The 143252-nt window shown below is 44.8% G+C and overlaps 4 protein-coding genes and 1 pseudogene across 5 annotated transcripts; 1 reads left to right on the top strand and 4 right to left on the bottom strand.

Moving 5' to 3' along the window:
* Positions 1-2278: 2278 nt before the first annotated feature.
* LOC308515774 (5-hydroxytryptamine receptor 3C-like) lies at positions 2279-7611 on the bottom strand (the record flags this gene model as incomplete). The annotated part of the gene is made up of 9 exons (XM_081086380.1): positions 2279-2511; positions 2615-2830; positions 3045-3249; positions 3591-3751; positions 4088-4257; positions 4799-4908; positions 5613-5657; positions 6109-6275; positions 7545-7611. 9 exons carry the CDS (start codon positions 7609-7611, stop codon positions 2309-2311), a joined length of 1344 nt encoding a protein of 447 aa, XP_080942506.1. The 3' UTR covers positions 2279-2308.
* Positions 7612-21711: 14100 nt separating this feature from the next.
* Positions 21712-29301, bottom strand: LOC308515773 (5-hydroxytryptamine receptor 3C-like; the record flags this gene model as incomplete). The annotated part of the gene is made up of 9 exons (XM_081086379.1): positions 21712-21941; positions 22072-22287; positions 22475-22679; positions 23143-23303; positions 26268-26437; positions 26784-26893; positions 27327-27371; positions 27800-27966; positions 29235-29301. The coding sequence occupies 9 exons, from the start codon at positions 29299-29301 to the stop codon at positions 21712-21714; spliced, it is 1371 nt and encodes a 456-aa protein (XP_080942505.1).
* A 10843-nt stretch (positions 29302-40144) lies between these two features.
* LOC308515333 (5-hydroxytryptamine receptor 3C-like) lies at positions 40145-46066 on the bottom strand (the record flags this gene model as incomplete). The annotated part of the gene is made up of 9 exons (XM_081085964.1): positions 40145-40374; positions 40505-40720; positions 40902-41106; positions 42372-42532; positions 42727-42896; positions 43167-43276; positions 43731-43775; positions 44139-44305; positions 46000-46066. 9 exons carry the CDS (start codon positions 46064-46066, stop codon positions 40145-40147), a joined length of 1371 nt encoding a protein of 456 aa, XP_080942090.1.
* A 6401-nt stretch (positions 46067-52467) lies between these two features.
* Positions 52468-55890, bottom strand: LOC308515332 (spindlin-2B-like; annotated as a pseudogene). The gene is made up of 2 exons: positions 55885-55890; positions 52468-53150 (listed from the first exon to the last, which is right to left on the bottom strand). The product of its transcript is annotated as a spindlin-2B-like (transcript).
* Positions 55891-56999: 1109 nt separating this feature from the next.
* On the top strand, positions 57000-141820 carry ABCC5 (ATP binding cassette subfamily C member 5). The gene is made up of 30 exons (XM_081086358.1): positions 57000-57100; positions 60476-60653; positions 85963-86120; positions 86311-86466; positions 87144-87291; positions 92047-92280; positions 92416-92589; positions 93180-93327; positions 95462-95610; positions 96074-96181; positions 99824-100180; positions 104797-104868; positions 106068-106192; positions 106312-106384; positions 108228-108431; positions 109294-109437; positions 112674-112776; positions 114889-115073; positions 115464-115610; positions 115894-116023; positions 118641-118794; positions 118884-119012; positions 121599-121785; positions 123916-124005; positions 127271-127460; positions 130965-131124; positions 136312-136390; positions 137391-137504; positions 137894-138058; positions 141579-141820. Exons 2-30 carry the CDS (start codon positions 60531-60533, stop codon positions 141678-141680), a joined length of 4308 nt encoding a protein of 1435 aa, XP_080942484.1. The 5' UTR covers positions 57000-57100; positions 60476-60530; the 3' UTR covers positions 141681-141820.
* Positions 141821-143252: the final 1432 nt, after the last annotated feature.

Below are 143252 nucleotides of genomic sequence, written 5' to 3'. Positions count from 1 at the left end.
CTACCCAGACCGCTTCCATAAGTTTAGCGCCTGTTATGCTTCATCCCAACCTCCCAGTATGGCATATCTCATCCTTGCCTCACTCATTTTTATTTTACTTTTTGTCATTCATTTCTGGGCTGACACAAATGTCACTTTCTCAGAGAGGTTTTCCTGGAACATGCTGTTAATCGATGTGTCATTTTTCTGTTCTATTACCCTCTTTTATTGTCTTCAGAACAATTAAAGTATATGAAATCATCTTATTTAGTTTGTGACTTTAGAAAATCAGTCCCCTCCTATCTGTCTTATTCATTGACATTTCCCCAAGTTAGTGGTTGCCATGGTGCAATCCTGTGAGTCAAGCCTCAGTCAGGAGAGGGCTGGACCGAAGCGCCGGGCAGGCTGAAGCTCCCGCTGCTGGCTCTAAAGTAAGCGTGCGCCAGAGCCCGAGGTCTGTTTGATGCCCGAAGTAGTAGCACTACCAGCCCTGCTGTGTCCTCGCCTCCTCAGAAGCAGGGATGCCTCGGCCTTCCACGCACAGTTCAGTCTCTCCATTCTTTTTTTTTTTTTTTTAAATATTTTTAATTGATTTTTTACAGAGAGGAAGGGAGAGGGATAGAGAGCTAGAAACATCGATTAGAGAGAAACATCGACCAGCTGCCTCCTGCACACCTCCTACTGGGGATGTGCCTGCAACCAAGGTACATGCCCTTGACCAGAATTGAACCTGGGACCTTTCAGTCGGCAGGTCCAGGTCGACGCCTATCCACTGAGCCAAACCGGTTTGGCAAGCCTCTCCGTTCTTATCACTGAAGGCCAAGGTGATGGTGGTGAAGTGCCCTTCTGGCCAAGATTAGAACCTTCTGCGACGCCAGAAGCAGACAAAGGTGGGAAGTCTTACCTGGAAGATGGCAGTGTCACCTGGGAATTCACTGATCTGGTCCACACTGTTTCATCAGACAAATTGGGGATCTCCACATGTCCCTTGTACTGCATGACTTAGAGGTACCTGTCCAGTTTAGTGTGATACTCCACTCTTAAAAGAAGATAGTTTGCCTTTGCGATTGCTAATGGACGCCTCTCCATCAAGCTTGTTCACTCCTGCCACCTCACACCTGCCTTCCTCATTTTGCACCTGCACTGCCAGGAAGTGTTTTCATCTATCTGCGGACCGATTTGAAGCATCCCGCTCTGCCCAGTGCCAGCTGTTGACATTGATGCCGTCTGCCCGCTCCTCCTTGATCACCCCACTTGGCCATCGGCTTTCCAATCACAACGTTACCAGGTTCTGAGCAGCCCCAGCAACCACCTCAGTTCTGCCTGGCCGAGCGCCCGGCAGTGCCTAGAAATTACCAGAAGCGGCCACAGAACCCTCTGGCTTGCTTTCCCCTCCACCCCTGCACCCGCCATTAATCTACTTTTTTCTTCTTTTTTTATTGTTTGAAGTATTACAAGTAGCAGTACATATGCCTCCTTTTTTTTCTTTACTGGAGAGCATTATGCTAATCTACTTTTTGTACCTAAAATTAGCATATTCTGAACATTTGGTATAAGTGGGATTATATAATATGTAGTTTTTTGTGACTAAATTTTCTTTTTTTTTCTTCATGTTTTCAAGGTTCACCCATGTTGTAGCATGTATCAATGCTTTATTTCTTTTAATGGCCGAAAAATATCCCATTACATGGATAGATAACATTTTATTTCCAATTATCAGTTAATAGATATTTGCTTTGTTTCTACTTTTTTTTTTTTAGCTATTATGAATAATGCTGCTATGAACATTTGAGTACACATTTTTGTATGAGCATATGTTTTTATTTCTCTTGAATTTATATGTAGGAATGGCATTGCTAGGTCATATAGTAACTCTATGTTCAACACTTGAGGAGCTGCCAAACTGTTTTCTAAAGTATCAGCACAATTCTCCATTCTTTTGGGGGGTGGTATTTCTTTTTTTAAAAAATATATTTTTGTTGATTTCAGAGTGGAAGGGAGAGGGAGAGAGAGATAGAAACATCAATGATAAGAGAGAATCATCAGTTGGCTGCCTCCTGCATGATCCCCACTAGGGATTGAGTCTCCAACCTGGGGCATGTGCCTTTGACCAGAATAGAACCTGGGACCCTTCAGTTACCCGGCTGACGTTCTATCTGCTGAGTCAAACTGGCTAGGGCTGGGAGTGGTATTTCTTGTTTCTGGGAGAGCAGCAGTGATTCTACTAGTATTTAAGCCCAGGGAGGGCTGGAGTAGGGACTGCGTGTGCAGAAGAGCAGGGTCTGAGGTGGTCATTGAGGCTGAGGGTTCTCTGGTACATTAGATATCATTAGGAATTCCAGAGGACAATGACTGTGATGATTGTGGAGGCCAAGAAGAGCAGGTAGAGGCGAAAGAGGAAGGTGTCCATCATGTGGCTGAACTGTACCCACAGGTCAGTTAGCTGTGTCTTTGTCATTCCTGAGTCCCCATTTAGCTCTGCTTCTCTGGGCTCCAGATTCTTCCCTACCAACTCCCTGGGCTCTGTCAGGCCTGTGGAGAGGACAGAGACTTAGCCATGAAGTGGGATGGAAATATGATTAGAGAAGTGAGAGGTTGCGAAAGTTGAGAGTGTGGGCAGTGTGACTTCTCTTACCAGGCAGGTGGGTTGGGGTGAGTTCTGGACCCACATTCTCCTTCCAGATTGCAGTGGGGCAGAATATCTTTGGGCTGGTGCAGTAGAGGAGCAGAGAGTGGAGCCACCCAGGCATGGATGGGGGCTGGGTGTTGGCCAGGTGCAGCAGGTAGGTGATAAAGATGGTCTCTAGCAAGCTGACCACCATCAGTGACAGGCACAGGGCAAAGTAGACACCTAGGGTGAGGGAGAGAGCACGCCAGAGTGAGGCAGGTCCAGAAGGACCTCTCCCTCCCCCCTCCCTCCTCTTCTGTCTCACACAGAGAGCCTTTTCTAAGATGCTTTCTCCTTTTTTCCTTATCTGCTCAGCAGGTCTAGCCAGGCCACCTGCCTACCCTGTCTCCTTTTTTCTTCTTCTCATTACCCAATAGTTGGGGGAGGGGATGCATACTGATGAGGGGGGTGCCACTGACAGGGAGTAGTTTATTCATCAGGAGCAGGAAGACGTTGTAGCCCAGCAGAAGGGTTATCTTGAATGGGGCACGATTCTCGCTTTCTGCTGGCAGGAAGAAGCTGAGGGCATCAATGACCACCAGAAAGCTACTGGGCACCAGAAGGTTTATGATATAGCGTCTGGGTCTGCGCCTGATGGCCACCTGGTGGGGAGGAGAGAGCAGAGAGCCAGGTGAAGCTAGGAGACCTAAGAATGGCTCCAGCCCCTTCCTTTATTGGTGTCCTCCTGACAACAAGGGCTACTTCTGGGGCTGAAAGACGAGGAGCAGCTTACATGTGACTAACAACACTCCCCCATGCCCACCAAAGAAAACCAAGGTCAGAGCTGACAGGTTCAGAAAAAGGGACTGCTTTGGGGGACTCAGGAGAGAAGAAGAATGAAGGTTATGGTGCCCAGGGCTTTTCTGGTCTTGGGGCAAGAAGCAAGAGATCCCATGATGGAGGTCCAGGGGATGGATATCCCTTCCTGAATCTCTGGGCTTACATAGAACATGATCTGGTCAAAGAGACTAGAGCCCACAGACATATTTGGTTTGGCTTTGTTGATGCCCAGGAGCTCCCACTGCCCTTGTGTGCTGACAATGTCACGCGAGGTAGCCTCTATCTCCCAGACTTCCTTTTCCATGCCCAGCAACATGTTTTCCACTGCAAGGGAGACAAACATTCATTCAACATACTTTCAGTCCCGACTTGGGCAGGGCTCAGAGAGATGAATTAGAAAACTGTTTTAGCTACCTCTTTCAGACTGCCCTATATAACATCACTTCCTTGCTGCTCAATTGCCTGTTTTTGATTATGGGCTTTCTCAGGAAGTCTTGTCCCAGCCTAAGTTCCCCACCCCACCATCCACACCCTCCCCAGTTAGCAAATACTCAACTGCCCCTTTTTATGCATTAAAATGACTTTGCTTATGTGTACTTTTTTGTTGCCCCACTGGTTGATCTCATTTTACCTCAAACCAGAACCTCTACTGCCACTCACCTGTGTAGAGGAAAGAGCTAAAGGTGAACGTGCAGTTCTGCTGGTCAAAGGGGAAGTAGAAGATGTCCAGTCTACAGATGCTGGTCACCCGCATTGGTTTGCTATGTACAATGTGACCATCACTAGTCACATAGGCCGAGAGGCCTTCCATGGTATGATCCACATCCATGCTAGGTGGCAGGAGGGGAGGGAGGCAAATGCTCTGGGTTTCACACCAGTTTAAGTTTCTCTCTCTTTTTTAAAATTATTTATTTTATTATTATTATTTTTTATATTTTATTGATTTTATTTTTTACAGAGAGGAAGGGAGAGGGATAGAGAGTCAGAAACATCGATGTGAGAGAAACATCGATCCGCTGCCTCCTGCACACTCCCCACTGGGGACATGCCCGCAACCAAGGCACATGCCCTTGACTGGAATCGAACCCGGGACCCTTGAGTCCGCAGGCCGACGCTCTATCCACTGAGCCAAACCGGTCAGGGCAAGTTTCTCTCTTAAGGTAGGGCTTCCCAACGTTGCTCATTATGGCCACTCTGCCATCTTTTGTGCCCACCACTTTCCAATTTCTAGGGGAGAAGTTAACAAGCTGTGGTTGTGCTCCTCACTGAAATCCATGTTTAGTGGCCCCACAGAACGGGTTTGCCCTGCACTACCCTGGTCTTCTCCTTGCAGAAGGGTTTTCCCTCCAGCTTCCCAGCCCTGATACCCACGATTCCACAATGAAGATGTCTGGGAGCCACAGGTTCTCAGTTGTCACAGTGAGTTTATTGATGTGACCACATTCTTCTGGGTCCCAGCTGATGAATGGGTTATTCCAGGTCTAGAGCACAAGACACAGAGGGATGGTATGGCTGGAACCTGGAGCTAGTTATGCCAGCATCTCCTGCCCTTCCATTCCCTTAAAAATATATACATATGTATGTATATCTTCGAAATGCATGTACTCAGGATATATGATAAAGCTTCAACCATTCCAGAAAGTTATAATATAAAAAGAAATCTTCTCCCTCCTCAACACTCCCACTCAGTCCATATCCCCAGCTCAGTTCCATTATTAACAGTTTCTTGTGTATCATTCTAGAAAAAAATTAATACATATTCCAGCGTTCACTTTTATTTATACAGATAGAGTCATACTATGCACGTTGCTATGCATGCTGCTGTTCTGAGCTCATTTTGAACTCTGATTAGTCTTCTTATCTCATGATAATGCCTCCTCTTCTCTAATTAACTAAGTCTTACTGGATTTCACTTTCCACTCAGGGAAATCTTAAGCTGGGTGTTAGATACATTTGGGCCCTGAAACTTCTGTGGGGGCTTCCAACTGTATTGTCCTTCTTCTTGTATTTTCCATCTGTCTTTGATTGGCAGCCCAGAAAACTATTTGTCATCAGCATTGGCCCCATTCTGGTTGGGTGTGTCTATATGCCTTCGGGCACTGTCAATTGCAACAAATGTGATTTTTGCAACAAAGCCAGAAAAAAAAGGGAAGGAGAAAGAGAGAAGAAAGCAGAAGTTACATACCAAATCTAACCACAGAAATGATGTCAGCAGCTGAAGTTGTGCATCCTGAACAAACAAACAGACAAACAAAAAACCATTTAGGATGATTAATGCCACAAAATCAGGTCCTCGTCTACCTCCTCCTTTTGTTTCCTAAGTGGTCCTATGTGACAGTTCAGCTTCTCATTCACAAGTTCCAAATGAAAGGTAGGTCAGAAAAATGTAGGTTGAATGAAAAGTATAGGGGGAAAAACAGCATGGGGACTCACTGGGAATATGTTTTTTATAGACTATCCCCATAAGGCCAGGACTCAAGGACAAATGTTCCCTGCAGAAAGGTCACTGCAGCATTCCCCTTCGTGTCTCTCCACCCCATAGGATGAACACCTAATTTGTACAACATCCATTCAGGGGACTCATTGCTCACCACTGGACCAATGCAACGTTGGGTTAACAGGGTAAAGACCCTTTGGTTCCCTATTAGCAGCCTATGAAAAAAAATGTAGTCAGCACTTACCACTTCCAGGATGGCAGACAGAGTGAAGGAGATGTTGACCTGAGTAGGGATGCTATAATTGATGACTGGACGGAAGTCCTTCTGTTTAAATACAGTTCGGAAGGCAAGAGGGTCCACCCCATGCTGATCAAAACCTGAGCAGTTGATGGTGAAAGTGTTCGTCCTTCCTGCAGAGAGCAGAGACCTTGTGAGATGGGGATAGGGCTTTTGTGTTTCCTAAGTGAGAGGGCTGCCTGGGCTGGGGTCTGAGAGCCTCTCTGCAGAGATAAACATGGAGACATGGGGTGAGGCATGTGAGCCCCTCTTTCTCGAAGGCCAAGCTCTTCCTGCTGGGGCTGGGAGGGTAGGCTGGTTTGGTAGGCAAATGGCGGAGGCTGATGTGGTGAGCTGACCTTTCAGGGCTCAGAGCTCAGACCTCCCTTCCTGAGCTTTTGCTCCTGTATAAGTCTACCCAAATGTGTATGCAAACAGCCTCTCCGGGGAGTCTTATTCCTTCCATAGTTGCAACCTTTAGATGCACTTAAAGTTTTGGCTCTTGTTTGGCCATACTCTTTCCTCTCTAGCTCTCTTAGGATTCTTCCTCATAGTCACTGACCAAAATTTCCCTAACATCTTCTCAATTTTCCTTTCCCACTTTCATGTTTTCCTACTTCCTTGAAAGGAAAAGTTTGGAGAGACATAAGCATGAGTGTGATGTGAAATATGCGGAGACTTAAGGACGTTTTATTCAATGTGAATTTATTGATTGCCCGCTGTGTGCTGTGCTCTGTGTCCTGCCCAAATTCAGTGACTTCCTCTAAGATCTGTGGGTGCCATTTTCATCATCACCATCTTGAGAAGATCTCTTTGATCATTCACCATGTGGTTGGTGAAGCTATTCAATAAACTGTAAAAGCCCTTCTGCCCACCTCACCTGCACCCCAATCCCAGATGGCTCCATGGATATTCCTGTACCATAGCCCAGCAAGTTCTTTCCCAAGACCTCCCACTATCTTGCCAGACCAGTTAACTCATAAGGCATATATCCAAACTAAGGAGAAAGGGGGAAGCAAATGCTCTCCTCTTCCCTCCATATACCTTTTCCACAAGATCTTCCCATGTTAATGGGACCAAGCTACCCTGTTCATACCTTCTATATCTTGGTAGAAAGGAGAAGTTGGACATTATAAAGGGGTGGAATTGGACAGGTGATAAAATGGTAGGACAGACAGTTTGGTAGCTACCAATACAGGCAAATGAGAGAGGGGCTGTGTTTACCGATCAGTGAAATGCGTTTTTCATCTATCCCCAAAGGAAACCAAAACATACATACGACAAAGAAAGGAAATGTTTAGCTCAATTATTTTAGATGCACTCTACTAGTTCTGGAGAATGAGAGAGTTTCTGGATTTTCCCCAGAAAATATTCCCATCTTTCCCTATTCTTGCCCATCTTACCTTGAAGCAGAAGGCTGGCAGTGAGGCAAAGGAGGAATCCCCCCCTACCGGACCACCCCCCTTCCATCCTCCTCTTCTGAACTCTTCTGTGGGGACTCACCAGGAGCCCCCAAACCCTTGAGCTTAAAGGAGCTCAGACCACACCTTGGTTCCTGGTTTTGAATACTGCTCACGACAAGTGACCACTCCCTGGTGAGAGGCTGTGGCCAGAGAGGTCACGAGAGAGTGTCCTGCTTTGCCCCAGTCCAGGTATGTCTTCTGAGCTCCAGGAAGGGAAGAAGTTAGGCCAAGGTTTAGCAACCTTGTCTAATGAGTGGTTTTGCATCTGAGTTCCAAGTACTTTTTAAGGAAAATGGGTGACTTGAGAGATGGGGCAGGTGAGGCCATTGATAAAGGCCTCATGAGGTCCTTCTGGAAGTTACTGTGCCTCAGAGAACGTGCATGAAACCCTGAGAGAGGGACAGTTATGCAGGGACCTGTTAATTTCAGAAGGCAAGAACAGGTAATTATTGTGTTGATGGGTAAAGTGAAGTTAATGAAACTCTTTGTTGCATAGTAACAAAGCTCTAGAAATGCATCCTTTGTCCAATTGTGGACATTAGTGATTATTGTCAATATTGAGATAAGTAGCTTGATTGAGAAGTTAAGTTCCTTTCTTGCTATATAAACCTGACTGGCAGATCTCTGTCTCCACAGTTAGCACCATAGTGTGGGTCTGCATTATCCCTTGTTCGCACTATTAGAATAGCTTATTCATCAGATGTCTTCTAGATATTTAGTCCACCCCCTCCCAGTCTAATCCTTCATTTTGCCATTCTCCTAAAACAGAACTGTCCTGCTTATAGTTCCTTATCTAATGTTTCCAAAAGCCTACAGCCCTGAGGCCACCAGGGAATGTGTGGAAATAAAAAATCATTTTATGAGCTTTGTGAAAATACCTGCACTCACACCTTCCCACACCTATAGAGGTGTGTGTGTGTGTGTGTGTGTGTGTGTGTGTGTGTGTGTGTTTAAAAGCCCTAGCCAGTTAGGCTCAGTGGATAGAGCGTTGGCCTGTGGACTAAAATGCCCAGGTTCCATTCCAGCCAAGTGCATATACCTCGGTTGCAGGCTCAATCCCCAGTATGGGCCGTGCAGGAGACAGCCAATTGATGCTGTTCCTTTCTCATGGATGTTTCTATCGCTTTTTTCCTCTCCCTTCTTTTACTCTTTAAAAATCCGTAAAAATATTTAAAAAAATAAATAAGAGCTCCCCGGATAGTTCTGATTCACACTCATTTCATTGATAATAGAAGTGTTGGTGAGGCTATAGGGCCACAGGTACTCCTATACACTGTGGGTGGGAGTAAAACATTTGGAAAACAATTTATCATGGTCTCATAAAATAGAAGATGTATATATCATAAGACCCAGTGAATTCTCCTCCTGGGTATATTCTAGCACTGCACTGCTGGTCCCATGTGGCTATTAAAATTTAAATTAACTAAAATTAAAAATTAAGTTCCCCCTTCACAATAGCAACATTATTTTTTCTTTTTCACAATAGCCATATGTTGAATGTTCAATAACCACACATACAGTATATTAGTGCAGAATTATGTAATAGAATACTATGCAACAAAAAGCTTTATTAACTTTACTTTACCCATCAACATGGTTAAATTCAAGAGCATAATATATTTTTTCTTTGTTATTGAATTTATTTGGGTGACATTGGTTAATAAAATTATATAGGTTTCAGGTGTACAATTCTATAATACATCATCTGTATATTATATTGTGTGTTCACCATCCCAAGTCAAGTCTCCTTCCATCACCGTTTATCCCCCCTATATTCTCCTCTTCTACCTCTCCCTACCCCTTTCCCTCTGGTAATCACCATACTGTTGTCTGTGTCTATGAGGTTTTTTTGTTTTGTTTAATCCCTTCATCTTTTTCACCCTCAAGAGCATAATATTGAATGATTAAAAACAAGCTGCAAAATATATGAAGTATGATATTACATAACATGCGTGCATTCTAAAGTATACATATTTAAACAATATATTGTTTAAAATTCATGCATATGCAGTAAAACTGAAACAAAAAGTAAGAGAATAATAAATGCAAAATTCAGTAGTTATCTATTTGGAGGAAAGAGAGATGGATATGCTTGTGAAGGCCCCTGTGGAAGACTTCAAAGACATTAGTAGTTGTAGGTGGGGTGTGTAGAAGGACTTTTACTTTTCATTTTACGTTGTTATATAATATTTAAGTTTTTTTCATCATGGGGCATATTTTATTTTATATTACAATTAACATTCAGTATTATTTTATACTAGTTTCAGGGATATAGCATAGTGGTTAGACATTTATATAATTTTAGAAGTGATCACCTGATAATTCTAATACCCACCTGGCACTACATAGCTATTACAATAGTATTGGCTATATTCCCTATGCTGTACTTTACATCCTTGTGACTATTTTTTAACTACCAATTTGTACTTTAAATATATATATATATTTTTATTGATTTTCAGAGAGGAAGGGAGAAGGAGAGAGAAATAGAAACATCAATGATGAGAGAGAATCATTGACTGGCTGCTTCCTGCAGGCCTGCTACGAGGGATCAAGCCTGCAACCCAGGCATGTGCCCTGACTGGGAATCAAACTAGTGACCTCTTGGTTCATAGGTCGATGCTCAACCTCTGAGCCACACCGGCTGGGACCAATTTGTATTTCTTTATCCCTTTACCTTTTGTTGTTATTGTTGTTAATCCTTAGGATATTTTTTCCATTGATTTTTTTTAAAGAGAGAGTGGAAGGAGGCAAGGGGGAGAGAGAGAGAGCAAGAGAGAGAGAGAGCAAGAGAGAGAGAGAGAGAGAGAAAGAAACACTGATGTGAGAAAGACACATTGATTTGTTGCCTCTGCACACCCAACTGGGGCTGGCAATTGAACCTGCAATGAAGATATATGCCCTTGACTGGGAATTGAACCCGAGACCTTTCGATACCTGGGCCGATGCTCTAACCCTGAGCACACTGGCCAGGGCTCTTAAGTCCTTTTTTTTTTTCACCCAGCCCCTAAACCCCCTTCCCATCTGGCAACTATCAGTTTGTTGTTTGTATCTATGAGTCTGTTTGTTCATTTATTTTGTTCTTTAGATTCCACAAATAAGTGAAATCATATGGTATTTGGTTTTCTTTGTCTGACATTTCACTTAGTACAATACCCTCTAGGTCCATCCATGTTGTCACAATTGGTAAGATTTTATTATTATTATTATTATTTTCCCTCCCCAAGATTTTATTATTTTTTTATGGCTGATTGATATTCCATTGTATATCTGTATCACATCTTCCTTAAAAAAAATCCTCATCTGAGGATGTGCTTATTGATTTTGGAGATAAGGGAGGGAGAGAGTGAGAGAGAAACATTAATGTGAGAGAGAACATCAATTGGTTGCCTTCCTTAGGTGCCCTGATGTGGGATTGAACCTGCAACCTAGGTATGTGCCTTGACCTGGAATCAAACCCAAAAACTTTTGCTATACAGGACAACATTCCAACCAACGGAGACTCACTGGCCAGGGTTGCACCATCTCTTCTCTATTCAATCGTCTATGGGGGGTGGGAGCACTTAGGTGGCTTCCATATCTTGGCTATTGTAAATAATGCTGCAATGAACATAGGGTGCATATATCTTTTCAAGTCAGTGTTTTGGATTTCTTCAGATAAAAACCCAGAAGTGGGCCCCACGTTGGCCTCTGCTCTAGGGGCAGGGGCTGCTGGGGCCCAGGGCCCTGGAGGAGCAGACTCGCCTGGGAGGATGGTGCCTGGGAGGCTGGTGCTGGAGAGCGCGGCCCGCATCATGAAGGAGCAGCTCCCCGCGTACCTGAAGCGGCTCCCGTTCCCGACAGCATTACCAGCGCTCTCTGTCTGAGTTCGCAGCCGGTGGGCGTGCTGCACGGGCACAGTCAGGCCCGGCTTGTCCTGGGGGCATTCCACCCGTGGGCGGATGGATGGACGGATGGACGGGCGGATGCACGCAGGGACGGATGGATGGATGGAGCCGCTTTCCTGGGGATGGCAGCGTAGGTAAACACCGGATATTGCTGCCTCACACAACCACTTCAAAAATACAACTAAAAGACAGAACGGACATCACCCAGAACCACAGGAAGGCTGGCTGAGGGGAAATTCCACAACTAGAAGGAAAGAGAAAAGCATACCGAGACTCAGAGGAGGCGCAGTGCAGAAGTGAAATACTAAGGTGCGGAGGTGCATGCGGAGCGGGCTGGCGGCTGAGGGCGCGGTTGTCTGTTTCAATCGGGAGGGAGTCTCAGGCTCTGAGCTCCAATTCCGGGTGAGTCTCTAGGGACCCAGACTCAAACGGGAGAAGCGGGACTGTCTGGCATCCGTCGGAACTCGAGGGCAGCTTTCTCTCTGAGGTTTGCAGCGGTTGCTGGGATACTGAGAGACAGAGTCTCTGGGGACGGGACTGAGAGCAGCCATAACTGCTCACTCCACCCACCCTGTTGATCCCCTGGCAACTGCCCCGCCCAAGCCCTGCACAGAGGCATTTGCGGGATAGCCTCAGGCAAAGGCTAGATTAGCACCTCCCTAGAGGACAGAAGTTCTCCCACTGCAGACACAGCTGATTCTCACAGCCAGTTGGCCTGGAGGTCAAATCCCTCCCAGTGTTACCTACAACAATCAAGGCTTAGCTACAACAAGACTGCGCACAAAGACCACAAGAAGGTGCACCAAGAGTGTCTACCTCAGGTAATTGGGACACTTAGCACAGAAAGCCACTCTATCGACACAGCGAAGCATAAAAAAATGCCGAGACAAAGAAACAGGACACAAATGACAGAACTGGAGGAAAGCAGGCTGCTGGATATAGAATTCAAAACCACAATTTTGAGGTCTTTCAAGAGCCTTCTAGAGACTGCTGATAAACTTAATGAGATGTACAAGAAATCTAATGAGACCCTCGATGCTGTGATAAAGGACCAACAAGAAATTAAGCATACACTGACTGAAATAAAGAATATTATACAGACTCCCAACAGCAGACCAGAGGAGCACAAAAATCAAGGCAAAGATTTGAAATGCGAAGAAGCAAAAAACATCCAACTGGAAAAGCAAAATGAAAAAAGAATCCGAAAATACAAATATAGTGTAAGGAGCCTCTGGGACAGCTTCAAGTGTACCAACATCAGAATTATAGGGGTGCTGGAAAATGAGAGAGAGCAAGATATTGAAAATCTATTTGAAGAAATAATGACAGAAAACTTCCCCTACCTGGTGAAAGAAATAGACTTACAAGTCCAGGAAGCACAGAGAACCCCAAACAAAAGGAATCCAAAGAGGACCACACCAAGACACATCATAATTAAAATGCCAAGAGCAAAAGACAAAGAGAGAATCTTAAAAGCAGCAAGAGAAAGAAAGTCAGTTACCTACAAGGGAGTACCCATACGACTGTCAGCTGATTTCTCAACAGAAACCATGCAGGCCAGAAGGGTGTGGCAAGAAATATTCAAAGTGATGAATGCCAAGAACCTACAACCAAGATTACTTTATCCAGCAAAGCTATCATTCAGAATTGAAGGTCAGATAAAGAGCTTCACAGATAAGGAAAAGCTAAAGGAGTTCATCACCACCAAACCAGTATTATATGAAATGCTGAAAGGTATCCTTTAAGAAGAGGAAGAAGAAGAGAAAGGTAAAGATACAAATTATGAACAACAAATATGCATCTATCAACAAGTGAATCCAAGAATCAAGTGAATAAATCATCTGATGAGCTAAATGAACTGGTGATTATAATGGAATCAGGGACATAGAAAGGGAATGGACTGACTATTCTTGGGGCGGGGAAGGGGTGTGGGAGATGCAGGAAGAGACTGGACAAAAATCGTGCACCTATGGATGAGGACAGTGGGTGGGGAGTGAGGGTGGATGGTAGGGTGGGAACTGGGAGGAGGGGAGTTATGGGAGGGGGAAAAAGAGGAATAAATGTAATAATCTGAACAATAAAGATTTAATTAAAAAAAAAACAAACCAAAAAAAAACCCAACCCAGAAGTGGAATTGCTGGGTCATACGGTAGTTTTATTTTTAAAATTTTGAGGCACCTCCACACTGTTTTCCATAGTGGCGGCACCAATTTTCAGTCCCACCAACAATGCAAGCGGGTTCCTCCATGGACACATTTTAAGAACAGTTATATTGAGGTATAATCGATATAAAATAAGCTGTTTCAACACTACCCTCTGACAAGTTTTGATAATGTATACACCTGTGAAACCATCATCACAATCAAGATAACGAACAGCTTATTATCCTCCAAATTTTCTATGAGTCCCTTTGGAATCGCTCTCTCTTGCCCCTCCCCACCCCATTCTGACTGCCAGGTGACCACTGATCTGTTCCTATGTATTGCTTTAACATTTCCTAGAATCTTTGTATCCTTCCTTCTTTCCTTATACTATGTTTATTTAAAGCTACACATTTCCTTTGAAATATTTACCTCCGACATTTTGATATGTACTCGTTTTAATTGTAGGGATTTTAAAAAACTCAATGATTTATTTGTTGGAACTATGAGTTATTTAGAAATATACTTTTTAGTCTACAAATGTATAAGAGGGTAGTTATCTTTTTGTTAATCATTTCTAGTGTAATTGTGACTAAAGAGGCAGCATAGAAAATTGGTTAAGAACTTTAAAAGTTACAGCAAGAATCTTGTTGGGATCTTTCTCAGCAGACTTCTCCAGCCAACAGCAACAGCCCTCCAGGAATGTGCAATTAAAATGAGACTGAGGGACATGACCTGGCTGAGGCCATACAGTCACCAAACCTAGTAATGCTATGCTGAGGCTTCCAGGTCAAGAAGAACATTTTTTTCAAAACCCCTTAATCATGAGGAGTCATGTCTGTTCTTTTATCTCTCCCACTCCCAGTAAGAGACAGTCACAGGATGTGAAGAACCGGAACACTGAAGATAAAGGACACTTCCTTCACCCATCAAAAGGTGGTGCTGAGAAAGCATTTAGTTCTTACGCCCATCTTTCTACACAGGATTTCAAGTCCATACCTAAGAGGGAATCCACCAAGGGCCTTCTAAGTCCAGACAGTCGAAACTGCCCTGCTGCTGTGCCTCACAAGTCTTGTGAAGACCAAAATACTGCCCCATGGAAAGGATGGGGATTGAAATTGGAAGCTATAGTTCAGAAGATCATGGTCCCCAAATATTAGGAGTGTGTCTTCGAACAGTGCAGAGACCGAGGCAGACATAGCTGCCCTGGATGGCATACTGTCTCTGATCGGCCCTCCTGACGGTGGGGGTGTTGCTGCTCAGGATGCTGAGATGGAGAAGAGAAAAGGTGAGGTGGCATCCGACCCAGTCTGTCCAGCAAGCCAGGAGTTGAGCGTAGAAATGCCCCTTGAGAGGTCTTTAGAGGAGAGGTGTGGCAGTGGGGACCACAGAGTGAAGAGAGAGACACACCCAGACCTGGTCACTGCTGGAAAGAAACCCCCTGGTGCCAGGGCATCCGCAACCTCACAGAATCTGGGAGTAATCTAGGGAGACCAGATAGTTCCTTAAGTGGGGCAGCAGCTTGAATCTTTTCTGATTCAAAGAATGTACCTCCAGTGGGTGTACTAGCCCCTGAGGCAAACCCAAGGCTGAAGAGAAGGAGACTGATACAATGACCATTTCCCCCAAACAAGAGGGTTTCCCTTCAGGAAGGAAGAAGGGGAGACCCATTGGCAGTGTGATAAGTAAAAGAAGCAGAAACGGGCCATCGCACAAGCCCCCCTCAACCCTCTCAAACACCGGAAGGCTCTGCAGACGGAGAGCCAAAGCCAAAAAAGCAGGGGCAACGGAGGAAGAGAAGGGACACAGCCAAGGAAGTGGAAAACCAAATAAGCAGTTCCCAGTGTGGAACCCCAAGAACCTCAGATCAAACTAAAGAATGCCACCCAGCCACTGGATAAGACTGATGCCAAGAACAAGCCTCCCCCCCCCCCCCCCCCCCCGCTTATATCCATGCAGTAAACTCGTGCGAACTTGGAGCTGTGTGTACAGTCACCAACGCTGAAGAACAGACTAGATTGTTGAGGGTCAGAAGGAGCAGAGGTCTCTGACCTTCCACCCATGAGCACTGAAAGCAAGGTGCTCTCAGCCTGCTGCAGGGACCTGTGGTGACAGGCAGTCTTCTGTTATGGGGCCCCTGGTTTGCTGGCTGCATGGCAAGTGGGATAGTTACCAGAAACACGGGTGATCTCTTTTATCCCCAATATTATGCAGCTACTCTACCGAAGACCCCACCTCCCAAGAGGGCCACAGAAATGCAGAGCAAAGTATAAGGGAGAGAAGAATGAAAGGAAAGTAGTTTGTGAACTCAAGATTCCTAAGACTAGGAATCTAAGCAGATCTTTCTTCAGCAAGTATGAGGAAATAGGCAAGAGATGTGGTCTTAACTTACTTAGTAGGAATTAAGTAAGCAGGTAGAATTACTGCTCTTTTGATATCTAACAAAGGTCATAATAGAACAGGGTGGAACAGGTAAGTGAAACCTGGGCATGGAAAATGTTGGCTTTGGCCCTAGCGAGTTTGGCTCAGTGAATAGAGCATTGGCCTGTGGACTGAAGGGTCCCAGATTCGATTCCAGTCAAGGGCACATGTCTGGGTTGTGGGCTCAATCCCCAGTAGTGGGTGTGCAGGAGGCAGCCAATCAATGATTCTTTCATCATTGATGTTTCAATCTCTCTCTCTCTCTCCCTTCCTCTCTGAAATGAATAAAAATATGTTTTTGTTTTTGTTCTTTTTTTAGAAGAGAAAATGTTGGCTTTGGGTAGCTTGGCAGAATCACTCAATTACTCTCAGGGAGAGTATCTTAATGACCTATTTCATAATTATATTTACCTTCTGCATGCTAAATTGTGCCTTTATAAGTCCTCCTGCTTGCTTACTGAGAAGCTCCAAACCTTTCTGGTGGTTCCCTGAGAAAGGTAGCCAGCCACACATGTTAGGAAACATCTTCATGGTGTATTTAAAAAGTGCTACTTATTTTGTATAGATTTCTACAACCATGCTTAATATGTGAAATAATCTGTCAGGGTTATTAACTCTGTTTCGTTTCTTATTTTAGACCACAAGGCTCACCTCAGACCTAATTTATAAACAGGTTGCGTTGTGTTGTTTTGTTTTTTTTGCAAAGGACATTGCCAATTATAACAATCTTGGCACAGAAAACCTAGTCAACATATCTATGAGATGGGAAAAAAATTGCAAGATAACATCTAGAGAAATATAAATGTGGAGGTGGGAAAGGAAAAAAAAAAAAGGTGCAATGTGATCTTAAGAAATTTGAAATTTCTCAACTATGTGGCAAACACTCTTCATTTTAAGTTATTGTAAAAGTCAAGGACAAGGTTCTGAAGGAGAAATATGTTCCAAGTGATGAAAAGAAGGAAACATAAGAGAATCTGTAAGCAGAAATGCCTTCACTAGTGTATAAGTAACATGTCTAAGAACTCAAAGATAGTTAAATTCACATATAAAAATGGGCTGCTAACTTTCCACATTAGTTAGGGAAAAACAAAATGAACTATACCAGGATGGGATAAAGGGATTACACCTAGAGCTAGAAAAATAGTGGTTCTTTTTTTTAAAAAAAAATATATTTTTTATTGTTGATAGTATTACAGATATCTCTCATTTTCTCTCCCTGCCCCCTCTTCCTCTAAAATAGTGCTTCTTGATTGGCTAGCATACATTCATATATTAACCCTTCAACAAGTCTGTATTAAGCACCTATGATATGTCAGGCATGGTACCATATACTGAGCTATAAAAATGGATGAGAGCCCCAGCCAGTTTGGCTTAGTGGATAGAGCCTCGGCCTGAGGACTGATGGGTCCTGGTTCCATTCCGGTCAAGGGCATGTACCTGGGTTGCAGGTTCCTCCCTGGCCCGGGCCCTGGTCGAGGCGTGTGCAAGAGGCAACCAATTGATGTGTTTCTCTCACATCAATGTTTCACTCTGTCTCTTCCTCTCTCTCTAAAGATCAATGGAAAAATATCCTCTGGTGAGGATTTAAAAAAATGGATGAGATTTGTACCTGATCTTTAGAAAAGCACACTCTCTTAGGGGAGGTACAAATGTAAATAGACCCCTGAAATGTATTCACCTAATTGAAATATAATTCAGATATATTTTTTGGTATTCTTTTACTTTTCCTTTCAGTTTCTGTCTGTCCTCAAGGCCTTGTTCCCAGCCAGCTGTTAATATCTTCCTCAGGATAATAACTGCTGATGAAGTTTTGAAGTGCTATTAATAGGGAGTTCTTTAAAAAAAAAAGGGAGGGGGGCGGGGGGAGACCAGGAGCGGGTTGGAAGAGTTTAATGGGGAAAAAAGGATGGCTTATGTAATACTTTCAACAATAAAGATTTAAAAAAAAATATGGGGTTTTAGTCCATTGTATATTAGTATATGTACCACTTCTTTATCCATTCATCTACTGATGGACACTTAGGTTGCTTCCAAATCTTGGCTATTGCAAATAATGCTTCAATGAACATATGAATATGTATGTCTTATTATTATTTTTTAAATGTGTATGTCTTTTAAATGGTGTTTTGGGTTTCTTTGGATAAATACCCAGAAGTGGAATTGCTGGGTTCTTTCTTGTCTCTTGTTATAGTGTTTGTCTTAAAGTCTATTTGTCAGATATAAGTATTGCTACTATAGCTTCTTTTTTTCCACATCCATTTTCTTATTTATTTTTAAAAAAATATATTTTTATTGATTTTTTTAGAGAGGGGAAGGGGGGAGAGAGAGAGAGAGAAAGAGAGAGAGAGAAACATTGATTGGCTGTGTCCTGCCCGGGCATGTGCCCTGACCTGGAATTGAACCAGCAACTTCTTGGTGCATGGGCAATTTCCATTTTCATGAAATATTTTTTTCCATCCTTTGCTCGGGTCCAACCCCAGCAGGTCCAGGGGTCCCCAAAGGTGTGGACAGAGTCGGCGAAGAAGGAATGACACAGAGACAGCGTTGAGTTGATCAGCAGCCTAGCCAGGATCTCTAGCCAAGTTCTGGTCAGGATCTCCAGCGAAGTTCTGGTTAGGATCTCCAGCCAGGTTCTGTGTCCATGTTCTCTTGCTAGGTACTCCAGGTTCTCCAGCCAGGTTCTGTAGCCATGTTCCCTTGCTAGGTTCTCCAACCAGGTTCTGTCCAGGTTCTCCAGCCAGGTTCAGTCACCAGGTTCTAGTCAGGTTCTCTTGCCATGTTCTATCCAGGTTCTGTAGCCAGGTTCTGTCTCTAGGTTCAGCCAGGTTCTCTCGCTAGGTTCTGTGTCCAGTTTCTGTCCAGGATCTTTTGCTATGTTCTCTCCAGCGAAGTTCTTCTGTCTCTAGGTTCTGTGTAGGTTCTGTGTCTAGGTTCTGTGTCCTGTTGTCTTGTTACATCTGTATTTATACCAGTTGATTCCAATCCTATCAATCTCTATTCTAAAGGTTAGGGCGTTTCTTATCTCCATTACAGGGAGTAAAGATTATGTAACTTAAGCATGATGGTTCGTAGTTTAAGTGATTAATTACCCGCCTGGCACTTAGTTAAGGGGTTTTATTCCCTCCCTAACTTCAGGGGAAAATCCCTACCTGGGGAAACAACCTTTCTCAGAGAGGTGACCTTGGTTAAAACACATAGTGCCAAGAAGGTGAGCAAACATATTAAGAACAGTATGCCATATATGCCAGGTCCCTTGAAACAGCAAGGATGGACCGGCTCCCGGCAATCCTTTACTTCCAGTCTGTGTGTGTCTACTGATCTAAAGTGAGTCTCTTGTAGACACCATACTTAAGGATCTTGCTTTGTTACCCATTTGTAACCGGAACCCAAGTTTGGCTGCCTGCCACCAGGAAAACCAAATTCGTGAAACAGATGCTGGTGAAGAAGGAAAGAGGTTTATTCAAATGCAGGCATCTCGAGAAGATGGACTCTTGTCATAAAGTTCATCTCAATATCTCAGTGAAGCAGAGGTTTTTATAAGGTGGGAGAGGGAAAGCAGAACAAAGAGTGGGGTTGAAAAGTTCTCTACATGCAGGCCAGCATAGTCCATTCTAATGAGAATCTTGAAACTGGTTATGTGATGGTCTGGTGATGGTCTGGTGTGTATCATCCTGGTCTTCATCATCCTGGTTCTATGGTTGAAGGTCAGTAAATCTGGAACTGGGATGACTGACGGTCAGGGCTGCATCTTCTGAAGTTAGTTCCTAGTATTCTTATACAAACATGCTGCTTATCTATAAGTTACATATTAGTCAGAGTCTGCATTTATCGAAACAACATCAAAAGAATGGTGGGGTGGGGTAGGTTACAATTTACCACTGTTACACATTCAGTCACCATACATCTTTTGATTGAAGTATTTAATCTATTTGCATTTAAATTAATTGTTGATAGATATGTATTTAATGCCATTTTATTATTCATATTTTTATCTTTCTTCTTCTTTTTCTTAAAGAAGACCCTTTCAAATTTCTTGTGATACTAGTTTGATGGTGGTGAACTCTGTAGTTATTCTTGCCTGGAAAGCTCTTTACCTGTCTTTTGATTCTAAGTGATAGGCAGGAATAAAAACAATGAAATCTTGACGTCTACAGCAACATAATGAATCTAGAGGGTATTGCGCTGAGTGATATAAGTCAGATAGGAAAAGATAAATGCCATATGATTTCACTTATATGTGGAATCTAAAAAACAAATTACATGAACAAGCAAGACGGAAATAGACTCATAGATACAGAGCACATTTTGATGATTGCCAGATGAAAGAGGGGTTGGAGAGGATGGGTGAAAAAATCAAGGGATTAAAAAGTACAAATTGGTAGTTACAGAATAATCATGGGGATGTAAAATACAGCACAGGGAATATAGTCAATAATATAGTAATAATTATGTGTGGTGTCAAGTAGCTACTGGAAATATTGGAGGGATTATTTTGTAAATTATGTAAATTTCTAATCACCAGGTTGTACATCTGAAACTAATATAATATTATACATCAACTGTAATTGAAAAGTAAAAAAAATTAAACGTTTTAAATATGATTTTTGATAGTAAAAGTAATATTTGTTCATTGAAAAAAGTTAAGAAAATATAGTTAAATATATAAAAGAAAACAGCAATCACTCATAATCCCAATTCCATTATCCAGCACAAAGTTTGCTCATGTTTTGGTGTTTAGACATCCATACCTTTTTCTCTGCATTTCTCTCTAGCGCTTTTTTCCCCTACAGAAATAATATGTACATACTGTTTTGTAACTTGTTTTCTCCACTTTATATACCATGGGCCTGTTTCCATGTTTATGAACATAGATCTATATTCCCACTTTAAATGGCTACGAGACATCCCATCATGTGGGTGCATGACAATTTACTTAACTTGAACTCTAACTGAGGTCCTTGACTGCCTTCCTGGCCCTCCTCCAAGTACGTGTATTTAGACGGCCCTCACTGTTTGATTTTGTGGAATCAGAGGAACCTGTCAGAATTTTAAAAAATGACACAATATTTATTTCAAAGAGCAATTTTAGAAATGAGGTAAAGGAAAGTGAAATGGAAATGATTGATGAAAGAAATATTTTGCAATTATAACCATTTTATAGTAATTTCTTGCAAATGAGACTTTACCTTTTAAACTCTGAAAGTGTCTGAATGACTTAAAATCAAATAATATTACGATACACCTGTTTAGGGTGACGTATCAAAACTTCTGCAGGAGGACTCTCTACCCCAGAGTTTGTGGACCTATCATAAAGGTACTGAGGGGTCAGTGCTTCCTGGAAAGTTGTTTATTGGGTCAATCAATCAAGGAGAGACTGCACTGACCTGGCCCTCAATTGATAAGGAAGTCAGAGTTAAGTTAGGTGTGGCTGAGGGACACTAAACTTCTGCAGGAATGATGACCATGGACTATGAGAGGACTATGGCTGTTCTGAACCTACTCGGTAGGGCTGTGTTGAAGTTTTGAGAATATAGAAGAGGATATGGTAGTCACTGGAGAAGTGGCTAAGATTATGAAAGAGGTCAGGGTTTGGCTGGCCCTAATACAAGGAGAAATTCAAACTGTGGTTTGCAGGGAGAGATGGACGTGGATGTCAGCCTAGGTGCTCCAGAGGATGATGACGGAGGTGATGAAGGTGGCCATGAAAATCAGGTAGAGGCGGAACAGCAGGGTGTCCATCATGTGGCTAAACTGCACCCACAGGCTGGCCAAGTGCTGCTTCTGAGCCTCATCTTCCTGTTGGCCCCTTGTTGACTCAGGGCACCCATTTAACTCTGCCTCTCGGGGACCTGGCACCTTCCCCACCAACTCCACAGGCTCCTTCAGACCTACAGAGAAAAATAGACTCAGCCATGGGCTGTGAAGGTCAACTGGGAGGGAGCTGGGGCAGGGGAGGAGGCTGAAGCAGAGAAATGAAGGTGTTGGAGGAGAAAGTGTGGGCAGTGCTGACTTCCTTACCAGGCAGGTGGGCAGGGGCGAGACCCAGACCCTTGTTTCCCTTCTGGGGTGCAGTGGGACAGCATTTCATTGGGTTGGTGCAGTGCAGAAGCAGGGAATGGAGCCACCGGGGCATAGGTGGGGGCTGAGTGGTGGCCAGGTGTAGCAGGTAGGTGATGAAAATGGTCTCCAGCAGGCTCAGCACCATCAGAGACAGACACAGAGCAAAGTAGACACCTGAAGACAAATGCAATTAACACTAAACGAGGGTGGATCATCTCTACACTTTTCTTAAGCCTCTTTCTCCAAATTCAATATTTCCCCAGAACCCCCTTCCTCCTTAAGTGGAGAGGCAGCCAGTTCTCCAGGTTCCCCTCCCTGTCCTCTGCTGCCTTCTCTTCCCCAGAAAATGGAGGGGCCATACTGATGAGGGGGGTGCCACTGGCAGGGAGTAACTCATTCATCAGGAGCAGGAAGACGTTGTAGCCCAGCAGAAGGGTTATCTTGAATGGGGCACGGTTCTCGCTTTCTGGTGGCAGGAAGAAGCTGAGGGCATCAATGGCAATCAGAAAACCACTGGGCACCAGAAGGTTTATGACATAGAGGAAGGGCCTGCGCCTGATGGCCACCTGGTGGGGGAGGAGACAGTGTGGAGAATGTGGCAATTAAATTGATGCTAAAGGCTCAGTTGTATATTTGACTCTAATCTTTGCTGGTGTGGTGTCTGGCTGGTTATGAGATGATCTCTTTAAGTAACACATGCCCTTCTACAGAAGTGTCCCCAGTTTGTCTTCTAATTTGCATTTGTGTCCAACCTGCTGGGAATACAACTGTAGACGTTTAGGGGCAAGTAGGGCTCTTTGCACCATCAGATGGTGGCTTTTCCATTGAGGGGGGAGTCCAGCTGATCCTCCTCTTTGCAAGGCAGAGGTCCTTGGGGATCCTTCTTTAGGACCATCAGGGTATAGGGTGGGGTGGGGAGCAGGTGCTTAACCCCCTAAAGCTTCTTTTTATACCTCAAAAAGCCTTGGATCAAGAGAACAATCACAGAGCAATTGGGATAGGAAGTCAAAGAGCATTCCCTGGACTTACATAGAACGTGATCTGGTCATATACACTGCTGCCCACCAACATCTTTAAGGCGGCCTTGTTGATGCCCAGGAGCTCCCACTCTCCCTGGGTCTGAATGACGTCACGGGATGTAGCTGTTATCTCCCACACTTCCTTGTCCGTGCCCAGAAGCATGCTGTCCACTGCAAGGGAGCCAGGGCAGCTCAGTCCACAAGTTCCAAAGCCTCCTGCCCACAAAATTCAATTCTTCCCCCACTGAGTTTCTTCAACAAATTTTCCTCTTTGTCTTTTTAAAAGCAGGGCATCAGGATTTTTCAGAAGTGGGTTCCAGGACCAGAAATTCATATGTGTGTGCTGTAGCACTGATTTTGTTGTTGTTGAAAACAAAGATGAGTCAAAGTTGTTATGGGAATTTTGGATGTGACTCAAACGAGAGTCATTCCCATTTTCCTTCTCAATTCCCCAGTTGTATGGTGCTGTTTTAGTGGAATCAATCATGAACAGCTCAACATTTTTATCATTACCTGTATGCCCATTTAATGATTGATGTATTCAAATCTGCCCTGTGATACCTCGTGGCATTAGGTTACATTGAGTTAGTGGTGTAAGTGTGTTAGCTATTAAAGTTAAAAGGGTTGGAGAACCAAGATGGCGGAAATAGGTTAACGCCGGAGTTTGCTGCTTTGAACAACTACTTCAAAAGTGAAACTAAAAGATGGAACGGACATCACCCAGAACCACTGGAACGCTGGCTGAGTGGAAGTCCTACAAGTAGGAGGAAAGAGAAACGCATACGGACACTCAGAGGAGGCGCAGTGCTGAAGTCAAATTCTGAGGTGCGGAGTGCGCGGAGCAGGCTGGCGGCGGAGGGCGCGGTGGGCGTTTTCAATTGGGAGGGAGTCGCAGACTCTGAGCTCCAGATCCGGGCGAGTCTTTAGGGACCCAGACTCAAACGGGAGAAGCGGGACTGCCTGGCTTCGGTCAGAGCGAGTGCAGCTTTCTCTCCGAGCTTTGCAGCGGGTGCTGGGACTCAGAGAGGCAGAGCCCCTGGGGACAGGACTGAGAGCCGCCATAACTGCTCTCTCCGGCCCACCCTGTTGATCCTGTGCGACCTGCCCCGCCCAAGCCCTGCACAGAGGCATTTGCTGGATAGCCTCAGGCAAAGGCCAGATTAGCACCTCCCTAGAGGACAGAAGTTCTCTCACTGCTGACACAGCTGATTCTCATAGCCACTTGGCCTGGAGGTCAAACCCTCCCTGGAATTAGCTACAACAATCAAGATTTAACTATAAGACCACGAACAAAGACCACTAGGGGGTGCACCAAAGAAGCATAACAAAATTCGGAGACAAAGAAACAGGACAAAATTGTCAATGGAAGATCTAGAGTTCAGAACCACACTTTTAAGGTCTCTCAAGAACTGTTTAGAAGCCGCCGATAAACTTAATGAGATCTACAAGAAAACTAATGAGACCCTCGATGTTATATTGGGGAACCAACTAGAAATTAAGCATACACTGACTGAAATAAAGAATATTATACAGACTCCCAACAGCAGAACAGAGGAGCGCAAGAATCAAGTCAATGATTTGAAATGCGAGGAAGCAAAAAACACCCAACCGGAAAAGCAAAATGAAAAAAGAATCCAAAAATGCGAGGATAGTGTAAGGAGCCTCTGGGACAGCTTCAGGCGTACCAACATCAGAATTATAGGGGTGCCAGAAGATGAGAGAGGGCAAGATATTGAAAACCTATTTGAAGAAATAATGACAGAAAACTTCCCTCACCTGGTGAAAGAAATGGACTTACAGGTCCAAGAAGCGCGGAGAACCCCAAACAAAAGGAATCCAAAGAGGACCACACCAAGACACATCATCATTAAAATGCCAAGAGCAAAAGATAAAGAGAGAATCTTAAAAACAGCAAGAGAAAGAAACTCAGTTACCTACAAGGGAGTACCCACACGACTGTCAGCTGATTTCTCAACAGAAACTTTGCAGGCCAGAAGGGAGTGGCAAGAAATATTCAAAGTGATGAATACCAAGAACCTACAACCAAGATTACTTTATCCAGCAAAGCTATCATTCAGAAGTGAAGGTCAGATAAAGAGCTTCACAGATAAGGAAAAGCTAAAGGAGTTCATCACCACCAAACCAGGATTATATGAAATGCTGAAAGGTATCCTTTAAGAAGAGGAAGAGGAAGAAAAAGGTAAAGATACAAATTATGAACAACAAATATGCATCTATCAACAAGTGAATCTAAGAATCAAGTTAATAAATAATCCGATGAACAGAATGAACTGGTGATTATAATGGAATCAGGGACATAGAAAGGGAATGGACTGACTATTCTTGGGGGGGAAAGGGGTGTGGGAGATGCGGGAAGAGACTGGACAAAAATCGTGCACCTATGGATGAGGACAGTGGGTGGGGAGTGAGGGCAGAGGTTGGGGCGGGAACTGGGAGGAGGGGAGTTATGGGGGGAAAAAAGAGGAACAAATGTAATAATCTGAACAATAAAGATTTAATTAAAAAAAAAAGTTAAAAGGGTTGAGCTAAAAATTATAGAGGTTCAGTAGCTCAGGGTCAGATATGGTGCAAAGGCCACTTAAGACTAAAGCAGTAGTGTGGTGGCTTTTTTAAAAAATAGTTTATTGAGGAATTAAGCAGTAATTTTTAACTCTGCACACTAACTAGCAAAACCTGGGGAGATACATAGAAAATAACAGTACTGCCTGGTAGGTGTGGCTCAGTAGTTGAGTGTTGACTTATTAACCAGGAGGTCATAGTTCAATTCCCTGTCAGGGCCTAGGCCTGGGTTGCAGGCTTGATCCCCATTAGAGGGCATGCAGGAGGCAGCTGATCAATGATTCTCTCTCATCATTGATGTTTCTATCTCTCTCTCCCTCTCCCTTCCTCTCTAAAATAAATAAAAATATATCTTAAAAGATAAGAGCATCTGGGCCCCACCTGGAACAATGGAATTAGAATCTCTAGGGTGTTGTATAGTTATTGCTATTTTTAAAAGCTTTAATGAGCAGCCAGAATTGGGAAACACTGGCCTAAAACTTTCCCTCATAATACCTACACCACTCATTGTCTTCCTGCGAATCTAAAATAGCTGCCAAAACATGTCTCACTCACCTGTGTAGAGGAAGGAAGTGAAGGTGAAGGTGCAGTTCTGTTGGTCAAAAGGGAAGTAGAAGATGTCCAGGTTACAGATGCTGTTCACCCGCGCTGGCCTATCATACTTGATCCGACCGTCACTGCTGACATACGCGGAGAGACCTGTAGCTGCCCGGTCCACATCCATGCTGTTTTCGAGAGGAGGAAGGTGGGGGCTGTGGGGGCCTTAATCAGCCTGTGTCTCCCTTTCTTCCCAAGTCTTCCCCTACCGTGTTCTCCTTTTGGGTTCTTTCTCTAGCGTCACTCTATGTCACCTATGCTACTCCTCATGTGTTTTATGGGAGTCAATGAATTGTGGGAGTCAATGAATTGAGGCTGTGCCCCTGTCTGAATCTTTTCTGTGTGTGTGTGTGTGTGTGTGGTGGTGGTGGTGGTGATGTCTGAATATTTTGGTGTCCCTGTGCCCTGCACTTGACCCTAGGCTATTCTCTTAAGATGGGCTTCGTACAGGCTTTTCCCAGCCCAGATACGCACGATTCCATAATGAAGATATCTGGAAGCCACAGGTTTTCTGTTGATACAGTGAGTTTATTGACGTCGACACACTCTTCCGGGTTCCAGCTCATGAAAGGATTGTCCCACATCTACAGGCAGGGCAGTGGGAAACAGAGGTCCAATCAGCCTCTCCCATTCTTCTTTAAACTCTGATCCTCTCACACCACTCATGTCCCTACTGACCCCATTCCACCTCCTCCTCTTTATCTAGCCAGCTGTCATTGGCAAAATACCCCACAATGGCCCTTTTTCTAGGCAGTCCTTAAATATAGCTTAATGTCACTTAGACCCAGGAACACACCAATAGATTAGCTTACAACCACCTGCCCATTTTCTTCGGTCACCATTTCTCCCTTCCTAAGATGCTCAGGGAGATTTGTGTCCCCACTGTTCTAAATGGAGTTATTTGGTCTCAGAAAGATTTATACACTGACTAGAGGTTTGGACTGGAAAACCTTAAGGTAACTCCTCAGAAATAACTTATAAATGGAAGTGGGAAGGGGATAGTTGAATCTGCCTTACCAAATTAATCCACAGGAATGACGTCAGAAGCTGGAGCCGTGCATCCTGGTGAAGAAATTCCCACCCAGGACCATTAGTGCATTAGTGCAAAAAAGTCTTGCCCTGCTCCCAGGTCATAGTCTTAATAATATTGACTAATGTATTGGGCCAGGCATAGTTCTAAATGTTGGACTGTCTTTTCCTTACTTGCCTCCTCTTGTATTTAGGTACCATTCAGGTTTTAGTCAACAGACAGCTCACTTCCTTTTAGAGCATTCACAAAGAACAGGACTCACGGACAAATCATTCCTGAAAAAAATACCACTGCAGCTTTCTTCTTTATGTTTCCCCATCTTATAGGAAACCCCTCTATTTATACAAAATCCATTCAGAGTACCTATTGTCCACCACTAGACCAGTACAATGCTGGATCGACAGGACAGAGGATCCTTGTTCCCCATTAGAAGCTACGGAAAGTGGGGACCAGGTCTCACCACTTCCAGGATGGCAGACAGGGTGAAGGAGATGTTGACATAAGTGGGGATGCTGTAGTTGATGACTGGACGAAAGGCCTTTCTGTCAAACACTGCTTGGAAGGCAGCAGGATCCACCCCATTTTGGTCAAACCCTGAGCAATTGATGGTGAAAGTGTCGGCTCTTCCTGTAGAGAGCAGAGACTCTGTGAGAGAGGGTCTCCATGGAGCCTCTTTGCAGAGAGAGAAAGCAGGGCACATACTGGGAGAAGCAGGTGAACCCTCCTTCCTGTACCAAAACCACCCAAGGCCAAGCCCTTCCTGCCAGGGTCGGAGGATGAGCTGGTCTGGTAGGCAAATGGTGGAAGTCTATGTGGTGAGCTGAGTCAGGGCTCTATCCTCATTCCCATTGTTTCAACCTCATGCAAAACCTGTCCAAATCTATATGCAAACCAGCCTTGCTGCAATGGCAGCCACTTTAAGGAGTCTTAGTGGACCCATCACAATGTTCGTGGGCCCAGCGAGTAGACTGCTGAGCACTGCCCTAAAACGGGTAGTTAGTCTGTTCTGATGTATTTCTCGTTTGCATTTCTTCCTCAGGGACTTCTGCAAGAACAGATGTATCAAAAAGATAAGAGACGCAAACAACAGCACTTCCTCGTACTAAGTGGATGTGGGAAATAGGTAGTAGGTATTCTGAATGGGTGTTTACCTTGGTGGTATGCATTTTTATGTTGCTTATCTCAGATTTAGTGACCCCAGATATGTTGGGGTTTATTTCCAGCATTGAAATTACTAGGTGATACCACTGAGCATATAATATACTATGTGCTGATCACATGGTGAGGCCTGTGTGGTGGTGTCTCTTGGCCACGGCCAGGGAGCCGTCTGGGTAGCAGTACCTGAGCAGAATCTTTGCCCCATTGTCACCTTTGTTTGTTCTTTTTCTCTGCCTGCTCCTCTTCATCTCCATTTCTTTCCATACTGTTGAAGCTATGTATCCTGACTTGGAACAAATATTCCCCAGTGGAAGCAAAGTATCCGTTCCTTTTGCCTCAGATTGTTCCCCACCCTCCCTTGATGTTTCACTTACTCCTTCAGGGCATGTTTAAAATTAGCATCTACTCTTTTCATAGATGCCATATCAAAGGAAAAAGAGATAGGGAGAGTGGGATGACACGTGGTGGAAGGAGCATAGGGTCAGTGAAAAGATGGAATTGGAGAGGTGGTGAAATGGGACAGCTTGGTAGATCCCTATGCAGGTAGGAATAGAGGAAGGCTGTGCCCTGATCAGTGGAATGTCTTTCTATCTGCCACCAAAAGGAAATCAAGACACAGACATTATGGAAGAAATATTTAACATCTTAATTCTGAATGTCCTCCAAATACTAGAGGGGAATTCCTAGATGTCCTTCAGAACCACTCTCTGGTCTTCCCTGTTCTTGCCCCGTCTTACCTTGAAGCAGAAGGCTGACCGTGAGGTAGAAGAGGAGTTGCCCCCCAGGGGGCCACTCCCCTTCCATCTTTCTCTTCTGGACTCCTCTCTGGGGACTCACCAGGAGCTCCCAAATCCCTTGGGCTTAAAGGAGCTCAGACCACACCTTGGATCCTGGTTTTGAATATTGCTTTATGACCACTCCCTGGTGAGAGGCTGTGCCCAGAGAGGTCACAGCAAAGTGTTCTGCTCTGCCCTTGTCCAGGTATGCCTTCCGGGCTCCAGGCAGGGAGGAAGTTGGGCCAAAACTAAGGGAGAAGGGCCTGTTTGGCTACTCTGTGCTGAGATCAGTAACAAAATAACTTGCCATAGTGAGGAGTGTGGGCTGGGGAAATAAGAATTATGTTCTTGTAAGACCAAGTAATCTGCAGATTTGGAAAGGTGACAATATTTAAGGATTTGGTTATGTATTCCCTAGGTTTAAGTGCAAATACCAAATTATAATTTTGACTCATATCTTCATCATTGATTGTTTATCTTTCCCCAACACCCCTTATCTAGGTTTTCTCTTTCCAATCTCTCTGCCTCCCTGATTCATTCTCCCCCAAATCAATGTTTTGAATACATTTTTTTTACTCTATGCATTAATTACATGATAATAGAAGTCATAAAATTAGCAGATACCAGAGCTGTTTTTAATGTTTTATGTTGTCAATAGTGTTATACATTATCATACACTAGTAATCTCAGATGATATTCATATTAATGGCATGTATCAATATTATATCTTATGTCACACCTCTATAAAAAACAATCAGACAGTGAAAGAGTGAGTTGAAGCATTGTTATCTTACATTAGTTACATTTCCAGAAAGACTTGGAAATTTTTTTCTTGCGAAAGGGTGAAGTTTCTTTTCGAATACAAAAGAGACTTTGTTCAGAATGAAAGATCATGACAGCCCTAACTAGAAAGTGCTGAGGAAGGTAGGAACGACTTCGGGGCCCAGAATAGGAAAGTACAGGAGAGAGGGTGTAATAGCTTCCATTTGAGATTTGCCACATGTGCAGTCTTTCAGCCCACAAACTCTCTACATCATTTCTTTCCTTCCTTAGAAACTTGGTCAAAAGATTGGGCCATCGTGTCATGTAGAACCAAAGTCCTGCTATGTCTGTATCCACATGGACACATACACGTGACACACTGGACTCCTGGACTGGCTAAGAGAGAAGAACTTTTAAAAAATTAGTTTATTTAATTTTCTATTACAGTTTGCACTCAACACTATTTTTAAAAAACATTTTTTTAATGATTTTTAGAGAGAGGAAGGGAGAGGGATAGAGAGATAGAAACATCAACCATCAGCTGCCTCCTGTACGCCCCCTACTGGGGATCGGACCCAAAACCGGGTATGTGCCCTGATCAGGAATGGAACCATGACCTCAACGGCTCTGAGCCACACAAGGCAGGCAAGAGTGAAGGACTTTTAAGGGGTGCCTGAGTTCTGCAGGTAGGCTAGGCTACCAGACTTTGGATCCAGGAAAGGAAGCTTAGCATCAAGCCCTGCTGACAGTGCCTGAAGATGGTTATGTACATCTTGTTTTTATCAAGGTTGGCTGAAAAACTGCACCTAAGTCTATGGGTTGGATTCTAAAGTAAATTTAGCTGCCAGGGGATGGAGATGATAGGGGCAGGAGAAATGAAGTAGTAAGGCCTGGATTTATCCTACCTGGAGAGTCAGAGTTGCAACTCTGGGATCTGGAAATCTCAGGTAACACTGGGCTGGTGGTAGTAATGATAACGAACATCGAGCACCTCACCGTACGCCAGGCACTGTGATGTCTTTCTTACCTACCTTGTTTTATGTATGCCTCCCAAAAACCCCATAGCACAGATATTAGGCAGGAGCATGCGGTAAAAGCAATGTAGCCAAGGAAAGAGATGGTGATTGGCCCTTATATTTTCTGACCGTATTTTAAAACACAGTAAATTTGAGAAAACATAAATCTTATCATTAACAAAAAAAAAAAATGAACACCCCCAATTAATTGATCATCTTTTATAAGAAACACCTAAAATGATGAGTGAGAGACCATATTCAAGTAAAGCAAGAAAAATGGTAGAACTTAAAATAACCAGGGTTGCAGGTTTTCTACTGCTTACAGCGTATAACAAGCCATATAAGACTCGCATATAAGTCTCGGCATGGACATGGGGTCTCTTTCTACCTTCAGAGTTCTTTGGGTGTACGATGTACTTCCCACACTGGCCAGCCCTCTGTCTCAGTCAAATAATTAAGCACCTGGAATGCTTGTGTGGGAGGCCAGCTCTCAGAGTTCATCCCAGGACAGAGTTCCTTGTTACAAATGTGCTTTGGACATTCCTCCTGGGTGTGCCTGCCTCCTCCTTCCCTTCTCCAGGCGGCTCTGATATTTAGACAGAGCTTCAGTAGCTGGGTTATCATTTTCTAAGGCCATTAGGAATACCTTTACCCTACATTCCCAGGAATATCCTGGGGAGTCCCTAAAATTCCCATTTTAGCTCCAGGCACATGTCTGTCCCAAGCCAAGCCGTGGGCTTTCATGGTGACCTGGAATTAGGAGGTGGTTCCGAAACGCTTAGCTGATTCAGGGGTCATTGTGTGAGGGTCAGGGACTTCCTCTACACTCCCTGCTTTCTCTGGGCATCTTTGGAGTCTCCATCTCGGGTTCACATATCTCTAGGATTCTTAGGCACTCAGCTGGGGCAGCTATAGACAGAGACTTTGAATTTGGACTTTAACGGCCTCCTTGGGCCAGTTAGGGACTCCTGTGAGCCTGGGATTACCCAGAGCAGAGACTCCCACCCTTGGTACTGATGACATTTGGGCTGCATAATTCTTTGTTTGGGGGGCCGTCCTAGGATTGTAGAATGTTTAGCAGCATTCTACAATGTTTAGCAGATAGTGCCAGTAACATCCCCCTATCCCAGTTGCAACCATTAATAATATCTTCAAGTATTGCCAAAGGTCCAGCTGGGGGTACAATTGCCCACTATTGAGAACCACTGGCAACTTGGATTCCCAGGGATTTAACACCTTTCTTTATCCCAAACAATTATAGGATGGCCACCGTGCCCTCTCCTCTCATTCCTTGTTCTGACTGGCAGGACAACTTCTGCTCTGTCTCCATGGGATTCCAGGATGTACAGTGAGCAGCCACCTGAGCATCCTTTCCAAGCTTCTTGGTATTAGTATCTGATGTCTCCATGGCTGTGCTCTGGGGAATCAGGAAAAGTGAGGTTGGGCAACAGAGTCCCTGAGGCTTCAGGCTACTGAGGCCAGAGGCACAGACACTGGATTTAGGAGCCCAGGTGAGCTATGGTATCTGAGGTCCAGGGGCAGGGACCCAGCGTCCAGGCCAGCCAGCAGGGGCTGTGGAAGGAGGCTGGAGAGCCTGCTCCCCTCTGAGAGGTGGGCAAGTGTCATGTTGTCCAGTCACGTAGGCCCTGTGGAGGCACCAGATGGGTATTGTCCTTGCCCGGGGCACACATCTTGTTCTGGCTGAGGGCTACTCAGGGTGTCTGAGCAGAAAGGGCCACGGAGCCGCAGAGGGGCCAGAGGCTGGGCATAGAGCACTGGGCCCAGAGCACTGGGCATGCCTTCAGACGCTCAGGGAAGTCGGCAGAGGTTTGAGTCAGTGCTGAGGACACGGCTGGGTTTCTGAGTCCTTCCTGTTTGGGAGCAGTCTTAGATCCAGTGGAGGATACCATCAGCCTAGGGGACAGGGGGTTCCTAGGAATCTTTGTTTTCCCCTGGGGTTTCTGTCACTTCAGTTGCAGCTCAGCAATAGGCACCCAGCCTGGAAAAGCATGTCCTTCATCTTCGTGCAGCAGCCTCGTGCAGCACAAGCCAGCCTTCCCAGGAGCATAGGAAGCCAAAGTAAAGAATCTCTCTTTCCGTACGGGTTGACATGATTGGCCAAGGAAGAGTGGCTCTCTTTTCCTCCCTGGCTGCTTGAAGATCAGCCTTCATCATGAATGACACAGTAACTATCCGGACCAGGAACTTCATGACCAACAGACTACGTCAGCGGGAGCAAATGGTCATTGATGACCTTCACCCTGGGAAGGCAGCAGTACCCAAGACGGAAATCCGGGAAAACTAGCCAAAATGTATAAGACCACACCTGATGTCATCTTTGTTTTTTTTTGTTTTGTTTTTTGTGGGTTTTTTTTTTACAGAGAGGAAGGGAGAGGGATAGAGAGTTAGAAACATCGATCAGCTGCCTCCTGCCCACCTCCTACTGGAGATGTGCCTGCAACCAAGGTACATGCCCTTGACCGGAATCGAACCTGGGACCCTCCAGTCCGCAGGCTGACGCTCTATCCACAGAGCCAAACCGGTCAGGGCTGATGTCACCTTTGTGTTTGGATTCAGAACCCACTTTGGTAGTGGCAAGACCACTGGCTTTGGCATGATTTATGAATCCTTGGGTCACGCAAAGAAAAATGAACCCAAACACAGACTTGTAAGACACGGCATAGATGAGAAGACCCCAAGAAAACAGAAAGGAACGCAAGAACAGAATGAAGAACGTCAGGGGGACTGCAAAGGCCAATGTTGGTGCTGGCCAAAAGTGAGCTGGAGATTGAACAACAGAAGGAGTAAATTAATTGGGAGTGTTCATTTCTTGTTGATGATAAGATTTATTTTTACTTTACTCCTTCTGTTGCTCGATCTCCAGCTCACTCTGGGCCACCACCAACATTGGCCTTTGCAGTCCCCCTGACGTTCTTCATTCTGTTCTTGCGTTCCTTTCTGTTTTCTTGGGGTCTTCTCATCTATGCCGTGTCTTACAAGTCCGTGTTTGGGTTCATTTTTCTTTGCGTGACCCAAGGAATCATAAATCATGCCAAAGCCAGTGACTTTATCTGTGGTGACCTTACTGTGTTCAATCTCCTTCTGTTGCTCAAAGACTTTATCAGTGACTTTGTCTGTGGTGATTGCGCAGATTTTTCATGAGAGGATTAAGAAGCGAAACTTTTATGTGAACAAAAATCTCTCTAGAATCTAGATGGTACCGTCAGTGCCCTCTGGCTTCACAGCTGGTCACCTCCTTAGTGACCTCACTCCCAGTCTGGCTTCTAACTTAGCCTCACTGTGCAGCCCGTGCGATTTGTTTGAAATGCAGATGTGACTGTATCCTGCTTATGTTTGAAATCTGTTCATGGGTTCCATTGTCTTTAGAGTTATGTTAAGAACGCCTGGGCTGAAAATTTCTGGGTGATGCTGTGGCCCCAGGTCCTGGGACCACACTCAGAAAACCACTGGCCCACAGGATGAAATCTAGCTCCTTAGCCTCCCACCTCTCTTTCAATCATTTTGCCTTGGATTTTATATCTAAAATAATTGATCTTTTTTTTTTTTTTTTTTTTTAAAAAAAGGAATTGTTCTTATCTTTAAAATGTTTAAGGATTAGCTTACACATCTGACCCTCACCCCTTTGGCCCTAAATCAGAATCTTAGCCCCATATCAGAATTGCAGGCAGTAGTGATCAAGAATTTACAGTTTTAACTAGATCCACAGCTGATTAGAATGCTCAGGGGCCTTGGACTAACATGGAAAAGCACTGAGAATTACATAGCACCCCAATACTCAATATGTGATTTTACCCTTCCATGTTCTCTGAACCTAAAATATATCTTCTACCATTGATCACTTGTTCCACTAGTAAATTCTTTTTTTTTTTTTTTTTAAATATATTTTATTGATTTTTTACAGAGAGGAAGGGAGAGGGATAGAGAGTCAGAAACATCGATGAGAGAGAAACATCGATCAGCTGCCTCCTGCACATCTCCCACTGGGGATATGCCCGCAACCCAGGTACATGCCCTTGACCGGAATCGAACCTGGGACCTTTCAGTCCGCAGGCCGACGCTCTATCCACTGAGCCAAACCGGTTTCGGCCCACTAGTAAATTCTTAAAGATTCAGCTCGACTCAAGCTTCTAGTCATCTGTGAATCTCTCTCTCTCTCTCTCTCTCTCTCTCTCTCTCTCTCTCACACACACACACACACACACACACTGCTAAATCTGTTGTGATCCTTCTATTGGAAACATCTCTTTACATGTGTGTACCTCCCCTCTTATCTGCAACCTCACTGAGAGCAGAAAGCATATTTTGTTTCACCCCCACCTTCCCTCAGTGTGTGGCATACAGTGGGTGTGTAGTCAATAAATGTCAAATACCTGGTTGTCAGTTCACCGTGGATGCGGAAAGAACACAGGCACATTGGACAGATGTAAGAAAGGAGGTTGGTAACCTCAGGGGAGTCCTGAAGCCTAATCAGAGAAGTCACATGCTGTTGCCCCGGTGTGGCTGAGGTGTGGGCCTCCACCCTGGGTGCAGGTAGGTGGAGGTGGGGGCTGGCAGAAGCACAGTCTGAAGCAGGTAGGATCCAGAGGGCAGGAGCCAGGGCCCAGCCTTTTCTTTCTGACTGCTCCCTCTAAGTTTCCAATCAAGGGCAGGCTCAGAATAACTTAACCAGAGCTACCATTTATTGAGTTTGTGCCACGTGCTCTATACTATGTTAGGCATTTTATTTATAGTACTCATAGCTTCACAACTGCTTTGAGAGGTAAGCACTAGTACTCCCATTTTACAGATTAGGAAACTGAGGCGCAGAGGGGTCAAGAAATCTTGCTCAATGTCCACCCGTGTGGGAATTGGTAGAATCCAGATTCAAATCCAGGCCAATCCGATTCCATTGCTCTTTCCTTGCTATTTTCATTACTCTATAGCTGGGAAGTCTGATGGTCTGGATCAGTAGACCTTCAGGTTTCCCAATGAAATCCGCAGGCCTAGACAATGCCTGAACCCAAAGTTCAACAGTGGGGTCAGGAGCTATACTTTTGCAAGTCACAGACAGCAACGCTTTTCTCCTTAGCTTATTCTAAGGTGGTGGTGGTGTGTGTGTGTGTGTGGGGGGGGGGGGGGGGGGTGGGGGTGGGGAGAGACGGATCATACTGCATGGCCCTCTGGTGGCCCCATTCATCTGAGACCCTGGGGGATCAGGTTGGGAAAACAGCTGTAAACTGGCAAGGGCAGAATTAGTTGATGGACAGGGGAAGTGAGAGTCATTGTTTTGCAGTCCAAATGGATGGCAATCACATGCAGAGACTGTTGGCCAGGGCTCAGGAGTAAGGAGGTCAGGAGGCAGCCAAAACATCCTGCAGGATGGGGTAGTAGTTGAGGTCAGACTGACTATGGTGCCTGGAGCAGGAGAGACGGAAGGTCTTGAAACTCTTGAAAGGCACCTGGGAAAAGAGTCCCACAGACAAGCACTCACCCAGGCTGTCACTTTGACAGGCACAGCCTCTGATCCCAGGTTCTCTTTGAGTATGGCAACCCATTATTTATCATTTTACTTTTCTCCACTTCACTTTTCTCATCTAAAAAGTGAGAGGATTGAACTATAAAGTCTGTAATTCTTTATGTCTATTACCTCCCACCTAGAAGTCAATTTTGCTCTTTAGGTGTCAGCCTGCATGATAAATAGGTGTTCTTTAGTGCGTCACATTTGGCTTTCTAGTTTCTGTACACTCAGCAATGATTTATAAAAAGTATTTTATTGCTGTCCAGCCAGCGTAGCCCAGTGGTTGAGTGTCGACCTATGAACCAGGAGGTCACAGTTCAATTTCCGGTCAGGGCACATGCCTGGGTTGCGGGCTCAATCCCTAGTGTGGGGCATGCAGGAGGCAGCCGATCAGTGATTCTCTCTCATCATTGATATTTTTATCTCTCTCCCTCTCCCTTCTTCTTTGAAGTCAATAAAAAATATTTTAAAGGTATTTTATTGTTGATAGTATTACAGATATCTCCCATCCCCCCCTTTTTCTCCCCCCAGTCCCTACCCGCACCCGCCCCCCAGGTCTGTGGGCTATGCATATAAGTATATAAGTTTTGTGGTTTATCTCTTCTTGTCCCCTCAACCTCACATCAAGGCATGTCAGTCTGTTCCATGCCTCCATGCTCCATGTCTTACTTTGTTGGACAATTGATTTTGTTCACTAGATTCCACAAATAAGTGAGGTCATGTGATAGTTGTCTTTCTCGGTGTGGCTTATTTCGCTTAACATAATATTTTCCAAGTCCATCCATGCTGTCCCAAAGGGTAAGAGAGCCCTCTTTTATACAGCTGCAAAGTATTCCATAGTGTAAATGTTCTATAGCTTTTTTATACATTAATCTACTGATAGGCACCTGGGCTGTTTCCAAATATTAGCTATCATAAATAATGCTGCTATGAACATAGGGGTGCACATATTCTTTCTGATTGGTGTTTTGGGTTGTTTTAGGATATATTCCCAGAAGTGGGGTCGCTGGGTCAAATGGGAGTTCCATTTTTAATTTTTGAGGAAACTCCATACTGTCTTCCACAGTGGCTGCACCAGTCTGCATTCCCACCAGCAGTGAACTAGTGTTCCGTTTTTTCCACATCCTTGCCAGCATGTGTTGTTGTTGATTTTTTTAATCATAACCATTCTGACAGGTGTGAGGTGATATCTCATTGTGGTTTTAATTTGCATTTCTTCAATGATTAGAGACTTTGAGCATGTTTTCATATGTCTCTTGACCATTTGTATGTCCTCTTTGGAGAAATGTCTATTCAGGTCTTCTGCTAATGATTTTTGTTGTTGTTTTGTTAATCCTCACCCAAGGATATTTTTTAAAAATATGTTTTTATTGATTTTAGAGAGGAAGGGAGAGGTAGAGAGAGAGGGAGAGAGAAACATCAATGATGAGAGAAAATCATTGATTGGTTGCCTCTTACACCCCTCTTACTGGGGATGGAGCCCACAACATGGGCATATGCCCTAACGGAATAGAACAGTGACCTCCTGGTTCATAGGTCAAAACTCAACCACTGAGGCACACCAGCTGGGCCCCTTCACTGCAGAAATATTAATGTTGGATTACAGGGTGCTGTACCATATCCTGCTTGGGTGTTTGTAATATACAGCACATGCACAATTGTTACCTTTTTAGAACCTGAAAATATTTGAACTCCAAAACATTTGGCTCCAAGGTTTAGTGGATCTGTAGTACTCATTTCATAGGGTAGCTGTAAGGATTAAATGCCACATATTAATAACTTAATAAATGTTGGTGACTAGTATTACTATACTGTGTCCTTTCTAAAGGCCCACTTTGTAGAAAGCTGTGAGTTGAGGAAGTGCCATAACAATCACAGGTAGACTAATTTATGTAGGTGAATGTCAGGGCTCCTGATTTGAGCCTAGATTGTATGCACTGGGTCTTGGTCATGCCTGGAGGACTGGTGATGGTCAGGGGAATACTTGACAGGGTTCTGGAAACCGAGGAGCCAAACACCTTCTTGGAAAAACAATGCAGAGAGGGGAAAAGGGGGCATTAAGGGATACAAGTTTAAGGGACGACCAGGGGCTTGAGTGAAAGGAGCAATTTGGAATACAGCAGAGTATTTCTGCCTCCATACTGCAATTCCCATGGACTTCTGCCTGCAGAAGGGGACTGCAAGGCAAGAGCAACTGGTCCTGGCAACTCAGCATCCAGCTGGGAACATCTGCGCTACAGGATTCAGCCCTCCAGTGGCTTGGGCTCTGGGAGGGCAGATGGTCCTGCAGAGAACACTGGGGTAGGACCTTAGGCCCACACCATCACAGCAGCACTTCTAGTGGACGTGGGTATCCTTGCTACTTCTGGTCGCCTACAGTGACTGGAGGGAGCCCAAGGCATTTGAGGAAGAATAGTGAAGAGGAGGAGCCAGGAAAATACTGTTTAGTGAACAATATTCTGACTCTCTTTTTACTCCTAGCTGGTTGTGAACTGGGAAATTTAGGCTTCAGATAGAGAATAGAATAAACGAAATAAATGACAAGAAATAGTTGTAAAAAGAAAAGATCATGTTTGAGTTGTAATTAAGTTGCTCTCAAATCTGTCTTTTTCTGAACCTGGGGTGTCCAGCAAATCATGCCACAGCTCTCATGTACAGCGACACAGTGGGGTCTCTACTTTCCCAGGCAGCTAGTGGGAGTGATGGCCAATAGACAAAGACTCTCAAAATCATAAGGCAAGTGCTAGGAAGGGAAATTTTCCAGTTCATTCGTATAACTCCCAAATAAATCAGATGACATTTTCAAATGTGCTTTTCTTGGCCTAATGTTCTTTTTTTTTTTTTTTTTTTTTTTTTTTTTTTTTTTAGCACAATTAAGGGCAGATCAACTCATTGCAGCAACGTTAATTTGGGATTATGTTAGCACTCTAAGTGCTTAATGATGAATGACTCATATGTCAGGCTGTGACAAAAGGCTTCACTCTTCAAGCAGAGATGCCTGATTCTAGCACATTATTAATTTCTGAAGCTTAAACTCAGGATAAATGGATTTAGGAGGTTAATTCCTCTTCTATTATAATTCCTTGTAATAAATTTGGTCTCTTCTCTCCCTTCTTCCACTTCCACATATTGTCTGATATAGGAGAGAGAGAGAGAGAGAGAGAGAGAGAGAGAGAGAGAGAGAAGAAAAACACTATTTTTGTAATGAAAAGTTTCTTCAAGAAGACTCATGTTTAGTCAAGAAGACTAATCCCAAGATTTTTTTTTATACTATAATATAATTCAGGGAAGAACCAGCACTTTCTGCAAAGGGGTTTATTGAGGTGATTCAATCAACGAAGTATTCCTGAGGAGTCAGGCAGGCAAGACTTATGGGAAGGCTGAGGGGGTTGATGGCATGCAGGAGCAAGGACCTAACTCTGGGAGGGTATAGGAAACCATCCAGGTCTGGCCTAACTGCACAGAAGGACTAGATTAAAAATAAGGTGAGGCTGGAGTATGGATGGGCCTGAGAGCCTCGCTGGTTTCCAGAGGCAAGAGAAGCTCCAGGCTGGAGCTTGCAGATAGGCATCTGCCTAGGTGCTCCAGAGGACAATGATTGTGGTGATGGAGGTGGCCATGAAGAGCAGGTAGAGGCGGAACAGCAGGGTGTCCATCATGTAGCTAAACTGCACCCACAGGCTGACCAAGTGCTGCTTCTGAGCCTCATCTTCCTGTTGGCCCCTTGTTAACTCAGGGCACCCATTTAACTCTGCCTCTTGGGGACCTGGCACCTTCCACACCAACTCCACAGGCTCCTTCAGACCTAAGGAGAGACAGAGACTCAGACATGGGCTGCAGAGGTCATTTGAGGATGGAGAGGAACAGGGAAGGAGGGAGGAGCAGAGAAGTGGAGGTGTTGCAAGAGGAAGTGAGGACAGTGCTGACTTCGTTACCAGGCAGTTGGATGGGGGTGAGACGCAGGCCCTTGTTTCCCTTCTGGGGTGCAGTGAGATAGCGTTCCCTTGGGCTGGTGCAGTGAAGAAGCAGAGAATGGAGCCATCGGGGCATGGGTGGGGGCTGGATGGTGACCAGGTGCAGCAGGTAGGTGATGAAGACAGTCTCCAGCAGGCTGAACACCATCAGGGAGAGACACAGGGCAAAGTAGACACCTGGAGGGAAGGAAAGCCTATGTAAGAGCCAGTGGCAAGTCCCAGGACTTCTTGTTTCCTATTTTCTTAAAGTACCCTTTTTAAAGATTCCTTTTCACTCTGAACTGGTTCCACCGGTCTCTCTCCCCACCTCATCCCCCCAACCTTGCTTTTACTCTCCTGAAAGAGGGAGGGGCCATACTGATGAGGGGGGTGCCAGTGTCTGGGAGTAAGTCATTCATCATGAGCAGGAAGACATTGTAGCCCAGCAGAAGGGTCATCTTGAATGGGGCACGGTTCTCGCTTTCTGGTGGCAGGAAGAAGCTGAGGGCATCAATGGCAATCAGAAAACCACTGGGCACCAGAAGGTTTATGACATAGAGGAAGGGCCTGCGCCTGATGGCCACCTGGTAAGGAGAGAGGTAGCAAGTGAAGAGTAGGCTGGGAGGCTGCCAAGCAAGTTAAGAGCAAGAGTTGAGATTTGGCCTGGTCAGCGTGGCTCAGTGGTTGAGCGTGGACCCATGAATCAGGAGGCCACAGTTCAATTCCCAGTCAGGGCACATGCCCGGTTACAGGCTCGATCCCCAGTACAGGAGGCAGCTGATCAATGATTCTCTGTCATCACTGAGGTTTCTATCTCTCTCTCCCTCTCCATTCCTCTCTCTTTGACAATGAATTAAAAAATGGTGTTGTTTTTTTTTTTAAAAAAAGAATTGAGATTTGTCTCAGCACAAACTGTCTAGTAAGGAAAAGTCACATTCACTGTCTCTTCAACAAAGTCATCTTAATCATCACAGCCTGCCTTCCCAGGGTTTGATTTTTCCATACTGGTTACTACTGAAACATATCTCATTCCTTCTTGGCTCAAAGTGTCAGCTTTTCCCACTTACACTTTTATCCCTACCGATGTGCTCTTAGCAAGATCGAGGGACCAGATTCTTAGATTATCATGTGCGTTTTATCCTTGTTTTTCTGCTTGCTCTCCTCATCAAGGTTTAATACCTAGTGAATTTGCTAATAGAATTTAAGACCAGTGGGAGGGAAAGTAAGACAGTGGCAGATATTTTGGGGTCACTAGGATTTGGAATCACAATATCCCCAAGACAGTGTTTCATAACTTTCCCTTCCCCTCTTTTTATTTTTAAAAATTTTTTATTGAATTTATTGGTGTGACATAAAATTATATAGGTTTCAGGTGTACAATTCTACAGTACATCATCTGTGTATTGTATTGGTTGTTCATCACCCCAAGTCAACTCTCCTTTCATCACCATGTACCCTCCCCCCCGCCCTTTACTCTCCTTTACCTCCTCTCTCCACTTTCCCTCTGGTAATCACCAAACTTTTGCCTGTGTCTTCCACCATCTCTTTAAAAAGGTGAACATAAAAATTTCAGCCCTCCAAAAGGTTCTGATGTCCCTCAGGGTGGGACGCTCACTCTCAGGGCAATCACTGCCAGAGGAGCTTTGTGTCTTCGTCAGGGAGGATTTATTCCATCAATATTTGCTGAGTGCTAGATACTGTGCTCGGTACTGGAGATTTATCAGTAAAACAAAGTCATAAAAATCTCTGCCCTCATAGAGTTTATTTTCTAGTGGAGAGCTTATGCTCTAGTGAGGGACATAAGCTATGCATCTTAGGAGAAAATCACAACCGGGGCCCCTGAGCTCACATAGAAAGTGATTTGGTCGTAATAGCTGTCGTCCACAGCCATCTTCATCATGGTCTGGCGGATATCCAGAAGTATCCACTCCCCCTTGTTCTGAATGAGCTTCTGTGATATGTTAGAAATCTCCTGCACATCCTTCTCCAGGCCCAGGACCATGGTCTCCACTGCAAAGAGATCCAGACAACTCAGCCTCCCCAAATGCCCCCAACCTCTTTGCCCAGACTGTTGGATTTCTTGCCACTTAGCTTCCACATCACTTTCGGTGAGACTCCCTCACTATACCCAGCTTTCAGTCCTCTCCTCTTCCAAAACCCTTTCTCTGCCTCTCAACAGACTACTGTGGATGAGCCTCACTCACCTGTGTACAAGAAAGAGGTGAAGCTGAGCGTGCAGTTTTGTTCATCAAAGGGGAAATAGAAGATGTCCAGGTTACAGATGCTGGTCACCTTCATTGGTTTATCATATCTGGTGTGCCCTTCACTGGTGACATAAGCCATGAGCCCTGTAGGTGTTTGATCCACATCCATGCTGCACATGAGAAAGAGGAGGAGGTGGGTGCTGTGGGTTCCCCATTAGACTTGGCCTTCTTTCTCTCTCAGGTCCCCTCATTCCTGTGCTCCAGCCCACTTGTCTGGTTTCCCCCTTCTACTGATCCCCATGTTCTGGGGATTTTGTAAGCTCCTCAGTTCCGATTCTGCTCCTTTCTAAATTGAGTCTTTGGATGGCCCCTATGGACTACGTTATGCTCCTCTGTGGAGAGATGGTTTCCTTCTTGCCTTTTTCATCCCCGGTACTCACAACTCATTGATGAAGATATCTGGAAGCCACAGGTTCTCAGTTGCAATGCTGAGCTTACTGATGCCCCCACATTCCTTTGGGTTCCACCTGATGAATGGATTGTACCAGATCTAAAGGAAACCAGGACATGGGCAAATGGGATGGGAACTAGTTTTAGTTCTTGCTCTCTCTCCTGCACTTTACATTCCTTTTTTCCCTTTCGCACCCCCTCTCTAGTGAAGCTGTCACAATGTCACTAACAAAGTAAAGCCTTACTTATGTCCACTTCTTTCTCAGAGCTTTCAAGGAAGACCTTGAGCTTGGCTTTGGATTCCGTTGGGTGGAGCCATTTAAATCTTGGCTTCCATGACCTTGGTTTAGTCTACCTTCTCCCTGTGCCCCATCTCTTCCCTCCTAAACTGGCAGAATAGTCAGGAAGCTTTGTGCTTTCATTGTTGGTCTTGCTCTGTTTGAACTTTCTAATTCATGGGTATTCTCGGCTTAATACATTGTAATCTGCAAAGTTGGACCAAGGAGTAGAAAAAGGAAGGCACTATAGTAAAGAGGAAGCTGAGAATATCATACCAGATTTAGCCACAGGAATGATGTCATCAGTTGAAGCTGTGCATCCTGGAAAGACAATTTTCATCCAAGATCATTAGATCTATGAAGTCAGGTCCAATGCCACCACTCACTTCCTACTCATTTCTAAGGCTGTTCTGTGTGGCAATTATGATTTTTCAATCATAAGCCACTGAGAAATGTAGGTTAAATAATCCAGGGCACATGGGAAACATAAGTAAAAAAAGCAGTATGAGGCCATTGGGATTATGTTTCTTGTGGAGTATTCCAAAAAGGGACAGACTTTACCTGCAGTGATATTGTATGTCATGTCCCTCTACCCATACTAGAATGAGCTCTTAATTTTACAAAACACAATCAGGAGACCCACAACTTACCACTAGATTATTGCAGTGTTGGATCAGGACTTACCACTTCCAGGATGGCAGACAGGGTGAAGGAGATGTTGACTTGAGTGGGGATGCTGTAGTTGATGACTGGACGAAAGGCCTTTCTGTCAAACACTGCTTGGAAGGCAGCAGGATCCACCCCATTTTGGTCAAACCCTGAGCAATTGATGGTAAAAATGTCGGCTCTACCTATAGAGAGCAGAGACTCTGTGAGAGAAGTGCCAGGGCTGGGGCCTGGGAGTGTTTCTGCACAGTGAGAAAATAGGAGGCATGGGAGAAGCATATGAGCTCCTCCTTCCTGAGCAGGGAACATGGGCTGAGCTAGTAGGCAAATGGTGGAAGTTGATGAGGTGAGCTGAGTCAGGGCTTCATCCTCAATTCCATTGTTTCTGTCTCCATGCAAAACTTATCCAAAGGTGCATGCAAACTCAGCCCTGACCACTGCTCTTCAGGGTCCTGCTATGTTCTTAACAATATCACCACCGACCTTTCCACCTTCACGCAATTTCCTTCCATTGCTCATCTCTGTCCTTGAGCCATCTGGGTGATGTCTGTGACAAATTTTGCAACCACAGTTCTCTTCCTCACTATATTAATAAGGCATAGATGATGATAAATTAATGAAAAGGGGAGTAATCAGATAGGTAGTGTGAGATCAGGCATGTTCAGGGTGGTATGGCCTTACACACTGTTGGCGTCAGGTAGGTAGTATGAGATATGCAGGACCTTAAGGAAGGAACCCAATTTTTCAATTTAATGAATATTTAAATGAGTTTCTACTATGTGCTGTGATTGTTCTCTTCTAAAACTCAGTAGTCATCACCATTGAGACTACCTTTGTATTTTTTGTTAATCCTCACCTGAGAATATTTTTTCCATTGATTTTTGTAGAGAAAGAAAGAGAGAGGAAGAGAGAGAGACATTTGAGAGAGACACATTGATTGGTTGCTTCCAGCACGGGGATATTGAATCTGCAACCCAGGTATGTGCCCTTGATCGAGGATCGAACCCAAGACCGTTTGGTGTGAGGACCGTCACTCTAATCACTGGCCAGCACACCACTAAGACTATCTTTTTTATAAAAAAATATATTTTTTATTGATTTCAGAGAGGAAGGAAGAGGAAGAAAGAGATTGAAACATCAATGGTAAGAGAGAGTATCATTGATTGGCTGCCTCCTGCACTCCCCACACTGAGGATTGAGCCTGCAAACCGGGCATGTGCCCTGACCAGGAATCAGACCATGACTTCCAGGTTCATAGGTCAATGCTCAACCACTGAGCCACGCTGCCTGGGCTGAGACTATCTTAAAGAGAGTTCCTTGATACCAATCTTATACCCAACCACTTCCTAGTCGTACTTTGTGGAGTAGAAACAGAGAATGATGTGGTAACATCTATATTTATTTATCTCTGGTGTTGTACTATTCCTGGTTGCTCATTTTCAATAATGAACAGAAAAAATACTCTCAACTGGGAAAAATTATACTGGAAAAGTTTCCCTCTTCATGATGTCTTATTCACATTCTTTCCCTTAGCTTCCTTCCTGTTCCATTTCATTTGTTTCAAGAGAGCTAAAAAGGAATTCTCTTCTTAACATTACCTAATATCCGGAAACCATGGGGATGGATTATGTGCTTGGAAGGAGAAAGACACAGGGAAGAAGAGGCCAATCGAAGCAGGAGAGTGATGAAGTAACTACAGAGAAGGGTGAGCTAACTTTTAGGATCCTAGAAAGAGGTACAAAGCTGTCAGTATTATACGTTTCTGTTTTTACCAAAGTGAATAGCCAATCATTGACTGCCTTGGAATAAGAATTAGCCTGGTTTCTCTGTTCCCCAAAAGCTATGTGTCTGCTTTGCTCCTGCCCTTGTCCCATCTTACCTTGAAGCAGCAGGTGGAGAATGAGGCAGAAGAGGAATCCCTCCCCATGGAGCCAACCTCTTTCCATCCTCCTCTTCTTGGCTCTTCTCTGGAGACAGTGGTGATGTTGACCTTAAAAGACCAGAGGCCACACCTTGAGCCCTAGCTTTGAATAATACAGGTGTCGGGTGGCATTAGCCACCCCTCTAACAAGCACCCTTAGTGCTAAAAGAATGTCATGGAGGACTCCTGACCCTGTAACCTAATTGGACCTGAATCTAGTCTCCAAAATTAATCTGGGAAATCAGTTTGGAGAGGAGCAAGCAAAAATATTTGGTCACTGGAGCAGTGCCAATGACTTCCTCATACTGTGGAGTCACTTTGGCATACAATGCATCCCACAGGAGAAACACAATGACCGCCACTGTCTTCAAGTGACACATGCACTTATTTTAACCCTATTGCCATCTTAAAAAAAAAATGGGGTCTCCTTGTTTTTATAACCAATTTTAGACTCTATGGTTTTAAATATAACTCCAGTACTGACAGGTCTTAACTTTTGATTTTTTTGAGTGTATCAAAAACAATGTGGACCCAGGTCTACTGGATGGAGGGAGTGATTAGTGGGGTAGAGGGGAGGTGGCAGAATTAATATTGTTTTTAGTAGAAGTTGACTTATGAGGTTATGAACAATCAGGCTGCAAGTTTATGTTGTTTTGGGCAGTGCCAAAGTTTTAATGAAATTAGTTGTCACCTGGCCAGCGTGGCTCAGTGGTTGAGCATCAAGCTATGAACCAGGAGGTCGAGGTTTGATTCCCAGTCAGGGCACATGCCTGGGTTGAGGGCTTGATCCCCAATAGGGGGAATGCAGGAGGCAGCTGATCAATGATTCTCATCATTGATGTTTCCATCTCTCTCTCTCTCTCTCTGTCCCTTCCTCTCTGAAATCAATAAAAATATATTTTAAAAAAAGAAATTAGTTGTCAACATTTTGGAATTGGGAGATTTTATATAAAGACTGTGTTTCTGGATTCATTTGAAAAATATACTATAAATAAACAATACTGGGATCACGTTTCTGCTTGACAACAATATGCCAAAGCTAAGAAACAGTTAAGCCCTTTGGTGGAGCAATCACAGTTTGTCACCAACTGTTGTCTTGTTCCTGACCAGTTCCCCTCCTTCATGTTATCTGCTTGGCCTATATAGGTGTTTGAGTTGGTTTTGACGGCTAAGATTGATTTTCTTGTGTGATTCTTTAAAACAAAAAAATTTTTTTTTTTAATTGAGGAAAAGAGAGATAGAAACATCAATGATGAGAGAGAATCATTGATTGGCTGCCTCCTGCAAGCCCCACAGTGGGGATCGAGCCCTCAACTTGGGCATGTGTCCTGACCAGGAATCGAACTGTGACCTCCTGGTTCATAGGTCAATGCTCAACCACTGAGCCACACTGGCCGCGCTTGTGTGATTCTTAAAGAGCCTCGAGAAGTAATTTCAAAATACCATTTCATGCCTAGGTGATCAGAGGTGTCATCAGATTTAGAATGTGCAAATATTTGGTTCATAGAGGAAAGCAGACATGGTATAGTTAAGTGGCCAAAATAATCAGTGGTTTAACTTGTTTTCTCTAGAATTATTTCTGTTAGGGAAGACTCCAGAGAGGGTAATCAGCGGCTTGGAGAACAAAGGGAGAGCAGTGCGTCAATGAAGAAGCTTCAGACTGAGCCGGTATGGTGCAGTAAGATGGGTCTAAGACCAAATCCCGTTTCTGCTGGGATAATTTCACTTTCTCTCGGCCTCAGAGTCCTTCTCTCTAAAATTTGGAGGATGCGCCAGCCAGCGTGGCTCAGTGGTTGACCGTCGACCTATGAACCAGGAAGTCACGGTTGCGGCTTGATCCTCAGTGTGGGGCATGCAGGAGGCAGCTGGTCAATGACTCTCTCTCACCATTGATGTTTTTATCTCTCTCTCCCTCCTCCTTCCTCTCTGAAATCAATAATTTTTTAAAAAAAGTAATTGTTAAAAATAAATAAATAAATACAAATAAATAAAATCGATGAAACCTATCCTGCAGGAGTTTTATGAGGTTAGAGATAATGTATGTATAGTGCCTTCCATCCTGAGCAATTAACAAATTGAAGCAGAAATAATGGCAGTAACAGTTGTTGCTGTTATCCTGGCTCATCTGAGATTGCTTGGGTCACTTCAGCCGGAATAGAATCTTCTGGACTTAAGCTGTCAGTTTGACGGAAGCCACCCTGTTCCTATGAGCCCTTTTCAGTCAGCCTCACTCAAGTAGGTACTGATAAGGTTCATCCCTCTGCTCTTCACAGCAGGCGTTCCCTTCCCTTTGTTATTTCACATTCAAATAAGTCTGAGAAATACTGAATTAAACGAGGCTAAATAGGGTTTTTTTGTGTGTGTGTGCGCTTTCGGTTTTTATTTTTTGGTTAATCCTCACCAGAGGATATTTTTTCCATTGATTTGTAAAAAATATATATTTTTACTGATTTCAGAGAGATAGAAACATCAATGATGAGAGAGAATCATTGATCGGCTGCCTCCTGCAGGTCCCCAACTGGGGACCAAGCCCACAAGCCAGGCATGATCCCTTGACCAGAATTGAACCCAGGACCCTTCAATCATGGGCCTACGCTCTATCCACTGAACCAAACTGGCTAGGTCTAACTAAATAGGCTTTATTTCTCAGAGTATTTATCTACAATTTGTTCATGTGAATTGAATACCATATACATAATTTTCCACTTAGTTGACTTTGAAAATTTCTGCTTCTCAGAATATCTTGCAGGACTAGCACTCCATTGATTATTTGGGGGGAAAATTGCATTAGTTAAATAGAATAAATCCAGAAGAAAATAAAATTACTACAATTTTGAAAAAATTGTCTTAAACTTACTACAGATAGAATATAGCATGCAAGTTGCATATATATAAATAAATAACTAAAAAATAGATAAGTATTTTATTATTATTACTAGAGGCCTGATGCACAAAAATTCATGCAAGAGTAGGCCTTCCTTCCCCCACTGCTGGCACTAGCTCTGCTCCGGCACCTGGGACCCCGGCTGCTTTGCTCTGGCCACCACTGCCAGGCACCCGGACCGGACTGGGGGCTGCTTCGTTCCAGCTGCTGCCGCCACCCACCCGAAACCTGGCTGCTTCTCTCTGGCCGTTGCTGCTACCCACCCGGTTCCCTGTTTGCCATGCTGCGATGGGAGCCTTCGGGCTGATGGGGAGGGACCGAGAGGTGGTCAATGCACCTCATAGCGACTGCTCGAGTGGTCATTCCGGTCGTTATGGTTGCTGGCCTTTTATTATATAGGATTATTTGTTAATCTCACCGAAGGATATTTTTTCATTGGTTTTTAGGGAGAGTGAAAGAGAAAGGGAAAGACGGAAACATCGATGTGAGAGAAACACATCAATGGGTTGTCTCCTGCATAAGCCGCAACCAGAGCCCTGGCCAGGAAGGAGCCTGCTATCAAGGTACATGCCCTTGACTGGAATCAAACCCAGGACACTTTGGTCCACAGGCCGACGCTCTATCCACTGAGCCAAACCAGCTAGGGCTAGTTAAGTATTTTAAAACCTGAAATTTTATTTGAGCTATAAAAATCTACAAGCAAATAGAAAGTAAAATATTAATTAAAAGCTGTTTCTGAATCCCTAGGCAATATAAACTTAGACTGACTCAAGGAGAAATATTTTCCCTTTTCTTTTCCTTTAGATCAACGGGCTGTCAGCTGCAGGCCACATATCATCCACCCAGATCTATATCTAATTTTAGGATAAGAGTTTTAAAAGATGCTTGGGTATTGTTACTTCTCAAATGTACTCAGTAATATTTTAGTAGCTGAAAAGTAACGGGAATTTTTCTAATTAGTGGTCTTTGAATCAATAAAGCATACAATTTTTGTTTTAAGAATACATATTATTTCAGCCTGGGACTCCATAAATGAACTATTTTGAATGAAAATTAAATGCAGCTTGCATAGGTTTTTAATTTTTCTGAACTGACATCCATGCCAAAAAGGGTTATCACCAATGTAGACCAAAGTTGTTTATCTCTTCTTCTGATAAAAAGCCAGTATTTATAAAGCAAAACATTTGGGAAGTGCCTAGACCTATTTTGGGCAGAAGGTTCCATCTTGGCTGGATTACTGCCTCCCTTAGTGTGACACTATTGCATTCCATGTTGTGGCCTTACAGGTGTCCAGCCGTACTTTTCAATAATGGAGGAGAGTCCTCATGTGCCTGTTACCATTAGAGATGCTAAACATACTGTATCATTTTATTCATTTGGGTAAATAATCCTTAATTATCACTCTGGGGGGATTAAAATCCCAACACATGTCTATGGGCTGTGATGCTTGTTGTTTTAGCTGAGTAGATTTAGATGGCTTGTTCTGGGTGGAGGGAACAGCTAGGGTAAAAACATGGAAATTACAGTGTTGTCAGGACCTCAGATTTGAGTAGGAGAGTGGCAGGAAATGAAGCTGTGGTATTATGTGGGGCCAGATCACGGAAGGTCTTGTAGACCAAACTAAAGTTGGTTTAATGCCCAGTGTCCCAAACTTGCATAAGGTTCAGACCTATTTGAAGGGAAATAATTATCCTAAAGCCCTGATGTTTATTTAAATTTATATTATAATATTACTCGAATATGTACTTTCATGAATCCATATATAAAGTCCTTCTACTTACAGCTCTTATGCTATTATAAAGTTAACTTTAATGTACAAATTATGTACATACAAGACTACAGAATCAACACAACACTAATTTAATGTGGTGGATAATATTGTTTTGTTAAAATTAGATAATTGCTATAAATCATTTTCTTCTTTTTAATAAGTAACTAAGTCTTGAACACCTCCATTATATTTGGGGCCAATTTGATAGTGCATCTCAATATAAGTACTTCAAAAAATTTTTAAAGCAATACTTTATTTTATTCTAACTATCAACTTTACTGCTAATGAGCTTGGAAGTTATTATTACAAAGATGGTAAGTGTGTAATACTTTCCTTCATAAAATGAATGTGTGATGTGACTTGTAATGTAACTATACTACTGTGTAATACACGAACACCCAGCTAATCCCACTGCAGCTCTCTACTAATACTGTGAAACCTTTGTGTGCAAAACATGATATGATGTTTCCTAGCTGGTTTGGCTCAGTGGATAGGGTGTCGGCCTGCGGACTGAAGGGTCCCAGGTTCCATTCCAGGCAGGAGCACATGCCTGGGTTGCAGGCTTAATCCCCACCAGGGGACATTCAGGAGACAGCCAATCAATGATTCTCTCTCATCATTGGTGTATCTCTCTCTTCCTCTCTCCCTTCCTCTCTGAAATCAATAAAAATATTTTAAAAAACCCACACACGGTATGATGTCATTTGGCCTTTATTTGGCATTGTTTACATCGTAAATACTCTTCTAATTTTCCTGAGACCATTGAAAAGGTACCTTATTCTGTCACACTATACTGTTTCCATGATGTCAAATAAAAGATTTAATTAATTATTTTTTTTAAGCCTTATTCCATGAAAATGACTTTCATGGCAAAATTGATCTTCAAAAGAGACATTTTGTCTTTATAACTGGCAGAAGAATTCAATGTGAGTACCACAGCAGATGTGGGGTGATGGTTACCACTGGACATTAATTAGCTTCTGACAAGCTGGCTAGAGGAGGGTGTCAGAAGGCTATTGTAGTAGAGTGCTTCTCATGTCAATGGACATAGCACCGTCCATCCGGTTCTGCAACCAGAAACCTATGCGTTTCCCTTGACACCTCTCTTTCTCAGCCATTACATCTGATTCATCAACAAGGTCTGTGATTTTATTTCTTAAATTGCTCTCAAGTCCACTTTTCTCCCTCTTTTCCACCACAATCCTAGTCCAAGCCTGCACCCTCTTTTCTGGACAACAAGCACTTCTAGCTAGACTCTTCTCTTCCATTCTAGCTGCCTTATTCTTTCTCCAGTCTCCCAGTGTCTCCCAAACTTGCATAAGGTTCATATCAACTTGAAGTGAAATAATTATCCTAATGCAAATTTGATTTCTGAATGCTTAACTAAGCATTCACCTTAAAAAAAAAAATTCTGTTAAATTGCAGGTATCTCCATTGAGAGGAGAAATGTTTGTTTCTGTTATATTAAAACTTTCTCTATGATACTAGCTGAACTTTACTCAGCTTGAATTTACAGCTGTACCTTTCTTCCATGCCCCACCCACCAAACACACCCAATCTGTTCAACATGATAAAGTCCTTACGCACAACATGTCATGTTCACATACATTTGTTTTTGTTTTGTTTTGTTTTGTTTGTTTTTTTCAAAATAAAACAACAGTTATGCTGGCAAGGGTGTTGAAATAAAGGGGACCCTTATGTTCCCAAAGCAACATTATTTTTCATGTCTACAAAGTATACATTTATTTTCACAAATGTGGCAAATTGTACCCTAACAGGACTTTGTCACCAAATCATCGACATAGATATGGAAATCATCATTGAACTTGATGAAATACACAGAGGGTTTGGCTTCCACTTGGTGAATGGTCATGCCAATCCGTTTGGAGCCATCTTCTTTGGTATATTCCACATGCTTGCCTATCAGGCCATCTACGGCTCCTCCTGGCTCTGACTCTGCTGGAGGAGACTCACTGGCATGATACGGAGGTCTCCTTTTTCATACTCATCTGAAAGCTGACACAAGACAGGTGCGTGTACAAGACAGGAGCCTTATCACTGGTGATATAAAACCAGGCTTTCATTACTGGTGCGTGGGCTAAGACCACCCCACTCTATTCACCCTTAGAACCATGCTGGTCCTCAACCATATGTTCCACAGCTTTACCAGTTATGGTATTTGCAAGGTCTGCATCACTGAGTTGAGATGATGCCACCCTGTCAGAAAGAATTTTAGGAGACAAAACTCTTTCATCTTTGTGAAGTTCCAGTCCATAGACACAGTCAATTCTATCATATTTGGTGAGATAAAGAGAGGAATTTATAGGCACCTGATCCAGAATGGCTCCTTTCCACTGGGTGAGGTGATAGGTTCACTGCCTTCCTTCCATCTGTGCGAAATTCTGTAGCCCATGATGTGCCTGTGGGGCTGGGATGAAGGTCTGCCCTATGTTTCTTTTGGAAGTTTTTTGTTGTTGTTTTTTAAATCGTGTTTGCAGACCCAGTGGCCCATCCTGCTGGTGACCTGGGTTGTTTCTCTTTGGCTACCTGTAGGTTGGGGGTCTTTATGCCTCTGTGACTTATTTGTGGTCCATCCTTCTTTTTTGATATTAAGACTTTTAAATTATGAAATACTTAAAGGCTATCCAAAACACAGCAAATGATATTTGAAGCACTCATATACCCACCTCCAAGCTTTGTTAAATTTTAATATTGATAAGTCATTTTAAAAAGAAATAAAATATTACAGAAACAGGTGATGTCCTTGTATGTCCCTCTTTTATCTTAGGCTCCTCCCTCCAATGGTAGAGTTAACTATCTATACATTGAAAGTGTTGTTTATCATGCCCAATACATGTGCGTATCCTTAAACAATGTATCACATGTTTATAAAATTAATACAAATGGAGTCACACAATTTGAGTCTTTTTGTAACTTATTTTTACTTAACATTGTTCTTGTGATTCATTCATATCTATATATATAAAAGCCCAGTGACCAGAATGGCAGAACGACCAGAATGACCGGTGGCTATGATGTGCACTATGGCAGCCAACCAGCCTGATCCAGTCCCTGTCGGCCCCCAGTACCCCGATCAGGGATGGGGCAGGCTGACCAACTGCCTATGGCACCTCCCTGCCCTGCCGGCCTGCTCGATGGGCCCCCATCGGGGCAGGCTGGATGGACCCCACCATGCACAAATTCATGCACCAGGCCTCTAGTTGATACATAATAGACCTTGTTCTTTGACTACTATATAATGTCCCATTGTACAAATACCATAACTAGTTATCTATTCCTTTATTAGTGAAATTTATATTCTTTCTACTATTACAGACCATGCACAATGAAAGTATCTCCTTGTGCAGATGTGTGAGAGACCCTTTGGGTCACCTTTTCTCAGCTAATTGCATTAAGCCCTAATGTCCTAAGGTATTCATTGTTTGTAATGAATTCACTTCTCCCCTGGGCATCTAGAATGATACTAGCTATATGCTATCCTTGGGAGAAATAAGAAAATAGTCACTCAAATAATTTTGTGTAGGGTTTAATTCACTTGCAGAAGCTCCTGCTGATAAAGGTTAGTCTAGAGCCGTGGTCTGCGAACCGTGGCTCGCGAGCTCTTTGGCCCCTTGAGTGTGGCTCTTCCACAAAATACCACGTGCGGGCGCGCGCCGACAGTGCGATTGAAACTTCATGGCCCATGTGCAGAAGTCGGTATTTTGTGGAAGAGCTGGTATTTTGTGGAAGAGCCACACTCAAGGGGCCAAAGAGCTGCATTTGGCTCGCGAGCCACGGTTTGCGGAGCCGCGGTTTGCCAACCACTGGTCCAGAGCATATATGCAAAAGTGGAATTGCTGGGTTTAAGAATGGGCATTAAAAACCATTAGCTCTTACCAAAATCTCTTCTTGTCTTCTGTCATGTTAATAGAGTTGTAGATGGCTCATAACTGCTCTGCTGAGCATTGCATTTCCCAGTTTTTTCTCAGATGTGACCATCTGACTAAATTGTCACCAATAGAATGTGATTAGAAATGAAGTATGCAGCTTCCTGGCTGGTGCCTGAAGACCAGCTCACACCTCCACACTCCCTTTTTCCCTCCTCCCACCTGAGTGACTGGTGGTAGCAATGAGCGGAGCAACGCAGGAAGCCAAATGTTGAACCTGAGAGAACCATGTTCACCTTGGGTCTCTGACAAACTGCAAGAAGCAGAATTGCACTGCTGATCTGGTACCCTCACCCAGAAATGAACTCCTAGCACGAGAGGCATAAACTTCTTGAGTTCAAGCCACTGAATGTTGGGGATCTACTTGAGGTCTAACAATACATCCCACTTCCAACCCACTGAGTTTGCCAACTTGTTCCTTAATGTGGTTCTATATCAATGGACACGCACTCTACCAGCAATGTGTGAAATATCCTGTCTCTCCAGATCCTTGACAACACTTGGTGGTGTCAGATGTTTGGTCTCCCAGTCAGATGGGCATAAAATGGCATCTCAGCACTATTTTAATTTCCATTTCCCTGATTATTAGTGAGATTGGGTGTCTTTTCAAACATATTTGAATGGCTGTTCTTGTTTCCCTTTCTGTGAACAGCTTGTTCACATCATTTCCCTGTTTTCCTATTGGGTTATTTGCCACTTCTTACTGATCCGTAGAAATTATTTGTATATTGTACATTTAAGAACGTTGTCAGTTATAACTTGTGCTTTGTCTTCACTTATGGCATCTTGGACAGAAGTTTAAATTTTAATGCAGTAAAAATTTATCAATCTTTCCTTTCTTATCTGTTTTTGTATCTTAAGACGTTCTTCTCTACTCTCAAGTTCACATAGATAGTTCACCTTTTCTTCTAAATGTGTTAAAGTTTTCTCGTTCACAGTTTACGTCGTTGATCTACCTGAAATAGATTTTTCTGTGTGGTATGTATGAAGCAGTAATCACTGAGTATTTTAAAAATACGGATAACTATTATCCCAGCACTGTTTATGGAATCTTCTTTCTCTCCCTACTGATTTGTAATGGTTTTTTTTTTCCCCCGTTACAGATCAAGTTTACATATATGCATTAATCTGCTTCTAGGCTCTTCATTCTATTATACTTGTCTATCAATCCATCTTTGCCTAAACACACTGTATTAATTACTTTAGCTTTATGACACCTTAGTGTCTTCAAGTCACTTTACCTTCATGTATTTTATATATAAACCACGACCTCCCCTTCATAGGTCTACGCTCAACCACTGAGTTCCGCATGCCCGAGGGACTTCATTTTTTAAAAAAAATTTAAATCTCTTAAATGGATCATCATAGTACCTACACACAAGGTTGTTATGGAGAGTAAAAGAAAGAAGAATCACATGTAAAGCACCAGATAGAGTAGGTAGGCACTCAAGAGTAGTTATGTCATGATCCTGTTGAAGGTACAGATGAAACAGAGATAAAGTGATCGATCTTTTTGGGAACCTGATTCATGTATAAAAAGAAGGGGATGAGTTGGCAGACCGTGCCTATGGCTCTTGCCACTCTAAAAAAACGGTGATCCTGCCCTAGCCGGTTTGGCTCAGTGAGTAGAGCTTCGGCCTGCGGACTGAAGGGTCCCGGGTTCGATTCTGACCAAGGGCACATGCCTGGGTTGCGGGCTCGATCCCCAGTGTGGGGCATGCCAGGAGGCAGCCAATCAATGATTCTCTCTCATCATTGATGTTTCTATCTCTCTCTCCCTCTCCCTTCCTCTCTGAAATCAATAAAAAATATATATTTAAAAAAATAAAATAAAAACGGTGATCCTGGCATTTTATTATCTAGAAACAGGCAGCACACACTACGCGTTGGGCAGTGGGATAAAAGAAAGGCGATATCAGAATGCAGGGTGGATTCCCGAACCAGCACTCGTAAAATGCCAAGTGCACGGCAGATAAGGTTTGAGACTGGCTGGCGACCAGAGCATAGAAACTGCGGTGACCTTCACGGTGTCGCTGGTGCACACACGACCGCACACCGGCCGGATCACCTGCCTGCAAACCCTGGGCTGCCGGACCCCACGGGGCTCCCGTCCACCCTCCCCGCCGCCCGCGGGGGCACGCGGCTTCAGGGAGGACTGCAGACCGGGTCGCAGGAGAACGGGGAGCGACGGTGCAGCGCTAGGAGCGCGGTGGAAAAGCACCCGCACCTCCCCCAGGGCGACTGCAGTGCTTCTGGGAAAGAGAGTCCTTCGCCGCGTGCCCAGCCCGGAGCTCCTGGCAGGGGGACTACAATTCCCTTCAGTCTTGGGGATTCTTTGTGCAGCACGCCTGCGCAGTCTGGCGGCCAATGCCGCTATAAAGGCTTGTTTTGCCCCGGAGCTGATGCTTGCGAGCGTGGTCGAGTGGCCGGCGCGGCGGTCTGGGACCTGGGGCACAGGTAAGTAGCGGCCGCCGCCGCCCCCCTTCCTTCTCCCTCGGTTGTCACTTGGATCCCTCCCCTGTGTTTCCTCCGGGGCCGGTGGGCTGTGATCGGGATACGGGCAGTTCGGGAGAAGCCAGACACCTGAGAAACGGGGCCTGGCCTTCCTCAGGTCTCCCGCCGCCCCCTCCTTGGGACGCGACCCCTCGGGGCACGTGGTGAGGTGCAGGCCTGGGAAGGCGTGTAGGGTGGGATGAGTGGTCAAGAGTGCTGGCTACACTCCCGGATGCGGCCACCAGGGGGTGCTGCGCCCGCAGCCCGTGGGTGTGGGTCGCTATCGGCTCGCCAGGCCCCTACTGGACACGGGAACGCCCTAGGGTCCAGGGCATCCCAGGCGAAGCTGGCCAGAGAGAAGCCCCCATCCTCAAGTTGTGGGGAGGACGGCCTGGGACACCCCGGCTCAAGCCACACACCGGACACTCTGAGCTGCCAGCGACCTGAGAAGCCATCCTCTCGGGTTTTGGGTGTTTTTTGTTTGTTTTGTTTTTGTTTTTGCAAATGGGCAGATGAGGTTCGTGACTTAAGCACGCACAGCAAACCCTGGGCAGAGCCCAGAATGGAACCCAGATCTCTTGACTTTCATCAGTGCCCTTTCCACTTCTTACCACACAGAGCTGCATGATGCTTTGTATTTATCACACAGGGCCCTTTTGGTTTCTGCACAGACGTGGGGAGGCAGGAGGCACGGGAATGGTTGGCAAAGTTTCAGGTTTTGTCGGAGGAGATAGACCGTTATACTGGGGTCCAGAAGTAAAAGGTGCAGAAGGCTGGCAACACAACAAGTGGACTGGAAGAGGGTGGTACACAGGAATCCTCCTTGTAGCCTCAGGTCGGGTTCTCTTACGCAGTTTCAGGGCCTGGAACCAGTTTTCCTGAGATGCTGGAAACCTAAGTTATGAAGGCAATTTGGAAACCCCAGTCCGGCTAATTGAAGTTCTTTTTTTATTTATTTATTTTTTATTTATTGCTTAAAGTATTACAAAGGGTATTACATATGTGTCCATTTTATCCCCCCGCCCTAGACAGTCCCCTAGCCTCCCCTATCCCCCAATGTCTTATGTCCACTGGTTATGCTTATATGCATGCATACAAGTCCTTTAGTTGATCTCTTACCCCCCTACCTCCTGCCCCCCAACCCTCCCCGGCCTTCCTGCTGCAGTTTGACAGTCTGTTCGAGGCAGCTCTGCCTCTGTATCTATTATTGTTCAAAAGTTTATAATGGTCTTTATTATCCATGAATGAGTGAGATCATGTGGTATTTCTCCTTCATTGACTGGCTTATTTCACTTAGCATAATGCTCTCCAGTTCCATCCATGACGTTGCAAATGGTAAGAGTTCCTTCCTTTTTAGGGCAGCATAGTATTCCATCGTGTAGATGTACCACAGTTTTCTAATCCATTCATCTACTGATGGGCACTTAGGCTGTTTCCAGATCTTAGCTATGGTGAATTGTGCTGCTATGAACATAGGGGTGCATATATCCTTTCTGATTGGTGTTTCTGGTTTCTTGGGATATATTCCTAGAAGTGGGATCACAGGGTCAAATGGGAGTTCCATTTTCAGTTTTTTAAGGAAACTCCATACTGTCTTCCATAGTGGCTGCACCAGTCTGCATTCCCACCAGCAGTGCACAAGTGTTCCTTTTTCTCCACATCCTCTCCAGCACTTGTCGTTTGTTGATTTGTTGATGAAAGCCAGTCTGACAGGTGTGAGATGGTACCTCATTGTTGTTTAATTGAAGTTCTTAATCCTGTGCAACCCCCATCCCCCAGGCAGTGTCATCTGTTTCACCGTACACTTGTATCACTGGAAGGAGAGTCTTGATACAAAAGCAAGAGTGTTAGAGGTGTTGAATGAATTGAAATAAAGCGATTGAAAGAAACTTTGGTTATTGTGAGTTCTTATACAACTGAGGTGATCTTCATGTTCCTCTTGACATGGCATTTGATCACATAAATGAATTCCTTTGGCCTCCTCCCTCCTCTCCTCCTGCCTTTTTTTTTAAAGTAGGACTAATCTTTTCAGCTTCCAGAAATTAGCTCGGCTCCGGAAACTTTGGAGGGGAAGGTTGGACTTTTGTGACCCTGGTAACAAGAAGGATTTACTATTATCTGCATCCAGACACCAGGGACGCTGGCAGGTGCCAGGTCTGTTTATAGTTTAGGCTTAATGAGGTCTCAGTGACGTGAGTGCTTATCGTGCAGTTTGTCATTGGACAAGGTGACTTTTTTTTTTTTTGAGATAAGGAAATAAGTAGTATCAACTCTGAGTATTCAAATCAGACCGCTGAAAGGCAAGAAGTCAAGCTTCTTTTTTGGGCTGGAAGCACTTACCTATGGAGGAAATTTAGTCCTTCTTGTTTAGAGGATTAGTAAGTATTCTTTTTTCTGATACCTTAAAAAATGAATTGTAGCTGTCAGAATTTGGTCTACAGAGTAGTACTTTTAAGTTGCAGTGATTGCTAGCAGGAGTTGATGGAATTTAAAAGGCAACATGGATACACTTCTTTAATTTCTAGTGAGGCTGGTATGAATGGGGTTTCCTCAGCTTGTATCTGGGAAGGTTTGAACCATCATAGGGTGGGGGAAATGTTTCAGAGAGGTGTGTATGTGTTTTATTTTTTCAAAAGTAACGGAAGTTGATAACTGGTTATTGACTAGAATTAGGACAGTTTCAGGTCATACTAGGTAAGCCTTCACAGGGCAGGGTGGGCAGTTTGCTTTGGTTATTGTTTTTTAGTAACAGCTTTGTTGAGATGTACTATCATTTATAAACCATGCATGGAGATTCAGCCTTTTGAAGTGTTTTGTTAGTACAGTCACCGAATTGTGCATCACTACTATCTGATTTTAGAACACTTTCATGTCCCAAGGGGCATTTGTTTTTAAAGTGAAGGCATAATATTGTTTTGTATGTTAGCTATGTAACTCCATGGTACTTTAATATCAGCTTCTTCATTATCTAATTATAAAAATTCAAAGATGGGATAGATCATTGCTAGAATAAGTGTTTTGTCTTTTTTTTTTTTAAAGACCTATAAATACTCGGGTTTGAACCTAGGTGAAGAAGTTGGGTGTCTCTTTACCAGTGTGTCTATTTTTCTTATCTTTTTTGTTTTCCTTAGCAGTGGGAGGACATATTCTTGATCCTATTACATTGATTTTTTTTTCTCTTAAAAATATGAAGTACTTGAAAAAGATTTTAAATATTTTTTATAGCTATAAGGGTAGAAAATCTCAGTGCTTTTGCCCTTCTCCCTATTTTAAAACATTTTTGCATATTATTAAGCACAATTTAGGAAATAGCTGTTCTTGGTGAATTTTTAATTTCAGAAATTCTCAAGTGGAACCAGGAGTCTGTGCGCCCTGGCGTCTCCAGTCAGAGAAGATGAAGGACATCGACATAGGAAAAGAGTATATCATCCCCAGTCCTGGTTATAGAAACGTGCGAGAGAGAACCAGCACTTCGAGACAAGACAGAGAGGACTCCAAATACAAGAGAACGGGGCTGGTCAGTATGTCCTTTCTGAGTTCCTTGTCTTAGCTGCTTGTTGTACTAGACCACACCTTCTTTTTTTCATGTAATGCATAGTTTAAAAGAAGTTTCTTTTTCTTTATTGGCTTTAGATCACTGTTAAGAATTTATGGGGAGCATTTGAGATCTTGTTCCCTGGCATGTCAGTTTGGCACAGATAAGCTCATTTAAAAAAGAATTTATGGTTACTTACGAAAGAGGAGAGGTTGGCTCTCCGCCTTCCACCTATTTCTCCCTTTGCCTTCTCTCTGCCACTTACGCTCAACTTTGGTGCCTTCTGCAAAGGCTTTGCTTAAGAGAAGACAGCTTATGGGAGGGGAGGGGGAATGGAGCAGAGGAAATCTGAACCATTAAGCTTCTTTCATGGGCTTAAAATTATTTTCTTCCCCTCTGCTTCTGTTGTCTGTGTTTCAAATGACTCCTTTGGAGAGACTCATTCAGAATTTAGACAGTACTTGGGACAATTTTAGATTGTTGTAGGATAATTAGTAAGCTTTTCAAGTAAATCCATGTAATAACCTCGTTTCTCCTAAGGGAAATAATGAATATACATTTTAAACAGGAGGAAATGTCTTTTTTCTAAGAAAAGAGATTATGCCTTTTCGTGACTTGCAAAACTAACGAAAAGGGGATGTGGGGATAACTGGGTTTAAGAAGTCATGTAATTGTGTTCGTGTATTTGTTTTGTGAAAACTTGAGAAAGATGTGGGCTTTGCAGCTGACACTGGAGTTTCATTAGCCTAACATTAGCTGTCCCTCTGGCTGTCTTGTTAATTAACGTTTTCTCACTAATGGGTGTTTTCTGTCCCCGCTATACAATACTTTCCCATTCAAGCTTAACTTTGGAGAAGCAGAGATTCAGTGTAATCAGTGTCAAATCCTTAAGATGTCAGCTTTATAACTTTTTTGTGTCCTTTTGTGTAGACCTTGTTAAACATTTTTTAATATCTTCTGAGTTTTTGACACTGTTAGTATAGCACTTAAATCTAGAAGAAGTCACAAAGGTAACATTGGAGCAGGGCTTGAAGGATGATTGGTTGGTGATGCTATCAAGCTACTTATATCATCTGTGCCTTAATGGTTTATGAATAAAATAGCATTGACAGGCCCTGGCCAGTGTGGCTCAGGTTGGTTGGGTATGTATGGAAAGGTTGCCAGTTCAATTCCCGGTCAGGGCACATGCCTGAGTTGTGGGCTTGATCCCTGGTAAGGGGTGTGCCGATTGATGTTTCGCTCTCACATCGATGTTTCTCTCTCTCTTCCTCTCTAAAAATCAGTTTTAAAAAATCTTTGTAAAAAATTTGTTAAAATAGCATTGATGGTAGAATTGAACTTGTGGGATCATTGAAGATTACATGAGATAATACATATAAAATGCTTAGAATGGTGCCTGCCACATAACCTATGCTCAATAGATGTTAGATCTTAGAACTAGTTGTCTCGATTGTAGGATGTGTAAGGGAAATTCTGCATGTCATGCTTTACTACGGGTATTGGGGAGCTATTAGATGTCATTGAGGAGGGTTTTTTTCATCTTTCAATTTTTTATTTTGAGATAACTGTAGAGACACATGCTGTTGTAAAAAATAATGTAGAGAGATCCATATGCATTTTATCCAGCTTCCCCCAATGGTAACTTCTTGAGTAACTATAGTAGAATATCACAATAGGAGATTGATTGACATTAATACAGTCCATCCACCTGATTAAGACTTCACCAACTTTACATGCACTCATTTACGTATGTGTACGTATTCTGTGCAGTTTTTTCACATGTATAGATTTGTTTGAACCTCTACCACAGTCAAAAAACACCTCCATCCCATGCTACCCTTTTATAACCACAGCCATCTCCCTATCCTGTCCCCTAAGCTCTGGCAACCATGATTCTGTTCTCCATCTCTATTTGTCATTTTAAGCATTGTATATAAATGGAATCTATACTATGGAATCTTAGAGATTGACTTTTTTCATTCAGCATTAGTCCCATAACACCCATCTAATTTGTTGTGTTTCAATATTTCTTCCCTTTTAATTGTGAGCAGTATTCCATGTTATAGATAAACCATAGTTTGTTTAACCATTTACCTGTTGAAGGACATTAGAATTACTTCTAATTTTTCACTATTACAAATACAGCTGCTTTGAATATTTGTGTGTAGGATTTTGTGTGGATAAGCTTCATTTCTCTGGAATGCCCATGAATGCTATTGCTGGGTCATATGATAAGTACATGTTTAGTTTCGTAAGAAACATCAATACCCTTTTTCATAGTAGCTGTACAATTTTACATTCCCACTAATGATGTATGCATCCAGTTTCTCTGCATTCCTGCCACTATTTGGTGTTATTATCTTTATTTTTTTGAATTTACATGGGTTACATTGGTTAATAAAATTATATGGGCACAATTCTACAATACATCATTTGCACATTGCATTGTGTACTTGCCATCCAGGGTCTACTTAAATGTCACCATTTATCCCATTTACCTTCTTCCAGCTGACCATACCCTCCCCCATAATCTTTATTTTAGCCATTCTGATAGGTATGTCTGCTATCTCACTGTAGTCTTAATAAGTGTGACCTAATGACTATTGAGGTTGAGCTGATAAGGAATTTTTAAGACTTGATTTTATCTTAGGAAGATTAGTTTTGAGGCAGTTAAGGAAAAAACAGCTGTACAAGGAGAGGGAGAAAATACAGGGAGCAGTCGGGAGGCTCTTGTGCTAGCCCACGTGAGAGAGGCCCCGGGTGTGTCTTCAGCGTAATAATGAGGTGGAGGAGATGGGAGAAATTTAGGGGCATCTCTGGAAGGGAAGGGGCACATTGGGGTGCCTAGGATTGCTGGTAAGAATGAGTTTGCTTTTAAGCATGTTGAGTTTGAAGTGCATCCAGGTAAAATATCAGTAGATGGATAGGGCAGGGCAAGAAGAAGAACAGGAAACAAATTTAGAGTCATTAGTGCGTCCATGTAGATCAGGGGTGGGGAACCTTTTCTCTGCCAAGGGCTATTTGGATATTTATAACATTCATGGGCCATATAAAATTATCAACTTAAAAATTAGCCTACTGCTCAGCCAGTGTAGCTCAGTGGTTGAGCATTGACCTATGAACCAGGGAGTCATGGTTTGATTCCGGTCAGAGCACATGCCCAGGTTGCAGGCTCAACCCCCAGTGGGGGGCATGTGGGAGGCGGCTGATCAATGATTCTCTCTCATCATTGATGTTTCTATCTCTCTCTCCTTTCCTCTCTGAAATCAATAAAAGTATATTTTTAAAAAATTAGCCTGCTATATTTGGTCAAATATTTGGTGATGTTCCCCACCCCTGATGTAGATGAGGCCTTGGGAGTGTGCAGGCTTGTCCAAGGATGGCTTGTTGAGCAGGAAGAGGTCGAACCTAGGAAGCTGGGGTGTGGTCCTGTGAAATTTCTGGGGACAGGGTCCCTCCCAATTGAGTAGAGAAGAATTGACATTGGGATGTGCAGTAAGCTTTTTCTTTGTAAGTGGAGAACTGGAAATAGAGTCACTGTTGTACCTTTTGTCCCCAAAATTAAAGTTAGGCATCAGACAACAAGTTTACTTTATGTGATTGAGCCTTACCTTAAAGAAACAGGAAGGCTAATACCACTTTTATAAAATTTCAGGAGTCTGTATGAATTTCATTTTTGTTATCCTTTTATCTTTCTTAAACTTTTAAATTTGAATCCTGTGGGGTTTTTTTTTTTAGTTTGTTGTGTGTGGTTTTTTTGTGTTGTTTTTTTAGTTTTTACCACATCCTTGTACCCTCTGAATTTTTATTACTTAAAATATTTTTCATTAGTTGTTTTTTTTTCTTTTTGCTTAGCCTTGACTTAAGCAATGAAATCATAGGTTTATGCAACCAATATTTTTATACACACTAAAGTGAATACATCAAATGTTTTTAAAAGTTTACATACCACCTAGAATGCTCTTGCATTTAACCTGTCAAAAGCCAAAATTTCTTAAGATTTATTGATCTTGAATTTGTCTACTGTGTTTAACAGTTTGCTGATAGATGGAACCAAAAAGATGACAAAAGATTTCTGGTTCAGAGATGATATAAAAAATGGATACTTTAGTTGGGAAGCAGAATGGCTATGTACAGCACATCGTTTTTTAAAATGTAAGCTGGTAATTAGAGATTAAAATTTCATGTCATATAATCATAACCATCATTTCTATATTAGTTGTTAGAGAGGAAATCTGGGACCAGACATTCCAGTTGCCAGGTATAGTTACTGTCCCTCAGAAAGAAAAAAACTACTCCAAGTAACAAAAGATCAGAATACATCTGTGACTCTTAATTGAAAAACAAGGTTTTACTCACCTCCATTAGCCTTTGATAGGCCCAGTTGACCTGAAACTGTGTTAAACAGAAGTCAGAAGCAAAGCACCAGGAACAGATTTTGATTTTAAACAGGCCCTTGATTTTTTTTCACTCTGTAAGCAAAGTTGCAGAGTGCACAGTTTGCCCATTCCTTAGTATTGTGGTCAAATCTTTCCTTTGAAATACTCTTTGGGAAAATTGCTCTAATCATGCACATCTTCAGGTATTTGTATCACATCTGCTTAGAGATAATGAAGGTAAAATAATGTTAGTCACCCTAAAGATAGGGTGACTAACACCTACTTTTGTTTAGGACTATTAAGTTAATGCTGTGGCCACACACAATTCCATGCTTAGCAGACATGCTTTAATCCTGAAGTGCTAATAGGGTGCCTTCTGTTGCTGTTAGTTCTTTGGGCCTAAGTACTAACATTGGCTGGCATTATTTCAATAAACATGAAGATTTATGTCTAGCCCACTCCTTAACACTGTTTCTGTGTCTGAGGCATGGTTTAGGCACAGCTTCTTTTCTTATGATTGCATATATATATATATATATATATATATATATATATGCATATGTATATCACATAACTCCCTGAGCACTGGTTTGTTTATTTGTTTATTTTAAGATGTGATATTTATTCATTTTCTTAATTCAGTGAACATTTGAGCACTCTCCAAGATACATGCACAACACTTGGAATGAAGTGGTCTGATGCAAATAAAGATAAATTGATGCTGGGCTTGCCTGTCCTCCAATAGAAGCTTAAACTCAGAAGCATGTACATAGATGACTGTAATTTAGATGCTGTGGAAATTAATATGAAAAAGAGAGTTCAGTCTGAGAGGTCAGGGAAGACTTCAGGAGGAGGTAAGATTTGATTGGAGATTTGAGGAATGGGTAGAATTTGGAGAAAGGAAGAGCATGCCTGGCAGAAGAAAGAGTTGTGGATAGGGCCAACTAGGACTCTGTTGGCTTTGAGCACAAAGTGTGAAGTCACAGATGTAGAGGGATAGGTTGGTGAGTTTCAGATGCTGTGTGTGTTCCTCAGTAATAGGCCAGGGAATTTGGATTTTAGTTGCTTTAAATTAAAATTTAAGCAAAAGCAAGACAAAGCTACTTAATGCTTTATACACCTTTTTATTATGTAGTTGTTTTCTTACTGCTCCCAGACCAGAGTTTAGGGTGACTTGTTTTTCATTAGCATGTCTAATCTAGAAAAGGAGGAAGAGTGGAAAATAAGCAGAAGTCAACCCAAGTTCATGTGCCCTTATGACTGCTCTCTTTTTCCCCCCCTTCGCTCAAAAGTGTTCCATTGGTGGAATTTTCTTTCTACCGTGTTAGACTGTCCTGCCTCTAGGAAGATGAGAAAGCAAGTATTCACAAAGCCCAGTGACCGTCACCTAGTATTTCCTTTAGTTTTGTGTTGGGCTGACCCTTTAACCTTGGTTGGAGTTTTCATAATTAGTGAGTTGAAATATTTTGAAGCTATACCCTAGAAATCACCCTTATCCCCTCTACCCAGAGACAGTTATTGCTATGAAGTAGTTTTGTTTAGTGCCTTACATTTTTGAGAGTTTGACTCTGAAAGCTTTTCTTTAGGGACTAAGGGTGTGTGAATGTGTCCATGCCCTAGTGGTTTATTACCTGTGAGTCTTCTTGCTGTTAGGAAGGAGGAGGGCAGGGTGAAGGAGATTTGTATTTGCAGTCTCTGCATTATTTTACTCTTGATTGGTACTCAGTGACTCAGCACATTTTCTCAACAGCCAGTGACGGGATGAGTAAGAACACCTGCTCTCTGCAGCCCCCTCTAACCCCCACATCCGTAAAGCTTTGTAGAGCTCCGTGTGTATGATCCGGGTATCTGGCCTGGTGCCAGGTGTTGGTCTCCAATAGCAGTCCAGGGCTCTCTGGTAGAGATGACAACAGTGCTGCTATTGGTGCAGAGCCCAAGTGGCTTTGCCGGGTGGTGACTGAACCTGCAGCGCATGGGTCTCCTGAGGTTGGCCTTGATCATGAGCTCTTTTACGCCCTCTGCAGCAGGGCTGCTGCTGCTTTGCTAGGAAATGCTGCCTAAGGGAAATAAATATAGCCTGTTGGCATGAGTAGTTAAAGGAGCTTCTGTTAAAAAGGAAGAAAAGTATTGGAACTAGCTTCCTGTTTCTTTTATTGTTTTGTTTTTTAATATGTTTTTATTGATTTCAGAGAGAGGAAGAGAGAGGAAGAAGGGGATAAAAACATTAAAGATAAGAATCATTGATCGGGCCCAGCCAGTGTTGCTCAGTGGTTGAGTGTCGACCTATGAACAAGGAGGTCACGGTTCCTGGTCAGGGAACATGCACAGGTTGTGGGCTTGATCCCCAGTGTGGGCATGCAGGAGGTGGTTGATCAATGATTCTCTCTCATTGATGTTTCTATCTCTCTCCCTCTCCCTTCCTCTCTATAATCAATAAAAAAATACATTTTTTTAAAAAAGAAGAATCATTGATCACCTGCCACCTGCATACTCCCCCTATTGGGGATTGAGCCCACAACCCAGCATGTACCCTGATCGGGAATTTGAACCTTGACCTTCTGGTACATGGGTAGATGCTCAAGCTTCCTGTTTCTTAAGCAGTTTTAAATACCTCAGTCTTCATTTTGTGGAGATAGATAACTTGGAAGTTACAGATGGTTAATGAAAACTTTTGCAATGAAACCTTGGTTCTGCTTTTAGGTAGCCTTCTGCAAATTTTTCTTTAATGCCTCACTATTCATTTCCTCTCTCTTAATCAAAAATAAAAGGTCAATGCCGGAACAGGAAACCAGCCTGCAGAAGGTTTTGCAATGGTTGAATCTGTTAATATCAAAATTACAGACTAATGTGTGCCCTGGCTGGTGTGGCTCAGTTGGAGCATTATGCTGAGCACTGGAAGGTCTCAGGTTTGATTCCTGGTCCAAGCTCTTACCTAGGTGGTGGGTTTCATCCCCGGTTGGGGTGAGAGGCAACCAATCAATGTCTCTTTCTTCCTCCCTTCCTCTCTCTCTAAAATTCAATTAAAAAAGAATTGCAGCCCTAGCCTATTTTGCTCAGTGGATAGAGCGACGGCCTGTGGACTGAAGGGTCCTGCGTTCGATTCCCCAGCCCTGGTCGTGCATGCAGGAGGCAACCAATCAATGTGTCTCTCTCACATTGATGTTTCTCTCTCTCCCTCTCCTTTCCACTCTCTCTAAAAATCAATGGATCAAAAATATGATTAACAAAAAAACAAAAAATTTGCAGACTAATGTTAATTTGCCACAATGAAGCTCACTGATTAGCAGAATTAAGCTTCTCTCTCCCTTTGTTTTCCACCCCCTTTTTAGGGAGTTAGCCTATTTCGATAAGTTGATGTTATATATGTTTAAATTATAAGATTATTTTTTAAATAAGCTGTTCAAAGAATCAATTTAACTCTGTTATATCAGATGAAAACTTCTGTTTGCCAAAGCAGACATGGTATTTAGTGATCACTTAGTTTTCTTAATGTTGTCGTCTCACAGTAGAAGAATAGCCAAACTGCTCAAATCTTCACCTTTGTGTTTGCTTCTCACCATTGTCAGCAGTTCCAGCCTGATCTGCAGTCCCATGGTCACATGATGGAACCACTGATGTCTTATACTAAGCATTTAACATGAGCATACACATGACACTAGGTACTGAAGAAAGTTTCATTTATAAATTTATTTTTTTAATTAAATCTTTATTGTTCAGATTATTAGATTAGTTACTCTTTTTTCCCACCATAACTCCCCTCCACCCAGTTCCCACCCCACCCTCCGCCCTCACTCCCCACCCACTGCCCTCATCCATAGGTGCACGATTATTGTCCAATCTCTTCCCTCACCCCCACCCCCCTTTCCCCCCCCTCAAGAATAGTCAGTCTATTTCCCTTTCTATGTCCCTGATTCTATTACAATCACCAGTTCATACTGTTCATCAGATTATTTATTCACTTGATTTTTAGATTCACTTGTTGATAGATGTGTATTTGTTGTTCATAATTTGTACCTTTTTCTTCTTCTTCCTCTTCTTAAAGGATACCTTTCAGCATTTCATATAATACTGGTTTGGTGGTGATGAACTCCTTTAGCTTTTTCTTATCTGTGAAGCTCTTTATCTGACCTTCACTTCTGAATGATAGCTTTGCTGGTAAAGTAGTCTTGGTTGTACGTTCTTGGTATTCATCACTTTGAATATTTCTTGCCACTCCCTTCTGGCCTGCAAAGTTTCTGTTGAGAAATCAGCTGACAGTCGTATGCGTACTCCCTTGTAGGTAACTGAGTTTCTTTCTCTTGCTGCTTTTAGGATTCTCTCTTTGTCTTTTGCTCTTGGCATTTTAATTATGATGTGTCTTGGTGTGGTCCTCTTTGGATTCCTTTTGTTTGGGGTTCTCTGCGCTTCCTGGACCTGTAAGTCTATTTCTTTCACCAGGTAGGGGAAGTTTTCTGTCATTATTTCTTCAAATAGGTTTTCAATATCTTGCCCTCTCTCATCTTCTGGCACCCCTATAATTCTGATGTTGGTACGCTTGAAGCTGTCCCAGAGGCTCCTTACACTATCTTCGTATTTTTGGATTCTTTTTTCATTTTGCTTTTCCGGTTGGGTGTTTTTTGCTTCTTCGTATTTCAAATCTTTGACTTGATTCTTGTGCTCCTCTGGTCTGCTGTTGGGAGTCTGTATAATATTCTTTATTTCAGTCAGTGTATGCTTAATTTCTAGTTGGTTCTTTATCACAACATCGAGGGTCTCATTAGATTTCTTGAGGATCTCACTACATTTATCGGCGGTCTCACCAGTCTTTTCGAGGGCCTTATTAAATTTATCGGCGGCTTCTAGACAGTTCTTTAAAGACCTTAAAAGTGTGGTTTTGAACTCTCTATCCAACAGTTTGCTTTCCTCCAATTATGTCGTTTGTGTCCTGTTTCTTTGTCTCGGCATTTTTTATGCTTCACTGTGTCGATAGAGTCCCTTTCTGTGCTAAGTGTCCGAATTACCTGAGGTAGACACTCTTGGTGCACCCCCTTGTGGGCTTTGTGCAGTCTTGTTGTAATTAAGCCTTGATTGTTGTAGTTATCACTGTGAGGAATTGACCTCCATGCCAATTGGCTGTGAGAATCAGCTGTGTCTGCAGTGGGAGAACTTCTGTGCTGGAGACACCCGTCTGGGGCTAGACTTGCTTCGATGGGGCTTTGGTGCTCACTCTATAAATTTATATTTTTTTAAGCCAAAGCCTGAACTTAAGGGATTTTTGTCAAATGCAAAAGACCAGTATTCATCTATCTAAATCTGTGGTTCTCAGCCCAGGCTGCATATTAAAGTCATTTGAAGAGCCTTTGAAAAAAATACCAATACAGGACCCTATCCCAGACCAATTAAACCAGTCTCTGGGGTTGGAGTCGAGCTTCAGCGTTGCTTTAAAGCTCTCCTGTTTATTCTGTTGTGTAGGCAGCACTGAGAACCTCTGCCCTAAATCCCTTGGGATAAAATCTCTTCCCCTCAACCAATGGGGCTCCAAGTGTTCCCTGTAAAGTTTTTTCCCCTGTGACTCAGGTTCAGTGTAATCTTTTGAAACCTTATCATTGTAATAACAAAGTTAATCTCACGCACCAGTGTAATAGGAACTTTGAATAAGTTCCTTGGAAGTTAGCGTATTTATAAAACAACTAAAAGCCCTCAAATTTCTGCTGATTATAGAGTAATACCAGATTATGAACTGTGGGAAAACACCTGTTTTGCTATGGTGATGTTGTGCAGTTATATCCATTGGTATATTAACAGCCGATCCTCAGCACGAGGCACTACAGCATAAGGAGTGAACAGGTAGTTACCGATGAGGTGCATGAGCTATTATTCATAGCTGCTAAGTCAGAGAATTTTGCTGTCTCTCTTGATTGAAGTGGCCACTATTTGGAAATTCTTAAGGGAAGAGCTTGAGATGGTCAGGATCATGTAAATACTCATTGGAGTAAGGATGTGTTGAGAATTGGGAGAGGAAATGTCCTTGGTAGTTTCTTTAACTTGGGGATAGGGACGATGGGAAAGCCGGATGTCAGCAGTCCTTGGGAGGACATCATCTTTTTTAATTTAAAAGAAAATTTTAATTTCCTTTTAATTTAGTTTTTAATATTTTGAGTCTCCTGAAACCTGTATCTAAAATTGTACAGCAGTTCTCCTTAAAGAGATGTCTCCCAAGATGTTCGTCATAAAGGCAGCTATGGGACCGGGACTTGTACAGAAAAGCTTTGACTTGGGCCAGAAAGGTTGATGAGAAGAGGCTGCCGGTTCAGTGTCTGTGTTAAGACCTGGTGATTACGGAGAGGGGAGGGGAATACCCTGTAGGATCTGAGGCCTGTCCATTCTGATCACACCCCAGGGGGTGTGCCGGTCAGGAGAATTGCAGCCTTCAATCTGCCTGCCGTCTCTGCATCCATAAGAACTTGGATGAATCCTCAGTCTCCAGGTTTAGGAAGGCCACCTGCTGTTGTCCTGCTGTCAGGCAGGGGCTGCTCAGCCCGGAGAATGATTTCTGGCCCCTGCTATCTTGTCCCAGAGGCCTCCATGCAGGGGAAAGCCCATGTCGCCCTGTCAGCAGACATTCCGCTCTGGCAGCCTGAGAAAATGAGATGGGACAAAGCAGACAAGCGGTGTCCCGCGGTGTGGTGGGTGCACCAATGAGCACAGCCACGGGGGTGGTGTGAATGCACGCAGCAGGGAAGTCTCTTGCGCAAGCATGGCTGTTTGCTCCTGGATCGAATGTTCCTTGTTTCCCTCACCAGATGGGCACGTAGGTGACTGTGTGTTTCCCTGACCTTCGTGTGAACCGTAGCAGAAACTGAACTTCATTGTCCCCTATGAGCTCTCCAGGTGTCCCCACCCTGTCCCAACTGTGTCACTTTGGTAGGAAAAAAAATACTCAGTGTCTCCTAGCCATGTAGTCCTCGGGAATATATAAATAGCAACAGTATTTCTTTGTCTAATGTTTTCTCAGCTCTGGATCATACAGTATTTCCCCTTTGGAAAGAAGGAACTGCTGTGACACCTCTCCCTGTGCGTGTCTGTCATCTGGCCATGGAGAGGCATTCAGTGTGCAGACAGTGCCCCTTAAGAGAAACAAAGAGAGATGGGGGCCCTCCTCCCTTCTCAGGAGAGGCTTTAAAAAGTTACTTCTAACAAGGATTTAAAGCACCACAGAACAGGCCTCCTAAAATACATCACCTAGACCAGCGTACAAGCACTGTCTTAGCTGTGTAGCTAGCTAGAGCTACCTTAGCACGACTGACATTTGGGGCCACAGACACTTCTGTTTCGGGGGCTGTCCTGTGCATTGTAGGATGTTCAGCAGTGTCCCTGGCCTCTATCCACTAAATGCTAGAAGTGACAAACGTCTCTAAACGTTGCCAGATGTGCTCTGGGCAAGCAAAATCGCCCTCCCTTCAGAACTGCTGGGCTACACTGTCCAGGACTTTAGCCGTGAGCCACATTAGCTATCAAGCATTGGGAATGTGGCCAGTGGTATTGAGATGTGGTGTATATATCAAATACACACCGGATTTCCCCTGATGATCCTATTGTGTAGCCAGCCAGACTTAGTTTAAAAAAAAAAAAGTGTAAAATAGCTCATTAATAAGTTTTTATTGATTACATGTTAAAAAGATAAGATTTTGTATAGGTTGGGATAAATATACAGGGTGTCCCAAAAAATGTATACACACTTGAATAGCTGATAGCACAATTTTGAAAGTGAAATGTATTTTAATAAACACTGCCTTTATCATTATTCAAAGTGTATGTATACACTTTTTTGGGACACCCTATATTATTAAAATTAATTCCACTCAGAGGCGGGGAGTGGGATGGGGCGGGGGCTGGGGGTGGTGGTTAAAAGGAGGGAGAATGGGGGACATCCATAATAGTGTCAACAATAAAAAAGTTAATTTCACCGGTATCTTTTTCTTTCTTAATGTGCACACTAGAAAAATTTAAATGACATTTGTGGCTTGCGTTATACTTACATTGGGCGGCACTGAGGTGTAGTTTAGCCATTAATCTTGTTTGAGGCATTTAGTTCCTAGTAAAATACTGGATTTAAATTCTTTTTTGTCTTTGGAAAATTTTCCTTCATATAGTGGAGTTATGGAGACAGAGTATTTAAAATGTTATGTATTACCAGTTGGTTTTTCTGAGTACCCACTAGTGGCATATTACAAAGTGGTGCAATGGACATTTACTTTTTATTCAGTTTCTTCTTAAAGTGGAGAAAACTCTTTGTAAATGTCCTAAAGAAATATAGTAGCTTTCTGTTCACCCTTTGCAAGTAAAAAGGGTGGATCGTTCCACTACTGACATACACACATCCTTAATAATAAAAGCATAGCCCTAGCTGGTTTGGCTCAGTGGATAGAGCGTCGGCCTTCGAACTGAAAGGTCCCAGGTTCGATTCCAGTCAAGGGCACATGCCCGGGTTGTCGGCTCGATCCCCAGTGGGGGGCTTGCAGGAGGCAGCCGATCCATGATTCTCTCTCACCATGGATGTTTCTATCTCTTTCTCCCTCTTCCTTCCTCTCTGAAATCAATAAAAATGTGTTAAACAAACAAAAAAACTAACAATAATAAAAGCATAATATGCTAATTAGACCAGACAGCTGAACGACCTTCCGGAGGTCCTTCCCGGATGAAGCTTCGGTGGCGGGGGTTGAGGCAGAGGCAATTAGGGGTGATCAGGCAGGCAGGCAGAGTGGTTAGTGGTGATCAGGCAGGCAGGCTAGTGGTTATGGGCGATCAGGCAGGCAGGTGAGCCGTTAGGAGCCAGTGGTCCCAGATTATGAGAAGGATGTCTGACTGCCAGTTTAGGCCTGATCCCTGAGGGGTCCTGGATTGTGAGGGGGTACAGGCTGGGCTGAGGGACCCCCCTTCCCCTGTGCACAAATTCTGTGCACTGGGCCTCTAATGTATATATATAATTGGTGCGGTGCTCAGATGATTTTATGTTTGTCTTACCTTTTCTCCTTCATGTATTAGATTTTATCTCTATTTTTATTAAGGTATACTTAATTTTATTTTTAAATTTAACTTATACAGTGGGGTCTTGACTTATGAGTTTAATTCGTTCCATGATGGAGCTCGTAACTCAAATTACTCGTATGTCAAATCAATTTTCACCATTACAATGAATTGAATGCTGGGCTGATGTTGTGGCGTTCACTGTGACGTTCGCTGTGCCAGCTAGCAGTAGGGTATCTGAAGCTGGCTTGTAACCCGAACTTTAGCTCGCAACTCAAAGCAAAAAATTGGCCGAGAGACGGCTTGTATCTCGAGAAACTCGTTGGTCGGGACACTCGTAAGTCAAGGCCCCACTGTATTTCTTGGTTGGTAACATTGAATTGAGAGTTTGAGAGAACCAATTTGGAAGGTTATTCTGATTTTCACCTTTTAGAAATACTAGAATGTACCCAGCATTAAGCCGGTGATTTTGAGGTGGGGGTCTGTTTGTTTACTCCTGCATCCCCAGCACCTGCAGCAGAGCCTGGTCCTGAGCCCCTCAACAAATATTCATTGAGTGATGGACTATAAAATCATGTCTTTTTCAGAAAAGCTAGCTGTTCAAAATATATTATATTACCTGGTCATTTCTTTAGCTTTATTCCCCTTCCCTTTAATGCTAATTTCATTATACAAAAAGTTTTCCTCTTCATATTTAAACTCATCCATTTTTAATAGTTCCTGGCTTTGAGGGAAAATGGAGGCGATCCCCCTTCCATAGCTGGATTAAATATGCCATTTAATTTTCTCTGTCCTATTTATGTGATCATTTTTATATAACTTTTTGGGGTTAATTCCAAATGGATTAATGTATGTGTGAAACCTGGATATCAATTTGTTCATCTCCAGTCAGTATTTATTAGTCCCCAAAATAGTCTCTGACTCACGTTTCTCTACCCTGTCACGTTATTTATGTCTTTCTATAGTATAGCTTGAATAAATTACGTAAGTCTTTTCTTTTGGTTCATTTCTACTTTTAATTCATTCACCCTTAGCATATTGATAACTCACTTTACAAAATGTTAACGTGGTAGGATAAATTTATTTTTACCTTTAAACAGGAATCCTTTTTTTTTTTTCTGGCATGCTTGACCAGGTCAGCTTTTTTAGGAAGCCTAGAGAGGAAGAGAAATTAGGCATCCAACCAGAGTTACAAGCATGGGACATCTGTGCAGTTGCTGATGTTTTATGCTTTGCTTGCTTCTACTTTATGTTTAAATTCCAGTCTATAATGTATCTATCTTTTAGCATCTGCTCATCTTTGGCTTAAAAACTATCAGGAAGTACATTTTTGTAATTAAGTAAAAATAGTTCATTTACATCCTAGTGTTCCAATCATGTACTTGTGACTTTGACTCTGGAAACTACCATTTGCTTATAATGAGATTAGTTAGGAGAGTCAGAGATAGAGAGTCATAGTTTACTTTCATCTGATACTCACCCCAGGGAGGAGAGGAGAGCGGTCTAAAGGGTGCATATGAGGTCATTGTGTACAGTCATGATTTGTTTGCTTATCTTTTTCTTTTAAAGGCACATAACGTAGTGATTAGGAGCCTCAGCTATGGAGCCTGGATTCCGATCCCTGCTGTTGTGTAACATGTGTGCCTCAGTGTCCTCAGCTGTAAGATGGGGGTGATAATAGTACCTGCCTCATAGGGTTGTAATGAGGACTAAGTGAGTTAGTGTCTGTAAAGCATTTAAAACAATGCCTGGCACATAGTAAATGCCATGCTGGTTTGTTACAAATTAACTGTCATCTTCGAGGAAGCAGTTTACAGATACACAATAGTCATGAGATCTGGCTATAAACAAGGAAGATTGCCCTTGTGGTGGGGTGGGGTCTCAGGGAGTCAGCAGAGTTCAGAAGGCCCAAGCCAACCAAGATGTGGCCATGTGAAGGGAGAGCGCTGCATTGTAATGGTAGCACCCGTCAAGTGAGCAGGAGAAATGGCCCCACCTCAGAGCCACACAACTCAGTCTCTCCCTCCTGGAGAGACCTTCAAGAGAGTCTGTATCAAGGGCCTGAGCTGGCCACAGCCAGCTGACTGCTCTGTAGGGGTCTCTAGGGGTTGGGAAAGGGGGCGCTGGTGGATCTCCCATGTGGGGGCTGCACTGGGTCAGGTGCTTACAGAGGGAGAGATGGCCCCTGCCCAGAGCCTGTATCCAGCTCAGTCTCTGACACCTCTGAATTCACCCTCAAGAGCCCTCCAAGGAAGTCTACCCCAGGGGCCCAGGAAGCTGACTCCCTTGCAGAGCATGAGCTCAGCAGGGTGGTGACAGGGAGTTGGGAGTATGGCCTGATGCCGTACGGAGGGGAGTGTTCAGCTCAGGTAAGATGGTGAGTGTGGGAGAGAAACTTAGCACAGGGACCCTGGCAGCTGTCCCTTCAGCTCTTTCCCTGGAGCCACACAGCCCGATCTGTCCTCACAGAACGCCAGTCCACTCCAAGCCATCCTCCCTCTGCTGGAGCCCAGGGTGAGTGGCCGCAAAGGAGATTTGGTGCATTGGCCCTTTAAGAGGGCGCCTGGGTTTCTAGCGGACTGCCTCTCCCTGAGAATCCCTGCTGACTTTCACAGCCAGATGTTCGTGGGCTCCTCTCTGGCTCTGGGGAGCCCGCATGGAGCTGCGATCCCACGCTCCCCACAGGGACCTTTGCAGCCGAGCTGTCCCTCTGGATTCGCAGCTGCCACATGTGGGGGCGGGGCCAGTCCTTTCTACCTCTCCGCCTTCCTAGCAGTCGCCATGGGGTTTCTTTTGTAAATTCTTGGTTTCAAGACTTATGGTCAGTCTTCACTTGGTTATTCAGGTTGATTGTTCTGTATTTTAGCTGTGATTCCAGTTTGGACCTGGGAGGAGGTGAGTGTAACTTCCACCTTACTCTGCCGCCATCTTGGATCTCCAGGCTAAGCACTTTAAAAAAATAAATAAATAAATATATATATATATATACACACACACACACACACACACACACACGTGTGTGTGTGTGTATATATATATAATTGATTTTAAAGAGGGAGGGGGGAGGGAGGGAGGGAGAGAGAAAGAGAGAGAGGAGGAGAGGAACATCAATGATGAGAGAGAATCATTGATTGGCTGCCTCCTGCACGCCCCACACTGGGGATCAAGCCCACAGACCAGGCACAGGCCCTGACTGGGAATCAAAGGGGCTCATAGGTCGACGCCCAACCACTGAGCGTTTGAATTTGGCATTCTCCAGTACAGGAAGTGACTTACTACCCGGGGATGGCAGAACATGGCCTTGTTATATAGAGTCAAAGAAACAAACTTAGGCAATAAGAGGATTTCGTTGTTGTTAAGTTTGTTCACTTTTTTGTTCCTGGGGTTTTTGTTTGTTTTTATGGCTATTAGTAGTCTTTATTTTACTTTTGTACTTTGTTTTTCAGAAGAATGTACCAAGAATGCTCTAGCCTCCCCCTCATAATGTGTCTGTGTTGTTTATCTCTGACATATACTCACTTGCTCACCACAAACCTCAGTGCTGGGGAGCCCCATGTGGGAGCTGGCCCTTCCGTCTCCCTGCTTCCCCGGCTGCCTCTTCAGGCTCCACCTAGAGCCCCTGGCCTGCCTTCGGACAGGCCCTGGAGTGTGGGTTCCCGCTCCAGGCACTAGAGCCTCTGCCCTGGGGTAGGGGCGCAGCTCCTAGATAGCCCCTGAGGTTTCTTGCAAGAAACTGGCCGGGGGCCCGGTTGGAGCGTCGTTCCGTACACCCAAAGGTGGCAGGTTCGATTCCGGGTCAGAGCACATACCCATGTTATGGATTTGATCTCTGGTTGGAGTTGGGTTGCATGTGGGAAGCAGCCAGTCGATGTTTCACTCTCATGTTGATGTTTCTCTCCTTCTTTCTTCCTCTCTAAAATCAACAAAAGCATTTCCTCAAGTGAGGATAGATAGATGATAGATAGATAGATAGATAGATAGACAAATTGCTTTTAAAAAAAGAAAGGAACTGGATGCTTTGGAGCCTGGAGAACTCTGCTCCAGAGTTCACGTGCCATCATTGTGTGTGTTGGGATGGGCTCGAGCCATCCAGGCGTTATCCAAGTGGGGTGCCCTGAGTCTCTTTCACACCACTGTGTTCTGGTGGGTTTGATTTCCTTAGCAGTTGGGCTCCCAAGATCTTGGCCTGGTTTGCAAGTCCAGCTTGGGTGTGTGGGGATGGTTCTGGAAGAATGAGCTGGGCCAGCCACTCACTGCTGAGAGATAGGCCTAGTTAGGTTTTTCAAAACGGGAGGTGCAGGCCGGGCAGGGCTGGGTGCCACGCAGCCCTCAGGAAGAGAGGGTGAGGGAGCAGAGGAGCCGTAGGCCTGCCCTTCGGCCCCAGAGTGAAGGAAAGGTGGACTCTGCACTGGATCTGCCAGCAGGACCGAGTGCAGCAAGGAAGGAGAGGCCACCTGGGAGCCAGGCTGTGGAGACAGCTGGTGGTGAGGGCTCAGGTACTTCACAGGAGCCCTGAGCCAGGTGTGATCCCCTGGTGGGTTTCCGTCTGCAGTGCCCAGGCTGGCAGAGCCACCACGGGGCCTTTACAGCCAGAGACCCCGAGTCCTTCCCATTGGTGCTTCTGCCTGAGTGGGTGTGGTTCCCACCTGTTTCCATCTCTAGTTGACTTTCTAATGTTTTCGGTTTTATGTTAAACACCCACTCTCTCACCAGCAAGATAAGTAATGTGACATCTGTAGGGGATTTATGTGCATCTGCACCTGGGATGTCTCTAAGGGGGAAGTACCTGAGATATTTGGGCAGATAGATGTCCCCTTGCCTCGTGACATAATTTTACACTTAAAAATGGCAAATTTTATGCTATATATATTTGCCACAATTTAAAAAATGCCATTTAATTCAGCCATTCAGTAGCTGCCCCGGTGAGGTCGGGACGGCCCCGGTGAGGTTGAAACGGCCCCGGTGAGGTCGGGACGGCCCCAGTGAGGTTGAAGCAGCCCCGGTGAGGTCAGGGCAGCCCCGGTGAGGTCGGGACGGCCCCGGTTAGGTTGAAACGGCCCCAGTGAGGTTGGGACTGCTCCAGTGAGATTGGGACAGATAACGGGGACCAGTATAGACTGATGAAAAGGGGTAGATGCAGAGGCAGAGCAACATTGAACAGACTGTCAAACTACAGTGGGAAGCCTGGGGAGGGTTTGGGGTGGGGATTAAGAGATCAACCGAAGGACTTATATGCATGCATATAAGATTAACCAATGGACACAAGACACTGGGGGGGCGGGGGGCGGGTAGGGACCGGGGGAATGTCAAGGGGGGGGGGGGAAGGAGACATATGTAATACTCTTTGTAATACTTTAAGAAATAAAAATTATAAATAAATAAATAAATTTAAAAAAAAGAAATGATTAATCTGCAATGTAATCCTATATAATAAAAGCCTAATATGCAAATCCACCGAATGGAAAGACCAGTTGGGGGGGTGGACAGGGCCTACGAGTGGGTGGCGCCAGGCCAGCCAAGGTGGGTACCAGCGGGCAGAGAAAGGCAACCAGGCACTGCCGCGCGTTCCCCCCCACACCCCCATCGCCCGCCCGTGGCCTCCCGTAGAGGTTTATTCAGCTCGGCCTCACTGGCCTTTCTACTTTATATTCCGGTTCAACCACAGCATTTGTAAGATGAGATTGTGGGGAGCACGTGCCCTTCCCGCTGGACACAGGGACTTGAGTGCCAGCCTCATCTGCGTCCCCCGGTCGCCAGCAGAGTCCCCAGGTCACCAGCAGAGTCGCCAGCAGACCTTGGCCATGACGGGTGCCCTGCGCCCTCCCTGCCACCTTCCTCCTCGGAGCCGGTGTCCCTGACCTCAAAGCGGGCCCCCCTCCCCCCCCCCCCCCCCCCGCCAGGGACCCTGACAGGAGGGAGGAGGGAGCCCGATTCCTCCTGGCCGGCGTCGGTGACAGAATATGTCTGAAGACCAAATGATATATGTAAATTTGATTTATTTGCAAAGTAATAGCTAAAATTCATGTCATTAAATTTCAGAAACACGGACTGCCTCATGCTCACATATTATTGATATTAGATAGCGAATCCAAATTACGAACGGAAGATGATGTTGACCATATAGTTAAGGCAGAAATTCCGGATGTAGATCAGTGTCCTCGACTTTTTCAAATTGTAAAATCAAATATGGTACATGGGCCATGTGGAATACAAAATCCAGATAGTCCATGTATGGAAAATGGAAAATGTTCAAAGGGATATCCGAAAGAATTTCAAAATGCAACCATTGGAAATATTGATGCGTATCCCAGATACAAACGAAGATCTGGTAGCACCATGTCTATTGGGAATAAAGTTGTCGATAACACTTGGATTGTCCCTTATAACCCATATTTGTGCCTTAAATATAACTGTCATATAAACATTGAAATCTGCGCATCAATTAAAAGTGTCAAATATTTCTTTAAATACATCATAAAGGGCACGATTGTGCAAATACTTAAATTTCTGAAAAAAATACTATCAATCATGACAAAGTACAGGACTTCATTGACTCCAGGTATGTGAGCGCTCCTGAGGCTGTTTGGAGACTTTTTGCAATGTGAGTGCATGACCAATCTCATGCAATCACAATATTAGCTATTCATTTGCCAAATGATCAGAATTTGTATTTTCATACCGATGATTTTGCTGAAGTTATAGATAGGGCTAAGAGGCATAACTTGACTTTGATGGTTTGGTTCTTATTGAGTAGAGAAGATTCCGACGTGCGTAATTATTATTATTAGGAGATTCTGCAGCATTATGTGTTTGTAATAATTCTTCTTGGAGAAAATGCCAAAAGGGTGGGAATAAATTATTAGGTAGACTGTTCACTGTGAGCTTTAAAGAACCAGAACAATATTACCTTAGACTTTTGCTTCTGCGTGTGAAAGGTGCAGTAAGTTTTGATGATCTGCGAACTGTAGGAGGTGTAATTTATGATACATTTCGTGAAGCTGCTAAACATCGAGGATTATTAATCAATGACACTGTCTGGAAAGATACGATTGACGATGCAATCATCCTTAATATGCCCAAACAACTATGGCAACTTTTTGCATATATATGTGTGTGTGGATGTCCTTCTGATGCAGACAAATTATGGGATGAGAATAAATCTCATTTTATTGAAGATTTTTGTTGGAAATTACACCGAAGAGAAGGTGCTTGTATGAACTGTGAAATGCATGTCCTTAATGAAATTCAAGAGGTATTTACATTGCATGGAATGAAATGTTAGCATTTCAAACTTCCGGACTATCCTATATCAGCGGTTCTCAACCTGTGGGTTGAGAACAATGAAAATATATCCTGCATATCCAATATTTACATTATGATTCATAACTAGCAAAATTACAGTTATGAAGTAGCAACAAAAATAATTTTATGGTTGGGGGTCACCACAACATGAGGAACTGTATTAAGGGGTCGCGGTATTAGGAAGGTTGAGAACCACTGTGTATATAAACGAATACAAATACATGTGATGAATTGTACGAGCGACAACAGGCAGAGGTTTTGATAATTTCTCTGAATGATGAACAGTTGGCAGCCTTTCAGACTATAACTTCAGCTATCGAAGATCAAACTGTACACCCCAAATGCTTTTTCTTGGATGTTCCAGGTGGTAATGGAAAAACATATCTGTATAAAGTTTTAATACATTATATTAGAGGTTGTGGTGGTACTGTTTTACCCACAGCGTCTACGGGAATTGCTGCAAATTTACTTCTCGGTGGAAGAACCTTTCATTCCCAATATAAATTACCAATTCCATTAAATGAAACTTCAATTTCTAGACTCAATATAAAGAGTGAAGTTGCTAAAACCATTAAAAAGGCTCAACTTCTCATTATTGATGAATGCACTACGACATCCAGTCATGCTATAAACACCATAGATAGAATACTAAGAGAAATTATGAATTTGAATGTTGCATTTGGTGGGAAAATTCTCCTTCTCGGAGGGGATTTTCGACAATGTCTCAGTATTGTGCCACATGCTATGTGACCAGCCATAGTACAAACAAGTTTAAAGCACTGTAGTGTTTGGGGATGTTTCAGAAAGTTGTCTCTTAAAACAAATATGAGATCAGAGGATTCTGCTTATAGCAAATGGTTAGTAAAACTTGGAGATGGCAAACTTGATAGCAGTTTTCATTTAGGAATGAATATTATTGAAATCCCCTGTGAAATGATTTGTAACGGATCTATTATTAAAGCTACCTTTGGAAATAGTATATCTATAGATAATATTAAAAATATATCTAAATGTGTGATTTTTTTTGTCCAAAAAATGAGCATGTTCAAAAATTAAATGAAGTAAATTTGGATATACTCGTTGGAGATTTTCACACATATTTGAGTGATGATTCCATCGATTCCACGGATGATGCTGAAAAGGAAAATTTTCCCATCGAATTTCTTAATAGTATTACTCCTTTGGGTGCAGTTATCTTGCTACTGAGAAATCTGAATAGTAAATGGGGTCTTTGTAATGATACTAGATTTATTATCAAAAGATTACAACCTAACATAATCGAAGCTGAAGTATTAACAGGATCTGCGGAAGGAGTGGTGTTCTGATTCAAAAATAGATTTGTCCCTGTCTAACGCTGGCCTCCCATTTAAATTAATTCGAAGACAGTTTCCTGTGATGCCAGCATTTGTGATGACTATTAATAAATCACAAGGATAAACTCTAGATAGAGTAGGCATGTTCCTACCTGAACCCGTTTTTGGACATGGTCAGTTATATGTTGTTTTCTCTCTCAAGTTCAAAGAGCATGTGGCATTAAAGTTAAAGTTGTAAATACTTCATCACAAGGGAAATTAGTCAAGCACTCTGAAAGTGTTTTTACTCTTAATGTGGTATACAAGGAGATATTAGAATAAGTTTAATCAATTTATCAGTCATTGTTTGTATCAGTGTTGTTTTTGTATAATGTTTTTATATCATGTTTTATATCAATGTTGTTTTTATATCATGTCTTTGTTATATCATGTTGTTATTGTTTATTTATTAATAAATTTATTATTTTCATATACATTTCACTAATTTTCTTTCATCTCTGACACTTCTATTATAGAGAAAGGGCAAATAGCAATATTAAAATATTTCTTCTAATTAATTCACTTTCAATGTGCATGAATTCATGCACCGGGCCACTAGTGTCATAATAAAAGCAGATGTCAAGAGAAAGATCTAATAGAATTCTATAATGCCTTCCAAGAGGTAAATATGTTCAATTAAAGTCATATACTCATGGGTTGCTTTTCAGTATTTGGCAGTACTTATCTGTGTGAAAAGACATTTTCAAAGATGAAATTGTAAAATCTTGTCAAAAAACAGCATTAGCAGAGGATGATTTGTAACCGATTTTGATGAAAAGGAAAACCATTTTAAACTCCAGTTAAGTGGCTGCTTCCCTGTGTTTGTTTCAGTGTATTAGGTAGAGCTTCTATGTCTCCTGGAATTGATAGAGTGGCCTTGTGTAGTAGGTATCTTGTAGCGCCCAGTGGCTCAGCCTCCCCGTCACCTGAGCTGGGCCCTCTAGGTGGGCTGTATGCACAGTCTTGTTGTAGTTGAGCCTTGATTGCTGTTGGCATCACTGGGAGGAATTGACCTTAAGGCCAATTAACTGTAAGGACCAGCTGGGAGTCAGTGGGAGAGCTGCTGTGCAGGAGGCACCCTTTGGAGCAGGACTTGCTTCAGTGGGGCTTTGGTGCTCACTGAGTCTGTCCCCTTGAGTGTGTCACCTGTGGATGTGTACAGTTGTCACCTGGTATGGTCTGAAGCTGTCCACTGGGTGCACTGGCTCTGGAGTCTCCTGGGAGGTATAAAGTCAGCCACTGCCTGAGGCCACCCAGCAGGAGCTACAGAGAGATCAACAGATGGCTGCTATTTGTATTGGGTTGGAAGTGCCCAGGCGAGGCAGGGCTGTGAAGCAAGGCAGGCTGGTGCTAGTGCGAGGTCTGGGGCCTCTTATTGGTAGGTTTGGAGCATGCTGATGCCAGCTACTGCTTGTTTGAAAGGTTTTAGAAAAGTCTGAAGTCTGAGCCAGGATGTCCATTCATATGCAAAAGCTGCTGCAAACAGCTCGGGTGAGGCTGAAAATTGGATGGGATGGGGTCTCGGGAAAACACCAGGGTGGAGCAAACTGTGGGTCATGCTGATGGAAACTCAGATATGGCTGCCAGTCAGCCCTAGGATGGGAGAGGTCCCAGCACAGGAACAATGATCCCTATGAGCACCCCCATCTGGGAAAAAGGTGCCCCCCAAGTTCCTGCCCCATGCCTTTATTTAGTTCATTATTAGGTACCATAGTCCATACCCACTAAATAAGTGTTCACCTTATGCCTAAGGACTTGGTAGAGTAATTAATTCTTTTCTTTGTGTTGACTCATTTGTCATTGTGTTGTTACTCTCTTGAGATTGATCTGCCTTGCCTTTGACAAAGGAAAAAATGTGCTTCCCTTTTGCCTGGACTGTGTAGTTTCCTGATACTAAGCAGCAGCACCTCGCCTGTGAATTAAAGCTATTGTATTTGAGGAACAATCCACTGAGGCGCCCACTCCTGTGATCCCTCTGCATGAATCCGGCTCTCTCAGTTCAGCTAATATTTGGCATCTGTTCTGTGTGGAAAGGAGTTGGGGTGTAACAATACTTTGTGTAAAGCGCAGTGTGTTAGGTGCTGCAGCCCTTAACTCTCGATTTGGGGAAATATTTGTGATGATGTGAGAAAAGGATGATGTACTTAAAATCCTCTCTTGAGGAAAAATGCTCTGATTCTGCAACAGGAAGGCATGCGCTTTCGTTCCTTTTAGAGAAAATGGGGATAGCTTCTTGGCCACCCTCTTCTGCCACAGTCAGACATTGAACTTCATGCATTTCTGTTCATCCGATTAATTGATATTTATAAGCTTTATAGCAAATATGTATAACTTTGTATTTCAACTCCTGAGACCCTCGGCTTCATGCTGCAGAAATTTGGGTGTGGAGCTCTTTAGCTGTGCAGCCAGCGAAAACCCTGTCCTGCTCTCCCTGTTGCTGATAAGAGGGAAGGACAGGAGGCATGTGTACATCTTCTTCCTGCGTGGCGGGGCTGCCTAATTGGGGGTGATCTTTAACTTTATGTCATAGAAAATGAGCAAAAGAATTTGCAGTTATTAGTGAAGTAATTGTCTCTCAGCCCATATTGGGAAATGAAAGATAAAGCATTTTGGTGACAAAAATATAAATTTTAGAATGTATAACACAAAGAGTGAATTCTAATGTAAACTATGGGCTTCAGGTCAGAGTAATTGTGTCAGTATTGGCCCATCAGTAACACATGAGCCACACTAATGCAAGAAATGGATGGGAAGGAGAGAGGGCAGATGAGAAGGTACATGGAAACCCTGTACTTTCTGCTCAATGTTTCTGAACCTAAAAGTGCTCAGAAAAATAAAATGAAGCCTATTAGTTTAGAACAGCGGTTCTCAACCTGTGAGTCGCGACCCCTGTGGGGGCCGAACGACCCTTTCACAGGGGTCGCCTAAGACCATCGGAAAACACATATCTAATTACATACTGTTTTTGTGATTAATCACTATGCTTTAATTATGTTCAATTTGTAACAATGAAATTGGGGGTCACCACAACATGAGGGACTGTATTAAAGGGTTGCGGCATTAGGAAGGTTGAGAACCACTGGTTTAGAAGTTTTAGGTGTCTGGTTTTTAATGCTCTTAAACAGGTTCATACCATACAAGATGTTTAACCCACGGACCTTTGGAATGTCTCAGTTGAGATGCATCTGGCTTGCAGTTGGATCTGTTATGTTCCGATGTTGTGATGTCCTCTCTCCCTATCTGCTCACACAGTTGGAATGCCAGGATGCCTTGGAAACCGCAGCCCGAGCTGAGGGCCTTTCCCTGGATGTCTGCACGCGTTCTCAGCTCAGAATCCTGGATGAGGAACATCCCAAGGGGAAGTACCATCACGGCTTAAGTGCTCTGAAGCCCATTCGGACCACCTCCAAGTAAGAGGTTCTCCTGGTGACTCCTCTGTGAAGCACCAAAAGCAGTTCTGAAAATGCGGGCAAAGACTAGACCACTTGGGGGGCCCCGTTTCTAGTCCAGAGCTCCGTTTACTGAACAGCATTATTATAAGTGCCGGCTGGCCTCTCGGTGTGTGTTGACAGTTTTGTGCTTTGGGTTTTCTCTCCTTAGACACCAGCACCCAGTGGACAATGCTGGGCTCTTCTCCTGTATGACTTTTTCCTGGCTTTCTCCCCTGGCCCGCCTGGCCCACAAGAAGGGAGAGCTCTCCATGGAGAACGTGTGGTCTTTGTCCAAGTACGAGTCTTCTGATGTGAACTGCAGAAGGTAGGCGTCTCTGGTCCACCCTGGTGTCCCATGTACTGGATGCGTAGGGCCTGAGCTAGGGGTGTGGGTCCAGCAGTGTGAAGTCCTCAGCTCTGTCCTTTTAAGATCGGGGCTAGTGGGTGGAGGGAGGGCAGCTGGGATGACTTTCTCTTTGCTCTTCTGCTTTATCTCCTATTTGACCTTTAATCCTGTTTTAACCACGGGCTTTCTCTCTCTCTCTCAGCCCCGCTTCTCTTCCTGAGTCTACAGGGAGATTATGTTGCTGCCTTGTGACAGAATACATTTTTATGGTAGCTGATTGTCATGATTAAAATCTAGTTTACAACTCTACATCTTACCACAGGATCCTTCAGAAAGCGTTAGGGATCCTTGAGAAAGGAAGTTCTTACCCACAAACAAAGGCTGTGTAGGGATAATCTTTCTGGGTGGAAGGAAAGACTTTTGTTCTCATCTGTATTTCCTGTATCCTGAGAGGCTCCCTGTGCAGGGTAAAAATATAGGCACCCAGGGAGGGTATTTTTTTTTTCCAGAAGGTGAAGGCTAGGTGCATAATTTGAAAGGAAAGACTCTTGTGAGTGGTGTCAAAGCCTGGAGACAAAAAGTGATGGCAGGAGGGAAGCGAGGGTGTGCATGTTCCCTGGGGAGATGTGTAACGGAGGACATGTGCCCTTGTTAAGACTAGAGAGACTGTGGCAAGAAGAGCTGAATGAAGTTGGGCCAGAAGCTGCCTCCCTCCGAAGGGTTGTGTGGATCTTCTGCCGCACCAGGCTCATCCTCTCCATCGTGTGCCTGATGATCACGCAGCTGGCTGGCTTCAGTGGACCAGTAAGTTCTAACCATCCTTTCCGACAGTGCCCAGGGGCCCGGCCATGGCCAGCTCTAACACTCTTGTTCTGTTGCAGGGGTTGTGCTCACCTTTGGGCTAGTTAGCAGCCTTAGAGATGCCTCCAGTTCTAAGGAAAGGGAACAATTGCTTTTGGAGTGAGTGGCTTGTCAGCAGCTGGAAGGATGTGGGGGCCGAGTTGCCAGATAAGAAACAGAACTGGCTTGCTGTCCTGGGGCGGAGGGGAAACTGAATGAGTCCGGCTCCGCAGAGGACTGTGCTGCTTTGCTGTGTGTCGACATGAAATGACAGTCTTGGTTTGGGAAGGTGTGTCTCTCAGTGCTGTGTGTGGGCGAGAGCAGCCTGGTGTGGCATAGGCTGTTGAGCTAGTGCCGGTGACGCACCAAACACCTGGAGGCAGAGTTGTCACATGTTTGATGGTTCCGTAGCAAATGAGTCCTGAAGAAACTAGAGGACTGTGGAGGATTTTAGAGTGTAACCTGGAGTCCATTCTCAGTTTGGTCTATATTGTAAACTGCGGCAAATGTTGGGGTGGCAACTGTGGTTTTTTCCTGGTGTATACTGAAGCAGAGTAGGTAAGAGTGACGTTCACCTGTCTTCTGAACACCTGTTTCTTACACCTGCTGTGCTGCCTTACACTTGAGCCTTTGATTAAATCTATTCTCTACATATTTGCCTTGAGGCATCGGAGCAGTAGTGCTACTATACTGTGCATTTTCCGTGTGTGGGTAAGCTGGAGGTTCATGGGTTGGGTAAGTATGTGCCTAAGATGCATGGTGATTAGGTAAAGCTAATTTACAGTTTTTCTGCTTTTTAAAAAAAATGTTTGATGCCTTTTAAAAAAAAGTTTTGACCTCTTTTCTGAAGCAAAAAACACTACTTTTCGGGTATTGGGTTTCTCCGTTTATTGACCAACTAACACATTTTTGTGTAAGTTTTAAGTAAGAGGGACTGTGTAACTGATTATTATGTTATTGGCCAGAATGGCAAACGTTTTCGTAGGGCCAGCTTCCCCCAAGAAGAGCTTCTGTCATTGTTTCACTACAGGGCTGGTGGCTGCTCTGATCCTTCATAGAATTCTTTCAACTGGGTAGCACGCTCTTTAGGCTTTATTGATTACCTTTGGCCAATGCAAGAACTTCTTTGGCTCCTCTCACCAAAAACTATTATTCCATAGATGGTTGGGATTTTCACTTTTTACTTGGAAAAAAAATTACCTATGCATGTTCACTTTGGGCGCCTACAGTCACTCCCTTGAGCATCTGAGTATTCCTTAATCTCTCTTTTAAAGCACAGCTCACTGAAACACTAATCTTCAGTAAATTCTCCCAGGTGCCAGGGAAAGCTGAGAGAGTCTTCCTAAAATAGGAGAACAGCAGCCTGCTTTCCTTCTCTCTACCCTTGGGGAAGAGCACCGTAAGGCCTGTATTCGTTCATGGCATTCATCCTAGAACAGTTGAGAAAGCAATGGTCCTGACCACAGTCTCTCCCATTGACAAAAAGATTTAAAATTGTAAACAATGCAAACTTCTTTTTTTGGAGCTCCAATTCTAATAACTTTCTTTTCAATTGGAAATTGAAGAAACAGGCTGGCTTTGAGATTAGTACCAACCAGGCTTAAATCCTTTTGAGGAACATCGGTTTTAGATTTTTGCACATTTGCTAATATGGCACAACTTTCAAACTGAATTAGTCTGTTCTTACAGAAATCTACATAAGAGCCCCCCCCCCCCCCAATATGGCATATTTCTTATCTCCCCTCAGGCCTCACTGACCTTTGCTGGCCATATGCAGAGCAGGTGAAACACAATCAAGTTATTGCGTTTTGTTTTTAAACTGCTGGCCAGCCAGGGCTGGACATCTGTGATCAAGATGGTCCAAGGATTCAGTGATGCCAGTGGACCAGCACTCTGTGCAGGGTGTATCCAAAAGGGTCGCCATAACATTAATGGAATACCAGAATCTTGAGGATATGGTCCCCACCTAAGATGAGGGGCCAGCTGGCTGAATTTACAGAGCTGATTTGTGTGGCCTTCTTGGATTAAGAGTTTAAAAGACCAGGCCTGACCTATGATGCGTGTGTAAAGAATTAGCATCCTCCCTGTAGATCTGCCAGAGAAGGCTACCTCCTGCAGAGCTATCTCTTGGTGAATGCTCACTCAGCTCAAGGGCCTTTTGGGGAAAGGACAGTGAAAAGCCTCTAGAGAGGTAAGTTTTCCACCCTTCCGACCTCTCTCCAGCTGCAGCTTGCTTGGTGCTGTCAGAATCTGGATTTGGGGGGAGTCTCTCTGTAGTGGAACCAGTGACAGAAGCTGTTCTTTAGAATTTTCAGGATTGGCTGTATTCTGCGGTCAGAATGAGAGAGTCAAGCTGGGCAGAATCTCTCGCCAAGAGTTCAGGTAAGGTAATGTTTATTCACTGGGAATGTTTTCCACAGCCAGACAGCTATGCTGACAATCTCACATTTTCTCCCAGTTTGTTTAAATTTACATGATAAATTTGTAACTCTTTTTAAACATAATTTTGGTTGGATTTGCCATGAAAAACTTTTTTTTTTCTTTACCCCGTACGAAATGGTTTGAAATGTAATTGTTTTTTAAAAATCGTATTGTTGGAAATGCTTTAATCTGCTTTGCTGTTTCCTCTCCTCCCCTCCCCCTTTGAAAGCTTTGCATAGTGTAAGCATTCATTATGTCTCTTACCTTCCCTGGCTCCTCCGTGTGGGAGGTAGTAACGCTATTACCGGTGCTGAGCACGGCACTCTAAAGGTATGGGAAAGAAAGAACCCCAAACTGCAACCTGCTGTCTTTTCACGCCTTCCTTTGGAGACTGTTCCTTCGGGTGCCGAGGTGTATGAGAAAATGCTTTACTGCACCGCCATCTTGCTGAGTTGCTTCACGTGCGGAAAATGGGGTTCTGACCCTGCCACTCAGCGACTCAGTTCCACATTTTGGATTGCATACTGGAAAAGAAGCCAATCTTCTTGCTAGTAAACCAGCAAACCAGCTGTATGCAGTGGTGACCCACACAATGGATCTAAACCTAAAAATGAGGGAGGGGAAGGGTGGAATACGATAGTTCTTGCAATCTGAAATCTCCTACTTATTAAATCAGGCTATTTACTGAGACTTGACGTAAATCTGATTGGTGGGGGATCTCTTAGGACCTAGTGGGCATCTGGTATTATTTTCCTCTCAGGAAAAATGAGAAATGCCAATTAACCCAGAGAGAGCCTGGGTTCTGGGACCAGCGTTAGCTTCTCAGGACAGTGGTGCCTGGCCTCCATTTTTGTCTGTCGTTCAGAGCTGGTTTCCAGCTAGAGCCCCCTTCGCTGGAAGGATCTGGGGTAGGTGGGTGGATGGGTTTCTTGTTAAATTTTTTTTTTCCGTGCTTCTGGGTGGGGGATTGGTTTGGCTTTCTTTTGCTGTGGCTTTGTTTTGTTTCATTTTGGGCAAGATCAATTTTAGCTGCAAGGATCTGAAAAGACCGAAGGATGCCACCCGTTTTTCCTTGAGGCCTAGATTTTGTATTCTGTCCTGAGCAGAAGTCATTCCTCATAGCCTAGCGAACCAATAGTGTCAGCGATTTTAAGTAGAGTTGCCTCTTTGGGGAGGTTGGGGCTTTGTTTTGTTTTAATTCTCTTTCCTTAGCAGCAAGGTCTTTATTCCTGGAGAATCTACTCCGTTGCAGACTCCCTGCAGCGTCAGGAGCACTGGTCGATTAAGTGCTGTCAGCTTGATGTTCTACTCCGGACTCTGGAAACAGATAATGGTTCTATTCTGTACTTCCACCGTGTGTGGCTAAAACAGCGGCCAGTGGCCAGATGACCTGTTAGATGGCTAGCCTTGTATACCTCGACTCTGTATGTTCCCATGTATGTTACCGCAATGCTCCTGTTGTACAGTGTCTGTGAGATGCTCTTTGAAGATGGTACTTTTTTTTTTTTTCCTTTTTCAATAAAAGTACATTACCTCCCACTTCCTGGTATTTAATCCTGTTGCTGAATGTGCCTTGTGTGAGTGTGTGCTCCGGCGTTGCAGGACCTCAGAGCTGGAGGTGGCACTCGGTGGTCCTTGGGGGCTGGCTGCCTTCCTCACTGCAGGTGGTGTTAGACATGTGCTACCTGAGGTAACATGTTTTTGTTTTCGGGAGGGAGCTGGGAGCGGGGAGGGCCCGCGGGAGGGTCTCTGGATTTGTGAAAAGTCTGCTTTGTTTGCTCCCTTCTGTGCTATTAAACTGCGGATGTTTATTTTCAGGAATGTTTTGCAAATGCACTTCTCACTCTTCCCCAGTCCAACTGTAGGTACACTGTTCCTTTTTATCAAATAAGCACGTTTGAAACGATTCCCCCCAAAAAAGGTCTTCATTTCATTTAAAGAAATGTATCAATGTGTGGAGCTGCTGGAATAAGGTCAAATATATACTTTTTAATGACTGTGTGTTTAGAATTAATTTCAGCTCATGGACAGGTTTATGTTACATTAGAAAGAGTAACAGTTGTGGTGCTGTCCTTAAGGAAGAGCTTTTCAAATTAGAACTCCCTCCTGCAAGACGCCCCGAGGAAATTACTGCAGGCAGGCGCCAGTGACGTCTGGGCCTCCGAGGAGGTGTTTCCCTGCCTCTACGCTGGCCACTGAACAGTGGAGCGGCCTCCTCTTTCTAACTTAACATAAAGCTGTGGCGTGGTGTGTGGGTGCTGTGCGGGTGCTGACAGTGGCGTGTGTTTCTCCCTGTAGGCCTTCATGGTGAAACACCTCTTGGAGTACTCCCAGGGCACAGACTCTAACCTCCAGTACAGCTTGCTATTAGTCCTGGGCCTCCTCCTGACAGAAATCGTGCGCTCCTGGTCCCTTGCAATGACTTGGGCATTGAATTACCGAACTGCTGTCCGCTTGCGGGGGGCCATCCTCACCATGGCGTTTAAGAAGATCCTGAAGTTGAAGAGCATTAAGGAGAAGTCCGTGGGGGAGGTGAGTAAGGGTTCTTGGCTTCAGGGCAGAGAGAAAGCTCCCTGCTTGAGCTGTTTCGTTCCTTTAGGTCCCCACTTTGTCCTGTAACCTCCTCCTGAGATAAGAGGGCCACTCACTGCTCTCCATGTCTCCTAGCTCATCAACCTGTGCTCCAACGACGGGCAGAGGATGTTTGAGGCCGCCGCCGTGGGCAGCCTGCTGGCCGGAGGACCCATTGTTGCCATATTGGGCATGATTTATAATGTAATTATTCTGGGACCAACAGGCTTCCTGGGATCAGCTGTTTTTATCCTCTTTTATCCAGCAATGGTGAGTAAGCCTCCTTGCTGTATTTTGGCAGCGTCTTGTTAGATAAGTTACTTCCATTGGGTTATGTTTAGTAGGCACCACTGAAGTTTCACATCTCTTACTGGAAATTTCCTCAAAGCTGTTCCTACGTTGGAAAAGTTTAGGAGGAGCTAGAGACAGTGCTCAGTCCACACAGGCAGAATCTGGACTTTGAATAGGAGCCTCATTAGCAGTGGCTCCTAATGAGATTTTAAAGAGAGAATTTGAGTGAAGCGGAAAACCAGCAGGTGAACCCTGCCCCCGGGTAACACAAGAGTGTTTGAGTCACTCTGTCTCATGTTGGCACTGATAGGGTCCTCCTCCTTCGTTTGGCAGCACTCAATATCTGTGATTACTGTGAGGACAAATATTTGTCTTAGCTTCTTTACAAAGGGATAAGACTTAAATATTTGATTCTAATTTAAAGGGCCACTTTTATTAAAGATAGTATAACTACAGGACCCTCATTTTATTTATAATAATCTTAAACAGATTTATTCCCCCAGAGAGACTAGACAGCTCTTAAATTGGATAAGCTCTGATTTTGGAATAACATCTCTTTTTTCTTTCAGATGTTTGTGTCTCGGATCACTGCATATTTCAGGAGAAAATGTGTAACAACTACAGATGATCGTGTTCAGAAAATGAGTGAAGTCCTCACCTACATTAAATTTATTAAAATGTATGCCTGGGTCAAGGCATTTTCTCAAAGTGTTCAAAGTGAGTTTACAGACTTCATATGTGCATGTGGTAGGAAGAATCCGGCTTCTCTGCTTCCAGCTCACTTTAGCTACTAGGAACCTTAAAGTCATAGGATCACAGTAACTTAAGTTCTTATAATACCTTATGAACTTACACTGATAGGGTTCTTGGCAACTTGTACCCATGACTTCATCTCACCAATGAGGAAGTTGAGACCTGAAAAACTATGATTTCCCCCCACCCACGAGGTAATTCAGCTAGTTATGTGTATTTCATTCCGTTTCGAAGATCCCCGTCTGTACTCTCATCCTGCCCGTAATTTTCGGGTCGGGTCATGGGCACATCACAGAAAACAGTATCCAGTGGCCGCCGAGAGCTCCGCCCCTGCCCTCTGCGCTCTGTGGGTGCATGCGCGCCAGAGGTAGTTGGGCATGAGATCCCGGGGAACGGGTGCTGGGCGAGAGGTCAAGACGGCTGGACCCAGCTCTGTTACTCACTCATGGGGTTTCTGGGCTGTTGTTTGATTTTTTTCTTTTCAAGCAATTAATTTATGTCGAGTCACGAGGTTCTCAGTGCCTGGCCCTACCATGATCCGTGAATTCACTGCAGCCATAAACGTGTTATCTGTTAAGCCACAGCGCTTGGAGGAATAATTAGCATAGACTGGGCATTCAAAGAGATCTCAACAAACGTTGGGACGATGGGCCTTTAAAAAAGGTGAAATTTAAGAGGGATATATTTAAAGACACTTCAGAGTTTAAAAAAAGAAGCTATAGTTACACATAAACTTAATTTAAATGTAAAAGCTCTGTTAATTGACCATAACCTCAGGGTGAGCTAACCTGAAGACACTACACCTAAAAAGTTAAATGCAGTTTTAGGTTGGATAGAAGTACAGTGTTCAGATCGAGGAGGCTGTTTAATTTTCACTGCTTGGTTTGCTGGTTAAACCTTCAGGAACCTTATGTCCAGTTCCTAAGCTTTTTATGTGAGCAGCCATCAGAGCAGGACTACTCGGAAGTGTGCAGCATTGGATTAAGCTGCTTCATTAAGTAGTGACTTTGTTGCCCTTAAAATGGAACAGATGGATGCTAAGTGGACATCTGCCAAGCATGCTATTAGCAGGGTGACCGCTGATGGGCCCTCTGACTCTCAGGTCTATCGTTTTATAATCTTTCTGATATTCCACTCACCCTTCAGCCCCTGACTTTGGTATCTTTATCTGTGTGTGTTGGCTTGAAGAGAGCATTCTTGCTCATTATAGATTTGGACAAGGTGTATGATAAATATTAAAGCAATGAGTTGGATTTTTTTTTTTAATATGACTAATTTGCTAGCTGATGGTAGTTCTCAATATGGCTAATTTGCTAGCTGAAGGTAGTTAGTTTCTAATATCGTAAGCAGTGGTCATACCTTTCAGGTCAGTGCATAGCATCTGAAAAGAATTTCTTTAAGTTTAAAAATTTGTTTAAAAATACCTCACCACTTTATTATCATACTTCCTATGTCACGGTCTCAGTACTCTGGGGTTGTTCTGTGAGTAAGGGTGTCAAGTTTTGCAAATATTTAAGAAAACCATTCTGCCTACAAAAGTTGTATTCCACTCATCCTGCTTTTTGTGTAGAAGTCTCTATCCCAGTGTCAGCTTACAGTAGGCTCTCTAGCAAATCTTAGTTCCTTTTCGTCCTGCCTCACTCCCCTTAAAAAAAAAATCTTAGTTCCTTTTCATTCTCCATTACTACTGTACTGTCTTTTCTGTAAGAGCCAAGACAAGAAATAAACAACAGCCAGGTCAGCAAGCAAAACTGCCAATTGCAGATACAATTGATGTGTTTATATTTATAACAGAAGGAACTTGCAAGGAGAATCAGACTTGGGCAGAAGATGATCATTGTGATAATATATAGTGCTGTTTGCTGTCAGATTTATTCCTGTGATTTGATCCATTTCAAACCTCAGGCTTGTGTGCCAGCGTTAATGATAGGAATCGATAGGCCTAGTGACCTAGTCTTTGCATTGCAGGTGTTAGCGGGTTGTTTTAAATCTTGTGTGAGGCTAAAGACCTCCCATGTCTTTTTTGGTGGCAAAGGAGCAATACTGCAGGGGTTTTTTTACCTTGCTTTTTAGAGATTGGCTTCCTTTTTGTTCTTAGAAATCCGAGAGGAGGAGCGGCGGATATTGGAAAAAGCCGGGTACTTTCAGAGCATCACCGTCGGTGTGGCTCCCATCGTGATGGTGATCGCCAGCGTGGTAACATTCTCTGTTCACCTGACTCTTGGCTTCGATCTCACAGCAGCTCAGGTCAGTGAGCCCTCGGGGCTTGGGGAAATTTAGAAATACCACACACAGAGATGCTCTGATCCTCTTGTTTCTGGATTTGGGAGTTCCCCCAGTAATCAGAAGGCATTTTTTCATTTGTGTGATTAATCTGAGAAGTGGAAGAGTGAAGATTCAGCTGTAATACACAAAGAATGGATGGGCTGTGTTTAGTCAACTCAACTTTGGGTTTAATTCTGAAAATACAGATCACTCTGTGGTTCAGATTTACTGAGAATTCTAATTGAAGGTCTCATAAAAACTCTACCTTTAAGAAAGGTGTCTGTCTCATACCAGCATTTGACAGTCAAGCTGCAGCCTTGCTTAACTTGAAGGGAAATTGATGGTGTCTTGTGATTTGGGTTGCATGAAGGGAAATTGATGGTGTCTTGTGATTTTGGTGGCATAGCCTAGTAAGGCTCAGTTTCTGCTCTTTTCCTCTCTTCAGGCTTTCACAGTGGTGACTGTCTTCAATTCCATGACTTTTGCTTTGAAAGTAACTCCGTTCTCAGTAAAATCCCTCTCAGAAGCATCGGTTGCTGTCGACAGGTTTAAGGTAAGTGGCTCCCTCTCCTCTTCGCATCAGGAGCCGTCCCTGGCAAGACTAATTACCTTTATTCCAGTGGGTCGTACAGGCTCACTGCCCTTGGCTTTTGTTCACCTTCAGCCTTTTGGCAAGTTGGTAAGAAAGGGTCCATGGGGTGGGGGGGCTTGGGGCGGGGTGCAGGGAGAAAGGAGCCAGTGGAGAAGGCTGACTTACAGGGTGGAACTAGTTACCTTTTCAGATAAATGAATTTGTACCTTGTGTAGATGGCCCACCTAGGTTTGGGCTCCCACGATTTCAGTGCTTCTCTTCAGAGTTAGTCCCTTCTGCCTGGACCTGACATGGATATATGTCATAACTTACTGGGCCTTTCAATGATTCAAACCTAGAGGATCAGAGCTGTCAGGAGACTCAGCTTTTTCTTACCTTGACCTACCATTTACCGCTACCAAAGTGCTTCATTTTGATTGGTCAATATGCTAAGCCCTTTTAAAAAAAAAAATATATATATATATATATATTATATAATATATGTATATTATTGATTTGGGAGAGGGGGAGAGAGAGAGAGAAACATCAATGATGAGAGAGAATCATTGATCGGCTGCCTCATGCACGCCCCCTACTGGGGATCGAGCCAGCAACCCAGGCATGTGCCCTTGACCAGAATTGAACCTGGGACCCTTCGGTCTGTGGGCCGATGCTCTATCCACTGAACTAAACCGGCTAGGGCATGCTAAGCCCTTTTTGATACTTTCCTCTTCCTGGCCTGTGGTTGCCACTCATGATGCAAGGACTCCAGTGACATGAGAGTCATAAAACTAGATCATGTTGAGAAATGCAGAAATACCAGGGGTTTTCTGGTTCGTTGATCATGCCTTTTGACGTTTTTGTGTGCCTCCAGAATAATGCAAGAGGGAGGTATATTGGGGAGGGTGGGGGGAGATAGATGTTTGAAAGTGGGTAATACTTAAAAAAAGGAAAAGGAACAGCACTGGTATGGGCGGGGATTCCCGGACAAAGCCACTGCCAAAAGCAGCTCTTGCATTCCTGCAGCAAAACAAGTGGCATTCGTGGCATTCGTGGCTAGAAGGCGTGAAGCTCAGGCATTTGAGGGGTTCATACCATCACCTTAGATGTTCAGGAGAAAACAAATTGGGTTTACCTTTTAAGAAAAATGAATCAGAGCTTCCCAAATGATATTCTACTCATTTATGGATAACTAGGTGAATTTTGTTTAAGAATGCACCCCAGCCCCTGCCCTCCCTCACCCCAGCCTGGCTACTGGAATGCTAAGAGCCAGAGCCATCTAAAGAGAAATGGTCTAATTGTAACTAGAGCTTTATTTTGCTGAAACGACAATATTCAGTCATGGAAGAAAGCAAATGATTCAACTATCAATGTGTCCCACCTCCTTGTTAGTGAATGGGTTTGGAGGCATTTTGGATGAAGACGTAGGAGTTTGTGGTATAGATTTGTTCGCTCCTTGTTTCTCGAGAGCTCTCTTCACTTATTAGCGAGGACTTGTATTAGCAGGTGGCTTTTCTCATAGCTCTTTCCTCTATCCAGGAAGCTTCAGAGTTAATAAAGGAAGCACAATCAGCCACAGCTCTATTATATTCCCCATGAGACTTCAGTCCCTTTCTATCTTATTCCTCTTACAGTTTCCTCCTTTCCAACCTCCCTCTCCCACTCCCCTCCTCCACTATTCCCTCTCCCTCCCCCTTCTCCTCCTTCTAGGATGATAACCTGTAGAAAGGTAATGAGAAGCCATCTTGTCCTGATAAGATTGTCACCAGTATAGGGTTGCCAGCTTTAGCAAACAAAAACACGGGACATCCATTTAATAATTGCACGAGACATACTTAACACTGAAAAATTATTCATTGTTTATCTGGAATCAGAATTTAACTAGGCATCCTGTATGTTACCTGGCAACCCTACGAGTAGTCCCTTCTGCTTAACGGATACATTCTGATTTGATTCTTCTGGTCAATAAGAGGAGTATTTCGATGGTCAGTGTCCTGTGGTAACGTTGAGGTTCATGGTTTCTGTACCTCGAAGATTCTGTTGTCTTGGCAAGTGCAAATCCAAGTAGATATAAATTCAAGTGTTGCGACTCAGCCCCTCATGGCAGAGTGGCCCGAAGCTGAAATCCTCCTGGGAGGAGTGCGGGGCGGCAGGGAGCCTGTGGGAAGGGACCGTGGGGAAGGAGCATGTTTCGAAATTACCCACTGGGGTTTAAGAGGTCCTTTAGGAACTGTCCAGGGGAGAGAGATGATGGAACATATGGTTTACTGTGTGAAGGTGGGGACAACATTTGACAACTTATTCTTAGCTCAGTCTTCTAGGAAGGCTGTGACCAAATGAAACCAACAGCTGTGTTCAGAGATGAAACCTGAGGGTGACGACGTGTGAAGATCAGCTGGGAGACTTAGAACCATGCCACTTCTGGGAAGATCAGGGAGTAGGAATAAGTAGGAGATGTGGCCATTTAAGGGAGGAAAGGAGCGGGCTCGGAAGTTTCGGATCCAACAGAAAGCTTGGGAAGGGGATCGTGTGGTGCATTTAATGGCAGGGGGTTCTCAGTAACTGAGTGGAGAGTTCTGGCCCTAAAAAGTCATCTTTTCTCTAATAAATAAATAAATAAATACATACATACATACATACATACATACATAAAATAAAATAAAGACTTTCTAATGTTGTTTTTACATTTTTTTTACTTAAAAAAGATTTTTTTAAAAAATCATCCCAGCTGGGATACCATTCTGTAGAGAAGACCACTGGTTGAAGAGAGTTGTCAGAAGTGGGTTCAAAGTCATGGACACATCGAAGTCCTGGGCTGAGACTGATTTTGGTCAGTGTTTCAGATCTGATTTCAGAAGTGTTCCAGTTTTCTTCCCCTAACAGAACTCAGTGGGACTCAGGGGATGCGTGGGGAAAGGGTTGTGTTCTCTTCCCAAGGATGTTTCTGAGGGAAATAACCTTCACTTCCACGCAAGTCCCTACCTTTGGTGGTTTGAGTTTCCATAAGTTCCAAGGCAGGATTCTGAAGACCTGAGACTTATTGGCAAGAAGGAGTACTCTACTGTCAGTAGTGCTTTAGGCTCTCCTTTCTGACCTCAGCGAGTGAGGCCTCGGCACTGTCTCAGCTCAGCCTCTCCCCTAAGACATGTGCCATGTTGTGGGTGAGGGAAGCACACAGGCTTTGAGGTTCTACAGGGGTGGTCTGGAAGGGAAGCAGTGATGAGGGTCTGTGTAGGGAGCAACATGCCCTGTGGTTTTTCTGCTTGCATTTTCCCACTGCTACTCAGCAACTCATGGGTGAGAACAAGGGCTGGCATATGGGCTAGTTAAATGCCCTTTGGTCACATAGACTGGTAGAAAGCGAAGAACTAGTTTGGCATGTAATTGGTAGTGTAGAGTGTTGGGCCATTGACAAGGTCCTGTTCCTCCTGAGGGTGTCCCCACACCCCCGTGACCTCTCGCTGGGCCTGAGGCAGGGCTACACTAATGAGCTACCTTTTGCCCTTCAGCTTTCTTCCACTGTATAGCCTGATGTGTTTTGCTACGTGAGTGTACGCCCTAGGCTTGTCTCCCTGGTCTTGATCCAGTGTCTCATCTTTGCACCTCTCTCACAACTCCTATCAGAGTTTGTTTCTGATGGAAGAGGTTCACATGATAAAGAAAACCCCAGCCAGTCCTCACATCAAGATAGAGATGAAAAATGCCACCTTGGCATGGGACTCCTCCCACTCCAGTATCCAGAACTCACCCAAGCTGACCCCCAAAACGAAAAAAGACAAGAGGGCTGCCAGGGCCAAGAAAGAGAAGGCGAGGCAGCTGGAGCGCACCGAGCACCAGGAGGCGCTGGCGGAGCAGAAGGGCCACCTCCTCCTGGACAGCGACGAGCGGCCCAGTCCCGAGGAGGAAGAGGGCAAGCCTGTCCACCTGGGGAGCCTCCGCCTACAGAGGACGCTGTACAGCATCGACCTGGAAATCGAAGAGGTAACCGCTGGGCCTCCCCGGCCCTGTCCGCCTCCCAGGTGTCCACTGTGGCATGAGCAGGCAGCTGCCGTTCCTTTTAGCAAAGTTCTGTTTTGTGGCTGGGAGTGGTTTTGAATCAATGAGCAATTCTAGCCAGCTCCCCTCTAAGAGGAAAATTTCAGTATTTAACAATAGAAATGAATAACAACTAGTCTCATGAGATACTCATTTTATAAGCAAGGAAATGAAACATTCAAGTGGGTTTTCCAAGATTTTGCCCTGAGTCGGTTTCTGGTGATTGTAGTTGTATGTGAGCTGTAATCATTAGTTCTGGTTATTATAGCTCTGTGTAAGCTTCTCATTACCCATAGGCTATTCACAACACAGAACCTGGAACATAACAGGAATTCTCAGTGTTGTTATTATTACTGACAATTCGGTTATAATTGTTTATTTTTAATGCAAGTAAAAGATCGTTGTGGTGTGTGATCTCACAGCCCAGGCACACAGGACTGGTGTCTCTCAGAGGCCCTCCTTTAGAGAGTGGCTGGAACAGACAGTCCTGGTTCAAGGCGTTTAAAGCACAGAATATGACTGGGAGTCAGAACCATGCTGAGGTTATTTCATACACAGGGTCCCGGATGTAAGTATATATTCACTCATTTAGCAGCCATTTTTTCATGACCAACTCTGCCAGCACTGTTGCAGGGCTGGGATCTAGCAGGGAAAATCCAAACAGTCAGACACCTCTGCCCTCCTGGAGCTTACATTCTAGTGGCAAAGACAGCAAACAAGTGGGGAATGTGTTCCAAGAACCTGTAAATTCCTGAGCCCACATATAGTGCTGAATCCTGGTAATTTTTTCCTGTACGTACATACCTATGGTAACGTTTAGTTTATGAATTAGGCACAGTAAGAGACTAACAATAATAACTAACTAGAGCAGTTATGCACTGTACTCTAATAAAAGGTAAGTGAATTAGGTGGGTCTCTCTCCAGTAATTTTTCTATTTTTCACCCCAAACCTATTCTGGAATCTATGTAACCATCTCTTACTTGTAGGAAATGGCTTGGTGTCCCTTGTTTCAGGGATCCCTTGCTGAAGGTTTCATGTGGCTCAGTGCTTTTTGGTGCAACACTTTGCCATTCAGAATATGTTTTCTGTTCATGTCTTCCATCCACAACTTTAATGCCTCTTCCATCTTAACTAAGCACTTATCATGCACTGTGGCCACAACTTTTACAGCTTAAGGTGGGACAGCAAAACTAGCATGAATTTCTTTTTCCTTATTCAGTTTCAAGGATGGAAGATTTGCTCTTACTGTAGATTTTAGTAACCTCTGCATATGATTTTTCCTTACTAAGTTGAGAATTTTTGCCTTTTCACTTACAAAAAGCACTTATTTTACAGCTGCTCTTTAACATATCTAAGTTGCCAGCACCACTACGCTTGCACTTTTTAAGTAAAATAAGAGAACACAAGCACTTTGATATGGAAAGAGACATGAAAAGAGTTGAATTGACTAATGAACAGGGAGTGTATACAGAGTAGATCTCAGCAAAGGAATGACTCGTGTCCAGGGCAAGACAGAGCAGGACTGCATAAGATTTCATTACACTAGTCAGAGCACCACACTGTTTAAAACTTATGAATTGTTTATTTCTGGAATTTTCCATTTCATACTTTTGGACCACAGTTAACTGCAAGGAACTGAAACCACAGAAAGTGAAACCATGGGTAGAGGAGAATACTGTATATAATATGTCAAAGGGTGATAAGGGCCGTGAAGAAGAGGTGATAGAGAGTGCTGGGACAGGGAGCAGGTGGTTGCAATGTAAATAGGTTGCCTGAGGGAAAGGCTTCCTTTAAAAAGTAATATTTGAGGAAAGACCTGCGGGGGTGAAGGAATGAGTCATGTGAATATCTGGGGGAGAAGAGCATTCCAGGCAGAAGGACAAAACTGCGAAGACCCTGAGGCCTATTACTGGAGCAGAGCAAGCAAAGGAGAGAGTAGTAGATGCCCAGGGCAGACAGGGAGCTAGGTGCAGAGCCTCCTGTAACAACTTCAGCTTTACTGAGTAGGAAGAGAAGCCATTGAGGGTTTGGAGCAGAAAAATATGTGACCTGACTTATATATGAGAGCAACATTCTAGCTTCTGTATTCAGAAGAGTATGCAGGGAATCAGGAAGGAGGCAAGGAGAACCATTAACCCGGGAGAACATTAGGGGGCCTTGGACTGAGGGCAGTGGTAAAAAAATGTTTACCTACATCACTTGAAGTAGGGAGTGCTGGGTTCCAATGTGTTTATCAAATCAGCAACTAACTAGAAGCACGTCACACAGACCCAGAGCTAGACTGCAGGGAGAATGAAAAGCTCCCAGCTCTTGAAAGCTATGACCAAGAGGGGGAGGTCCTAGGTGAGACCACTGGAAGCAACTGGTGGTTGTTTGGAGGGCATTCAAGTCACTTAAAAAATGTGTGTGTGTGTGTGTGTGTGTGTGTAATTATATAAATTGATTTCAGAGAGGGAGAGAGATAGAAATATCAATGATGAGAGAGAATCATTGTTTGGCTGCTTCCTGTATGTCCCCTCACTAGGGCTCGAACCTGCAATCCAGCCATGTGCCTGATTGGGAATTGAACTGTGACCTCCAGGCTCATAGGTTGACACTCAAGCACTGAGCCTTACTGGCTGGCTCAAGTCACTTTTTTACTTCAGTTAACTCTTAGCAGGCTTCTTACTGAATAGCAATGATCTTGTTTATTGAGGCAGCTCTATCACACCGCTAATCAGCTCTATTCAAGGGTTAGTCCTTATAGTCAATGGATGTTCACTTTCCTGCTTTCTGTTGATCTTCGTTCTGCCCTTTAGAGCCCACCTTCACAGAACTAGACCTCTTCGAAGAGAGACCATAATTCTCCAGACCCCCCCTTTAGGGGAGGAAGGGAACTTGGTGTCCTCTGATGTCTCTTCACTGTTGATGTCTCTTTTAGTCATCAGTCCATTATCAGAGCAGAGTTTTCTTTGTGGAAATCTAACTGACCTGAGCAGAGATTGAACCTGTGATTTGGTCTCCTCGTTACTACCAGGCTATAATCTTTCAAACTCGTGGACCATATCAAAAACTTTGTCCCAGCCCTAACCGTTTTGGCTTAGTGGATAGAGCATTGGCCTGCGGACTCAAGGGTCCCAGGTTCGATTCCGGTCAAGGGCATGTACCTTGGTACCGGGCACATCCCCAATAGGGGGTGTGCAGGAGGCAGCGGATCGATGTTTCTAACTCTATCCCTCTCCCTTTCTTCTCTGTAAAAAATCAATATTGATTTTTTACAGAGAAGAAAGGGAGAGGGATAGAGAGTTAGAAACATCGATGAGAGAGAAACATTGATTAGTTGCCTCCTGCACGCCCCCCACTGGGAATGTGCCTGCAACCAAGGTACATGCCCTTGACCGGAATCAAACCCGGGACCCTTGAGTCCGCAGGCTGACGCTCTATCCACTGAGCCAAACCGGTTCGGCAAAATATATTTTTAAAAAAACACACAAACTTTGTCCCACATACTTTTATTAAGTACTGGACACTACTTGGTTCTACAAGGATAATTCCTTTCCTCAAATTGCTCAAAGCCCATTGAGAGAGACAGTATTTAAGCAACAAGGCCAAGATCCAACAATTGTCAAGTGCTGGTGGAGTTGGGATTCAGATCGAGACCCATTTGCCTCCAGAACCCATGGTCTTTCTACCCCACCATTCTTCACTCCTTCCTTTCTGTGAGCCTTCATCCAGTGCAAGGTTTTAAACTAACGGCCCTGTGAAATCATCTCTGTTCTTAAGAACTTTTAACACTGCCCATTATTTTGCCTGAGGATATTCAGTTAATCACAGGAGTGGGTTCCCCTTTTATGTGGGATTGGTGGTATAGAGATTCCTCCAATTCTTGGGAATGTTTTGTAGAAAAGTGGGAGCAATAGTAAACAGTTTTTATTGAAAATAATGTATAGTCTGTAGAAAAAAAATCATAATATGATTTTTTAAGAGTTCTGTTCTCTCTTCTAAAAACAACAATAAAATAAACAATAAAAAACCATACATTGCTGCCCTAGCTGGTTTGGCTCAGTGGATAGAGCACTGGTCTGCAGACTGGAGGGTCCCAGGTTTGATTCCAGTCAAGGGCACATGCCCGGATTATGGGCTTGATCCCCAGTGGGGGGGGGAGGGGGATGCAGGAGGCAGCTAATCAATGATTCCCTCTCATCACTGATGTTTCTATCTCTCTTTCCCCTCTCCCTTCCTCTCTGAAATCAATAAAAATATATTTTTAAAAAAACATAGATTACCAACAAAACAGGAAAGGGGTTGGGTCTTTTTAAAAGTGATATAGGATACATTAGCATCTTTAATTTTTGCAAAAGCTTACACATCTGTTATCTTAGTGTATCTCCACAGAAACCCTATGAAGTAGGTGGCTGACAAGGGAGAAAAAAGTTAAGTGACTTGCTTGGTGATCGGGAAGGCAGTTTCCATTTTGATGGACTGTAGTTGATGTGTTTTTGCTCAAAGAAATAGGAAGTTCCTAGAGGTGAGTGGTCAGTAGTCTTTTAATGACCTTCCCTCTCGCTCTGTTTTTTCCCAGGGTAAACTGGTTGGAATCTGTGGCAGTGTGGGAAGTGGAAAAACCTCTCTCATCTCAGCCATTTTAGGCCAGGTAAGATTTTGTTATTGTCCTTGGCATTTTTTGCTTCTTTCTCTGGACTTTGCTTAGCAAAGGCCTCAGAAAAACTGAATTTATTTCCTGGAGAGGATCAGGAAAGGTAGAAACAAAATGAACCCTTCATCTGCATCTCCCTGCTCCAACCCCATTCCCCACTACATTCCCACCCCTTCACAGCATTGAGTCTGAAGGGAGCTGAGCGATCACCTGTATGTGTACACTGTATATTACAGTGTTTGAGAGAACAAGCTTTATGTGCAAGGACTGCACAGACTGGTCAATGAAACTTTGTTCCAAGTTATAGCATCCCTCACGCAAGACAAATTGTCAACAATCAGTCCCAAAAGGAACCCTGAAACAAGGTAAAATGGGGAAATCAATTCATATCAATTACCATGACTGAAAACAATTCCAAGTGAACAGGTCACCATGCAGTTTCTTCTTGTTGGAGGGGAGGGTTCACCATCATTGTATGGATACTCTGTAATACCAGTTGATGTCGAACTGGAATTTTCCCCCCTTTGATCCTCATTTTTACAGAAGCAGCTGATCTAGCTAATAGCCTGGATTAATTCTGTAGATGAGTTGGCCTGCCCTAAAATCGAGGCTGTAAATCCTTACAGCATCCTCCCCAGGGGATTCTGAAAGGGCCTTCTGCTTGTGCTTCCCTTAATTAAAACCATTTGCCTTTAGAACAGTGGTTCTCAACCTTGGCTGCACATTAGAATCCTTTTAAAATCCTGATTTCTGGGCCTCATCCTCCGGAAATTCTGTTTCTTTGTTATGGGGTGGGGCCACAACATTAGTAACAAAGAAAGAGAATTTCCGGAGGATGAGGCCCAGAAATCGGGATTTAAAAAAGATTCCCAGGTGATTCTAATGTGCAGCCAAGGTTGAGAACCACTGCGTTAGAAAGAAAGGATGTAAAGTAGCCCATAGGTTGCTGAATGAAGTGTTGGTTCATTCAAGTCATGGGTTGTCTGGGCTCCCATCGCACATAAGCAAGGAGACCTTTGATTTTCTTTGCTGCTGAAGCTCCCTGTGGAACAAAGGTGGGGTCTGGTTTTGGGTCCAAAAAGCAACCAAGGAAACTGCCAAAACTTTCAACTTCATTGTGGAATGTGGGGGGTTCTGTTGGCTTTAGGGGGATGGCTTTGCATTGTGATGCTATCGGATGCTGTCTGTCCCCCTAGATGACACTTGTAGAGGGCAGCATTGCAGTCAGCGGAACCTTCGCTTATGTGGCCCAGCAGGCCTGGATCCTCAATGCCACGCTGAGAGACAACATCCTCTTTGGGAAGGAATTTGATGAAGAAAGGCAAGGAATGCTTGGTTTCTGTCATGCTTTCTGTCTAGGCTGTGCGAGATGCAAGGCACCCAAGCCACAGGCTCAACTCCAACCATGTCCCTGACGCTAGGTCTCTTTATCTTCTTCAGATACAACTCTGTGCTGAACAGCTGCTGCCTGCGGCCTGACCTGGCCATTCTCCCCAACAGCGATCTGACTGAGGTACAAGCCTTCTGCTCCCGATGGGGGCGTGGATGTAGCAGAGAGCATCCTGGGAGATGAGTGGCAGGGCTCTGCTGGAGTCACCTCCCAGGAGTGCATCTTAAATGCGTGGGAGAAAAACCTACACAGATCCACTTCCACTGGTACTTTATGTTAGGAAAGCATTTATGCCTTGGGGCAGGCATATCAACACTGCCTGTTTTAAGCGTATAAATATTTCGTATGTCAGGTGATTTTATTTTATTTTTTTAAAATATCTTTTATTAATTCTTTACCGAGAGGAAGGGAGAGGGATAGAGAGTTAGAAACATCGATGAGAGAGAAACATCAATCAGCTGCCTCCTGCACACTCCCCACTGGGGATGTGCCCACAACCAAGGTACATGCCCTTGACCGGAATCGAACCTGGGACCCCTGAGTCCGCAGGCCGACGCTTTATCCACTGAGCCAAACCGGTTAGGGCTGTCAGGTGGATTTTAAACAAAATCCCATTTTTGGTTCAGAGTTTGTGTTTTCTGCACTACTCATTTTTAAAACCATGAGTCAAGCATGTGCCCATTGAGCTTCTTCCCTGAACCTCATTCTGCCAACCTCCTTGCTCAGATGCAGTCTGTAGAGAGCCCTCTCCCATTAGAAAGAAAGAGACCGCTGCACAAATCCCTTTCTTTGGTTCTCTGCCCTGGAGCAGTTTCCAGAGCTGTGTCTTTGGAACTGGCTTTTTGAGTCCTGAGACATCTCCTATGACCTGCCCGGGAGGTCTGTGGGCCTGGCACTTGTGTTTCAGCTGACTTCAGTTAAATCCCTCAGGTTTTATGAATGGTTTCATTAGTTCACCGGCTCTCAAATCAAGGTGCCCAGATCAGCAGCATTCGGTGACACAGGGAACTTGTTAGAAATGCAAGTTATTAGGCCCCACTCCAGACCTCCTGAATCAGAAACTCTAGGGGTGGGGCCCAAAAACCTGTTTTTACAAGTCCTCAGGTAATTCTGATACCTGCTCAAGTTTGAAAACCTTTGCATTAACTGAATGTTTTTTTAAGGACAAGATTTTTTTAAAATCACAGGGCCCATTACCATTTTACAATGGATGTGTTCACTTGTCCATTTAGTAATGTTTAATCAGGTGCCTGTTGTGTGCCAGCTGCATGTGCAGACACTTCTGGGTGTTGGGAATGTAAAGGAATAAGACAATAACTTGCACCCTCTGAAAGCTTAAGTGGAGAGGATCGGACACCCACACATGAGGCTCAAAACAAGCTGATGAGAAAGAATCCCTTTCTTTTGAGTGTTAGTAAGGAAGAGATGGGGAGGATTTTCAGAGGAGAGGATGCCAGAACTGAGCAGGAATAGTACAGGAGAAGGTGTGACATTAGTCATGTGTGTTCATAATATATCCACAATTTAATGGCTTCTGTCCCAGGGTGTGCTGGGAGATTGGCAATGGACGCTGAGAGATGCTGGGAACCTGCTTTGTATGCCAAGCTTGGTTGTTTAAATTCTATCCTTCAGGGCTTTTGAAGAGTTTAAGGAGGGTTGTTCATGGTTAGCTTTATGTTTTGGAAAGCTCATTCTGCCCATAGAGAATGGGCTGGAGTAGGGTGTCCAGGGGGTGGCAAGGCCAGATGAGGATTGATTAGTAACCAGATGATTGTGGGAGTGAAGGAGGTATCTAGGCCGACTCCCCCCGTGGGTCCTGGAGGATCATAGTGGCCACTCATCCAGACGGGGAATTCAGTAGAAGATGTCGCTTTGGGTGGAGGAGAAGAGTGGTGACTGGGGTAGTCACTAAACCCAGTTCTGGACTTGAGCTGGCGGCTCCACTATGCTTTCTGGGCTCCTATAGATCGGCGAGCGAGGAGCCAACCTGAGTGGTGGGCAGCGCCAAAGGATCAGCCTTGCCCGAGCCTTGTATAGTGACCGGGACATCTACATCCTGGATGACCCCCTCAGTGCCTTAGATGCCCATGTGGGCAACCACATCTTCAACAGTGCTATCCAGAAGCACCTCAAGTCCAAGACGGTTCTGTTTGTTACCCACCAGCTACAGGTATGGTGCTTTCTTCCTTCCCCAGGCCACCCACTGTGTCCTGAGAAATCAGACAGGAAGGGGGCTTGGTCCTTCTAGGTACCCTGTGGTCTTCTAGAAGTTCCTGGAACCATCAGTGTTCATTTCCTCAGCAAATAGCCGCCTGGCCCATGGTAGCAATAAAGCTCGTTGTACCCCTGTACCAGGTTGGCTGTCTGCATCAGAGATCCTTGCAGCATGTTAGCTTTTACATATAAATCAGTAAGTGAAGGAAAGGGTAGGTAGAAAATAGAGTTTGAGTATGAGATAGTGTGGAAAGCTTTATGTTAATTTAAGCAGGAACTGTTCAGGGAAAACAAGGTCTTCTCCCTCTGTCACTCCATGACGAGCAGCCACTTTGGAGGGCAGCTGAAGAATGTTGCCATCTATTTTGCATATGTTGTCAGGTTTGGGGGTTCACTCCCATCCTGCCACAGAAAGTCAGTAATTGTGTGTACTTCTGACTGTAGTAACAGGGTGAAGCCTAATGCAAGGCTCCTGTGGCTCCACCAGGAGATTTATGTCAAAAACTGGAGGAACTGTACTGGGAACTACATCTCAATAAACTAGAGCAGAGGTTCTCAGCCTTGGCACTGTTGACACATTGGGCCACATAGCTCTTTGATATGGGGGGGCTGTCCTAGGCCTCCCTGACCTCTGTCCACTCGATGGCCAGTAATACCCCTCTCCCCAATTATAACAACCAACAGTGTCTCCAGACATTGCCAGATGTCCCCTGGGGGCTCAATCGCTTCTAGGTGGGAAGTGCTAGACTAAGGTAGGAGTGATTGGAATATTTGCACAAATATCAGTAACACCGTGTCATCCCTGCCTTTGTCTCTAGTACCTGGCTGATTGTGACCAAGTGATCTTCATGAAAGAGGGCTGTATTACAGAAAGGGGCACCCATGAAGAACTGATGAATCTAAATGGTGATTACGCTACCATTTTTAATAACTTATTGCTGGGAGAGACGCCCCCAGTTGAGGTAAGAGTTATGTGGCATTTATGCATCTCTCCTTTCTAGCAAGGGAGGCATGACCTTATTGAGGGTTGACGGGTCTCAGCTGAGTTCGGTGCCTGTGTTTTACTGGCAGAGCCCTATTTTCTGATGACCAGACTGCTGTGCTTTGGCTCACATACTAGTACTACTCTAGGAGAGCAGGATTGTGGGGCTGGTGAGCCAAGGACTTCTGTCAATGAGGACTTATTAATGAGGTCATGACAGGGAGAACAATATGGGTTCTGTGTGTTGTCAAAGTAAGATACGCCCAAACCTGTAGAGAATTCTTATGAATTTATTTGAGCCAAACTGATGACATTGCTGGGAAGCAAGATTTCAAATGCTCTGGAGAATGTCAGTTTGTAGATCCTTTTATACATTTGGAATTAAGGAGGGAACGTAAGGAAGATTACATGGAGGTGGGAAAAAGCAGGGCAGGGATTAGATTATGTGACAGTTAACAAGAGGATGTGCTCTGTTGAGGGTGGTTAAGCTTTAGAGGGGTCTGGGAAAAGGGATTACTCTGGCATTTCAAAGGTTTATTAACTGAGATGCACAAGAATAGGGCTTGCTTAAGGCAAAGATAAACCTTCTACTAAAGAAGTTCTAGGCCTGGGGCACCTCTACCCACCGTGACCTTCCAGTTAGGGATTAATGTTTAGATCATCCTGAGGGGTTACTTTCATATGAAGCTCCTTTTTCAGTAAACAAGTGAATAAGGAACCAGGGAAGAGAAATTCATCATTGCATACCTTTGAAAATGATCCATGGTACCCTGGCTGCTGACTTTTCACTCATTAACTGACAACTATTATGTCCTAATTACTGGATTAGGCACTTCATAGATGTCATCCTATTTTAGTCATTTAAACAGAGTTCTGTGACAAAATATGATTATCTCTTACTTTTACAGCTAAAGAAATGGAAACTCAGAAAAGTTAAACAGCTTGCTAATGTTAAACCACAAAATTCAACCGTGTAAATTTGAAGATCTAATAGGCTTTATCAAATGATTTGTGAATCAGACAGCATCCCTTCTAGCAACTAGAAGGGCAGAAAGAGGGTGGGAAGAAGAGATTTAAAAAGTGGATTATTTCAGGTGAAGTCATCTTCCCTTTAGGGGAAGATAGGGGGCCTGAAGAGGCAGGTTACTTCACTAGTGTAGATCAGGAAATTCCAGACTGAGGGATTTAAAATTGCACTCCTGGGAGAGGCTGAAACTGCAGTTAGGTTAGGTACTAAGTCTTGGTGTGGCTTAGCAAAAGTGACTCCATTTTGGGCCTTTTTTTTTTTAAAATACTAACAAGGGCACTTTGACTCTAAAGTGCTCTTTCTGGCATGCTGCCTGCCCCCTGTGGCAACACAGAAAGATGGCAGCTTTCCATGGCTTTACTCTCGGCTCCAAGTTAGGCAAATCCAAGGGAGTACTCACTTAGAGCTTGCCAAATCGCCTGTTCTTCCTTCTTGCCAACCTGCTCTCACGAAAAGTCCTTATTCTGTGGGCACCTTGGGTCCTAGGAGTACACTCAGGCTGGGCTATAGGCTATTTCTTAGCTACCAGATCATTTTGATGTCTGTGAGGCTAAAAGCAGGCGGTTATTGGGATCTTTTCTGGGAGTCGTTGCGTTTCATCCTGTTTGATTTCGGGTACAGTACAACTGTTCAAGACCAATTTGTTTTCTGCCTTTTGGAATAACTCAAGTATTATTCCAAGTGTCATCGGTAACTTTCATAGAGACACCCTAAGGCAGATTTGGATTTATGATCCCTCCCTGTGATCCTCAGAGTACTTACTCTTCAGATCATTTCCTCCTCACTGTAGATTCAGAGGAAAATGAGAAGAGAATCTAAAGTACGAAATGTCCAAGGGGCAATAATAGACTTGGATGGTCTGTGAGTTGTAGCGGAGGAGCACACTTTCAGTTTGTCACCTAAGTCTCCTGAGCTTCAGTTTCTCCGTCTTACAAATGGAGATGGCATCTGCCTCTTAGAATTGTTGCATCAGTTAAATGAAATAATATGTAATGTTCTTACCCTAGTAAGTGGTCAGCAAATGGACGTATTCTCTTTAGACCAGCAGTCATCAAGCGGTGGTCCGTGAAGTCCAAAAGGTTGGCGACCGCTGGTTTAAGGAAACCTTTGGAGCAGCAGTCGCCAACCGGTGGTCCCGCGGACCACTGACGGTTCTTGAGGTCTGAAAGGTTGGCGACCACTGCTTTAGACAGTGCCTTTGTGCATGTACTGCACTAAATAAAGAATTTAGGTCCTGTGACGAGATAAGAGGAACTTGGAAAGGAGAGCGTTAAATGGTTTCTAATCTCCTGGGTTCAATTTGATGCACGTTTACTAAGCTCCTCTGTGCCCTGTTATGGGAAGTTCTGAGTGTTTGGCCCTGTGGCGTTCTAACCACGAGTGAGATGTCATCTCCCTCCTGAGGGACTCGCGGTCTCAGGGACGACCAGTGCACCATGCTCTTCACCAGGTCCAATTTACAGCCACTGTGCTGTCATGGAGTGCTACTAACTGAGTGCCTGGGGGAGGGGGGGTGTGGGGGCTGAACTCGATTCTAGACAAATCTGAGTTACCTCAGGGAGGGTGTAAGATTTTAATCTGTTTGAATGAGGACAGCTGTGACCTGTTGGGATGAGAGGAGGGCATTCCAAGTGAAGGACCAATGTGAACAAAGTGGGAGGTCACAGTGATACGAGGAATGGCGGGAAACCCAGTTTGGCGTGAGAGTGGGAGCCCCAGGAATGGAGAGGGGCTTGCAGTTAGGCTGGGGCCAGGATGTGGAGGTCTTACAGAACCAGGCTGAGGAGTTAGAGGCTCTCTCTCCTCTGGTCGCAGCGGGAAATGATCAGCCCTCTGGTTTTATTTAGGGATGTGGGGATCAGAGGTAGGAGGAATGGAAATGGCCCAGCCTTAATACTTGGGACAAGTTGGAGTGGATGAGAACATAAAGCCTACTGTGTTTGGAATTAAAGGTCTTCAGTGACTTTGGGAGGGGCGATGTCAATGGAATAAAAGTGTAGGAACCCAGAGCTTAAAGATTGAAGGAGCTGAGGAAGTACAAGAAATGAATATAGGTGGTCCTTTTAAGAAGTTGGAAGGATTGCTGTTCAGTAATACCAGCAGCTTGACATGATTCTCTCATATGTCGCGTGGACATTTGTCTGAATGGCCATATCATAAATGGAGACACTTTTTTTTTTAAATATTAGATTAATTCAAAAAAAGAAACCAGTGGTTCACAGAAGAAGTCACAAGACAAGGGTCCCAAAACAGGATCAGTAAAGAAGGAGAAAGCAGTGAAGCCAGAGGAAGGTAATGACCTTTTTTGAGATTTGTCATTAAAGTATATCAGAAATTATGCCCTGTGGTAACCCATGATGTTTGATAAGACTGTGGGTGTTTGATAACACTGTGTGTGGTAGAGTACCTGGCCTGATATGCCCGGAACAACAGCATTCTTATGTAGTGTCAGGAGACTGTGAGGCACCTTCTGTTCGCTTAAACGGACCGAGGCGACAAGAGTGGCCTTTGGTCCCATCCCTTCCTGTGCCGGGTGGGGTCAGGTACAGGTAATTATAGCTGAATCATCCTGAGTATGAAAAAAGGGGGAAGCTATACCCGTCCTTCCGTGATTCACCTGTGCTTTTTAAAAATCGGTGCCCTCCAGGGACGCCTGCGGTCTCCCTGTGGGAATGGGGCGCTTCTTGGGGATGCCCCAGCACTGTGGCGAGCCCCCCCTGGGTTTCTCCACCGACTTTCCTTGTCCGGAGTCCTGTTCTTTCAACCCTTTATCTTACCAATTGAAACAAATCTTGGGAGTTAGAAAAGCAATTTACAATACTTCAGGTGTCTTCACCTTGGTGAATTTTAAGCTGCAAGTCAGTCCCCCCTCCCCCCTCCCCCCTCCCCCCAAAAGAAGAACGCAGTCCTGGTTTAAAGCTCTTTTTCTGCTGCATCATGTCCTCACCTGAGGTTTGGAATCCTGGGTTTGCCTGTTTTCACTTCCTGGGTCTTAAAACTGCAGCAGGTGTTCGGTGTTAGGAGTGGACCGTCCTGGTTTACCACTCCCTGCCTCTTCTTTCTTTTAATAAACCAGGTAACGATTTTGAATTCAGGTGTGATTTAAGGTAGCTTACTCACACCCCTAAACAAACACAGCCCGGCCGGCTGAGACATGTGTCAGGTCCTGCCAGCGGCAGTTCAGAAAGCCAGAGTGTCCTCCGGGAGCATTTGTTCTCTGCAGAGCCGCCAACCTGGAGACGGGTTAAAGTGCTGCTGGCCTGTGTGGCTCGCTCCACACAATTCGAAGTGTGTGATGAAGAGGAAGAGGTGTCCTGTGGGGCATCAGTCACCTGACCCTGCCAGGGAACCCCTGGATGCTACTTTTGAATCTTGTCTGCCCCTACATAGTCACCACGTCCTACTGACTCCATCCCTCTTGCCACGACCCGGTTCTGGCCTTTATCATCTCGTACCTAGGTACACCGCTGTCTGTCCTCCATGCAGGCAGCTGGGCAATAGAGTTGAAAACAGGAGGCCAACCAACTCACCTTCCTGCATGGAGTCTTCAGTGGCCTCCTCCCATTGTCAAAGCAGTGTTTTCCAGCCTTTTTCCCTGATATGGCACACACAGAAAATGCCATTGTTTGCATGTGACGCTGGGGTGCATGGAAGAGGCTGCTCGCTGCCAGAGGTGACTAGACTGGCCATCCCAGGCCCTTCTAGCCCAGTAGGACTGGGAGTCAAATCTCCACACACCTGTAGCCCATTCTCGAGAAGTTCTTGTCTGAAGGGTAATGTTCGGGTACCTCCGACAGAGTACAGCCTGCCTAATCCACCTGGTCCCTTGGCACTCCACCGGCACACACGCTGCTCAGGCTGCGCTGGCGTGGTTGTCTGACTTCCTGTCCTGCTGTTTCCACGCCTCTGTGCTGCTGCTCACGTATCTCTTCTGCCCACTGTCCCCCCAACTGGCCGACTCTGGCTTACCTTCAAGGTGCTACATGGACTGCACATCAAGTCCTCCCTGAAACCTCCCTGCTAAGCACTGCACAGCTTCCCCAAGTCGGTTAGCTATACCTCCTGGGCGTCCCATGCTGCCCTGCATGTAGCTCTAGCATTGCATTTAACACATTTTATTAGCATTATGTGTTTATTTACCTGTCTGTCCTACCAGACCGTGGAAGGACCCTCAAAGGCAGGAACCTGGTCTTACTCGTCTTGACTATTCCAGGGTCTCATCCTGGGCCTGTTTATAGGAGGTGCTTAATGAATAAATGCTTCTGATAAAGAGGAAGTAATTCTGAACTAGAGTAGAGCCCCGTGAAGCTATAGGCTCTTTGATTTTGCTCTTGTATATAGGTGCCTTCGTTTTGGAAAAGTAGCTTTTTCTTTCTGAGTTCATGCTTCTGTTTTCTCCCCTAGGGCAGCTGGTGCAAGCGGAAGAGAAGGGGCAGGGTTCCGTGCCGTGGTCAGTGTACGGTGTCTATATTCAGGCTGCCGGGGGCCCCTTGGCTTTCTTGTTCATTATATCCCTCTTCACATTGAACGTGGGCAGTACCGCCTTCAGCAACTGGTGGTTGAGTTACTGGATCAAGGAAGGAAGTGGGGTAAGGTTCCTCATTAATGGGAAAATTACATGTCTAAGAACATGGCCATCTCTCCATATTCCCTGGCCATTCTTAAGGAAACTAGTTTTCGATTAAAAGACACAATGAACGGGTCATCCAGGATGAAAAAGAGGGGTCCCTAATGTAACCTCACAATACAGTTGCTCCCTGACCCACTCAAGACGCGGTAGAGCTTATCGTAGCACACCTGTGGGCTGTCTGCCCTCGTCCATTAGAAAAGAGTGAAGGAGGGACAAAGCCCTCCTTGTGTTTGCCACACCAGGTCCCAGAGCCCTTATCCTGCGCGCTCCCCTGAGCTGAGAGTGGCCCTAAGCAGGGTTCCTGGACATCCCTGGGAGCCTTGCCTCACAGAGCCCTGCCTCCAAACAGAACAGCACAGTGAGCCACGGGAACAGGACCTCCATGAGCAGCAGCATGAAGGACAATCCTCACATGCAGTACTATGCCAGCGTTTACGCCCTCTCCATGGTCGTCATGCTGATCCTGAAAGCTGTTCGAGGAGTGGTCTTTGTCAAGGTACGCAGTGGTGGCCTCTGCTCCTGCTCACCCAGCTGACTGGTCAGGCCTCGCCCGGCCTGTCCCAGGTTCATCCTGAGGAGGGAGCTCCTCTGAGACACAGTGGCCTCCACCGGAACGACCTGTATCCCATCAGCCCCAGCCTTTTCCCGTTGGCCGCCTCCTCCCTCCGTGGCCATGTGCCCCTCTCTGGTTTTGGGAGTGGACGGCCTGTGGAGGAGGGACTGAGCCTGCCTGAGTGCCGGGTCCTCGGGCCCTGCTCACTTTGCACTCTGCTCCGCAGGGCACGCTGCGAGCCTCCTCCCGGCTCCATGACGAGCTCTTCCGAAGGATCCTTCGAAGCCCTATGAAGTTTTTTGACACCACCCCCACAGGGAGAATTCTCAACAGGTTTTCCAGAGACATGGATGAAGGTATTTCTCACCACGGTTCTCGATGCTCTCCAGCCTTCTAGTTGGCATTCCCCGATAATGCAGGTCTGTGCAGCCATACACTCTGAGAGCACAGTGGCTGCTTGTGCTGGTACCAGGAACATTTTAGTTTTGGCATTTTCTTCAGGTTGCAACTTATATATATATATATATAAAAGCCTAAGTGACCAGCCAACCGGCTGACTGATTGACTGTCTGACTGGTAGCTATGACTCATACTGACCACCGGGGACAGATGCTCAACACAGGAGCTGCCAAGCTGTGGTGATTTGGTAGCTGTGGTTCTCGGGTGACGCACCCGGAACCAGAGAGGAGGAAGCCCGATTCCAAGGTGCATCACCCGAGAACCACCTTCTTGCAATCGGGGACCCCTCGGGGAATGTCAGAGAGCCGGTTTCGGCCCGATCCCCACAGGCCAGGCAGAAGGACCCCACCAGTGCATGAATCCATGTATCGGGCCTCTAGTATTTAAACAAAAGCCACATCCTATTTTTCACGTTTCATCTAAGTTTTCATTCGATCTTATTTTAACCTGAAACAAATTCAGAGGCTTGAGTTAGTATAAAGGCTTTGGACCTTTGAGGGTCATTTGAGATTCCAAAACATTTATTTGGAGGGCAGTCCGTTGCTTTTTGGACACCTTCAGCCTCTGGCAGGTTTTCTGGATGCTGCATGGGCTGTGCCAGCACCAGAACTTAAATACTGCCCAGAGCCCAGACTACTAGTAATGCCACCTGCCATTTATTGAGGGCTTCCTGGGTGCTGAATGTTCTACACGCCCTGTCCTGGTCCTCATGGCCGCCCTACAAGGTGGGTATTGTTTCACCCATTGAATACATGAGAAAGCTGGGGCCTAGAAAGGTTAAATAACTTGCCCAAGATTGCACAGCTATCAGAGAGCAAAGTGGGAATTGAGCCCAGATCTTTTTAACCCAGAGCTAATGTTTTTGCTGCACTGTGTTGCTTCCATCGAGGAGTTTATTACAGGTGCTGATAAGCAGTGTAAAGCCATGGCCACAGGTAGCAAGGGCTCAAGACCATCACTGATACACAGAACTGATGCATAACATGATCCCATTTCTGTTACACACACGTGCGCGCGCACACATACACACTCACACACACACACGGAGAAAAGACTGAAATTTAAAATATCAGTGGCATCAGTATATCTGAGAGTTGTATGAAAATACTCCAATCCCTCTCCCCTCCAAAAAAAAAGGTAGGGGGAGGAGATAGTCAAAAAGGAGATGAAGAAAATGTTGATAACTTTTCGAGTTTCTATACTCTTGACTTTTGGTTATGTTTGACTTTTCATCATGAAAATTTTCTTTTTTTTAAATTTGTCTTTATTGTTGAAAGTATTACAGATGTTCCCCTTTTCCCCCCATTGGCCCCCTCACCCCCCACTCACCCATCCCAAGCCTTCACCACACTGTTGTCTACATCTATGGGCTATAACTTCCCCGGTTCATCTCTCCCCACCCAACCCCACCTTCCCTCTGAGATTCGCCAGTATGTTCCATGCCTCTATGCCTCTGGATCTATTTTGTTAACTGTTAACAGCAAATTCATTGTTTTTGGTGAGAATGAAGATTATGTGTAATCTTTCTTTGCATATTTTCAAAATATTTTATAACAAGCATATATTACTTTGTAAAAGGAGGAAGTATTTAAAGAGGTTGGGCAACATAGTGAATTAAAAAGAGGGCATATCGCCCTAGCCGGTTTGGCTCAGTGGATAGAGCGTCGGCCTGCAGACTGAAGGGTCCCGGGTTCGAATTCCAGTCGGGGGCATGTACCTTGGTTGCGGGCATATCCCCAGTAGGAGGTGTGCAGGAGGAAGCTGATTGATGTTTCTCTCTCATCAATGTTTCTGGCTCTCTATCTCTTTCCCTTCCTCTCTGTAAAAAATCAATAAAATATATTAAAAATAAATAAATAAAAATAAAAAGAGGGCATATGCCCGGCCGGCGTGACTCAGTGGTTGAGTGTCGAGCTATGAATCAGGATGTCACTGTTGGATTCCCAGTCAGGGCACATGGCCAGGTTGTAGGCTCAATCCTCAGTATGGGGTGTGCAGGAGGCAGCTAATCAATGATTCTCTCTTAATGATGTTTCTATCTCTCTTTCCTTCTCCCTTCTTATCTGAAATCAATAAAAATTTTTTTTTTTAAATGAGGGCACAGGGAGGAAACAATACTTATATTTTCTTGGGACAAGAAAAATTAGAGCAATTAGGTCTCTAGATTTTTATTTATCTTTTATCAGACTGTTTAAAAGGCAACACACAGATATTAGATAACATTTTGGGGAATGCCTGGCCTGCGTGGCAAACTGGTTGAGCTTCGACCTATGATCCAGGAGGTCATGGTTCGATTCCTGGTCCGGGCACATGCCTGGGTTGCGGGCTTGATTCCCAGTGTGGGGTGTGCAGGAGGCAGCCGATCAACAAGTCATTGTTAATGTTTCTCTCTCTCTTTACCTGTACCTTCCTCTCTGAAATCAATAAAAATGTCTCTTCTTTTAAGTTTGGGTTCCGTGTTCCCTGTTTGCGGATCCCCACAGCCTGACACTTGTTTCTTTACGGTTTCCCCAGTCGATGTGCGCCTGCCCTTCCAGGCTGAGATGTTCATCCAAAATGTCATCCTGGTGTTCTTCTGTGTTGGGATGATCGCAGGGGTTTTCCCATGGTTCCTGGTGGCAGTGGCGCCCCTTGTCATTCTCTTTGCAGTTCTGCACATTGTGTCCAGGTAAAGCGGAAGGGTTCGTGTCTTCCAGGGCAGAGGGTGGAGCCGGAGTTGCTGTCCACCCTCTGACCCAGAACTCGTTCTCTCTCCAGGGTCCTGATTCGCGAGCTGAAGCGTCTGGACAATATCACGCAGTCACCTTTCCTCTCCCACATCACATCCAGCATACAGGGCCTTGCCACCATCCATGCCTACAACAAGGGGCAGGAGTTTCTGCACAGGTAAGCGCTGAGGGAGGCCAAAGGGCTCAAAGCATAGCCAGCATCCCTGAATTTAATCAGAGTCAAGAATAGGGGATTATAACATAGCTCATCACCAGTGATTTAATTGTCTCTGATTAAAGTTCACTTGCTTGGTGGAGCTCCCTTCTGAGCAAACGAGAAGACAAAAACACAGATTTGGAGTCCGTTGGCTTTTGGTCCTGAATGACCATATTGGGTGGAGTTTCGTCGTTTTTTTGGCACTGTAAAAGACAGTTATTGATACTAGACTGACATTTTAATTGGTTGAATATTGTTTATATGAGATTTTTATGTACTTAATCATTGTGGAGATTTGTATTAACAAGAGATTAGAACTAACTCAGTGATTTCCAACATGGAGCACACACCCGACAGGGGGCAATTTGATTATTAAGGGGGGATTTCGAGAATGAGTTATTAACAGTGAATTTTTTGCATTCCTTATGATTCTAGGGGCCTCATAAACAGTATATAAATATATATTGACATATTAATGCATTTCAGTCATCTATTATATGTTTTGAAACTTTATTTGCTATTTTTTCATATCACGTCATACTATTATTTTTTTAACAGTTTCTTAGTGATTTCTCCCTCAGTATTTCAACTGTCCTTTCATTCCTTTATTTTCCTCTTTCATGGATACCGTGTTCTTTGAAACTTGTTTAGACCAAGTTAATGGCCTTTTAGGCTTCCTCCACATGAATAGGAGTTCACTTTTTGAATAATAAGAATTATATGGGGGGCATCAGGATTTTAGAGATGCTTAGTTGGGGCATGGCCAAAAAAGGCTGGGAACCACTGAACTAACAGAGTCATTCAACAGAGGACTGGTTAAAGAGCTACAGTATCCTCCTAGAGTGGAATATTGTGTGGCCCTTCAAAAACTGAGACAAGCCCTGCCGCATAGCTCAGTTAGTTAGAGCATCATCCCAAAATGCCAAGGTTGTGGGTTTGATCCCCGGTCAGGGCATATACAAGAAGCAACCAATGAATCCGTAAGTAAGGGGAACAACAAAATGACGTCCCTCTCTCCTTCCCTTCCTCTCTCTCTCTCTCTCTAAAATTAATAAAACAAAACCCAAAACAAATGAACAACAGCAAAAAAACATGAAGCAGCTCTAAAGGTACTGAATTAGAATGATTTCCAAGATATATTAGTGAAAGAGCAAGGCACCGATGTGTGTATGCTATTCTCCCTTTTAAGTGTGTTTGTATATATAACATTTAGAATATCTCTGAAAGGATACACAAGAAACTAATAGCCACTGAAGAGGAGAATGGAGTAGCTGGAGAATGGACAGGAGAAAACTGACTTTTCATGGTAAAACTTGTGTACCCTTTAAATAGTCTGTCCTATGCATATATCGTCTATTTCAACAATTAAGCAATTGATTTTTTTTTTTTTAAAAATCTAGAGTAGCCGAAACCGGTTTGGCTCAGTGGATAGAGCGTCGGCCTGCGGACTGAAAGGTCCCAGGTTCGATTCCGGTCAAGGGCATGTACCTTGGTTGTGGGCACATCCCCAGTGGGGAGTGTGCAGGAGGCAGCTGGTCGATGTTTCTCTCTCATCGATGTTTCTAGCTCTCTATCTCTCTCCTTTCCTCTCTGTAAAAACTCAATAAAATATATTAAAAAAAAAATCTAGAGTAAAAAGATTAGGGTAAGCAATGTAGAAAAATAACCTTAACTTTCAGTGAAAAAGAAGGAAACATACTATGTACAAGTGTGTTTATGCCTGTGTGTGTATATATACATGTACATGTAAATGCATTGAAAAAATGCCGGAAGGAAATGCAGCCAGATATTAACTCTGGTTTTAACTGGTAAGATTATGGACTTTTGCATTTTTCCCTTTATTGCGTTTTCTAATTTTCTCTAGAGAGCACATATCTTATTGTAAGGAAGAAATGTGATTTTTTAAAAGCAAAGCACATTTGCTAGAAAGACTTCCTGCTCTGGAATCCTGGTTGTGACTCCAGATGGGGTTCCCCCTGCTCTCTGGGACCCCGCGTGACAGCGGTGTCTCCCCTCCTTCATTAGCAAAGGTTGTCTGTGTGTTTTTTTGCTGTGGTTCAGCTCCTGGCTCTTTGTTCCCTGGCCGTGGGAAACAGTACCATTCTGCCCAACGATGGCGTGTCAGCAGCAAGTTCCACTTTACTGTGTTCGGTCTGAGGCTTTCCCTTTCCTGGCTTTGGGCCATTTCTGCAGTTTGCCTTGTAACCTTTCTTTCTTTGAGAAAATGACCCCTAACCTACAACATTTTTTCTGACGTTTAGCACAGCCTCTTTATTTGGTCTCCTTCCCCCTGCTTCCCCTATGCTGTTAAAGTAGATATTTTCCCCTAACACCTTCAGTATGTTTCTTTGAAAGGGTAAAACTAGAAAACCCCATGTCCTTCTATCTGTGGAGCCTGGAGTACTCCGTACTCTTTAACTTTCTATATCATTCTCTTCATTACAAACAGAAAATACTGAAGTATTAGCCCCCAGAGCTTTGACATCATCCATGACCTGGGTCACCTGGTACCTTATTTGCCTATTAGCTGTTCTGCCTTCCTCACAGGTACCAGGAGCTGCTGGACCACAACCAAAGTCCTTTCTTCCTATTCACATGCGCAATGAGGTGGCTGGCTGTGCGGCTCGACCTGATCAGCATCGCCCTGATCACCACCACTGGGCTGATGGTCGTTCTCATGCACGGACGTATTTCCCCTGCCTACGCTGGTCTCGCCATCTCTTACGCTGTCCAGGTCAGTCTCTGGGATGGGGCATCACCTTCGCTCCTTTGAGTCCTTCCTATATTGGCCTAGGAGAAGCATGTAGGGGCCTCTACCCGAAGTCACTGTTTCACCTCTGACTCCCAGAGTGCTTTGCAGGCTGCTTTACAGTAACCATCTGGGGCGGGAGAGGTGGTATCTATACTAATAAAAGGGTAATATGCTAATTAGACCAGACATCTTCCGGACGACCATCTGCACATCCTTCCTGACAAAGCCAGGCCCAGGCAAAGCTGCCTGCTGGCAGTCCTGGGCACCAGCGCCTGCAGCTGGCTGTGGCCCAGGAGACAGAGAAGCCGCCCACCCCGCAGTCCTGGGCACCAGGGCCTGTGGCCTGGGTGAAGCCACCTGCCCACCGTCCCCTGCAGCTGCAGCTAGCCTGGGCGAAGCCAGCCTGGGTCCCGGTGCCTGTGGCTGGCTAGAGGGAGGGAAGACCAGGTCCCGAGTGCCTGCAGTCGGCTGGAGGAGGGAATCCTGGGTCCCGGTTGTGGGGCCAAGGCAGAGGTGGTTAGGGGCGATCAAGCCAGTAGGGAAGCAGTTAGGGGCAATCAGGCTGGCAGGCAGAAGCGGTTAGGGGCAATCAGGCAGGCAGGCAGGCAGGCAGGCGAGCGGTTAGGAGCCAGCGGTCCCAGATTGTGAGAGGGTGCAGGCTGGGCTGAGGGACACCCACCCACCCCCACCCCCTCACCCCTGTGCACGAATTTCGTGCACTGGGCCACTAGTGTAGGAATAAAGGGATTTAAGGCTGTTGCATATGTTTAAGAAATAGGTGCTATTTTCTTCATAAAGGTGCTTTTGAAAATAGTTTTTTAATGGTAGGTTTCTGAATTCACTATCCAATCATCTCTGGCCTTTTCATAGTCTTCAAAGAAATACTCTATTTGCTTCTTATGTGTATTTTCCCCCAACACTGTTACATTTGGAAAGCTTTCTGGTCTTTAGAAATGGTTTATGGGGGGTTTTTTTGTGTTTTTTTTTTAAATATATTTTATTGATTTTTTACAGAGAGAAAGGGAGAGAGATAGAGAGTTAGAAACATCGATGAGAGAGAATCATCAATCAGCTGCCTCCTGCACATCTCCCACTGGGGACATGCCCGCAACCCAGGTACATGCCCCGACCGGAATCGAACCCGGGACCTCTCAGTCCGCAGGCCGACGCTCTATCCACTGAGCCAAACCGGCCTCGGCTATGGTTTTTAGCTCAAAAAACAATTGGGAACTTGAGCTCTGACTAGGTTTTTGAAGATGTTAAGGAATTATTATTAATTTTTTAGATGTCATCATGGTATTGAATAGTGGTATTGTGCTTTTAAAGATTTTATATTTTAGAGAGATACAAGCTGGAATATTTATGGATGAAATAATAGAATAGCTTGGATTTGCTTCCAAATAATATAGAAGGATGAGGTGATATAAAGGAAACAATATTATCTGTGAGTTGACAGTTTTTTAAGACAGATGTTTGGTACATGGGAGTTTATTATAATGACCCCTCTCCTCTTGTACATGTTTGACATTTTTCCATATTGGAAAGATAAATTAAAAAGTAGCCAAAGAATCCCGAGAAGAGATATGTACCTGTATCTGCACAGATCCCCCAACGCTGTCCACGCTCTGCAGCCTTCCCTGATCATTGGATGGGCAGTAGTAGAATCCTCCGTCTGAAGTGCACAGGGGCTCTGCCAGCACTTTCTGCTCAGCCTTCTTCCCCTTTGTTGGCTTTCCTGGACGCCTGCCCACTGGCTGCGCACAGGTTGATACGTGCCTCCGTTCGCTGTGACTGCCACAGCAGGTGCAGGTATAAGGATGCAGCTTCAGATACGTGTTACTGGACATGCAAAGATGGGTGGAAAGCCGTTGGATGCAGGAAAGTTAGTGCCAGCAGTACCACGATGCCACCTGCGCTCACAGAGAATTACAGATGACTGGGGGTGGGGTGTAATGGGCATTGTCTTAAATGTGTAGAGAATGACTCTGTTCCTAAAACCAGCTGCTGTATGTGCCCAGTTCTTATGATTGAGCTGTGGTCCCCTCGATGAAGGAGGCTTTCAGCGCAGACATCGATAATGAACTCTCTCGCATCTCTGCTTCTCACCATCAGTTAACGGGGCTGTTCCAGTTCACCGTCAGGCTGGCCACTGAAACCGAAGCTCGCTTCACCTCAGTGGAGAGGATCCACCACTACATCAAGGTCAGACTGCGCCCTCACCCTTTTCCTGCCGCGGTGGATGTGCAAGGAGGCGGCACGTCTTCTCGGCCTTCTCGGCCCTCAGGAGAGGACCAGTGGTCTCTCCAGCAGGCGTGGAGTGGAGAAGGACTTAGCATAAGAGTTTCTAAATCTATGTGTGAATCATCTGATTGAGAACTTACGTTCATCAGCTCATTTCCAAAATGTTTCAAACTTCGTTAGTTCAGTTAGGCTGGCTGATGTAGCATTTTTCTTGCACCGTATAAAACTATGTATTGTTTTCTTTCTTTTTTAAAAAAATGTTTTTATTGATTTCGGAGAGAGGAAAGGAAAGAGAGAAATATTAACAATGAGAGCGAATCATTGATTGGCTGCCTCCTGCACGCCCCCTACTGGGGATGGAACCCACAACCCGGGCCTATGCCCTGACCAGGGATCAAACCGTGACCTCCTGGTTCATAGATCAACGCCCAACCACTGAACCACACAAGCTAGGCAGACCATCTTCGTCTGGTTCACTTGTTCTTCACTGGGAGGTTCACTTGTTCTTCACCGGGAGGGCATCAGGACCCCCGTGGTGCTTTAGGCAAAGACAAATGTGGGCCGCTCTCTGGAGATGATCTTGGTGCAGTAGGTTTTGGGTGGGTCCCTGGCTTCTGCAGTTTTAAAAGCTCCGTAACTAATTCTAAATTGCAGCCATCGCCCTAGCTGGTTTGGCTCAGTGGATAGAGCGTCAGCCTGCGGACTGAAGGGTCCCGGGTTCAATTCTGATCAAGGGCACATCATGGGGTTATGGGCTTGATCCCCAGTGGGGGGCGTGCAAGAGGCAGCCTATCAATGATTCTTTCTCATCATTGATGTTTCTATCTCTCCCTTCCTCTTTGAAGTCAATAAAAATATATTAAAAAATAAATTGCAGCCATTGTTTAAAACCCAGTTAATGTAGTCAATACTGAGACTACCTAGCTCTTCCCACATTCCCTTAGGAACCCTGCAGTCTTGCCATGGGGCAGCGCCTAGTTGGAGCTCTGAAAGCAATTTTCTGTAGAGAGAAGCAGAGCCATGAGTGGTTAGGATTCTCAAATTTAACTCCGTTCTCGAGAGTTCTGATCTTGTGAACTGCCAGAGACTTTGTCAGCACTTATTTTTATTTTAAATATATTTTTATTGATTTCAGAGAGGAAGGGAGAGGGAGAGATAGAAACATCAGTGATGAGAGAGAATCACTGATCGGCTGCCTCCTGCATGCCCCCTACTGGGGATCAAGCCTGCAACCCAGGCATGTGCACTTGACTGGAATCGAACCCAGGAACCTTCAGTCCACAGGCTGGTGCTCTATCCACCGAGCCAAACAGGCCAGGGCTTTGTCAGCATTTATATCATTGTTTACATGGGAAGAATACATTCCAAGTTCCAAATAATGACTTACAAGCATAGTGTTGAATAAATAAATAAAACAAGCATAATGTTGAAAAACTTGCCATTCAGTTGCGAACTAGTGTGTTATGTAAACTGCATTTTCTCGCAGAGACATGCTTTACTGGCTTGTTTTGACAATGGACCTCATGAGTCATAGGGTATTTCTCAGACTTACGAATGATGATTCTGGGAGAGAATGGCACAAAGCAGTCTGGTATGTCTGCTAATGGCTGTTCCTTAGGTTTACCCACTGGCCTCTTTGCCCAGTGCTCTGGTCTGTGGATGGTACATGGTTGCATATACAAATATGTAGGGTTTGCTTTACTCGCTGTTGGTGAGAGTCTCTGGCTGGAGAGCTGGGGGTGGGTAGTCAGCCCCAGGTTGGGGACTGGCAGTGGTACGGCGTAAATCCTGCACAGACCAGTCATATTTCTGAGGACTGGCTTCCAGTCCTCAACCTGGATGCCTGTCCCAACACGGACCCTTCCAGCTTGGAGCGTTCAACTTCAGTCTTCACCCCCCAGAGCAGTAGTCTTTGGCCCTTACTTCCCTGTAAGTCTGTAAGCCCCATGACTAGTCGCTAGAAAGTTTTAAAACATTGCAAGGTTTGACTATTGATAACAAAAATTACAAGCTGTAATTACAACACAGAATTTTAAAGCTGGAATGGATTTCCGAGATTATCTGATCCAGTCCCCACAATTTGCAAATGAGAAACTAAGACCCAGAGTGAAGAAGTGATGTGTCCCGTCACACGGCTGTTCGTGGCGGGAGTGGGACTAGAGTCTGCTTCTCCTGGGTTGACTGAGATATGTCAGAATGCCAGGACCTGATTACATGTCCAGGATTATTATTATTTTTTGTTAATCCTCACCCATGGTTACTTTTTCCATTTATTTTAGAGATTCGTGGCCCGGTGCACAAATTTGTGCACATTGAAAGGAAATTAATTAAAATAAATATTTTAATATCGCCCTTTCTCTGTAATAGAAGTGTCAGAGGTACGTTGTGCCAATAGTTGGCCTTCAGACATATTCTGTCGACGACACCACTTTCTTTCAGCTTCAGAATGTCAACAAAAACAATCAAATTCATGATCGATGACAGATCAAAGCTCACGCGAGCGATTGGCACCAGCGAGAGCTGTATATGTCATATGTACCGGACGGTTGGGCAGACGTACAGTCGGTCACTTAGTCTTTTATATGTACAGGTAGTGGAAGACAGGGAAGGAGAGAGAATGAGAGAGAGAGAGAGACATCGATGTAAGAGACACACCTATTGGTTGCCTCCTACACACGCCCTGACCAGGGTCGAGGATCAAACTTGAAATCCAGGTACATCTCTTGACCAGGAATCAAACCTGAGACCCTTTGGTGCATGGGCCGACGCTCCAACCACTGAGCAGCACCAGCCAGGGCTGATTACATGTTCAATAAATGTTACCTTTCTTTGTGTTTAAGCCAGTGGTTTCCAAATGGCAGAGTCCTGTTTTGAGTGTAATATTTTCAAACAATTCCAATAAAAACTGCAGGGTTGAAGAGGAACAGAAGGGCTCATGGCCCCACCCTTGGCCTCCAAGGCAGTTTTGTGGAAGAATTCCTTAAAACAGGAGGCAGTTTGAAAGTCACTGCCCTGCTCAGCTGCTGCGTAGTAGTAGCCACTGCAGAATGAGTAGCCCTGGTGCTCTGTCCCTATCTAAGCATTTACTGCCAAGGGATCTTTCACAGCAAGGGGCCAGGGCTCCCACTGCTCCTGTGTGGGGGCTATGGTTGTCTTGGTTTAACTTCTCTGTGACAAAGCGCCCGGATTCTGGGCCCGTCTGACCTGGCCACCTCTGTCTCCCCAGACTCTCTCTTTGGAAGCACCTGCCAGAATTAAGAACAAGGCTCCCCCCCCTGACTGGCCCCAGGAAGGAGAGGTGACCTTTGAGAACGCGGAGATGAGGTACCAAGAAAATCTGCCTCTGGTCCTGAAGAAAGTGTCCTTCACCATCAAACCCAAGGAGAAGATTGGCATTGTGGGGCGGACGGGGTCGGGTAAGGACCCTATCGGGGTTAAGTTTGTTGCCCATGCTTGTTGCTTATTGACTATCACTCACCTCCCTTCAAACCAGGTCCCCATTACATGCATGATTAGTGTGTCAGGTCTCACTGAAACCACTTCTCTAGGCTTATTTTCAACCCTGCTTTTCTAACACTTGTGTTTTTTCCAGTCATAAAAGTACACATTCTCACTGTGGAACATACGGCAAATTAAAAAGGCGAAACGCACCCATACCTCCACGGCGCGGAGATAATTACTGTTAACATTTTAGTGGATATCTTCCAGGTGTTTTCTATCAACAAATGCGTGTATGAAAATGAGGTCATTTTACACTCACTGTTTCATGCCCTGCTTTCAAAAGCAGCAAGTATTTTTCATGTCAGTTACTGCTCCTGGCGTGATGTCTGTGCAGCATGATATGGAATCCGGTTTTATGGGTCGCCGCGATTTATATTGGATAAGCTCCAGTCGTGGGCACCGAGGTTGCTGCCAGGGCTTACTGTTCTGAAGAGCCTGCCGTGGACGCCTTCCTTCTGTGAAGGCCGGTGTCCGTGGTCTCTGTGATGTATGGCCCGGGTGGCCTCCTCTATATCAGAGGCCAATCCAGCTCTAAACAGGGGCCCTCTGTCCCTTTGAAGACGGAAATTTGTTTCTTGTGCTGACATCAGTTGCAGATAACTAGAAAATAGGCCTTCCCTGTAGGTGTTTCACTTCACTCATGCTTAGAAGTGCATTGACCCTCGGTTTCTAGGGTCAAGACTTCAGTAATTTATTTCTTTCCCTCCTGAATAACGTTTCAGAATTGTGTCTTGTCTCCTTTCCCCTTTTTACCCTTGTATAGGGGTCTCTCTGAGGCAGTTCTCAGTAGCTTTCTGGGCTCCATGTTCCTTTTCATCAAAGTTCTTCTAGCTTTTTCCCTTACCTTTAAAAAACAAAACAAAAAAAACACCTGGCATCTTTTCTGGCCAATTTACTTGAAAGAACCTGCCAAGAAGAAAAGAAAAAGTCATTTCCTGCTCCCTGTTTGAGGAATTACTTCATGTCAAAGCAGGAAGGTGGTTTGCACTGGCAAGAGCATGCTCAGCAGGGAGGGCGGCTGCCCACGGCTCTCGCTCTGCTCTCCCCCTCAGGCTCCCTGGGGTGCCCTGCTCTCCTGAGAGCTCTGACTGGTGACCCTTCTGTGATTTCCCTTTCACACGAGTAAGACAGACTGAAAATTTCACCAACACTTGAGTAAACCATAAGTAGTGACAGAAGAGAAACAAACAAAAATAAAATAATCATGCCCTAGCCGGTTTGGCTCAGTGGATAGAGCGTCGCCCTGCGGACTGAAGGGTCCCAGGTTCGATTCCGGTCAAGGGCATGTACCTTGGTTGCAGGCACATACCCAGTGGGGGGTGTGCAGGAGGCAGCTGATCGATGTTTCTAGCTCTCTATCCCTCTCCCTTCCTCTCTGTAAAAAATCAATAAAATATATTTTTTTAAAAATAAAATAAAATAAAATAAAATAAAATAATCATAAATAGCCTGACTTACAAAGTCTAGACTTAATCCTAGTTCGCTTCTTCCAAGGCCCCTGGACCCTGGCCCTGCTGTGGTTGTGAGCACTTGTTGCCCTTTTCACCAGCACATTCTGTCAGAGATTCAGAGAACTATAAAGCCTCCCAGTCCAGGTGCTCCAAACCGAGGCATCGCTTATTAGGATGGAACAAAATAACCTATTATTTGAGCCCCATTCCTTTCTAAGCGTGGATCTTAAACTGCTCCCTTGGCACTGAGGGAGAGCCCCCCCCACCCCCCACTTCCTGGGTAAGGGTCCACTCACCAGGCCCCCCCCAATCCTGAATACAGCCAGTCACTTTTAGGAGGAAAAGGCCTTCTTAACATCTGTCTTGCTACTTGGGCTTAGGTTCCCAACTCATTTCTGGTAGATGGAATGGAGGAGTCCTACCTTAGGCAGGGGGACATTTCTCTAGGTTCCCATTAGGGAACAATATTGACAGCAGGGATATGGCTGAAGACTCGGCCAAGGCAGGATAGTTATACCCTCAGTGACCACTGAGTAGATGAAGTCTTAAGGCTCTCGTGAGAGGTCTTCCAGAGCGTGGAGACAGGAAGAGGGTGGGCATCTTGCAGCCAAGGAAGTGTGGTCTAACAGCTGAAATCCTGTAGTTCTCAATCTAAACCATGGGCCTGAGCTGCAAGAAAATAGATAGCGCTGTGTCAGGCTACTTCAGGGGTGCAGGGGACATTGGATAGAGCTTTTTAATGTTTATATGTTTTGACAGAGTAGTTTCAATTCTGAGAATCTATCCCAAGGAAGTCATCTGAGGTAGGAGCAAAGTTTGAGCTCTGACACATGCCATCCTATATAATAAAAGGCTAATATGCAAATTTCCCCTTGACCGGGCGTTTGACCAGGGGGCGGGGCCAGCTGTCCAACCACCCGTGGCCCCTTCCCCTGGCCAGCCTGGCCCAATTGGCCCAGATCAGGGTGGCCGGCCAAATCCCACCCATGCACGAATTCGTGCACCAGGCGTCTAGTAACATTATAATAATACGTTTTAAATAAACTACACATCCAACATTAGAGGGCTAGATGAGTTAGAGTGCATCCACAGGATGGGCTGTATTGCAGCCACCAAACTTTTATCTTGACAAGTTAATAATATGGTTGAGTGCTTGTTATGTTATGTTCAATGGGAAAAGCTATTACAACATCATGTCTCTAGTATGCTCTAACTCTGAGAAAAAGACTAAAAGGAAATGTGTCATAAATAACAGTAGTCATTATGAGAGATGGATGTGATCTTGAATTACTTATATAACTTAACATGAAGATTCAAGTAAGAACAGCTGTTCTGCTTATCACCATGACACTGAACTCATTGTTTTAGCTCCCAAACCTGCTTTTCTGCCACAGTTCCCTGTCTGGGCAGAGTCACCTCCAGCCGCTCATTGGCTCAGTCCAAAGCCTCCTTCCCATGTGTGTTTACCCAGCTTCTTCCATCCCCCAGCTGTTGCTACAGCGATGGAAGGCCTTGTCTTTTCTCTCTCAGCTACGTCAAAGGAACAAAAGAGAGAGGGCATCTTGTCCTCCGGTTTGCCCTCGCTCTTTGCCAGGAGACCTCTGTTCTCCTCATTTTGCTGAGAAGCATTAAACACTGTGCACCTGTTCCTGAGGTGAAAAGGAGGCATTTTCCCATTTTACTCTCATGGGAGTGTATTGGTCCTGCCCACTCCTTCTCGGACTGAGCTGTGTGATTTAAATGTATATGCTTAGTAGTTCAGGAAAATTCATCGGGTTTTCTGTTTGGTGGTGGTGGTGGTGTGTATGTGTGTGTGTCTCTGTTTCTGGCTATCATTTTATAATTTCTTGAGTTACTCAGTTGCAATGATGACTGCATAGAAACGGAAAAGTAGATGATTTTGCCCTGAGAATAAACCGGTTTCGTAAGTTGCTAATGGGCTACTCTTCTGCACGTCTCACTCATCAGGGAAGTCCTCCCTGGGCATGGCCCTCTTCCGCCTGGTGGAGTTGTCTGGAGGCTGCATCAAGATTGACGGAGTGAGAATCAGTGACATTGGCCTTGCTGACCTCCGAAGCAAACTCTCCATCATTCCTCAAGAGCCAGTGCTGTTCAGTGGCACTGTCAGGTGAGGACCTGAGCGCCCGTGTGTTTGTGCCTCATTTCAAGGCCAGGAGGGCATGTTAGAGCCTCCATCTGGGACCAGGATCTAGTGACCTCCCAGTCTAGTGCTTTTTCCACTGCGAAGGGCACCTCAGTAACACAACAGGGATCGGGGGCCTGTCGCATGCTGGTGGGGAAGTCAGAGGGATTGGGGCTCAGGTCTTTCTTTCTCTGCCACTTCGGACAAGCTACTTGACACTCCTAAACTTGTTTCCTCATCCGTGAAATGGGGATGTTATTAAGACCTGTTATTGTCGAATACATAGTATCTAGTCTCTGCTTCTGAATTATACGAGCTAATAAATTTCCTTTAATGGTAAAAAAAAAAAAAAAAAAAAAAAAAAAAAAAAGACCTGTTATTGTCGAGAGTGAATCAATTCATACAAATTATACAAGCACAGAGCCTAGCAAATGGTGGACATTCAATAAACGGTAGAGCCATTGCCACCCTCGCCACCATCTCCCTCCATCCTTCACGCGCTCTTCTCCTCGGTGCACTCTAAATCGTAATTCCATGGATTATTGCTACTCACGTTTTTCTTTTTTCCAGTATTTTTCCCACCTTTAATGCTCTGGAATGATGCCTCTCTCTCTTGCAATCTGCCAACATGCCAAAGATAAAATTCTTCTTGACCTGTTAAAATCGAAAGAAGGAAATACTAGTATATTGAATCCCATTTAATTTATCCTATCTTTAGCCTTAAGCTTTGCCTCCTAAAAACAATGGGTTTCCATTATTTGTGTCTATTCCTATTCATGTTGCTTCTCTTTCTAAATAAAACAATTTTAACTATATAAGCAACCCAGATAGGACTTCATTTTTTTATATAATATATTTTTATTGGTTACAGAGAGGAAGGGAGAGGGAGAAAGAGATAGAAACATCAATGATGAGAGAGTCATTGATCGGCTACCTCCTGCATGCCCCCTACTGGGGATCGAGCCCACAACCCAGGCATGTGCCCTTGACCGGGAATCAAACCAGGGACCTTTCAGTCCACAGGCCAACACTCTATCCACTGAGCCAAACCAGCTAGGGCAGGACTTCTTTTTTTTTAATTACTCTGAAAGTAATATTACCATTTCCTCTTTAATTTGAGCAGTTCCCCCCCCCCCCCCCACAAAAAAAGTGGTACTAATCTAATTTCGAATAACCAAGGGCAGGGTTCACACTTGTCTGAATGGCATTTGAACTCACTCATTCAGGGAGGTTTGGTAGATAAACTGAATTCTCACCTACTTTCATGTAGGGTCAACACTCCTGGGTGCGTTTATTTTGGCATTTCTCTAGAACACTGATGAATTTGGACAGTACAGACTGGACCTGTTGATCCAGTCATTCCCTTTGGGTGCTGAGATAACAAGGTCAAATAAGCAGTGTCCGAAGAGAATTAGAATTTATTGAAGACGCAGACCTAAAATTAAGAAATTGGGAGTTATTGCCAAACCTGCTCTTCCTTCCTATAGACCTCTCTAGTTTCAGACACTACAGGAGTACCTTTGCGAATAAAATTGGCCTTATAATTTTTAGGTCAGGACAAAACCATACTTTTCTTAATTTTTTAATCATCATTTCAAAGAGCATTAGGATATAAGGCCTGTTAAACTTTAGACTTCCCTTGAATATGCTGGCACCAAGAAGCCTGTGTTCATTTGAGAATTTGACAGCCCTTCACATGGGTCTGGAATCGGGGGCTTCTAGAATTTGTGGTAAAGAACTGACCTGCTGGTGTGTGCAGCTGGTGTTTGTAGAACGTCGTGGAAGCACAGCTTTTGCGGGAGTCGGGGCCATTCGTTATCAGCTCGAGACTTGTTGCTCCTTGATGAACAAGCTCAGCAGTTGGTGTGCTAATGCCCTGGGTTTAGTTACTGAGCTCAGAGTGCTGCTTCTGGCATCAGCTGTGCAAACTTGGGAAATCATAAGTTTCATTTCTTCCATCTGTAATTTTGCCTTTATTTTTTTCCTTTCTAGATATATTTTTAGTGATTTCAAAGAGGAAGGGAAAGGGAGAGAGAGAGAGAAATATCAATGATGAGAGAGAATCACTGACCTGCCGCCTCCTGCACCCCTACACTGGGGACCGAGCCCGCAACCAGGGCATGTGCTCTGGCCGAGAATTGAACCGTGACCTTCTGGTTCATAGGTCGATGCTCAACACTGAGCCGTGCCGGCCAGGCTGTAATTTTTTGCTTTTTAAATCAGTGATAGACACCGAGAACTTCGATCCTCCTCTAATCTCTCAGGTTTCTTCTAATTCCCAAACAACATTTCAGCTTCTGGAGCTCTTTTGCTTTTCTCAGAAAATTAGAAAGCCTATGCAGTGAGTTTCGCAGAACAAGGGAAGGATGATCAGCTGTTTCCTCAGCTTCCTCCTGAGACTCCGAATTTGGAGATGTATCTCCACCACCATTAACCAGCGTTATGGGTGAGAACATCGTGAGATGCCAACGTGCGGTTAAAACATATAAAGAATGCTTAGAGGGGCCGGCCAGTGTGGCTCTTGTCTTTCTTTTTTCCTTTTGACAGTCTTAGTCCCTGTGGAACTGTCTTATAAAAAGGCAATTTCACAGTTTTAGATGATCAACAAACCGCCTCTCCTTCTTTAATTAGGAAGGCTCTTCCTAGCTGGCATCCCTGTAGAGATCAGTCTACCCCATGCAGACCGTTTACAGGTAGGACTTCGTCAGAACGATTTCTGGTCCTGGTGTTCCAGGTTCCTGGGATGATTGTGTCCCTTGGAAATTGCATTGACTATATGGGTTAGAAACCACCAATATTGGAACCAAGGCATCTAATGTGTCCACGTGGACCTTGGCAGTTTAACAGCTGCCAGTTATGGAGTATCCTCGCTGTTCTAGGCACTGTACACATACTCTAAACCTACCAAGCCATTTCGCTATGTCCCTGTTACACAGAAGAGCAAACCGAGGAGTAATTTGTCCAAAGTCACGCAGGTGGTAGGAGGCAGAGCAGGGGTTGACCCCAGTCTGTTCGGATTCTCTGTGTGTACACACTCCCCCTCCCCGAACTGCTCTTTGCCTCTGTTATTACTGAAAGTACTTAAAAGTTGTGACAGCCTGGCTCCGTGGGGCTAGAGCATCAACCTATGAACCAGGAGGTTCAATACCTGGTCAGGGCACATGTCCAGGTTGTGGGCTCAATCCCCAGTGGGGGGTGTGCAGGAGGCAGCCAATCAAAGATTCTCATCGGTGATGTTTTTATCTCTCCCTCTCCCTTCCTCTCTGAGATCAATAAAAATATAGTGTTTTTTTTTTAAAGTAGTGACATATTAATACCTCTTATTAGGAGTCAGATAATGATAGGGATAAACTTTTTTATTTATACAGAAAATAGATGGTGTACATGGGATACAGCAGTGAGCAAGATCCAGACAGGGATCCTGTGCCACCGGTGGGCAGAGAGACAAAGGGACAGGGTGATGCATAGAGACACCTCATCCAGGCGTGAAGGCTCAGGAGACACTTCCTAAAGGCAGCATCTGAGCTGAGACCTGAAGGACAAGAAGGAATCATAGCCCAGAAGTAAAACCACGGTCATAATAGCTGTCACATACTCAGTGCCAGCCCTCCGCAGGCCTCCCACAAGTGCTCTACACACAAGAAACGTGTGCACACGCAGTCCTCACAACAGCCTTTCGAGGAGGTGGTCCTTTACCCTGTCTTACACCTGAGGAACTGGGACGTAGAGTAGCTAGGGCTGACTTGGCCAAGCGCACACAGTTGTCATTGACAGGCACTGTATAGGAATCAGGCAGTCTGGCTCCAGAGTCCTAGCTTTTACCAGCGTCTCTCCAGTACAAGGGTGAGGAACGGTGAGCATGTTGCAAGCGGAGGGAGAGCACCTGTGCAGAGGGCCCGCGGCACAGAGAGCAGGGTTGGGCAGAGCCTCCCAGCAACGGCCCAGAGGACACGGGCACGGTGTGCGTCTGCCATCTCCTCCGCTCCAGTAGCGCTCCTCCGTGATGTGAGCCTGCTTGCATTCGCATACCTGGGTTAGTGACCCTAGACGCGAGCACAGACATGGCACAGAGCTGAGGTCCTCCCAGAGATGTTCCCATATGCCAAGCAAGATTTAGGAGCAAAGCAAATTGTACCTTAATCCTTTCCGTTTGCCAGACTTACAAAACTTCATGTTGAGATTGAGAAAAGACTCCCCACATCAGTGTAACATCCCATTTCCACCAAATTTCTGTCCCACCACTGCCCTACCCTCGTCCTCCATGACAGAGAGCTTTTTGTCCCGTCTGTAACATTCCCAGCAATGCCTAGGCCTATTTTAATATCCGTGATTTCCATGCGGCAGATACTGTGGGGACAGTAAACAGGAATAGACCTCAAGCTGGTTTTCTCAACCAGAGGAAATGAAGTCCTTCCTCTTCGGTTGCCCTTTCCTCTCTCTCATTCCCTCTGCCCTCCAGCTGGGTCAGCTCGTTTTCCGGGTCAGCTAGCTGTCAGGTCCCTGCTCTCCCCCTGGTGCATAGGAAGGAAGAGAGCGTCTCCCTGTGTATGCAGGGAGATGTATTTTTAACATGTATGTGCTAGGAAAAAACCTGGCATGTATGCCAAAATGCTAACACCTTTTGTTTCTAGGGATCTGACTAGAGACGATGAAAACATGTATTGGCTTGTGTTTTGTGATTTGCATGTCTATATTTCTTAATTTTTGTACGTAACTGTTATAAAAGTAAAAATAACATTTTATAAAGAATAAATTCTGGCCGAAACCGGTTTGGCTCAGTGGATAGTGCGTCGGCCTGCGGACTGAAAGGTCCCAGGTTCGATTCCGGTCAAGGGCATGTACCTGGGTTGCGGGCACATCCCCAGGAGGAGGTGTGCAGGAGGCAGCTGATCGATGTTTCTAACTCTCTATCTCTCTCCCTTCCTCTCTGTAAAAAATCAATAAAATGTATTAAAAAAACAAAAAAGAATAAATTCTGTCCTCAGAGATCGTCCTGCCTGGGGCAGGCATCAGCGTCCACCTCTGGCTGCTTAGGGGAGGAGCCCTCTGTGACCTGAGGGGGTGTAAGCCTCCCCCCCCCCCCCATGCTTGTTTAGACTTTGACCCCACAGCCTTCGCAGTGTGGCGTGTACATGAGGGATCCCTGACACATTCCTCTGTGTTTCTTTCTAGATCAAACTTGGATCCCTTCAGCCAGTACACAGAAGACCAGATCTGGGACGCCCTGGAGAGGACGCACATGAAAGAATGTGTAAGAAGCCAGGGCGAGCGATGCTGTGGGCACTGCCCAGCCTGTCCAGCTGCTTCCGTCCAGCCTGGTCTGTCCTCCACCTCCAGGGTATCTGTGGAGGAACACTCTGGAGCAGGACTTCCCAGACATTCCAGAAAGGGCATAAAAGTAGATATTTCCTGCCCTCCACCTCCTCCCTCTACCCCCACGCCCATGATCATATTACCCTGTTCCCACCCATTTACTGAAGACATGTCCATGACAACTACTCAGAATTCAGTAATGCTTTTACATTAACTTCTACTTTATTTATCATAACAGTACAGCAGGCTTTTGAAGTATCTTTCTGTGTGCGAGAGATACATCATTTATTGAGTCTGCAGAAAGCAGGCAGTAGGCTCGTGGGTTCACAGATCTCTGCGGGGTGCTCAGCAGGTCCCTCCAGGGGCCACAGTCTACAGATGGATATCCCTCGCCGGAGGAGGGTGTCCGTGCCTTTGCTTAAGTCAAACTCAGGATCCCTTGCCCTAACTCAACTAGATCAGCTCTCCTTTTCTCTCTTTTAGATTGAGCTTTCTCAAGTAATTTCATTTGAAGACTAGCTTGCGTAGCTTACAAAAAGAAAAGTTTGACAGCCATGGGCCTAGAGCTCTAGACTTAAGAAAGACAGCAGTTTTATGTTCCCCATTTCCTATTGCACGACCAACTTTTCAGTGGCTCAAAAATTAGGACCACTATCTGCCAGGATTTGGGGACATGAAAATATTGGAATTTCTGGGACATTTTGAGAGTAGGAGACTAACAGAATAGTATATTTGAAATGGGGGGTCCTAGAAAACCTGGGTCCTGGTCACGTGACCATCACACCTGTACCTTCTTTCTAGGTGAGCCAGGTTCTCAGCTAGTATTCCTCCTTCTGTTCCAGAATAATTTACCTTTGCTACTGGATTTTTGGCAAAAGCTAGGGTGTTTCTCCCCCTCACTTTTGGACCCTTCTCATTTCTACTTTCTTTCTTCCTAGATTGCTCAGCTACCTCTGAAACTTGAATCTGAAGTGCTAGAGAATGGGGAGAACTTCTCCGTGGGGGAGCGCCAGCTCTTATGCATAGCAAGAGCCTTGCTCCGTCACTGCAAGGTGGGCGGTTTGGTGGGCGCTGGGGGAGGGGCGGGGAGGGCCAGGAGAGAACAGGGAGGTGGAGGAGCACCCTTCCCTGTGGCACACGGTCTGAAGGCGTTCCTGGCTCCCAGCCCAGCGGCACTTTTAAGAGAATGCCCAGAGGTGTTTCTTGATTAACCTTGACACAACTTGGGTATATGGGTGGTTTTTTGTTTTTTTTTTAAGTATGTTTTTATTGATTTCAGAGAAGAAGGGAGAGGGAGAGATAGAAACATCAATGATGAGAGAGAATCATAAGTAATGTATGGTATAAAATTCAAATGCTAAAATACTTTCTAGGAAAATCTAAATTAACCAGAATGCTTAAGGAACTGGTTGGATCCTCTTTCTCCTCTCTTCCCTGGCAGATTCTGATTCTAGATGAAGCCACAGCTGCCATGGACACGGAGACAGACCTCCTGATCCAAGAGACCGTCCGAGAAGCGTTTGCCGACTGCACTATGCTGACGATTGCCCACCGCCTGCATACGGTCCTAGGCTCTGATAGGATTATGGTGCTGGCCCAGGGACAGGTACTGAGGCATGTGGCCTTGTCTGGGAGGACGGGCTGGTTGGCATCAGGGTGGTTCTGAACATTTAGAAAAGCAGCCACAGCAGCTCTAGTCCAGTCCGTTTGGAGAGAGATACAGCCCCCTCCCAACAAGGCACTGAATTTGAGGCACTCCTGGGTTCTTGTTTTGCTTTACTACCTGTTATTTTGTTGCTTGAAAATAGGGGCACACTGACTTAGGTCAGCGAGCGAGTTTCGTTAGTAATTAATTCACATAGATAACAATTGCCCAAGGCGTGTTGAGACCAGCCACCAGGTGTCGTTTGCTTTTTGCAATCATGTAGGGGTGCCAGACTTGTATCCTGCTATCCCAAGCTTCCCCACAGCCTGGCCCAGCCATGCCTCCTGCATTTCCCTCTCGTTCCTTACAAGTGCTGTTAGCCATAGGTAATCTTGCATCCCCTAAGCTTTTCCATCTTCTGTGTCTACTCATACAGTTCCACCTACCTAAACTGTCCTTTGCCCTTCATTCCTTTCCCATATCTACCTGCTTACAGCCTGCCTGTCTCTCAAGAAAGCCAGTGTCTCCCTGTCCACACATAGTGCAGTGTCTGCTCTAGCACCCAGCCTCCTACCCTCCTGCAGCCAGTCCGAAGGAAGGATGCTTTGTCCTTAGGCCTGTCTCCCCTGGGCAGATCCTTTCCTAGAAGCGCCCCGGAGACCTCCCCTTTCATCTCCTGCCAAAAGTGTGTCCATGCCTTTGCCCTGCAAAAGGGGGGCTGGGAAGTATGTGGCATTGTCAGCCACATCCTGGGAGGCAGGTCCTACCAGGATGTCATTCACTTTTCTACTGCAATATGGTTTCCAGTGACTGCATAGAAGTCCATCATAGGACTGGATAATTGACTGAGTTTATCCTTTGCTCACTTTTTTTCTTTTTCTATTTTTATTGATTGATTTCAGAGAGGAAGGGAGAGGGAGAGAGAGGTAGAAACATCGATGATGAGAGAATCATTGATCAGCTGCCTCCTGCATGCCCCCTACTGGGGAATCAAGCCTGCAACCTGAGCTTATTCCCTTGACTGGAATTGAACCTGGGACCCTTCAGTCGCAGGCTGATGCTCTATCCACTGAGCCAGACTGGCTTGGGCTTCACTTCTTTTAAATATATATATATACTAGAGGCCCAGGGCACAAAAATTTGTGCACTCGGGGGGAGGGGGGGGGTCCCTCAGCCCGGCCTGTGCCCTCTCGCAGTCTGGGACCCCTCGGGAGATAACGACCTGCTGGCTTAGGCCTGCTCCCAGGTAGCAGAGGGCAGGCCTAATCCCTAGGTGCAGTCCCTGGTCGGGCTCAAAGCAGGGCCGATTGGGGAGTTGGGGCGCCGCCCCCTGTCATGCACAGAGCAGGGCGGATTGGGAGGTTGCGATGCCACCCTCAGTCACGCTCAGGGTAGGGCCGATTGGGGGGTTGGGGCACCGCCCCTTGTCACACTCAAGGCAGGGTCAATGGGGAGGTTGTGGCACCACCCCCTGTCACGCACAGAGCAGGGCCAATCAGTGGGTTGGGGAGCTCCCCCCTGTCACGCACAGAGCAGGGCCCACCAGGGGGTTGAGGAGCTCCCCCCTGTCACTCACAGAGTAGGGCCGATAGGGGAGTTGGGGCACCGCCCCCTGTCACACACAGAGCACGGCCGATCAGGGGGTTGGGGCGCCGCCCTCTATCACCCACAGAGCAGGGCCGATCAGGGGGTTGGGGCGCCGCCACTGTCACACTCAGGGCAGGGCCGATGGGGAGGTTATGGCTCTACCCCATCACACACAGAGCAGGGCCCATGGGGGGGTCGGGGGTTGGGCGCCGCCCTCTATCACCCACAGAGCAGGGCTGATCAGGGGGTTGGGGCGCCACCCTCTATCACCCACAGAGCAGGGCCGATCAGGGGGTTGGGGCGCCGCCACTGTCACACTCAGGGCAGGGCTGATGGGGAGGTTATGGCTCTACCCCATCACACACAGAGCAGGGCCCGTGGGGTGGGGGGGTTGGGGTGCTGCACCCTGTCACACACAGAGCCGCAGGGTGATCAGGGGGTTGGGGAGCTCCCCCCTATCAGGCACAGAGCAGGGCCAATCAGGGGGTTGGGGCGCCTTCCCCTGTCAGGAACAGAACAGGGCCGATAGGGAGGTTGTGGCCCCGCCCCCTGTCACACACAGAGCCGCAGGGCAATCAGGGGGTTTGGGCGCTGCCACCTGTCACACTGATCCCGGTGCTGGGAGGCATATTACCCTTTTACTATATAGGGTAGAGGCCTGGTGCATGGGTGGGGGCTGGCTGGTTTGCCCTGAAGGGTGTCCTGGATCAGGGTGGGGGTCCCCACTGGGGTGCCTGGCCAGCCTGGGTGAGGGGATGATGGCTGTTTGCAGCTGCTCACACACCCTTCAGGGTGGGGGTCCCCACTGGGGTGCCTGGCTAGTCTGGGTGAGGGGCTGAGGGCTGTTTTCAGGCTGGGACTGAAGCTCCCAACTGCTCCTTTTTTTCTTTTTTTTTTTTATTCTGGGCCACCTTTAGCTCTGAGGCTCCAGCTCTTAGGCCTCGCTCCTGAAAGCAGGTATCCGGTTTGTTTCAGTTCTATAATCGAAACTCTGTATCAACTCCAGGTCTGAGATCCCAGCCGGCTGAAAGCTGGTTTCTGGGGTTTTGTTTAGCTTTTATATGTTACAGTGTTTCTTAAACTGCAGGCTCAGAGGCCGCCGGCAAGGCAGGCGGGGAACGTTGCAGTCCTCCGTCACTGAAGCAAGCAAGCCTCATGTTCAGTTTAAGCTGCCTGGCTGCTGGCCGCCATCTTGGCTGGCAGTTAATTTGCATATCACCCTGATTAGCCAATGGGAAGGGTAGCGGTCATATGCTAATTACCATGTTTCTCTTTTATTAGATAGGATATATATATAAAATTACTTATTTTTAGAGAGAAAGAGGAAGGGGGGCCGGAGAGACAGAGAGAGGGAGCGAGAAACATCCATTTGTTCCACTTATCTATGCATTCATTGGTTGACCCTTGTATGTGCCCTGACTGGAGAGGTCGAATCCACAACCTTGGTGTATCAGGATGATGCTCTAACCAACTGAGCTACCCAGCCAGGACTCTCACTTCCTTTTATTTTTTATTTTTTTGCCAGGTAGGTCTCGAGCCGTTCCTTTTCCATCTATAGGTTTAGATCAGCTTGCATAACTAGATGCCATTTGCCTGTTAAGCCTTTGACTTGTGCTGCCATGGGTTCCCCCCACAGCCTCTACTATCTTGTTGATCGATTCCTGCACACGTAGGGCTGAATGAATTAGGTGAAGGGGGGTCTAGAGGTGTTGCTCTCCAACCTTTCCCTGGTACCCTGGTTAGTTTAAAAAAAATAAAAAGGAGCCCATGTGGACACGGCAGGGCTCGTCGCATTGTCACCCTGATTCCATCCTCAAGGGGCTTTCGGGCTTGCCCCCCTTCCTGAACAGTGTGTCCTCGAGTCACATCCTGATGCCGTCTCCTTCCTTTGCAGGTAGTGGAGTTCGACACCCCATCGGTCCTTCTGTCCAATGACAGCTCCCGGTTCTATGCCATGTTTGCTGCTACAGAGAACAAGGTCGCTGTCAAGGGCTGACTCCTCCCGCGCCGCCTCCATCTCTTCCCTCTGGAGCGTCGCCGTCCCGGGCCCACGCTCTTCCTGTCCAGCCGAAACCTTGCCTTTCCCGATTTCACCTTCCGCACAGCAGTTCAGGATCGGCTTGTGTGTTTCACTTGTAGGGAGAGTTCTATTTTGATTATTGTATTGACTCCAGATTCATGTAAACAGACTTTAGTTTTTGTTTTTAATTGCACTCTAAAAGGTTCAGGGAACCGTTATTATAAATGTATCAGAGGCCTATAATGAAGCTTTCTACGTGTAGCTGTATCTATATATATATATATATATATATATATATAAACCTGTACATAGCCTATATTTACAGTGAAAATGTAAGCTGTTTATTTTATATTAAAATGAGCACTGTGCTAATAACAGTGCAGATTCCTTTCTATCGTTTTTGTACAGTTTGCTGCACTGGAGATCCGGTTTTGCTATTAGACAACAGAAAGGGTAGCCTATTGTTCTTTGCCAGCTGGTTGTTTCATGGCGCCAGGTTTTCTGGGTGTCCGAAACGAAAGACATGTGGCAATGGTGGGCCCTGCAGCGGCCCCCTCTGCCGCCTCCCCACCGCCACTCCGGGCCGGGGCGGCGCCGTGGATTCTCAGGGCTCCTGCCTTCTGTCCTGGTGTCACCTCCCTGTTTCCGTCAGGAGAGCAGTGGGGCAAAGCCCCCCACCCCCCTTTCCCTCCCTGCCTTCCTCCTCTTGCTGTTGTTTCTAAACAAGAATCAAGTCTCTTCACAGAGTGTCCCACTGCCTCAGGTTCCGCACGCTGGCCACTGCACAGAGCTCCGGCTCCCACACCCGTCGGCTCCCAGCCCCGGGGCCGACCGCTGCTTTTTCCGGGGGTCCTTCTTCATTTGCCTGGTCTGCGCCGCCACAGTTCAGAGACAGGGTTCAGGATTCCGTGGGTCTGTCTTCTTTTCTCACTGCAGATGTCGCAGTCTCCTCCTCTCCCCAAAGTCTGCGACTCCAAGCAGCTCTTGCTACTCAGTGTCTCGCACTGGTGTGGAAGTCTTTGTACTGTAAAGAGACCTACCTCAGGTTGCTGATTGCCGTGTGGTTCGGTGTGTTTCTGCAAACCCCCTTTGTGCCGTGGGGCCAGCAGCTCAGGTGGGCGTGGCTGCTGCTGTCATCAGTTGAATGGTCAGCGTTGCATGTCGTGACCAACTAGACATTCTGTTGCCTTAGCATGTTTGCTGAACACCTTGTGGAAACAAAACCTGGAAAAGTGAATAAAGTTATTTTGGATTTTATAAAACGCTTGGTGTATAAACTAGTTCTCTGGGGAGGGAGCAGGGTGTCTTTGAGTGACGGGAATCCCAGGGCGGGCTCTTGAGTATCCGGCGATGGAGTTACATCTGAGAAGGGCCAGGAGCAGAGCCGGTTGGTTGCCAGGGGCACGGGGCCCAGCAGGCCTGACATCCCCGGGTGGGCCCTGGCCCCTAAGACTGCGTCACCAAACACAGCTCCCGGGCTGCCAAGGAGCGGGTTGGGCGTGGGCAGGGTGAATGCTTGGCCGAGGTGGGCGGTTGTGGTGAAATATA

Source organism: Myotis nattereri, assembly GCF_964212035.1.
Source record: "Myotis nattereri genome assembly, chromosome: 3".
NCBI lineage: Eukaryota > Metazoa > Chordata > Mammalia > Chiroptera > Vespertilionidae > Myotis > Myotis nattereri.
Note: the sequence above shows the minus strand (reverse complement) of the source record. Positions and strands in the feature narration are given on the sequence as shown.

Coding starts and splice junctions, on each gene's coding strand:
- ABCC5 (XM_081086358.1), top strand. CDS start 60,531: ATGAAGGACATCGACATAGGAAAAGAGTATATCATCCCCAGTCCTGGT. Junction 104,869..106,067: donor TCTCAGCCATTTTAGGCCAG/GTAAGATTTTGT, acceptor CTGTCCCCCTAG/ATGACACTTGTAGAGGGCAG. Junction 106,385..108,227: donor CCAACAGCGATCTGACTGAG/GTACAAGCCTTC, acceptor GGGCTCCTATAG/ATCGGCGAGCGAGGAGCCAA.